A 141,822-nucleotide genomic window follows, 5' to 3' on the forward strand; every position below is an offset into this window, starting at 1 on the left:
CAGCGCGGAGCGAGGAGTGACGCGGACGCAGGAGGAGCCCGGTGAGCAGCGGAGAACCGTGTGGGAGAGTGTGTGGTGGGACCCGCGGGACCGTGCGAGACCACGCCACCGTGTATGAGGGGCCTGTGGCTGTACTCCAACAACTGTGTGACGATGTACGCGACATTAGGAGACAGCATCCCATGGATGGGGGCGCCTGCGACTGTGAGACCGAGTGTGCCACTGTGTGATAGCTCTGGGTGTGTGTGTGGGGACTTGAGTGGCAGTGTGAACCTGTGACTGAACCTGCACGTTGTGTGAGCCTGAGGTGGTGGTCGTGTGTGTGGCAGTCTGCATGAGGGGACCTGCGACTCACACTGTGTAAGAGCGAAAGGCTGTGGCAGTGTGAGTGACTGACGGGGTGGGGTTTATGTGAGAATATGGGGCGTGGATCTGAGTGACTGTCGAACCACACCACTGTGTGCGAGTGCCTGTGGCCGAGACTGCATGCTGTATGGGGCTGAGAAGTTGGGACAGCGTGAGGGACCATGTGGGAGGATGTGTGGCAGGGTTGAGACCAAGCCACTTCGTTTCTGAGTCTGTGGGACACCGTAACAGTGTGTGGCAATGCGTGTGACAGTACATGACTATGCCAGTAGTGTCAGGAGGGCCTGGGATACTTTGTGAGGCTAATACTGCCTATGACCTAGATAGAGGCCATGACAGTGTGTGTGGCAGTATGAGACCATGTCACAGTGTTGAAGGGCCTATGACAGTGTGCGAGATTGAGAGGCCATGACAATGTGTATGATGGCACATACTATACCGCCATGTATGAGAGGGCCTGTGATAGTGTGTGACAGAAAATGTGTGACTAAGAAGGCCATGAGAGGCTCTGAGAATGTACACAAAGCTGAATGGGACTGTGTGAGACAGAACCTAGTGTCAGTGCCTTGTGACATGGTGGCCCCGTGACAGATCGTGAGAACTGCGTCTGACTGTGCCACTGAGCAGACCTGTGAGGGTGAGACTGTGTTTGGGACCTTGTGACATTATTGCAGTGAAGCATTTACTATCAGGTGTGATGGAACCCATGACAGTGGGCCAGAGTGACAGTCTATAAGGCTGCATCACTTACCTGAGACAAGGTAGCTATTTGAGGCAGACAGTGCTGGAGAAGGTGTGACAGTGTGAGATGTCTCATGAAGGGGGCCGTGAGACTGTGTGATTGTGTGGACAGATGTAGTGTACTGTAGACGGGGACCTGCTTGTTCATTCCCAGCTACCCAGACCAGGGAATACTCACTCTGAAACTATATTATTTGCAATATTGTTTGGCCAGTAGCCTATGCGTATTGCTAGCTAGCTCTTACATTTAGAATGAACCCATTTCCGTTATTTTATATTTTACCACAATGCTGTGGCAAGGTTCCAGCTGGCAGCTTGTGTCTTTCCCCTCTGGTGGTTCCATGGGTTCTCCATGACTCCGCCTTCTTTCTCCCAGCATTCAGTTTAGTTTTCCCGCCTAGCTCTATTCTGTTAAGCCACTGGCTGAAACAGATTTATTCATTAACTAATAAAAGCAACATATATATAAAAGGACTTCCCATATCAGTGTTGAATTCGTATTCAATCGAATGAAGCATTTTAATAGATATAGAACTAATAAATATATAGATATAGAGCTTCTTGGCACTGAGTTATATCACTTAAATGATTTATTTTTAAAGATTTTTTTTAATTTCTTATTTTTATTTTGTGTGCATTGATGTTTGGCCTGCATATGTGCCTGTGGGAAGAAGTTAGAACTATTGGAACTGGACTCACAGACAACTGTGAGCCGCTTTATATGTGCTGGGAATTGAACCCCAGTCCTCTGTGCTCTTAACCAAGCCATCTCTCCAGCACTCTTAAGTGATTCATTATTCTTTAAGACAGTAAAGTTTAGTTTTTTAAAAAACTGTGATCACAATGATGGCTGACTCAATGTCCCCTCCCTTTCTGAGGAAATTACTCTTGGGAGCAGTTCGTTAGTGGTGTTGTCCAGATCACAGGGTCCCTCTGATGCCCACTGTGTAAAGAAGTTTCATCTCGTAGCCTATTTGGCATCCTTGTAGAAAGAGTAGGGACATACTTCCTATTAACATCATCACCTGCACACTATAAATTCAGGTCTAGTTTCTAGTTTGGCTCAATTATTTGTTCAATAACTATTGATGCTTTGGGCATCTTCAATAATGAAAAACCTTTGTGTGTTAAAATGGTGGAAGATTTGATAATGCCATTCTGTATTTGCTCTTACTATTTATAATTGTAAGTAAAAGATAACTTGAATAAAATATATGTTGAATTCCAGAGCTATAAAGTACATAGGGAAAAATAATTGTAATTGTTTTTAAACAGGGAGTTTATTGAGAAAGGAAGGGAGAGAGAGAAGGAGGTGGAGAGAAAAAAGCATAAATCTAATGATATCTCAAATGTACATGTGTGATGAGAGAAAGAAAAAGAAAAAGGATGGAAGGCTTCTAGGCTAGTGACGCTGGGGTCACGGGGTGCACCTGGAAATCATGGTTTCTTTTTTCTCTTCAGCTCTGCTTTCTCAGGATATCGCCCCCATCCCAGAAACACAGTCACACATTCTTGAAGTTTTAACGCCATGTCCAAGGTAAGCAGCATTTCTTATTCCCTGAAATGCCACCTTTTCAGCCAAGCAAGAGGCACATTTTGACTTCTGAAATTCAGTAGCCCGACAAAATCTTTTCTATAAAGTGATTGGTCTTGTTCTCCATTGCAACACAGAAGAAAGCCCCCTAATGCCTGAGAGCGTCCCTTATCCCCAGCCACCATTTGCGTCTTTAACCAAGGACTCGTTCCACCTCACCAATGGCTTCAGTGCTCGTAGGAACGCTAAATGAGGCAAAAATATACTCTTGGGTAGAGTCTTAGTCAGAGTTTCTATTGCTGTGAAACTATAACCATGACACTCTTATAAAGGAAAACATTTAATTGGGTGGCTTACAGTTCAGAGGTTCACGCCATTATCATCACAGTGGGACATGGAGGCGTGCAGACAGACATGATGCTGGAGAGGGAGCTGAGAATTCTACATTTTGCATGCAACAGGAAGTGGACTGAATGTTACACTGAGTGAAACTTGAGCAGAAGAAACCTCAAAGCCTGCCCCCACAGTGACACACTTCTTCCAACAAGGCTACACCTACTCCAACAAAGCCATACCTCTAATAGTGCTGCTCCCTTTGGAGGCCATTTTCTTTAAACTACCACAGGTGGGAGCTGAACAGTCTCTTTATGGCTGTTGGAGGTGGAGAGGTGTTCAGCTGTGATTGGCAGCGATGAGCTTTTTTCTACACTCTTGGTTGAGAAAGGAAGTCAGAGGACTTTTGGGTGCTCGGAGTTAGGACATTTGGCAAGAACTCATGTTCAAGATGATTTTGGGTAATCGGATGTATCAAATCTTGATTATTAAAGTGTGGCTCGGCTAAGGTAGGGTGTGTGTGAGTCCTTGTAAGCTCTGACAGGACGATTTTATGAGAATAGTAGAACCTTTAGGGGTGTTCTGATTTGGCAGCAGCCCACAGCTGATACACTAGGTAATCCAGTTCATTAACTAGTGAAGTTACTAAGGAAAATAAATTGAGACAGTGCCTCGGGTAGCCCAAGCTGGCCCTCAGCTCCCTCTGCACCTATGATCTTGAATTCCCAATCCTCCGGCCTCCACTTGTAAAATATACTGAGGTTACAGGCATGTGCCACCACCACAGGCTACAAAGACATTTGTTGGGGGAGGAGATAGAACAGGAAGCAGTTGAGTCTGTATTTTCCTTCCTTTTTGTTTGTTTGTTTGTTTTGTTTTTCGAGACAGGGTTTCTCTGTGTAGCTTTGGAGCCTGTCCTGAAACTCGCTCTGTAGACCAGACTGGCCTCAAACTCACAGAGATTCGCCTGCTTCTGTCTCCTGAGTGCTGGAATTAAAGTCATGCGCCACCACCACCCTGCAAGTCTGTATTGTTAACTATTTATTATTTTTATCTTATGGTCACGGGTGCTTGTTTGCATGTATGTCTATGCAATACATGAATACAGTGCCAGAGAAGGCCAGAAGAAGGCATCGGATCCCCTGGAACTGGAGTTACAGATGGTTGTGAGGGGCCATGTGGGTGCTGGGAGCTGAACCTGTGTCCTTTGCAAGAGCAGGTGGTGCTCTTACCCACTGAGCCATCTCTCCAGTCCATTGCACCTGCATCTTTAAAACATTACAAAAGTATTTTATACAATAACTGAAATAGTAAGTAGTATAAAATAGAGCCAAAGGAAAACACATTTAAAGATGCGTCCATATATAATACCCAGAAACAAGTGCAAATATGCAAACTGTACAAGAATGAAATTTATTCCCCCATTTACTAAACATGTAGTTATTAAGGATTCTTTGAAGTGCTATGATAAATAAAAATAGACATTGTGTTTTCATGGATTTGGTGTCTACTGATTTAATTATATGTTAATATGCTGGGGTATATTACACCTGCAGGATTATTTATTTAGGAAAAGCCTTTCTCCTTACAATTAGGGGTTCTGTAGGTTAAATATGGAAATCATTTTAAACACATTGCTAAATAAAATACAGAGACTAGAAAGGTAAGCCAGACTGAAATTGTCTAAAGCAGAATTTAAATTTTTTCCATCCATGGCCCTCTTTTACCTTAGAAATTTTAAATTAATTTTTTAAAATTTTTGGGTTTTTTTTTCTTTTTTTAGTATGAGTGATCAGTTTGCATGTATGCCTGCAGGCCAGAAGAGGGCATCAGATCCCATTATAGAAGGCTGTGAGCCAAGCCACCATGTGGTTGTTAGGGATTGAATTTAGGATCTCTGGAAGAGTAGCCAGTACTCTTAACTGCTGAGCCACCTCTCCAGCCCCTAAATTAAAATTTTAAAAGTTATAGTTCAGTGGTGACGCATACTTTTAATCCTAACATTTGGGAGGCAGAAATAGGTGAATCTTTTAGTTCGAGGTCAGCCTGGTGTACAGATTGAGTCTCAGGACAGCCAGGGCTACACAGAGAAACCCTGTCTCAGAAAATATTGTATTTCTGTATGCACGCTTGTGCTACTCCGTGGGTGTGGCTAAAGGACAACGTGTGGGAGTCAGTTCTCTCCAACACATAGGTCCTGGGTAACGAACTCAGGTGGTCAGACTTGGCAGCAAATGCCTTTACCACAGTGAATCGGTGACCCCATGCCCAAGAAGCTCTCAAATAACCCTGGCATGTAGGCATATAAAAATAGTCAGACAAATCAAACATTGATTAATAATAAATTATAAAAATTATTTTAGAACTATTGGTATACACGTGATTTTGCCATTTATTGAAGATGAAAGTAAATTTAAATACTAATGAGATTCATGTGCCCGTTTATTTTTACATAAATAACTAAATCTTGACTGAATATTTGATTCTGCTGGACATTAAACAGAGTTATTCAGTTTTTATTTTATAATTGGCAACACTGAGAATGCTGCTCTGTTTAAATATATGGTACAAAATGGCAGAAGTATGTTTAGGGTCTTTTTATAAAATGTTAAAAATTCTGTCCTAATCCCAAGGCAAAATTTATTCAATAATTTAAAAAAATTTATTGTATGTGTATGTGTGTTTTGTCTCTATGTTTTATATGTACCACATGTGTGCCTGGTGCTGGCAGAGGCCAGAAGAGGGCATCCGACCTCCTACAAGTGGAGTTGCAGACAGCTGTGAGCCATCACGTGGGTGCTGGAAACTGAACTGGGAACAGCAAGCACCCTTAACCACTGAACCATCTCCTCAGTTCTGTTTATCAATTTAATGACTGAAACTTAAGTCAGCACCTTAACTGGGGCCTTAGTTTCTTTTCCCATTGCTATGGGAAAATACTTTGACAAATGCAGATTTGAAGGGAGGGTTTATTCTGGTTCATAGTTCATGGTGCATTCCATCATGATGGGGAAGTCAAGGTGTAGGAGTTTGAAGCAATTGATCACACTGCATACACAGTCAGGGGCAGAAAACAATGAGAGCAGTTGGTGATCTCCTTTGCTCAGCTTTCAAAGACTCGAGTGCACTCAGTTTTCTAACCTCAGGTAACACAGTCAAAATAATCTCCCACAGGCATGCCCAGAGTCCATTTCAGTAGCGAGGGTGTCTTAGTTATTGATCTGTTACTGTGATGAGACACACTATGACTTCTTAGTCAGTGTTGTTTTGCTATGAAGAGACATGGTGACTTCTCAGTCAGTGTTCTGTTACTGTAAAGAGACACCGTGACTTCTCAGTCAGTGTTCTATTACTGTGAAGAGACACCATGACTGTCTCAGTCAGTGTTCTGTTACTGTGAAGACACCGTGACTGTCTCAGTCAGTGTTCTGTTACTGTAAAGAGACACCGTGACTTCTCAGTCAGTGTTCTGTTACTGTGAAGAGACACCGTGACTACTCAATCAGTGTTCTGTTGCTGTGAAGAGACACGGTGACTGTTCAGTCAATGTTCTGTTGCTGTGAAGAGACACGGTGACTTCTCAGTCAGTGTTCTGTTGCTGTGAAGAGACACCGTTACTGTCTCTCAGTGTTCTGTTGCTGTGAAGACACCGTGACTGTCTCAGTCAGTGTTCTGTTGCTGTGAAGAGACACAGTGACTGCTCAGTCAGTGTTCTGTTGCTGTAAGGAGACACAATGACTTCTTCGTCAGTGTTCTGTTGCTATGAAAAGGCACCATGACCTATCTCAGTCTTATAAAAGAAAGCATTTACTGGGGCCTTGATTGCAGTTTTAGAGGGGTAGTCCATGATCATCGTGGTGGAAAGCAGACAGGTGTGACACTCGCATAGTAGTTGAGAACTTTACATCCTGACCCACAGGCAACAGAGAGAGAGATTGGGCATGGTGTGTGATGTGGCATGTCCTTCTGTATACATATTGCTTTATTGGTTGATGAATAAAGCTGTTTTGGCTAATATCCTAGGCATATTCCTAGCTAGCTTTTTTTTTTTAAAGATTTATTTATTATGTATACAGTATTCTGCCTGCATGTGTACCTACACCCCAGAAGAGGGCACCAGATCCCATTACAGAGGGCTGTGAGCCACCATGTGGTTTCTAGGAATTGAACTCAGGACCTTTGGAAGAACAATCAGTGTTCTTAACCACTGAGCCATCTTTCCAGCCTCCTAGCTAGCTCTTATATCTTAAATTAACCCATTTCTATTAATCTGTGTATCATCACAAGGCTGTGAATTACCAGAAAGGTTTTGGTAGCTACAGGGCTTCTGTTTGTCTCTGCCTACTCTCTATATCTCTATTCAGATTTCCTGCCGGACTTTATTCTACTAAGTCATTGGCTGAAACAGCTTCTTTATTAACCAATGATAATAAAACATATTCATAGCCCACCCCGAGTGACACACCTCCTCCAACAAGGCCACATCTCCTACTCATTTCTAAGCAGTTCCTGTAACTGGAGACCAAGCATGCAACATATGAGCCTATGGAGGGGAGCGGGAGCATTTTCATTCAGACCACCACAGATGGTTAGTGTTAACTGTCAGAATCATCTGGAAGATGGGCTTATCTTATGTTAACTGATATAGGAAGGCCTGTCCACTACAGGAAGCAGTATTTAGTCCCAGAAGATGATCTGGGATTTTATATGTATAGAGAACAGTCTGAGCATCCTTAAGTGTCTTAAACACTGTTCTATTGCTGTGATGAGACCTCATGGCCATGGCAATTCTTACAAAAGAAAGCATTTAATTGTGGGCTGGCTCACAGTTCAGAGGTTTAGTCCATTATCATCAAGGTCAGGAGCATGGTGGCACACAGACAGACACAGTGCTGGAGACATTGAGAAGGGAGCCACTGGGCCTGGCCTGGCCTTTCGAAAATTCAAAACCCTCCCCCAGTGACATACTCCCTCCGACAAGGCCATATCCTAATCCTTCTCAAGTAGTGCTACTCCCTGATGACTAAGATTCAAATATAAGAACCAATGGGGGGCATTGTTTGTTTGTTTGTCAACAGAGGGTTTCTCGTGTAGCCCTGACTGTCCTGGAACTCGCTTTGTAGACCATGCTGGCCTCAAGCTCAAAGATCTGTTATCACATTTCTTTACTATGGATACAGTGTGAGTATGTGTCTCACGTTCCTGCCACTGTTACTTCCTCTGCAATGGTGGACTGTAATCGTGAACTGTGAGCTGAAATAGATTCTTTTCCCTTAAGTTGTCAGGGCACTTTCTTTTCTTTCTTCCTTTAGATTTATTTATTCCGTGTGTATGATTGTTTTACCTGCGTGTGTGCCTGTGTACCATGTGTACGCCTGGTGGAGGTGGGAGGAGGAGGGGGGAGTCAGAGCCCCTGGAATTGGAGTTCTAGATGTTGTGAGCATCCCATGCTGGGAACTGAACTGAACTGAGCCATCTCTCCAGCCCTTGTCAGGGTATTTTATCACAGCGACAGAAAGGACAGTTAAGATGCCCAGTGAGGTTGGGCAGTGGTGGCGCATGCCTTTAATCCCAGCACTCGGAAGGCAGAGGCAGGAGGAGGAGACACTGATTCTAGTGTAGGGTAAAAAGTCCGAGCTCACTTCTGGGGCTTCACCAGTCCCTGCGCTCTCCCCAAGCTTAGTACTTGAAATCCTACCAATCCCTTCCCTGGAAATTGCTACCCTAGAAAATTCCGCCCCCAAGAAACCCTATATAAGACCTGTCTCTCTCTCAGTTCCCTGCTGCTTCTCATCCAAGCAGAGGCAGCCACCCTCTTGTGTTTTTCCCAATAATTCTCTTGCATGAGGTTTGTAGTGCAGAGTGACTTTGTGGTATCCTTGGCTCCTGATTGCCAGGATATCCTTCCCCTCAGAGCTATAACACTTACATCTAAGAGTCTGTCAAGTAGGCTACACCAACCATCACAAATAGCGGTTTTTAAAAATCAAACATTTCAACAATACAATCAGTAGATGTGCTGATTATATTTACATACTCAGGAATGATGAAAGGAAAATATTGAAAGTATGTTATAGGAGCCTCTGGAAGGAAAGAATTCAGTCAGGAGACACCGCAGTTTAAGTGGAAGTTTATTTAGCAAAGAAGAATTAAATAAGTGATATACATAGAGATTGCTGCTCCCAAAGGCAGTATCAGCACAATGAGTTCTCTGTTTGGATCTAAAAGTAATTTTTATGAGTATTTGTGAGGTAGGTGGCATATTCACAGGGTAAGGTGACCTTTCCCCCTCGCAAGTCATGGTATGCTACATCTCTCTTTTGGAGAATATATCAGTCAGGATTCTTTTTTTTCCTTTTCTTTTCTTTTCTTTTTTTTTTTTTTTTTTTTGGTTTTTTGAGGCAGTGTTTCTCTTTGTAGCCTTGGATGTCCTGGAACTCACTCTGTAGACCAGGCTGGCCTCAAACTCACAGAGATCCACCTGCCTCTGCCTCCAGAGTGCTTGTAGTCAAGGTTCTTTAGAGCAGTCGTTCTCAACTTGTGGGTTGCAACCCCTCTGGCAGTCAAACAACCCTTTTACATGGGTCCCATATCAGATAGCTACATGTTATGATTCATAACAGGAGCAAAATTACAGTTATGAAGTAGCAACAAAAATAATTTATGTTTGGGGATCCCTACAACATGAGGAACTGTCTTAAAGAGTTGCAGCATTAGGAAGGTTGAGATCCACTGGTCTAGAGGAACATAACTCTGTGTGTGTGTGTGTGTGTGTGTGTGTGAGAGAGAGAGAGAGAGAGAGAGAGAGAGAGAGAGAGAGAGAGAGAGAGGGAAGGAGAGGGAGAGAGAGAGAGAGAGAGAGAGGGAAGGAGAGGGGGAGAGAGAGAGAGAGAGGGAAGGAAGGAGAGGGAGAGAGAGAGAGAGATCTGTAATGCCAATCTCAGGGGATCTGATGCCCTTTTCTGGTCTCCATGGGCATCAGGCACACACACAGTAGACAGACATACATGCAGGCAAAACACTCATGCACATATAAATAAAACACATAAATAAGGTCTTAAAAATAATTATTGTCAGCCAGGTGGTGGTGGCACACACCTTTAATCCCGGCACTCGGGATCTCTGTGTGTTCGAGGCCAGCCTGGTCTACAAGAGCTAGTTCCAGGGCAGGCTCCAAAGTGACAGAGCAACCTTGTCTCGAAAAACAAAACAAAATAAAATTATTGTCAATAAAGATTACATTTTAAAGTATTCTTGTTATAAAGAGAATGTGAAAATAAAGCCTGGTAGTCTTTTTATTAGTACATTTTCCTCAGTGTTGTTCATTACAGGCGATTGCTTTAAGTCTAGCATTCTCCTTGTTTTTCTTTTATTTCATCTGCTCTTTGTTCACAACTTTATTTCTTCTTCTGCCTTATTTGGGTGCATCTAATTAATCATACATCATCTTTATAAATTCTTAACTTTTTAAGGTAGTACAAATCCACTACTTTTCACATAACACTCTTTTTTCCTGTCCCGTGTATCCCATTTTCTCCGAATGGAGAAATTCTTTGGCATTTAGTATGAGTCAGCTGCTGCTGTACAGTGTATTGATTTTGGTGTTACTGATCAGTAGATGTATGGTAAGTCTTTTCTCCAACAAGAGTTTCTCAGAAGTTACACACTTCCCATAAGAGAACACCGAAATGGGGGCTCTGCTACGCTCTGAAGGGAAAGGTGCCCAGGCAGTTGGGATCCAAGGAAGACCACAGAGTCACACCACACAACAAACCTCACACAAGAGATCTACTGGGGAAGACAGAGAGGGTGCTGGCCGGGAGAGAAGCAGCAACTGAACAGGAGGCAGGCTTCATGAAGGGTTTCCTAGGGGCAGGGCTTTACAGGGTGGCCTGCGATTGTTGGCATTTTGTGACTTGATCTCGGGGCAAGCTCAGGGATTGATGGGACTATTTAGCCTGATCTTGGACTTTTTTCTGCAGGGCAGTGCTTGGCCACCTGCATCTCCAGGGGCTGGAAACTGAGGTTGTGACACTTAGTCTGGGTGTGGGACCCAGCCACTTGTGCCTGAAGGGTTTACAGTGGCCATACCTGTAGGTCCAGCACTTGGGAGACTAGGGCAAAGGGACCAAAAGTTCAAGGCCAGCTTGTGTTGTGTAGCTATACCGTGTCTATGAGAGAGAGAGAGAGAGAGAGAGAGAGAAGATGATAAAGGTAGACTCAGAATCTTTCAGAATCTTAACACTTGGGGAGCTGAGACAGAGGGTTGTGAATTTGAGACAGCCCTGAGCCACATAAAACCCAAAGTATAGACCGTTTAGCTAGCGCTAACTCATTTCTGTTCTGCTGTGTTGTTTTGATGTTTGTTTGTTTGTTTGAGATGAGGTCTCACAATATAGCTTTGAACTCACTGTGCATCCCAGGCGGCCCTGGAACTCAGAAGGCCCCACATCTGCCTCCTGAATGCTGGGATTGCAGGAATGTGCTGCCATGTCCAGCTTTAACTATCTAACTGGGGCCCACGTAAGGATTTGAACCAGAATATGTTTATGTCATTTCAGGATTTGGTGACGTTTGGAGATGTAACTGTAATTTTCACTCAAGAGGAATGGGAATGGCTGAATGATGCTCAGAGAGACTTGTACAGGAAGGTGATGTTGGAGAACTATAGGAGCCTAGTGTCGCTGGGTAAGGACTTCTCTGGAGAATTCCAACTCTCTCTCTCTCTCTCTCTCTCTCTCTCTCTCTCTCTCTCTCTCTCCCTCTCTCCCCCCACCCCTCTGTGTGTGTGTGTGTGTTCATGCTCCTGCCATGGCACATGTATGGGAATCAGAAGACAGCTTTCAGGAGTTGGTTCTCCCCTTTCATCTTGTGAGTCCTGGGGATAGAACGCAATTCATCAGGAGGCATGGCAGTAAGCACCTTTTTCCAACTGAGCCACCTCACTGGCCCCTTTAATTTCAAATTTTTATTTGTGTGTGTGTGTGTGTGTGTGTGTGTGTGTGTGTGTGTGTGTGTGTGTGTTAGGGAGCTGTGTGCACATGCCACAGTGTGCATGTGGAGGTCAGAGGACAACTCTGTGGCATCAGTTCCCTCCCTCCACCTTTTCAGGGTTCCATGGATGGAACTCAGGATATCAGGCTTACACAGCAAGCGCTTTTCCCACCGAGCCATTTTATTGGCCCAGTTTCTCTTTCTTAAGCCCATGGAGTGGCACATGCCTGTAGTTTCAGTTCCAGATGACTAGTGTATTAGTCAGGGTTCTCTAGAGGAACAGAACTGATAGGATGAATCTATATGCATATGTATGTATGTGTGTGTGTATACACATATAGTATATATACTTATATATACTATATTATTATATATTACATTATATATATGCACACATGTGCACACATACATACATATGTCTTACAAGCTGTGGTACAGCTACTCCAACAATGGCCGTCTACTAACAGAAGGTCCAAAAATCCTGTAGTTGTTCTGTCCACAAGGCTGGATGTACCAGCTGGTCTTCAGTCTACACCAGAATCCCACAGTAGGCTCTAATGTCAATGAAGCAATGGACGTACCAGCGAAATCTAGAACAAGCAAGCAAAGAGAGCAAGTTTCCTTCTTCCACATCCTTATGTAGGCTGTCAGCAGAATGTGTGGCCCAGGTTAAAGGCCACCAGGGTTTTAGGTAATTCCAGATGTCTTCAAGTTGACAACCAAGAAGAGCCACCTGCTGGGGAAAGAGGACTGCCTGGGGAAGCAGCCTGGGCGAGCTAGCAAACCCCACTCCATAAGTTCAAAGAGAATTGTGTTTTATAAGTTACATTTTACAGAATTGGTAGCTTTTTTAGACTGTCCCTTTGTGTCGTTCATTCTAAAGAATATTTCCCATCTCCCTTAGCTCCCACCTGTAACATCTCCCCTTCCTAAGGAGGGGACTTGATCTCCGAGAGTGACTAATTCCTCTTCTGTTTCTTGGAAGCAGGAATTCCTGTTTACAAGCCAGCTGTGATCTCATTACTGGAACAAGGAAAGGACCCCTGCATAGTGCAGAAGGAGGGAGCAAGAGATGCCTGCCCTGGTGAGTGGGGACACGCTAGGGAGGTGGGAGCCCCTTGCTGGACAACCTCAGATGTTGGCGAAGGCCCAGCTCACTGTTGGCGCTTCTGGAGTAGGTTTCGTTAAAGCTTGTGGTCCATGCAGAAGACGGTCTATCATGCCGAGCTGGTTTAGAATGCGTGAGTTTATTAGGTACACAGCCTGCTGCAGTAGAAGAATAAACACCAAGCTGCAGAGAGACGTTAGCGCATCGGGTCAAATGCTCACGCCGATTGGGGAAGCCCAGGAACCAGGAGCTTTTGATGGACTGATGGACACAGGGTCCAGGCAGATGGCCTCTCCGAGTGAGACTTCCTGTTAGCCATTCCCACCACAGGCGATGTTGTATCATAGGGAGGACAGTAGCTGCTTTGGAAAGGTACCTGAGAATGTTTACCTCCTAGCTGTGGTCAAGGACACAGTGGGGTTTTATTTTGTTTGTTTTAATCTAACACAGTGTTTCTCAACCTATGGGTCATAACCCATTTGGGGGAGCTGAACAACCCTTTCACCGGGGTTGCCTGAAACCATCAGAAAACACAGATGTTTACATTATGATTCATAACTGTAGCAAAATTACAGTTATGAAGTAGCCACAAAAATAGCGTTATGATTGTGATTCACCACATGAGGAACTGTATTAAAGGGCTACAGTACTGACAGTTTTCTTGGCATCCTCTGTAGCTCATTCCGTGTTGTGTATTTCCCTAGTAGGTCTCCTTCTCATTTACATTATCAGTTGTGTTTCCCTGAACCTGAGCAAAGCAATCTCATAACACATTCTTTTATAGCTGTAATAGTTTGTTATTTTAAGTAATGCATTAGGTTGCTATTCATAAATCAGTTGTATTTTTCAAGATCCGGCGTGTACATTTATTTTGTATTACTATTCTCTTTGTCTTCCTTTTTTTTAATATTTATTTTATTTTAAGTATATTGGCATCACAGGCCCTGGAACTGGAGTTCCAGACAGTTGTGAGCTGCCATGTGGATGCTGGGAATTGAACCTGGGTCCTCTGGAAGAGCAGCCAGTGTTCTTAACTGCTGAGCCAGCTCTCCAGCCCCCTACTATTCTTTTTCAATTCTTGGTTTTGGCTTTTTCTTTCCTGCTGATTTTCCCATTTATTGTATTTTCCATAATGCTGCTTGGGTTGCTTAGCCTGCCGATCTCATTCTCTATTATCTGGTGCTAAACTGTCAAGGGCTCTGAGATTTCCTCTGGGTATCTTCAGCTGTCTCCTGTAGATTCTGATAGTTCATGCTTTTTGTTACTATTCTCTCCTATAGTTTTAAACTTCCCTTTCATTTGAGTTGTTTGAAGGATAATTTTCTTACTGTTGAGGGAAGGCCGCTTGTTCGTCCCAGCTGCCCAGAACCAAAATAATCACATGGAAACTGTATTAATTAAATCACTGCTTGGCCCATTAGCTCTATCTTCTTATTGGCTCTTATATCTTAATTTAACCTATCTCCATTAATCTGTGTATCACCACAAGGTCATGGCCTACCAGCAAACTTTCAGCGTGTCTGTCTCCGGGAGCAGCTCCATGGCTTCTCTCTGACTACTCCTCCTTTTTCCCAGGGTTCAGTTTAGTTTTCCCCGCCTAGCTCTGTTCCCCTATAGCTTGCTATAGGCCCAAAGCAGTTCCTTTATTAACCAATGATATTCACAACATACAGAGGGGAAATCCCACATCACGTTACATTTTGTTCAGATTGTTTTATTGTATTTGATCATACAGTGGTTATATTATATTTTTTGAAGTGGGGGTATTTTGAGACAGGATTTCTCTTTATAGACAAAGCTGGACTTGAACTCACAGAGATCCACCTGCCTCTGCCTCCTGAATTAAAGGCTTTTGCTGCCACTGCCCAGCTCATGTAGTGTTAATCTTAGGATATATTTATAGATGGTAAACTGCATCCATATAAATCAAACAATTTGAGTTTTTACACAGATTCCTTTACACTAAGCTTTGACACCATGTAGTACCTTTTACAAAATTGACTTTTACTATTTCAGAACCTTTACAGTTCATTTCAATTTTAGAATGAAATTGAGAATTTCTACTCAAGGAGCTTTGTTTGGGATTATGTTTACATATCAATTGAGAGAGATCAGATAGATCCCTTTCTAATTTATAATTATAATTAAAAAATACTCATTCTACAACTGTTGAGATAATATATTACCATTAACATAGTGAACAGCACTGATGATATTTCAATATTCATTCCTTGGATTTATTTTTGGTCAGAATTATGCTTCCCATATTTTATTAGTTTGATTTGCTAATGGTTTTGGTCAGCATTTGCATTTGTGTTGAGACACTCCATTGGCCTGCGGGATTGCCTGTAATTTTTTTATGTGGCTTCATTATCAAGATAATAATGGACTTGTGAAAACAGGAGTCTTTTGTCAACTTCTGCTTTCCGGAAAGGTTTCCCAGAATGGTATTCTTTTCCCCTTAAATCTTTGGTGGGATTCACTAGAAAAGACATGTGTAGGGAACAGAGGTAATGAATATAGGAGGATTTGGGTGATTTAATTCTTCTTGCTTCATCTTTGGTAAGGCATTATCTTTCAAGTGATCATGTATTTCAAATGAGCTGTCCAGTTGATTACATAATTTACTTTATAAAAGTATCTTTTTAATTCTGTAGAACATGATGATTAACTCCTTTCAGATCTGATGCTGACAATTTTTTTCTTAATTTTTCTAAATTTTTAAAAATATTTTATTTATTTACTTTGTGTGTATACATGTGTGCATATGTAGGGAGGCCAAAGAACCATGTTGAGGAGTCGGTTCTTTCCTCCTTCAGTGTGGGTTCTAGACATCAGCCTTAGGTCAGCGGGTGGAACGGCCGATGTCTTTATGCCCTGAGCCATCTTTTTTGGTTTTTCCAGACAGGGTTTCTTTTTCTTTTCCCTTTTTTTTTCTTTTTTCTTTTCTTTCTTTCTTTCTTTCTTTCTTTTTTTTTTTTTTGAGACAGTGCTTCTCTGTATAATAACCTTGGCTGTCTTGGAACTCTCTCTGTAGACCAAGCTGGCCTTGAACTCACAGAGATCCACCAGTGCTGGGATTTAAGGCATGTGCTACCACCATGTGACTAAATGTAGTTTTTTTAAAGAGGTAATCTTATCTGGGACTAATAAGGAGAAGCCAGATTAAAGCCTTACTAAGTTAATAAAAGCAAGCAGTTTGATAAGAAATTATGTTTTCATGAAGACATTGTGGCTTGAGCAATCAACTGAAAATTTATATTTGATTAGGACTTGTTACAAAGAAAATTGTTTTCAGAAGCACCTTTCCTAGAAGGTAAAATTAACCATAGACTAGCTCTAGCTGTCCTGAAACTCACTATGTAGACCAGACTGGCCTCGAACTCACAGAGAACCAACTTCCTACCTCATTCTCCCAAGTACTGAAATTAATGGTGTGTTCCACTATACCCAGCTTAATCACCTTTCTTAATTTAGTTTTTCAGACGCATTAAGAGATGTTAAATCCTTTCATTTCTTTTGTATTTTACTTTCTTTGTTTGAGCACTTTCTTTTCTTATAATGAATGGATTTTAAAACATCTATTTCTTGGTTTCCTTTAGATTGGGATTATATATTCAAAGGCATTGAATTTTCATCAAAGCAAGATATTTATGAAGAATCAGCCAAAGTCCTACCAATAGAAAGAAGCCATCTTAGATATAGCCTTGACTCTCCCAATTTGAAAGACCATGGAAGTGTACACTGGTTTAAGAACGGGTTGGGAGATCAGGAGGTACATTCTGATCAATTGCTCATCATTCATAAAGAAGTCCCTGAAGGTCACAGTAATGGGTGTAATCCATCTTGGCAAATATTCCACCAAGATGCAATACTAGATATACCACAAAGTTTTTCTACCAAAGAAAAAACACATCAGTGTGAGCCACAAAAGAGAAGCTACCGAAAAAAGTCTGTTGAGATGAAACATAAGAAGGCGCATGTAGAAAGAAAAGTTCTGAAGTGTAACGAATGTGAGAAAGTCTTTCACCAGAGCTCATCCCTTACTCTCCACCAGAGGATTCATACTGGAGAGAAGCCCTACGCATGCGTTGAGTGTGGGAAGGCCTTCAGCCAGAGCGCAAACCTAGCTCAGCATAAGAGAATCCATACTGGAGAGAAGCCTTTTGAGTGTAAAGAATGTAGGAAGGCCTTCAGCCAGAATGCACATCTTGCTCAGCATCAAAGAGTTCATACAGGAGAGAAACCTTACCAGTGTAAAGAATGTAAAAAAGCCTTCAGCCAGATTGCACACTTGACTCAGCATCAAAGAATTCATACTGGAGAGAGACCTTTTGAATGTATTGAATGTGGGAAAGCCTTTAGTAATGGTTCGTTTCTTGCTCAGCATCAGCGAATCCATACAGGAGAGAAACCGTATGCATGTAATGTGTGTGGGAAAGCTTTTAGTCACCGTGGATACCTAATTGTCCATCAAAGAATTCATACTGGAGAGAGACCCTATGAATGTAAAGAATGCAGGAAATCTTTCAGCCAGTATGCACACCTTTCTCAACATCAGAGAGTCCATACTGGAGAAAAACCTTATGAATGTAAAGTCTGTAGGAAAGCCTTTAGCCAGATTGCTTACCTTGATCAACATCAGAGGGTTCACACTGGAGAGAAACCCTATGAGTGTCCCGAATGTAGAAAGGCCTTCAGCAACAGTTCATCACTCACTCAGCACCAGAGAAGTCACACTGGAGAGAAACCCTATACGTGTAAGGAATGTCGGAAAACGTTTAGCCAAAATGCCGGCCTTGCTCAGCATCAGAGAATCCATACTGGAGAGAAACCTTATGAATGTAATATTTGTGGGAAAGCCTTCAGTTATAGTGGATCTCTTACTCTCCATCAGAGAATTCATACCGGAGAGAAACCGTACGAATGTAAAGATTGCAGGAAATCCTTCAGGCAACGTGCACACCTTGCTCATCATGAGAAGGTCCATATTATGGAGTCATTCCTGTCCCTTTCCTCTCCATCACCCTCTACATCCAATCAGTTGCCAATAGCTATAGATTTGATCTCATAATATGATCCAAATCTGACCCATTAGAACCCTTGATATTTCATCCTCCTTGTCTTCTACATGTTAATCTGATTTATGTGGGAGTACTAAAACAGCCTTCCAGTGTACTCACCCATGCCTCTGTCAGTCTTCACACTTCATCCAAACTTTAGAAGAACACATTTTGGTCTTATTATTTATCTTTCATTAGTTAAGATTACTTACCGACATCTAAAAGTTCATAGGGGAAAAGCACACAATCCTTAAAGTAACCTAACCGGCCACCTTGTCCCCAGCACCTTGTTTCAAACTACCTTCTAAACCCTTCATGCCAATGTTCCCCCCTCCCTTGGAACATCCAGAATTAAAATAGATCTAGGCTCTAATCCTTGCCCTTCCATTTTCCATCCCTAATTTTAGAGCATTTGGTCTTTTGTACCCTTCAGTCTTATTTCTATATGGGACTAATAATGGTTCTACCTCAAAAGTTATTGGGAAAAGTAAATAATGCATGTATATTTCTTAGCAGAGTGCCTAGCATAAAATAATACTAATCTAAAATAAAAATATGATGATTCACAATGAAGAGTTGATCATTTTAATTATGAAGAAGCAAGAACACAGACCTGCATGTTATAACGTTGGTTTTATTAGAAATACTGAAGTTGGAGACTGAGGTTGCAGCTCAGTTTGTAAAGTGCTTTCTTAGCAGGCACAGGCCTGGTCCACTCCCAGTGACTTGTAAGACGGGGCATAAAAGTTCAAGCTCATTCTGAGCTACATAGCAAGTTCAAGTCCAGCCTGATGAGACCCTATCTTTCATTATTCATGTTCTATGAAGCCACACTTGTACTTCTCTAGAAAAAAGAAAAAAACTTACTCCAAGGTAGAATTTACTGAGATATATCCATTATATATATGTAAACAAAGGAAAATGGATATTTTAAAACAGTGCAGATAGTTTGGTGATATGCAGTGAACTAGAGCACTTACCAAGATACACCACAGCTAAGGCCTTAAACACATCTTCTGCTGGCAGTGGTGGTGCACGCCTTTAATCCCAGCACTCGGGAGACAGAGACAGGTGGATTTGTGTGCATTCAAGGTTAGCCTGGTCTACTAAACGAGTTTCAGGACAGCTTGTTAGACAGAGAAACACTGTCTCAAAAAATTCTCCAGTTTTTTTTTTAAAGAAATTGAGTGTGCGTGTGCGTGTGCGTGTGTGTGTGTGTGTGTGTGTGTGTGTGTGTACGTGTGTGTACATGCAAGTGCCTGAGGAAGCCAGAAGGCAGCCACTGGAGTCCCTGGCGTTGGAGTTACACCTGTTGATGACCCATCCGGTGTGGATGCTGTGCGCATAATCACTGAGTTATCTCTACAGCACTACATCTCAGTTAACTCAGAAGAATTCAAGTCTTGTGAAATGCTTTCTGGCAAGAATGGAATGACCTTAGAAACAGCAGAAAGATAACCCAAATGTGCCCCAAACTTGAACCAAACTAGCACCCTTTTAAAGAACTTAGTTCAAAGACAACATCCTAAGAACAGACACTAGGGGTTTGCAGAGATGGTGCAGCGGTTAAAAGCACTTGTTGCTCTTGCAGAGGACCTGGGCTCAGTTCCCAGCACCCACATGGTGGCTCACAACCACCTGTAACTCCAGTTCAGGGCTTCTGATGTCTTCTTATGTCCCCCATGGGACCCCACTACAGACCAAAATAGTGATTGCATCTAAGTCCAATTTGGTAAACCAATGAGGTTTTCTTGGGGTGGTTTTTTGTTTTTTTAATCTGCATTTTATGTATTTTATCTTCATGTATGTCTAGTGCCTAAAAAAGCCAGAAGAAGGTGTCAGATCCCCTGGAACTTGAGTTGCAGCTCTGAGCCACTGTATGGGTTCTAAGAACTGACACTGGGCTTTCTGGAAGAGCACCAAGTGCTCTTCATCACCGAGTCACCTTTCCAGGCCCCTACTATTTTGTTTTTTGTTTTGTTTTGTTAACTACGAACTATCTTCTTAGTAGTCCAGGCTAGTTTTGAACTCACAAGTATCTCCCCACTTCTGCCTCCTGAGTTCTGTATTAAAGGCATATACCATGCCTGGCCCTACTTTATTTTTTCAGAGTGTCTCTCAGTGAACCTGGAGTTCACCTTTTCAACTATTCTGTCTGATCAGCAAGCCCACCCCCCCCAGATCTACCTGTTTCCACCTCCCACAACTAGGGTTACAGGCTGTAAAGCCTGATTTACATGCATGCTGGAGATCTGAATGTAGGGCCTCATGCTTGTGTTTTGCATGTGTAACATGCATGTAGTGAAGGTGAGGTTGCTAAACACTTTTTTTTTTTTTTTTGAAAAGGTATGTGGATAGCTCAAGCCAAGCAGGGATCCTGGTTGCTAAGCCATCCCAAATGCTTACCTGCTCCAGATCTATCTCTTCTTTTGCTTCTATTGGCTCCTTAACGTCATTTAATATGTACCTCTGTAAGTGAATTTATGTCCATTTAAGAGTATGTATTCTGGAAATTGACCCCTTTATTATAACTTTTCTATGCTAAGAATTGAATCCATGGCCTTAACACAAACTAGGAATTACTCTATAACTTTTATCATTCATTCCTTGTTTTGTTTCAGCTTTTCAAGTGCTTATACCACCTATTACCCTGCTACCCTCACCCTCTCACCACACATACACTCCCACTGTTAGGGGTTGCACAAAACCCCCAAGCTAAACGACCATAACATACGTAGAGGACTGAACACAGACTCATGCAGGTTCCATGATTGCTGCGTCAGTCTCTGAGCCCCTGTGTGTCCTACTCAGTTGATTCTGTGACTTCAACCCCTATGACTCCTGAGAGGGCTTGGGTGGGGGCAGCAGACCAGAGCCAAGACAGGGTCTCCTCATAGCCCTAATAGAGACTAGGATTTAGATTCAGTTCCCCAAAATGAACAAAGCTAAACAGACAGTGCTTAGTAAAACCACAGCTTAGGAGCAATCGATCAGCAGGAGCCCCACAGCCTTCTGCTGGCTCAGCAGGCCCCCAAAGCTCCTTTGCTAGCTCAGCAGGCGCCCCCCCAGTCTCCTGATAACTCAAGATAGCGTTCTCTACTCTGCTGCTTGAAGGTCCCTAACCACTAGGACCTCCCACCAGTCAGCCCCATGCTAATTTTTCCTCCACCAATCAGCCCCAGATTATCCTTCCTCCCAGGAATTCCTCTAACTGCTAAAAAGAAGCTCATGATCTGCTTTGAGGGTCACCAGGTGATCTCAACATTGAAATTAATAAAGCGCTCTTGTTACTGCATATGTGGCTGTTGGTCTTTACTTAGGGGCTTCTCTCAGACCCTAACAGCTCCTACAAGCCTTTCTCCCCTTCTTCTGCAGGGTTCCCTAAGCTCGGTCTAATATTTGGCTGTGGGTCCGCTTCTGCTACCATAAATGTATACGTATAAATAAAATTTTAATTTTAAATTCTTTTTTAAAGATTTATTTATTTATTGTGTATACAACATTCTGCCTCCATGTATGCCTACATGACAGAAGAGGGCACCAGATCTTATTACAGATGGTTGTGAGCCAACACGTGGTTGCTGGGAATTGAACTCACAGCCTCTGGAATAGCAGCCAGTGCTCTTAACCACTGGGCCATCTCTCCAGCCCCAATTTTAAATTCTTAAAAAAAATTGTTTTAAAAGACAGGGTGGGACATGATTCAACCCTCCAAAGACACAGCCACATCCCCATAATCTAGTTCTTCCAATAACACCTCACCAAAACTTCCCAGAGTCACCTACCAGCTACCACCTATGGTGGACAATTCGTATTTAAATCCCAACACTTGTGGTCAAAATTAGACCCTCTTGGCCAAACAGTATAAACTTTTCTTAACAAGAAACAGGTGTTCTCCTAAATAGCTTTTGCACAAGGAAAACTCATACAAAAGAGCCTGATTGTATACAATTGAATCACACAAAAGAATTCGGACTTTATTTCTTATACAACGTACACAAGCTGGAAAGAGGGACAGAAAAATACATTGAACATGTTGACTAACTCAAATGGAAACAGCCAATACATTACCCCAGGAGGACTTCCATGAATTAATCACCTTGAGATGCTACAACACACTATCACTGACTGGTTGACTTATAGAGAAATGAGGTTTTCATAGTTCCTCCAAAGACTGGAAATCCAACATCAGGGTATCACACTGGTCAGTGGTAAGGGCCTTTTCTTAGTTTGCAGATGACCGTCTGTGTTCTCATATGGAATAGAAAGGGATCAAGTTCTCTGGTGTCTCTGATTAATACACTTATCAAAAAGGCCCATCCACATCATGATTCCATTAATCTCATTTCCAAATATCACACTGAGGAGTTAGAGCTTCAACATATGAGTTTTGGAGTAACACAAATGTTCAGGCCATAAAAACACAGTTACTTTTTATACAACAACTAGCAATATTACATGAAAATGCTGTTTATTTATATAAATATAGACAATTTATGTTCAAATAAAAAAGTAAAAAATAACTTCTCCCTGCTCTGAAGTTCCCCATTCTCCAGTCTCTCCTGCCCACCCCACCCCGAGCCTGTCTTAATCACACTAAGTTTCCACAGTGCATCTCGGCATCCATGGAGTCAGTGTGCTACTGACTGCTGCACACCACTGCCAACACTATTTTAACACTTCCCTGTTCTCATCCCAACACATGTCTCTCAAAAGAAGAGGCACCCTGTTTCCTGTTTCGTTTTTGGTTTTTTGAGACTAGGTTTCTCTGTGTAGCTTTGGAGCCTGTCCTGGAACTCACTCTGTAGACCAGGCTGACCTCAAACTCACAGAGATCCGCCTGCCTCTGCCTCCTGAGTGCTGGGATTAAAGGTGTGCACTACCACAGCCCAGCTGTTTCCTGTTTTGCCTGTTAGTCCTTACATACAGGAGTTCTAGTTCTGAGAACAGACTCAACACTCCATTCTCCTGGGACCTCAATGTGGGCTCAAAGCACCATCTGGAGTAAGATAGACTCGCAATCCTATTTGATTGTATGCATCCAGTGAACTGTCCTCAAAACTACACTGGAAATAAAATAGCAACTGAAAAACGCTCTCATTTACAAACCTCGGGACAATATCCTGAGCACACCTCAGCTGATTTCAGATCTTCAGTTCAAAATCCGTCAACTACTTTTGTGCTTTGGCTTTGAAGGGAAGAATATCATAAAATGGCCCCAAAGACACAAAACATTTTATAGGCAGATCGTTCCCTCCCTCCAATTAATGATTTCTGATGTAGGATTTTTTAGCATTATGATGGCATGGAAGCAATATCCAATAGGCTAGAAATTGTGATCTTTCGCTAGGCTGAAGATGAGCAGTAAGCAGTATGATTGCTCTCGAGATGCTGGGCAGCAGGATCAACTGAGAACTGGGACTCCACATTGTACTGTGCTGCTAGACAATCACATTTGGTAGGGTAGCTATACTAAATATAGCTCTATTTTAAATGTTTCAAGTTATGGTGAGTTTATCAGGACAGACATCGTAAGTCGAGAACACTCACGCACATTCCCCATGCCTCTGAACACTTCTTGGAAATCCTTTTCAGCTTCTGCAGTTAGCAGCAACGTCAGGACTTTCCTCTGAATGTGTGCTCTGATGTCGAATCAGAGATGAGCTCCGACTATACGCCTTACCACATCTGCTACATTCATATGGTTTCTCGAGAGAATGACTTCTCTGGTGCCGTATAAGGTCCGAGCCGCTGCTGAAGGCCTTCCCACACTCATTACATTCGTAGGGCTTCTCCCCAGTGTGACTTCTTTCATGCAGAATGAGGGATATGCGCTGAGTAAAGGACTTCTTGCATGTTTTGCATGCGTAGGGCTTCTCTCCAGTGTGAATTCTCTCATGCTGGGCAAGATGAGCGCTCTGGCTGAAGGCTTTCCCACACTGGTCACATTCATAAGGTCTGTCTTCACTGTGGATTCTCTTATGTCGGGTCAGAGATATCCGGTGGCTGAACGCTTTCCCACATTCTTCACACTGATAGGGCTTTTCTCCAGTGTGGATTCTTTGATGTTCAGTAAGAAATGACTGGCGGCCAAAAACTTTGCTACATTTATTGCATTTGAAAGGCTTCTCTTCTGAATGAATGTTCAGATGGACTTTAAGGTTTTTAATGCCACAAAACATCTTTCCACATTCCTTGCATTCGATGAGTTTCTTTTTCCTTTTATGAATTTTCTGGTGTTGAATAAGGGATGAATACCGATTGCAGACCTTCTCACATTTATTGCACTTAAACTGCTTCTCCCCATTATGAGTTCTTAGGTGCAGAATAAGGGTCGAAAGCCGTCTGAAGTCCTTCTGACACTTATCACATTTGTAGGGTTTCCCTGAAGTGTGAATTCTCTGATGAAGCATTAAGGGTGAGATCCTACTGAAGGACTTCCCACATTTCCTACATGTAAAAGGATGTTCTAAATGCCAAGTTCTCTGCTGGGGACGCTGATGTAAGGCCTTCTTATTTCCATGAGTTTTCTCTCCAGTACAAATTCTTTTACTTACAAGGACTGTCTTCTTTTTGAAGCCTCTCCCATATTTATTACACTTTTGTATTTTCTTTCTATTGTGAATTCTCTTATGAAGTAAAAAGGACGACATTCGGCTGAAGGCTTTTCCACATTTTCTGCACTGGTGAATACTCTCAACGATGTGATTATTATGGGGTACACTGAGAGATGGGCATGAACCTGGAGCCTTCTCATGGTTAAAATTTTCCTTTTGATTATGAACTCTCCTATGTATCATAAGAGTTAAATTTTTATGAAAAATTTCCCCACATTTATCACATTCATAGCTTTTGTCCCGATTGTGAACTTTCTGATGAAGAATGAGGGATAAGATCTGTCTGAAAACTTGTTTACAATTACTGCATCCGTAAGACTTCTCTCCAATGTGAAAGTCTTGATGAAGTTTAAAAGACAGACTTCGAAAAAAGGTTTTTCCACAATTATTACACTTTAAAGATTTCTTGCCTGAATGTCCTTTCTTGGGCTTTCTTACAAATGAATTTTTGTTTTGTTTTGTCATCCCGGTGGTGACCTTTTGTTGTGAAGAAACTGGTTTCTGATGAATACTTTGCACAGATTGACTTGGTGGTAACTTCTTGGTCTCACACTTAGACGCTGATTCTGAAATACACCAGGAAGTTATAATTAGTTTCCTGTGCTGAAGAAACGAAGCTCGTGTACTAAAAAGGAGTCATTATAATTAGTGGTTATAACAGCACAACGCTAACGAGAGAGAACAATGTGTCTTTCTCTAGTCCCCACTACTGTACTAAGTCTTGTGGTGACTACTTTTGTTCGTTCATTTTCTGAGACAGGGTTTCTCTATGTAACAGTCTTGACTGTCCTGAAACTCACTTTGTGACCAGGTTGGCCTCGAATTTTAGAGATTTACTAATGACCTTCTTGCTTTGTGGTGATTACTTTGAATCATCGGTGTGACACAATCCAGAGCCCCCAGAAGAACATCTGAGAATGTCATAATTACCTTTACCCACCGTGGGGAGCACCATCCCTGGGTTTGGGTTCCACATAGAATAAAAAGGAGGAAGCCAGCTGTGCAATGCCAGCATTAACGCATTTCTCAGCTCTCAGCAGTGGATCTTAAGCAGCTAGTTGCTTGAACTGTAACCTAGAATTGCGAACCAATAAATCCTTTCTCTCTTAACATGCTGTTTTCTGGGTATTAATCACAGCAACAGGAAACAGACATAGGACAGGGCTTTCCAGAAATATTTAGTAACTGGAATTCAGGAAAGATTGAAGTTTGAAAGAGAATAAATCACTTTTATATAGGTAATATATTTTATAGCATATACATTTAACTCCATAGATTGTTCATTAGTTAAATGCATTTCACTACATGAAATTCATAAAACGGAATTAAAAGGCATGGTTACTTGGGATTAAAGGTGGAAATAGAAATTAACTGTAAATGAAACTGTGTAATGAAAACATCTAAAACTGGATTATGGTGATATCAAACTTGGTAAATTTATGAAAAAATTGGATTATACTCTTAGGTTGAGTGAATACCTCTATAAAGTTATAAATCCTAAAAGCACATTCTTGAATACTGAACCCTGAGAAGCACGAATGTACTAACAGAGTCACTTGGAAAGAACATGCTCCAGCCTGTTGAGCGACCTGTAAGCATGTGATATGCTCCAAGTTTGCTAGTTTTTGTGAGGTGTCACCTATGTGGGATGGGCCTTGGTGATGTAGCTGGCTCTGAGTTATCATGTCTGCTCCTGTAAGTAACCCCTGACCCACAGTCCTGTAAGGAACCTCAACAAAACTCAGTGGTTCACCAAATTGGACTTTGGTGGTATCTGTACTTTGATCTATTGTGGGTTCCCTATTTGGGGTGTGTAGATGTATATGTTGTCTCCTCACAAAAAGCTTTGTCACACAACACACTCTGGGGTAGGCTTCTGGTGACGTAGCTGTCTTTGAGTCATTTCTGCTCTAGTAAGTAGTCATACTCCTTTCACCCATACTCCTGTAAATAACCTCAACAAAACTCACTGGTCCATCAAGTTGGACTTTGGTGGTATCCTTAAGTTGATCTGTCATTGGTTCCCTGGCTGGGGTGAGTAGATGTTTGCCTCCCTTCCCAGCATAGTGTTAGGTAACAGTGGGTGACATTCCACAGGGTGATGTCCTGGGCTACATAAGAAGATCCAATAAGCACAACCATCCATAATTTAACTTCTTGGCTCTCACAGCTGCCCCAAGGTGCTGTGACTTCTCCGTGATGAACTTTTAACCTCAAACTGCAAACCAAAATTAACCCTTTTGTGGTTGTTTGAATGAGAATGACCCCAGAAGGTTCACATATTTGAATGCTTAGCCACCAGTTAGTGAGACTGGGACAAGGAGGCATGACCATGGTGGAGTTGGTGACGCCTTTCTGGAAGAGGTACAGGCTGTGAGGTTTCCAAAGCCCACAAGAGGCTCAGTTTTTCTCTGCCTGATGCCTGCAGACCTAGATGGAAAGCACTCAGCTACTGCTGCAGTTCAATGCCTGTTTGCTGTCAGCCACACTGATGAGGGACTGGACTGGCCCTCTGAAACTGTGAGCAAGACTCCAGTTAGAGGCTTTCTTTTATGGGTTTCCTTGCTCATGGCATCTCCTCACAGCAATGAGCAGTGACTTTCCCCTTAAGTGCTTCCCTCAGAGTATTTTACCACAGCTGATGGAAAGTAATTAGGATGGAAGACTAGCTACACTATATTACAGTATCACGTATCATTAATATATATATTATATATATATATATTAAACGCATATTAATATATATGCGTTTGATTTGGGAGTCTAGGACCGCTTTACCTTTCTCAAGTCTGGACAGTTAGGAACTGTGAAGCACATGCTACTCCATGAATGCTGGGGAAAAGTTCTGTAATCCTGCAGCTGTTTAATATCTGATAATAACTATCATAATTACTAACAGGAGATTATGACACCAGAATTACATTCTGGTAAAGGAGGAATTAGGAAAAGTAACAGAAGGGCTGGAGAGATGGCTCAGCGGTTAAGAGCACTGGCTGCTCTTCAAAGGTCCTGAGTTCCATTTCCAGCAACCACATGGTGGCTCATGACCATCTGTAATGAGATCTGGTGCCCTCTTCTGGCCTGCAGGCATATGTGCAGACAACATTGCATACATAATAAATAAATAAATCTTTTTTAAAAAGCAACAGAAAATTTCACCATGAAGCCAGCAAGATCAGATAAGCAAGAAGTCTGGCTTCCCCAAGGCTCAGAGAACATGGTGGAGAAAGGGGTGGAACAAATATTAAGAGTCAGGATGGGGAGGAGTGTGCTCATTACACTCATGAGTTCACAGCTGTTATGGCCACCTGCACAAGGTCAAGCCAAATGGATCAGTCAATATTCTAGCAGGCAATACTAAAAAGGACTCAGTGGTTTACAACCAAACAAACATAAAGTGGAAGGAGGACCTGCTAGGGAGTATTGGGGTACTGGAAAGGCTGGGGTACAGATAGATACAGTCAATACATACGTGGATAAGACTCTCAGAGAAGTGGGGACAGAGAGATGGCTCAGGAGTGAAGAGTGCCTAATGCTGCAGAGGACCCAAATTCAGTGCCCAGTGCCCATACTGAGTCGCTTACAACCAATGTCCTGTGACTCCAGCTCTAGGGGAATGACATCACTAGCCGCTGCTAGCACCTGCACTCTAAATATGCAAGTGTACACACATACATAATTAAAAACAGGTAAATAAAAAGATATTAAATTATTTTCTTAAAGACTAATGGGATTTACCCTAGAATTCTTTCTGGCTCTGCTCCCATTGGGTGTGTGTGTGTGTGTGTGTGTGTGTCCATATAAGTGTAGGTACACACAGAGGAATTGGATCTCCCAAGCAGAAGGTACAGGTGCCCATGCAGTGAGGGTGTTGGGCACCAAACCCGGGTGCCCTGGAAGAGCAGTAGGTCCTCGTAACCACTAAGGCATTTCTACAGACTCTTTCTTATCTTTTTCTTCATACCTTCATTTACTGAGGACCTCGTCTGCTTCTTTTGAGACAGTCTCAGCATGACCTCTGGCAGGTCTGGCAGTCACCAGCTCACTAGCCTACTAGTCTCCGTCTCATAGAGATCACCTGCCTCTGCCTCCTAAGTGCTGGGATTAAAGGTTTGTGCACTAACACAACTCTATTTGGAATCACAAACCGCCAAGGCTCCACTCCTCACCCCCTGTTCTTTGACAGATCCTAAGCAAGGTATTTAGCCCCGGTCTTAATCCTAATTTTTCAAATTGGGATGACAAAGATTTCCACAAGTATTGGAGAGGATAAAAGAGATAATGAACTTGCAGGCCTTGGCACAGAACCTGGACCTAGCAAGCGCTCCATAAACTGATTGCTATCAATTTACTGAGACCATCTTTACTTTCCCAGGCACTGCTGACAAAGTCAAGGCCTTGTACACTCTAGGCAAGTGTTCTGCCACTGAGCTATCTCCAATCCCTTCAGGAAAAAAAGTGTGTCATCCAGGTCTAGTGAAAATGAACATTGAACTGACATTATGCTGCAGTTCTGTAGATGGCGCTCATCTGCTAAGTCTCCTTTGCTGGTTAGACTCGGCCCTGATCGATCACTGCCGTGGTTCTCAGCCTGAGGGTCGCAACCCCTCTGGGGGTCAAATGGCCCTCTCACAGGGGACACATATTAGATATCAGGTATTTACATTAGGATTAATCACAGTAGCAAAACCACAGTTACAAAGCAGCAATAAAATGATTGTACAGCTGGGGTCACCACCACATGTATTAAAGGGTGGCAGTGTTAGCAAGGCTGAGAAATACTGTAGTGCAGTAAAAGGAAAAACACAAAACTGGCAAAGGGGACAAGTCAAGGAGCTGAGACCCAGAGGCGTGGGACACAGGTTTTTGGGAGTCACAGGGGTTGTGCTCACTCCTCCAGCAACAAACTAGGAATGCAGCTGAGAATCCATCCCTAGAAAGACTGCTGAGAATCCACCCCTAGAAAGACTGCTGAGAATCCACCCCTAGAGAGGCTGCTGAGAATCCATCTCTAGAAAGACTGCTGAGAATCCATCCCTAGAGAGGCTGCTGAGAATCCATCTCTAGAAAGGCTTCTGAGAATCCATCCCTAGAAAGGCTGCTGACGTTGGTGCAGTTTCCTGGGGCTGGCAACATTACAACTCTGGAAAGCAACTCAGAGATCTCTAGAGAATAACCCTTGAATCTAGTCACACTTCTATGACTCAAAACAACAACCACTTCAAAGAGCTGTAGAAAATGGCATTTAAATAACTTAGAGTTCTGTTGAAGTGAGACACAATTGCTCCTGGAGGCACCGATCCATTCCCAGAGAATGTTGAGCACCAAAGACACTCCACTTGGAGCTTGTTTTCTTCTTGGCTAAACCGGCCTTTGGGCAAGGAACTGCCCATACCTCAACCACTGACAAAATACATAGTATTCAGAAATGGATAAGCAGGACTGTCAAATATTGCCAAGACTGGGTAAGGTGGTTTTGAAAAATTTCTTGCCTTTAAAAATAGTCTGCCAGTTATTCTAGGCCTTAGCCAAAGTTGGTTGCCTCAATGTTGCAAATGAGACGTTGGGTGACTGTCCAGGTAGCCAGTTGTCTCTGTCATTTGTTGCACATTTTGGAAGTTGCTTGATTGCACTTCTTACTCACTCATTAGTTCCCTTCTCGGATCTTCGATGGGGTTGAAGACTAAATAAGTGTATTTACTTTCCTCTCATGACTTGGTCAATTTATTTATTATACAAGACTTAAGCTAATTAAAATAGGATATTTGTTCTTATTGTATATGATTTTGTATTAGACTCAGAACTCTCTTATTTAAAGAAAAGAGGGGGTGCTGTAGGAAGTATTACAGCTTATATTAGCCCGTCTACTGGGGTGTGGGCTCTCTTACTATTTATGGGGAAGCTGAGCATGCATGCTCCCCTTTGCTCTCGTTCCCCTGGTTCAGTGTCCAGTCGGCTGCTCCTTTGGGTCCTGTGATTCAACTGGTCAAGCGGAGAATTCTGATTTGTGAGTTTACTCTTTAAAAAAATGCCTATTTCTTATTTCTGAGCTAGCGTGGGATTTCTTTTAAGCGTCTGACCATCTTAACTCACGGAACACCTGGTACAGTAGGTTACTGGAGGTGTGCCTGGAAAAGATACACCAGGCCCCTCCTGGATATCGTGTGACTAAACCATCCTTGTTCCAAGTTCCCACCACTATGCCTCGCCTTGGGCCTAAACACAATGGATGCAGTCCACCCTGGGCTGAACCCTTCAAGACCATGAGCCAAATTAAACCTCTCTCTCTTTTATGCTGCACGCAGCATCTGTCAGTGACTGAGAAGTGATAAAGCACACTTAGAGGCTCTCAGTCACTAATGGCTGCGCATCAGTGGCCTTTCTCCCTGGTTTGTACCTAGCTCCAAGACTCAAATTAAATGATGTTTACCTGAGACAGCCAAAGAGAAATTTATCTGCCGAGGGAAGTCACTGACTAGCAGCCAAAAAGAAACATTACAGATGAGATGAACAATTTTGTTTTGTTTTGGGAGACGGGGTTTTGCTGTGTAATAGCACTGCTGTCCTGGAACTCCCTCTATAGACCAGGCTGGCTTCAAACTCAGATCTTCCTGCCTCTGTGTCCCGAGCAAGTCACAGGACTGCTCTGGATGGCAGTGCCCCATTCACCTATGACACTGTACTAATTCCACCCACTACAGCCTGCTGGGAGGAAATGACCTCAAAGCGTACCTGACACCAAGTAGAGACCAAATGAATATTTGTTATTCTCGCCCTAAGGATTTATACCTGAGCTCTTTGCACGGGCCTGAGGCTTTGCCATGTGTAGTGGGGAGCTCTCAGGTAACATTTCAAAGAGGAATTGCCCTTGTGATTGTTGAATACAGATATGAGGCATACACCACTGTTTCAGGAAAAACTGATGACTGCCCACTATGAAGTAAAGTTTATTAGGAGAAAGGGTCTCGAGATCACAATCAGACCTCAAGGCATGAAGAGTGTGGGATAGTAAATGGTTTAGTGTATGTGAGAACCAAACATCGTTTGGGGTCTTAAACAGAAGAAGAGGTTTTACCTGGAGAGCAGCTTCTTTTCAAGAGAGAGTAGGAGACAGGGAAAGAAGATGGGAGGAGGGAGATGGGAGGAGGGAGATGGGAGGAGGGAGATGGGAGGAGGGAGATGGGAGGAGGGAAAGCACGCACATAATGAGAGCCTCTGAGACACAAGTCATGAGATGTATGGCTGGGAGGAGGCCATAGGAGCGTCTTCAGAAGATGGGAGGAGGGAGAAGGGAGGAGGAGGAACACTTACACAATGAGAGCCTCCAAGACAAGAACCATGAGATGTATGGCTGGAAGGAGGCCAGAGGAGCCTCTTCAGAGAAGTACCCAGAGCAATCTTTAGAGAACTCTCTCAAACCCAGAAAATATCTGACTTTTATAATATTTCAAGGAGTAGCAGAAAGTTTTATATCACATGATTTACGTTGTGTATCTGATCAAAAGCACAGAAGGTCCTGGCACTGACTAAGACATACTTTAGACGCTACAGAGACCACAACACAGAACGGCTCCGTAACTCTGTGCCCTAGGGAGGGGTTCAAGCTGGAGCTGAGTTTCTTCAGGTGGTAGGAGCTGGCCTCTTAAGAGTGACCACTGCCTTAAAGAGGCAGGCACTTGATCTAACGATTATCCCAGGCAGAATGCTCACTTCTCTACTAGGATACCTGCAAAGGCTCTTGGAACTCAATCAGGTTTGGGGGCTGAAGCCCTCAGGCGGGGTTTAGTATCCTTATAGTGTTCCGTCACCCTTCCAGCCCTATGATGATACAATAAGAAGGAAGTAGGTTGTCACCAGATACTACATCTACTAAAGTCTTCCTCTTAGAATGACCAACTCTCAGGACTGTGTATGACATATTCTGTGGTTTACAAACAGCCCAGTGTATGTACTGCTCACACATCCTTCTGCAACTGGAATGGTAAGACCTAGGCCTTGGTCCTCAGCCACTCACCAGGGCCCTGGCGCCGTCTTGGTGGCTCCACCATCCATGGTGCTTTCCCTTTCTCCAACAAGGTGATAATATTTGGCCTCCGGCAGGCAAGACCTGGACATGGGACAAATAAGAGAACTGGTCATTACGTGGGCACCACTGAAATAGGAGCCATGCCCTGTGTCAATAAAATGTGGGTTTGTCATCACGATGGAAATACACAGAATGTGAGGGGCAGCTGAAGAGTGGAGGTAGGGTAGGGAAGGACATGGAGAGATGGCTCAGGGATAAGAGCACTGCCTGCTCTTCCAAAAGGTCCTGAGTTCAATTCCCAGCAACCACATGGTGGTTCTCAACCATCTTTAATGAGATCTGGTGCCCTTTTGAGGAAGAGACTTGATCAGTCGTCCTCATCAACTTAGACCATGAAACCCAATATGGACAAGTTCCACAGAACTGTCATACACGGGCTGCCCATGTATGCTTCAGCATTGCCAGGGAATAAATTTCATTCATTTCATTTCAGGGAAGAAGACAGACATGGTGATTTCTAGGGCCTCTCATATCCGAATAATAAGTGCATAGGGGAGCTTCTTAGGTTGGGTCAGAGAAATCAACCAACCAACAGTGATTCGAGCTTGGAGCTCCATCCCATCCCTAACCTCACAAGAGGGCTAGTGAGAGACTGGAGACTGACCAATCAAACCGATACAGTGAGGCCTTTATAATCCCAAAGCAGGGGTTCAGAGAGCAGGGAGGCCGCTGAACATGTGGGGAGCAGCATTCCTAGAGAAGGCATTCTTCACTCTTTCCCCTGAATCTCTCCTGATTTATCTTTTCTTTCTTTCTAATATTTAGTTATTTTATGTATAAACACACATCAGAAGTGGGAATCAAATCCCATCATACTTAATCTTTGGCTCTGACAATGACCCAGGTAAGTAGTCCAATATCCAAGTAAGAATTGTTTGGTGCTGGAATAACCTCCACCCCTCTGGTGTCAGACTAGTCTGTGCTGAATGGTTAAATGTGAGAGATGGTTTTAAATTTTTATTATAAAGAGAAGAGGAAAACTGAGTTATGTACAGTAACGTTTAAACTAACTGTGGTGATTTACATGAAAATGGCCGCCACAGCCCTTCAGAAGTGGCACTATTAGGTGTGGACTTGTTGGAGGAAGTGTGCCACTGGGGAAGGGGCTTTGAGGCTTCAGATGCCCAAGACAAGCCAGTGGCACTCTCTCTTCCTGCTGCCTGCCCACCCAGATGTATAACTCTAAGCTACCCTCTCCAGCCACCATGCTTCCCGTCATGATCATAATGGACTAAACCTCTGAACTCTCAGCCAGCCCCAATTAATCCTTTTTCTTTCTAAGAGTTGTCAGGGTCATGGTGTCTCTTTACAGCAACTGAAACCCTGACTAAGACACTAACTCTACAGAATAAATTACTTTTCCAAACATAGGATCAAATGCTCTTGGGACAAGGTCGTAAGTGATCCTCCTTCAGCTCACTCTAAACTGCCACCATTCTGTGACCCATTGTTATGCTGTGCCTCCATTCAAGGCTTTGAGACCAAAAGTGTACAAAAGCAAGAAATAAGGGCTGGAGAGATGGCTCAGTAGTTATAAGCACTGGCTGCTCATCCAGAGGTCCCGGGTTCGATTCCCAGCACCCACATGGCAGCTCACAACTGTCTGTAACTCCAGGATCCAACACCCTCACACAGACATACATGCAGGCAAAATACTAATGCACATAAAATAAAAATAAACAATTTTTTAAAAAGGATTAAAAAGCAAATAATGTAGTTATATATAATAATTTCTATGTAACAAAATAACTTTCACACATATGCATGCACATAACACACAAATAGCCAAAAAACAGCAACTTGGACCCATTAAGGATTTAAAAAGTGAAAGAATTTGATCTTACATGGCCTCAAGTTCTGCAATCTAAACATCCCCTTTGCCAGCTTTGCCAGTCAGAGTTTGTGGTGGTTTGAATAAAAATGGCCCCTAATAGATCCATAGGGAAAGGCACTATAAGGTGTGAACTTGCTGGAGGAAATGTGTCACTGCGGGGGTAGACTTTGAGGATTCAGATGTTCAAGCCAGACCTAGGAGATCTGACACCTTCTTCTGGCCTCCATAGGCATCAGGTAGGCACATGGTGTACATACATACAAACATGCAGGCAAAACACTCATACACAAAATAAAATATATAAATTATAAGAAAATACAGTTTATAAATGACCCACCAATTCCATTCGTAAATTTATAGCCAAGAGAAATAAAAATATACACCCCTGTTCATGAAGTTACGTAGTGGTAGTGCATGCCTTTAATTCTAGCACCTGGGAGGCAGAGGCAGGAGGATCTCTGTGAGTTCAAGGCCAGCCTGGTCTACAGAGTGCGTTACAGGACAGCCACAACTGTTACACAGAGAAACCCTGTGTTGAAAAACAAAACACACAAAAAAAAACCTGTTCATGACTGCCCACATTAGCAATTCATTAAAAGTACAACAACCCAAATACCCACCTGTTAATAAAAGATAAATGAGACAAAGAAGTCTAGCCAATATAATTACTCAGTAATGAACCAGAACAAAGTACTGATATATGCTGAAACAGGGGTGAACCTCAAACATTACACTAAGAGAGAAAAGGCTGTGTGTTTATGATCCCATTTGCACACAAGGCTCAGACTGGCAATCCAACGAGACAGACGAGGGCTAAGGATTGCCCACTCTTGAGGGCTACATGGGCATTGGAAATGAATTGCTCTTGATTACAGGGTTTATTTGGAGAGTAATGAAAACATCCTAAAATTGACCATGGTAACTGATGTCTAATTCTATGATTACAGTAAAAATCAACCAACGGTGTAATTTAGATGCAGATATAGGCACACACACACACACACACACACACACACACACACACAGAGAGAGAGAGAGAGAGAGAGAGAGAGAGAGAGAGAGAGAGAGAGAGTCATTAAAAAGAGATGCACACAACTTAAGTGGCTTCCCTTTTCCTGAACAGCCTGACTGACACATGCCCTTCACAGGCAGGTTATGGACTACTGAAAGGGTGAGGGGGGGAGCATGACACCTTACCAAGAGAGACCAGATTCTGATAGTTCTCCAACATGACATCTTCGTACAAATCCTTCTGAGTGGGACTCAGCCATTCCCATTCCTCCTGCGAGAAGTAGATGGCTAAGTCCCCAAATGTCACCGATGCCTGCAATGAATAAAGTTATGTCTATTCAACCATGAGCTTCAGAAGTTCCTTCTGCAAAAGATAAGATCTCCTGAGTAAATTGGGAACATACGGACCATGGGAAAGGGTAGAAGGAGAGGAGAAAGGAAGGGAGGGGAGTAGAGAAAAATATATAGCTCAATAAAAACAATAAAAAAATTAGAAAAAAGTTTCCTCTATGTGGTAGAGAAAATAGCAAATACGTGAGACAGGTCATGACAGGAGCTCTGCAACCAAAGAAGCAGGGATAAGAAATAAATTCAATAGTATATTATACGTAGTATAACATAATAAATCTGTTATTAAAGATTATGCTGCATTCAAAGTCAGAGGACCAGACTGAAGAGATGGCTCAGCGGTTAAGAGCACTGACTATTCTTCCAGAGGTCCTGAGTTCAATTCACAGTAACCACATGGTGGCTCACAAACATCTATAATGAGATCTGGCACCCTTTCCTCGCCTGCCAGCAAGCAGAACACTGTATACATATAAATGAATAACTCTTTGCAAAAACAATAAATAAAATAAAATAACAGAGAAATTGGTTTTTCTGGTTTTTAGAGTTAAGGCATTTTTTCTCTAAGTATCTGGTTCACTTGGTATTCACCCTTAGTGGTTGTGAACCATTGCCAAGAGAATCATAGCAATGCTACAGATGAGGAGACTAAGGCCTAGAGAGGTGAGGTAAACTATTGCAGTTCACACAATTACTAAATCAAGAAGTTAGGATTCAATCACATAATCTGGCTCCCTCAAAATAAACAAACCCAGATACTCTATAATCAGGTTATCACTGGCTCATGGCAACAAAGAAAGATGTGCGTGTGTCTGGGGAAGTATGCACATGCTCACTTGTGTGTATGCATGTGTGAGGGTGCACATATACTCATGTACACGGAGAACAGAGGCCGACAATCAGCAGCTTCCTCAGCTTCTTCCACCTTGCTTTTTAACGTGGGGTCTCTCATGACACTGGTCAGCCAGTGAGCCCCCTCTCTCTGCCTCCCCAGCTGTGAGATTACAGATGCACACTGTTGAATTTGGCCTTTATGTGTGTCCTTGGGGAGGCAGGGGGTGTACTATGGTGCACATGGGTCTCTGAGGACAACATGGAGGGCAAATTGGTTCTCTCCATCTACAATGTGGGTCCTGAGAATCAACCTCGGGTGGCCCTTACCTGCTGAGCCATCTTGCTGGCCAGCACCTTTTTTTAAGACCGGATCCTAACTCAGGTCCTCCTGATTGAATGGCAAGCACTTGCTGTCATCTACCTCAGCTACGTTATACAGACTACCTAGGTCTCGCTCTGGGTTGCTTGACTACTACTCTCATGAAAATAGGGGAGGGAAAGAATGTGCAAAATGTGAAAATGAACTGAATTTTGTTAATAACAAACATACCCGGAAGAGAATCTAAGCCCCAAATGAAAATACAGTTAGTCAACAATTTGATTTTGGTTCTGGGAAACCCAAGCAAAAGACCCAGCTACCCGGTGTTGTGGCTGAACCCTGACCAAGTCAGAAACGACAGGGAATGTATGTTGATGCATAGTTATTGGGGCAGCTAGAGAGAATAGGCACATGTAACTGAGGGAAATACGTTTTGTTAGCGTGAGACAGGGCCTCAGGTATCCAAGGCTAGCCTGGACTCACTATGTAGCCAAAGATGACTCCATCTTCCTGTCTCTATCCTGTGAGTACTGAGGTTACAGGCATGCTCCACCACACTCTATTTATGGGGTAGAGGGGTGCATGGGATTGAACTCAGGGTTTATGCATCCTTGTCAAGCAATCTGAGCAACATTCCCAGACTAAGGAAATGTGTTTTGTTTAGTTTGTTTGTTTTTTCGTTTGGTGTTTCAAGACAGGGTTTCTCTGTGCAGCCTTGGCTGTCCTGAAACTCTGTAAACCAGGCTGGCCTCAAACTCACAGAGATCCATGTGACTTTGCCTCTCGATTGCTGGGGTTAAAGGCATGGGCCACCACTGCCCAGCTGGAAATTAAGAGAAACTGCCCTTGAGTTGCTGCGACGCCCATCTGGTCATCTCCAGTGGTGAAGCAGGTCAGTCATAAGACTTGTGCACCCCACTTTTTCATTTCCAAATTATACTCCTCATTCTTGTACCTTAACCGGGCACACTTCTTCCATGTGAGTATTGGTTTTACAAGGAACAACAAAGTGATACAACTGGATTAAATCTGGCACATATGCACCTAAACCTTCGGCTGAGTGGGTCCCACCTGGGTACTCATCCCCGGCCAAAGAAACTACAGAGCTCTCATATTCTTTCTGGGGAGGGCAATTCCGAGTCCTGCAGAGCCCCTGGTCCACTGTGAACACAGAATGGAAATGGAACCCACAGCAGCTTCCTGAGTGCTGGTTACTTCTCAGGTCCCATCTCCATAGAAACGGGAGGACCACCAGGTACCGCAACCATCTCCCACAGGCAGGAAATCTCCGGAAAGCAAACAAATGGGCCACATCTTATAGACAGAATGGAGCACACGGGAGGGGTCGCCACTTACCTTGGACTTTGATTTCCCTCGTGCTGCAGGCATCCTTTCCCCGGGACTTTGATGATCCACATTCAAAGGCTGAGACAGAGTGCTGGGAGAAAAGAGAGATCATGAAGCTCAATGGCCTTTGGAGTGACCCCGATATAGGCCAAGGTACTTGGAACAAGTCTGTCCGTCTATCATGAGTGTGTGTATGTCCCACTCTTAGGGACATAGGGTGTCTATGTGTGTGTGGTTTATGTGTGTCACAGGGTGTGTATGTGTGTGTATGGTTTGTGTGTGTGCGTATGTGTGTCCCACTCTTAGAGTGTCTATGTGTTTATGATTTGTGTGTGTGTATGTATGAGTGTCCCACTCTTAGGGACATAGGGTGTCTATGTGTGTGTGGTTTATGTGTGTCATAGGATGTGTATGTGTATGGTTTGTGTGTGTGTGTATGTATGTGTGTTCCACTCTTAGAGTGTGTATGGTTTGTGTGTGTGTGTCTCACTCTTAGGGTGTATATGTGTGTGATGGTGTGTGTGTCCCACTCTTAGGGCATCTGTGTGTGTGTGGTTTGTGTGTGTGTATATGTGTGTGTGTCCTGTTCTCAGGGGTGGGAAGGGACAAGGAGGAACTCACACAACACTCCACCTCTACAATCACAGCAGGCTCCTGATCAGGACACAGATGAAGAATATACAGACACCCAGCCCTCCATCTGACTAGTGACTGCTGGTGCCAGGCTCTGCCATGACAGCTAAAGCAGGAAGGTACCTGCTCCCATGTACCATTCGTTCAGGCAAGGAAAACAAGTCCACACGGCACACGATGACTTAGGTCAAGAGCAGGAATCCTGACTGTTCTGTTCACTGCCCTACTCAGAGCTACTACACCCAGAGAAGCTGCCTAACAAAAAGCAGGTACTGGGGCTGGGTCGCTAAGCTGCTAGAGAGATATGGACCAGCAGGCACTTAGCCTTGGGCTCAACATCTGGTGTAACATAAATTGGGCGTGACAGCACGTACATACCCTAGGGGGTGAAACATGGACCAGGATAGGGGACCAGAGTAACAGGGTAGTCAGGAAAGGCCTCTCCGAGGAGGCAACAATGAGCTGAGGTCTGAATGTGCTCACATGCTCACCACAGGGCACAGGGTAGAGCCAAGGTACTGTGCTAGGCACGGGCTGTGTGCTAAGGCAGAGTGAGGTGAGAAAGGCTGATGGAATCAGATCGCGAAGGTGGCTGTGAGCGGTTTCTGTGATAAGATATTACTAGGGGAAAGGTGAGAGGAGCTGAGCAGAGAGAAAGACTAATCAGACTCTGTAACAAAATCTGGAGGTGGCAGCATTGCACATAAACTGCTTTGGTAGTCATAGAGAAAGCAAGACTGGTATTGGATTAATTACAATAAAACTTACATATATATTTGCACTAACTTGGTGTAACCATTTTTCCAAGGCAAGGTTTATGAAATGTAAGCACAGAGTAACGTAAGCACAGTTTCCATCTGCAATGAAAATTGCTATAGATGCACTAAGGCAAGCAAGATGTTATTAATTTTAATAAATTTATGTCTTTTTAAAAATGTGGCTACTGGAATATTCAAGTTTATATGCCTCTTATGGTTTCAGACAGTGCTCCATATATTACATACGATACATTATTTCATTGTTCTTTTTTATTCAGAACTCTTATTATTTCCTCATCTATATAATTACTTACTTTGCAGTGCTGCAGACAGAAACTAGAGCCTTGTGCATGCTAGGCAAGCGCTCCAGGACTAAGCTCTATCCACAGCAGAGTGCTGGCTGATCACTGTTTACTTAGTTAATATCACAAACCCACACACAAGTGCGTGCTGGGTGTAGGATCAAGAGCAAGGATCTTGACTGGGATGTGGATGCCGCTCAGGAGGGCGAGGACTTGCCTAGCATGCAGGAAACTGTTTCCAGCACCGTGTAAACTGGGTGTGGTGGCAGCTTCCCAGCACTGGGACACTTCCTGGGCTACACAGCAAGCTGGAGGCCAGCCTTGGATTCAGGAGACCCCGTCTCAAAAACAAAACCCACAAAAACTAGAGCAGAGACTGCACACCTGTGGACTGACCACTAATGCACCCTGAATATGCTGGTGTGTGCTGACAGAAGTGGGATTCCGTCTCCCTGTGCTGACATGACACTGTAAAGAGACAGCGGGACAAGCACTCACTCACCCCATAGCCTCTAAAACGTGGGCCTTCCAAGAAAGCAGAAACAGGGACAAACTAATCCCCTACTGGGAAAGCAGGAAATCTGGAGAAAAAGAAAATAGTCTAACTCTTTACTGAATAATAGCATGTCCTGCATATTAAAAAAAAATGGAGTCACTTGAAAATAAGTTTAGATCTGATGACAGTTTACTCCTAAACACCCTCAAAGAATGCCATCCTCATACCTGGTGCTATTAAGAGCAGATCTAGACAGATCTTTTATTATTTATGTATTTGCAAAGATCTTTCTGTGATAGTCTATGGAAGATACAGAAGGAGCTGAAACTGGAAGCATGAACACTTCCCTCTACAAATGGTGAGGGGAGATAAGTGGAACGAAGGCTAGGCTTAGCTAAGTTTTTATGCTAAACAAGAATTTCAAGATGATCTATACTGTCTATGGGAAGCCATCTTCTCAGAAAGCTACATTTATTATGCTTCTCTCTTTGTGGGATGGGGCAGTAGTTAAAGAGTAATAGTAATAATTACTGGTTGGATTAATTACTTAAAAGATTAGTAAGTACTAAGTATGCATAAAGTTTTGAAGCCATTAAACCTGAGAGCAATTTGTTACAGCAGCCACATTATCTCCTGTTCTTTCCTTTCAGATTATAGGCCCAATGAATGGTTGCTTCTTCTGTCAGTGATCAATACTGAAAAAAACGAGGCTGGGATGAAATGAAGGGTCTGTTGGTGCTGCCTGCAGAGACTCAACAAGGTCACTCCAAAAAGGTTCTGTGACTTCCACCATGTTGGTGGGTAACAGTGGCTGGCCCCAGGCCCTCTGCATCTACCCCCACCACCTCCATTTATCTCCCTCCAGATACCCTGATTAGGAAGACACACAACAGGTTCCACAGGTCAGGGTAGGCTGTATCTTCCCTTCAGAACCATACTTGGGCAGACACCAAGAAGGCAAGTGCTTGCCTAGGGGTAGAAGGGGTGGGGGGTGCGAGCGGTTCTCAAAGCAGAGAGACCAGAACATCTGCTGGAGGTGGAAGATGGCCAAATTCCAAAGCAGACACAAATTTTTCTGAGATTCCGCACAATCCTACCTGGACACAGGTAAACAAAACAGCACAGCACAAAACCAGCACTCCCAGAACTACAACAAAGGCCAGACCTACAGGGTACTCACTACGTCCCAGGCAGCACACCTTTAGCCTCCCATCAACACCGACAGGCTGTTTATCCTGTTGTACAGAACCAAGTCTCATCCTTAACAGGTTCAGTTTCCCAGAGTAGCCATCACATCTCCTGCTCTAGAGGAGCCCGTTGCCACAGTAACAAATGAGATAAGGCACAATCAATCACGCATTGGCACACATTCAACAAAGCCACAGACATCTGGTGGCGCGCAGTATCTCTAGACTGTGATAAACAGCTTCCTCTCTCTCTCTCTCTCCTCTCTCTCTCTCTCTTTCTCTCTCTCTCTCACACACACACATTTTCGCACACGCACTGCTAGCGACAACAGAGACACTCAAAACTGTGTGCCCACACCTACTCTCGCAGCACCCTCCAGCCTGCGGGGGCTTCCTTTTCTCACTACGACGCCACAAATCAGGCACCTGTTCCTGGGCCTCACAGGCCCGGCACCCCTAGACTGTGACAAACAGCCCCATCGGTCTGTCACACTCTTTCACGGGTACAACGGAGATGCTCACAACTGTGCTCCCACATCCTTTTCGCACGTCACAGATCACGCAGTTGGCACACGCACCTGCTTCTTGAGGCCCACAGGCCTACTCAGTTTCACTCCTTCCCAACCCCTCCCTCCCTCCTTCTTCCACCCCCCGCCCGTCTCACGCACACAAACACATAAACACACACACACACACACAAACACACACACACGTGGAATCACCTGAAGGATCCTCACTCCGTATCCACCCCACGGGCCATGTCAACCATACACGGGGCTTTAGGAGTGCACCGAATCACCTCAGATCATTAGAGGAGTTCAAGAGTGCTCGACCTACGCAGACTAGCCGCGCGCACACGCACACACACATAACACACACATACACACACACACACACACACACACACACGCCAGCAATCATTTCCACGGAAGCCTCGCTCCCGGTCAGCCAGTCCCTCACCTGCCTCCCAGCTGTCCTCAACCTCACAGCTGCGACTGAGCTGCCAGCGATTAAGCCCCCGCGCCTGCGCACTGGCCGCCCGGACCCGCAGGGGTCCCCCTCCAGGGCCGCTCCTCCCGCCGCCCCGCGAGCAACACGTAGACGAGTGCGGCCCCGCCCCCGGGGGCTTCCCCGGGAGCGCTGAGCCACGCCCCCTGACGCTCACGCAATCAGAGCCCGGGAGACGGAGCGAGGCCACGCCCCACACAAATTTGCACAGCGCGCGCGGGGAGAGGTGTGCTCTTCCGCGGACGCGCGTGCGCGTTCCCGCCGGGCTCCGGGTTACGACGCTGCGGGGTGTGTCCATCCCGGGTGCTTCTCCTCGCAGCGTCTCACACCTCGGGCGCACTGGGTCCCACGCGCATCACGCCGTGCGCAGTCGCGAGCTTGCACCGGCCTGCCTCCGGCGAAAGCACGCCCAACCCAGGAGGGAAGGGCGTTTCCGTCTCCGTGCCCGCTGGTCCGGAGACCTAGTGACCTTGGGCGTGGAGCAGGGGGCGGTGACTGACTCGGAGAAGGAAGAGCGTCCCACCCTGGAGTCCGGTAGAAGCCTCTCCTAGCCGAGCGCGGGAACTCCCGCACAACTGACCACTGCTCAAGGCCTTACTCCCGCAAGCTGCAGACCTGAGATTTTTAGGAACCTCCGTAGAAATCCCACTTAAAGGGGAAAGGCCTGTCCTAAACCTCTTGAGTAACCCCAGTCATTTCTGGCTCTATCTTATCAAATCATATCAAATAACTCCCATCCAAGGCACTTCGGGAGCCACCTCACAAGGTGAACCTTGAGGACACTCTTGGCTCAATGACAGGACAGAGCCGACACTAGACCCTATAACATCCCTTAGCGAGAACACAGCCATTGATGTTCGCACAGGAGAAAGCGTGGCAGCCGCACAATTCAACACATCCACACGTGAATACGCCAAGTGCCCAGAGGAAAGAAAGTGTCAAGACCGACGGCGGTGAGCATCAGCCGCGACAAACGCCGCTGAGATCCTATAGTTCTGTCCACAACCCTACTGAGGCAAATACTGTGATTTCATTCCACAGACGGGAAAACAGGTTCAAGCACCGGAGACCCCTGAACTGGAAACTGGGCGGAGGCGCGGGCACTTAAGTTCTACACAGCATTTCTCCAAAGAGGAAACTCAAGAATAGGGGTGCAGGGTGGGAAGCCCCAAAGAAGAGGTGCGGCTCAGAGTCTCACATCCCCTTCTAAGTTTCTCCATCTATCCAACGAGTGAGGCAGGTCATTTTCCTGGAGATTGGAAAGGGGGCAGACTAAAAGTTGCATTCACTCCCCAGTGGATGGTAAAAAGAAAAAGAAGAACGAAAAAGGAAAGGGCATGACTGACTGCTCCTGGTGTTGTGGAGGAGAAAGTTTGTGTAATAAAAGGGAGACATAGTCAGAGGCAGGGACATCTGGGAGAGGCCAGGGAGAAAATGACTCTGAGCCATGGGAGAAGGGGGAGGGGAGAGCCAGACTAAGAGGCCAGGAGGGGAAGGGACGAGGCAACCAAAATGGTTGGATTCTATAGCGAAGGTTAACTGGGAGAAGGGCAGCTCAGTCCCTGGGCTGGAGAAGGTTATGGAAGAGCGCAGGCTGTGCCCGCCAAGAGGACCCTGTGACAGGTAGGGACTGAGGGATGCTAGGGTAGCCTGGCGGCCAGGTCCGCTTTGATATGCTAAGTAGGCACCTAGCCGCCTGTCCCGGGTTTGGGACCTACCACCCAGGAGACCTCTTGGGACCTGAGGAACAGACCTAATACTCCTCCCGTGTCCAGACTAGCCTCTCCTGTCTCCTACAGGACATTGCACAGTGTAGCTGACCCAGACTTGAGGACCCAAGGATTTCCCCTGAAAAGACATGAGGAGACCACACGTCTCGATGTGCTTGCGGCACTCTGAAATGTGCCCTTTTGCCTACTGAGGATGTAAGGAAGGGGTTTGAGGAGAAGGTAGGGGGCGGGGAAAAAAGTAACACCATGAAAAATAAAATTGTATGAAAAAAGTACCATAGAGACTTGGAACTCTTATACAGGAAAAAATAAAGTGAGGAACGGAGGAAAGAAATAAGAAAATATAAAGGGGGAAAAAAACAAAACCAAAGAGGAAGCAAGCAAACAGCCCTCTCCACCAATCGCAATCCTGCTTTCGCTAGACACACGGGCTTTTCCCCTCAATTCCCAGCCCCAGATCTGGCATTTCTGTTTCCAAGGCAACCCATCTTGTAGGCTTGGCGTGGCCCAGCGACTTCTGGGTATTGTAGTTTCAAAGAAGCAGAGAGGCGGGAGGTGTGACCGTCAGTAAAAAGGAATTTGTTAGCAGAAGCGTCTGCATCAAGGAATGATTTGGGAAATTGAAAACGCTTTCCAGATATCCTTGAGGTGTGATTTGTTAGGAAAGAAAGAGGAGAGGAAACGGGTCGACGCGCACGTTTGTGGGAATTGTAGTACTGCAGCCTGTGGCGGACTGGAGCCGGAAGTCGTGAGACAGTGCCGCCTCGCGGCAGAAGTGAGCTCAGCAGGCCCTGGACCTTGGCTACCGTTTCCTCCGCCCAGACTGCCAAGTCCGGCCAGAGAGGCTGACTCCATCTAGGATTCTCACGGCCTTCATAAAGACTGGATGGTGGGAGTGAGGTTACTATTTGTGCAACAGTAATGTACGCGCAAGCCTTCGCGTTGTGCCTGGCTGACTGCTTATAGTAAGTGAGCAGAGCACACCAAACGGTGCACTCACTTTTTTCCTCCTCCAAATCTGACAGGAAACCATACTCTTGAGGCAAACTGGGTCTTGAAGGCTCCACGGAGCACTCGTTCTGGTCTAACTTGTAACTTAACAAGCGCTGCACACTTATTAAGAGTTCAGTTAGTGTGGTTGCCAAGGATACAGTAGGGACTAGAAACAGTATACAGCCTACAGCCTTGAACCTTACTTTCTGGTTTTTGGTTTGAGTTTTGTTTTCTGTGTAGCCCTGTAGAACTCGCTCTGTAGACCAGGCTGACCTCGAACTCACAGAGTTTCTCCTGCCTCTGCATCCCGACTGCTGTGATTAAAGTCATGTGCCACCACCGGGCTGCTTTTTTCCCCAAGATTTTATTTTTATGTTATATGCATAAATGTTTTGACTTCACGAATGTTAAGTACACCACATGTCTACCAGCAGAGGCCAGAAGAGGGCGACAGATCTTCTGTAATTAGAGTTAGTGATAGTTGTGAACTTCCATGTGGGTGTTGGGAACTGAACCCAGGTCTTTTGTGAGAGCAGCCAGTTGTCTTAACTGTTGAACCGTCTCTCTGTCTGCTTGTTTTTGTTTTAGACAAATTCCCATGTATTCCAGGTTGGCCTGGAACTCACTCTGTAGTCAAGAATGGCCCTAGACTCCTGATTCTCCTGCATCTGTCTTGATACTGTCTAGGAGACTGTGCAGGAATGGGTTTATTTTCCCTGCCAATTACAGAATTAAAAGACGGGAAATAAGCCAGGCAGTGTTGGTGCATACCTTTAATTCCAGAACTTGGAAGGCAGAGGCAGGTGAACCTTTGAGTTTGAGGTTAGCCTGGTCTACAGAGTGAGTTCCAAGGACAGACAAGGCTACACAGAAAAGTCCTGTCTCAAAAAACAAAACAAAAACAATAAGAGGGAACTGGAGAGATGGTCCCGTGGTTAAGAGCACTGGCTGCTCCTGCAGAGGACCAGGTTCAATTCCCAGCCCCCACATGGCAGCTGACAACTGTGTGTAACTCCAGTTCCAGGGGAGCCAACACCCTCACACAGACATGCATGCAGGCAAAACACTAATGCACATAAAATTTAAAAAGAAAAAGGTGGGGAGATAGGAAATAGGTGTTACCGGAAAACTTGGGTGTCCCATCAGAACAATCATATACCGGGGAAATCAGGGTTCCGAAGGCACTGGGCTTTGCCCAACACCTGAAAGCAAGAGAATACAAAGATAGGCCTTTCTGCTCTATCTGAGAGCCAGCAAGACTGCTCGGTGGATAAAGATGTTAGCTGTTATAAACTGATGCCCGCAATGCATGCACACACACTGACTCAGGAGGTAACGAATTTTTTATTTAAAAATTATAAATGAATCTTAGCGCCCCTCTACCCTGTGTTTATTTGCTGTGTTTTGTGAGCAGAAGAAAGAAACCCTTAGCCATTACACAATTGCACATTTCATTAGAGGAACAGGAAAGAAAGGCTGAAAATGGTCCCGAAGATAAGGTGTGGGCAAAAGCCCTGCAGAGGCTCATTCCGCTCCCACGGCCCTCGTCTCACGGCACTCTGAGGGACTTTCTCTGAACTCGCTCATTGCCCTCCGAGTTGGCAGGTGGAGCGCGAAGAGCTTCCTTGGGAGGTGAAATGCCTGGGAGCTGGAGGGCTAGTGAAGGAGGAGTGAGATGGAGCAGGTTCACTAGAAAGAGCAGCAGGGGTCGTCTCTGAGGAAGAGGGGAGAGGGGAGGAAACACAATTGGACGCATATTTACATCTTCATATGTTGTCAGGTTCCTGGCCTCGTAGCACTCTTACCGCCCCCTAGGACTCTATGTGCCACTCCTGAGCCTGCACCTCTCGCCTCCACCCTGGGCCATGCTTCTTAGGGCTATGGTCCGCCCACCTTGTTTCTCCGCCCCCAACCTATTCCACCTGCTGAAGTCACTTCCCCCAGACCTCGTGGGGAACTGGCTACTACTGAACGTTTAGCAGGAGTGGTTCTACTTAGGAGGGAGGTTTCTTTTTTTGTTTTTGTTTTTGTTTTGTTTTGTTTTTTCAAGACAGAGTTTCTCTGTATAACCTTGGCTGTCCTGAAACTAGCTTTCTTTATAGACCAGGCTGGCCTCAAACTCAGAGACCCACCCCCATCTGCCTCCCGAGTACTAGGATTAAAAGCACGTGCCATCACAGCCTGTAATTTTTAAAAAAAAATTTTTTAAAGATTTACTTTTATTTTATGTGTGTCTTTGCCCGTGTGTAAGTGCACCAGGGGCATGCAGTGTGCACAGAGGCCGGAAGAGGGTGTCAGATCTCCTGTAACTGATGTGAGTCACCATGGGGTGCTGGGAGCCAGACCTGAGTCCTCTGCTAGAGCAGCAAGAAGTCTTCACTGCTGAAGCCTCTCTCTGGCCTCTTTCTTATTCTAAATTATTCGTGTGTGTGTCTGTGGGTGCGTGGGTACGTCCAGGAGAATGCAGTGCCCTTGCAGGCCAGAAATGGACATCTGAGCCCAGTGGCTGGAATTACAGGGAGTCTGAGTTCCTCAATGTGTGTGCTGGGAATTTAATTTTGATCCTCGGCAGGAGTCGTGCATGTTCTTAACCTCTGAACTATTTACCTAGCTCTCTTCTTCAGCAGCAAAACAAAAACCCCACTTCGAATGACACTGAGTTGTATTATTGTGCAGCAGAGGGGAACACGCACATGCCATTCCTCCCACACTAGAGGAAAATGAACTTGGAACCTTCCATGCAATTCTGTGACTCTGACTGCGGCTTACAAACCCTACCTTGGACAAGAGCTATTTAAAAGCAACCTCCTTAGCTGGGCAGTGGTGGCGCATGCCTTTAATCCCAGCACTTGGGAGGCAGAGGCGGGAGGATCTCTGTGAGTTTGAGGCCAGCCTGGTCTACAGAGTAAGTTCCAGGACAGGCTCCAAAGTTACACAGAGAAACCCTGTCCATAAAATTAAAAAAAAACCCATAAACACATACATACCTACATACATACATATATATACATACACACACACACACACACACACACACACATATATATATATATATATACATACATACATACACACACACACATACATAAAACCTCCTTGACCTAGGGAAATGTCTCAGCAGGTAAAGCCACTTGGCCGCCGAGACTGAAAACTAAGTCCTATCCTAGGGACTCAAGAGGTGGAAGGGGACCTCCACATGTGTGTATTGGCACGGGTATACATGCAATAATAACCCTGACCTCCGCATGTGTACCATGGCACAGGTGTACACGCAATAATAACTCTGACCTCCGCATGTGTGCCGTGACACGGGTATACACGCAATAATAACTGAAGGGACACTAGCCCGCTGGAGCATGTGGTTCTGGCAGTCTTGCCCTCTGCCCCCTTCCCCCCCTTCCCTCTACCTTGCTAAACACCATTAGATTACATCCCTGAAGTGAGCCACCAACGTCTGCCCCCTTATTTAGCCACTTCCTCCTCCTGGGGCTCACTGCCAAGGTCAAGCTGTCAAAGTATTAAGTCCGTCAATCAAAAGCCCCCTTTGGCTCACCTAATTAATATGACCAATTAAAGTTAAACACCTCGTCCTAACACTGTGTGGTGGTTTGAAAGAAAACAGCCCCCAAAAGGAGCGGCATTATTAGGAGGTGTGGCCTTGTTGGGGTGGGTGTGGCCTGGTTGGAGTAGGTGTGGTCTTACTGGAGGAAGTGTCACCATGGAGGTGGAGTTTGAGGTCTCATATCTGCTCAAACCACTCTCAGTGCCTCAGACTACTTCCTGTTGCCTGCAGTCAAGATGTAAGACACTTGGTTATTTTTCTAGCACCACGGCTGCCTGCACGCCACCATGTTGCATCATGAGGAAAACAAACTAAGACTCTGAAAATGTAAGTCACCCCAATTAAGTGTTTTTCCTTTGTAAGAGTTGCCATGGTCTTGGTGTCTCTTCACAGCAATGGAAACCCTAACTAAGACTCACGGGGCTTCATCTTTTACTTTTATAAACCGCCATTTTCCCTTGTGCCACATCTGTCTTATTATCCAGAGACAGTCCTTTGTCCCTCTTTGGAACAAATAGCTGCCCTGTTCCCTTGTTTCCTTCCCCTTCTCCCTCTTCCTTTATCTCCTGTGTTTGTCTCTTATCCCTTTATCTCCTGCCCTTTGTCTCTCTGGGGAAATAAGTCTCCTTTGTGCTGAGAACTTGGCCTTGGAGATCCTGAGCTGGTACCCATCTCTTTCAATAGCAGGAGGTGGTGGCACACAACTTTAATCCCAGGCAGAGGCAGGCGGATTTCTGTGAGTTGGAGGTCAGCCTGACAGAGTGAGTTCCAGGACCCGTGGACAAGATGTGAGATGCCCTCCCTGCCCTGCCATACCTCAAATTCAGCTCCGGGTTGCAGTAGTGACAGTAACACTGGGGACGACAAGGAGAAGTGACAGAACATGGAACAGAGAAAGACAAAATTAAGGACTAAACAAAAGTCAGCCAACCAACTTCCTTCCCTCCCTCCTGTGGTACTGGTGACTGGTCAGCCTCTCTGTGCTCCTGAGCTCGGCCCCCATCTTCCAGCCTGTTTACTTTTCATCGGCCCTGCCACCTCCCCACCCAGTGTTTCCGCACAGACACTGATGACCTTTTGACCCTGTCACTTTCAGGGCAAGAAGTGTTGAAAGGTTGAGAGCTGTCCCTGGCCTCTCACTAAATTCTGTGCTTCAGTGAGGGCCATAAAATGAAAAACCATCTCCAGATACTATGCAGAATCTTCTGGAAGACCAAGTCACCTCTGTGAGAACCAGGGCTCCCCTATCATCTCCTGGGTCTCCCCATTTCCCTCAGTCCTCAAGCCCAATCCATGAACTGCATTCCTGATAAAAGTGTAGCCTAGTGGTTCTCAACCTGTGGGACACGATCCCAGACCCTTTCCTGGGGGTCTCCTGAGACCACCAGAAAACACTGATATTTACATTACGATTCATAACAGTAGCAAAATTAGTTATGAAGTAGTAACAAAAATAGTTTATTGTTGGGGTCGCCCCAACATGAGGAGCTGTATTAAAGGGGCGCAGCATCAGAAGACTGGAGACAGTGCTCTAGCTGATCTAGAGGATTTTCTTTGTGTTCACTACCACAGGCCCCTGTCCTGACCATGGGCAGTCTCTCTGCTTCCCCGTGTCCTGCTCTAAATCTGCTCAGTGCCTAGAGGCTTCATTGCACAACTCCCCTGACCCGGGATGTGACTTACCTGCCAGGGTGCTTGCCTAGCACAGGAAGCCCTAGGTTGATCCCAAGCACTCCCTCCTCCCATTCCAGACCCTGCCCCTGAGAAAGCCCACCATCAGTGGCTCCTCCTCTTGAGATGCTCAAGACTCCTACAGGCTACTTAAGACCTGGCCCATAGATCCACCAAGCGCTCTATCTCCTGCCTTCCCTAGAGCCACCTGGGAGTGTTCTGGGTTAACTAATTCAGTTTGATGTGACTTATTACTTCAGCGGAGGCACCCAATAACCAGAGATCAAATACTTCTCACCCCCTAAGCTAGATGTGGCCGCTTAGCCCATAGCATCAGCACTCAGGAAGATCATGAGTGCAAGGTCATCCTGGCCTACATCAGAGACCCTGTTCCAAAAGCACAAACAGGAGTCAGCGGAGATACATGAGGTGACTTATCCAGCAGCATCTCCTGAAAACAGCCAAATACTTGGTCCTTAAGAATCTCCTGAGTCTGCAACAACAACCCAGTCACAAAACCATCAGTCAACCCAGGCTATCCCGCCTGCGAGATGTGCTGGGGCAACGGCAGCCCAGTGCTTGTGGGAGCAGCCAACCAATAACTGGTCTAACTTAGGGCCCGCACCAGGACAGGAAGCCTATGCTCCACACTACATGGAGGGCAAGGAACTGGAGGCTGGATAGCGCAGAGACCTAGGATAGAACCAAACACAACTGGCAAAAAAAAAAAAAAAATCAATGAAATGATTTCTGATGATATTCTGCGATGCTCGGAGATTGGTGCCTAGCCCAGTTGTCATCAGAGAGGCAACTGATGGAAATAGATGTGGAACCCATAGCCAAACATTTGGTGGAGCTTGGGGAACCCCAAAGAAGAGGGGGAGGAAGGATTGTAGAAGCCAGAGGGTCAAGGACACAATTAGAACACAGCTCACAGAACTGACTAAGCAGGGCTCACAGGGGCTCAGAAACCGAATCATTGACCCTGCATAGGTCTGCGCTAGGTCCTTTGCCACACATTTGGTTGTGTAACTTGGTGTTCTTGTGGGACTCCTAACAATGGGAGTGAGGGCTGCTTCTAACTCTTTCTCTGCGCTCAGAACCCTTTTCCTCCTATTGGGTTGCCTTGTCCAGCGTTGACATGAGGGTATGTTCATAGTCTTACTGTAACATGATATGCTATTTTCAATTGATATTCCTGGAAGGTCTGCTCTTTTCTGAAGGGAAATGGAGGAGGAGTGGATCTGGGGGGGGGGGGGTACACGAGGAGTGGAGGGAGGGGAAACTGCAGTCGGGACATAATATATGAGAGAATACGAATTAAAAAAAAATTCCCGAATATGTGTGTGTGTGTGTGTGTGTGTGTGTGAGAGAGAGAGAGAGAGAGAGAGAGAGAGAGAGAGAGAGAGAGAGAGCGCAGAGAGCACAGCTGGCACTTCACATTTCACAGGGACGGGTGGCTCAATGAGAGAAGCAGCTCGTGGCCACGCCCGACCATCGGAGCTCAGTCTGAGACTGAATGTAGCAATGATGTGTGCAAACAGAAGAGTAAACCTGACGCTGGACCTGCTTAGGGCACATCGGGTCACACAAAGTGGGATTCAGCTGCCGGCGCACCTCCTCCAGTGTGGCTGGGGGATGAGTGGTGTGGTCACCAGGTTGGGACAGAATGAAAAATCGGTACCTCGATTAAAGTTTGGGGTCCTTGAGAGAGTTCTGCTAATGTTTATACACCCGATTGACCTCCAACTAGGTTCATTTCCATAACAAAAGGAGACAGCCCAGGCTTACAAAAAGGCAAAGACTGTGACTTCACAGCAGCACAGGGTTAAAACCTACCATCATTAAGTCTTGGCCTGCCCTTAAGTTCCTTGTGCTCTTATCAGTAAAAACATAATTCTGCCAGATGGGCAAGATGATCCTGGGTGACGACTATTAGAAATCAATACTAATATTCTTAGATGATTCTGGCAATACCTGGCTGTGTAAATCTCTCATCTGCCCAAGTGGTTAGACTTGCAGTCTCTTATCTTTTTAAATGGTTCAAATTGTAACCTGGGCTGGTACAATGCAGATGCCTAAGGTGTATATAAGTTAGTAAAATCTTGTATTCATGGCTGGCAACTCTCTGAGTGTTAGGTAGAGCCGGTACATTTGCAATTGTACAATTGCCGAGAATTGCAATTATTCAGATTAATTTTCCTTATTAATGTCTAGGCGGGCAGAGTGGTTCTGTTGGGGAAGGCATATTAGTTTTAGAGGAGGAGGAGAAGAAATCTAGGTGTGCGGATTTTACCAGAAGCCTTGAAGAAGTCAGACGTGTGGTACAGAACAGAAGTAACCAAGCCACGTGGCAAAATGTAGATTAAAAGAGACAGGTTCGTTTAAGTTATAAGAGCTAGTTGGGAACAAGCCTAAGCTAAGGCCAAGCTTTCATAACTAATATAAAGTCTCCTGTTGTCATTGGGGAGCTGGCGGTCCCACAAAGACAGCCTGACAAGGAAGTTCGCTACACTGCGGAGACTCCCTTCTCCCACAGTGCCTTCTCCGGTTCATCCTTTCTTCCCCCTCCCCCTGCCTTCCTTCCTTTCACCCTCCTTCCCTCCATAGACTGAAAGGCATCCATCCAGAGCGGCCTCCTTACCCAGTCCCCTTTATTGTAGGACACGAAGAAGAAGGTCATCACCATGTAGGCGCACTTCAAAAAGTTCCATCTGCCGTTCTTCACACGGACCCGGGCTGTGGTGGTGGCCGGGGGAGGCTTCACTAAAGAAAGAGGGCGAGAAGGACTGGTAACTCGGGCACTCCAAACTGGTGTCTCTCCTCTGTGTATCTCCTGGGTTGAATTTTTCTGTTACACTGGATGTTGTGGTCATTTCCTCCCATCGTGGCACTCCGCTCCCAGACAAGCTCTCTGCTCTTTCAGCTCTCCTCACACCTACGCATCACCGACGTACCCCGTCTATGTAACAGCACCCAACCAGTGCACTGGAAAAAGCCACTCAGGGAACCCCGTCCGCTCAGTGGGAACCTCACCAAAGTCCCTCTTTTTTGTCGTTTTGACTGTTTGTTTAATTTTCTTTGTTTTTTGAAACAGGATATCATGGACTCAGGCTGGCTTCAAACTCAATATGTAGCTAAGAATGTCCTCTCGATCCTCCTGCCTCCACCTCACAAATACTCAGATCCCAGGCATGTGATCTTACTGACTCACTTTTCCCTGCGTATGTTCTCTGTGTGTATGTATGTGTTTTAGACATATGCAAGCACACACACATGCTTGTGAAGCCGAGAGGCTGATGTCAGGGTCTTCATCAACCCTGCTCCACCTTATATTTTTTCCTACCTTTTTTTTTTCTCTTTCTTTTTCTGTGAGACAGGGTCTCTCACTGAACCCGGAGCTCACCACTTTGCCTCGGCTAAACTCCACGTGGGCAAGTGTGGAGGCTAGAGGATTCCTTCCAGAGTCCTAGCACATGGGTCTTGGTGATCAACCTACGGTCATCAGGTTTGGCAGTAGGCACTTTACCTGCGAAGACAGCTTGCCTGCCCCACTTCAATCGTCTTTATTTTTTTCAGACATATGTGGTGGCGTGAGTGAGAAAGGCCCCCTAGGCTCCTGGGTTTGGATTCTTGGTTCTGCAGTTCCTGGAACTGGGAAGGGTTAGAGGCCATGGCCTCTTTGTGGGTGGGCTTTGCGGGTTTAAAAGACCCACACCATTCCCTGTTAGTGTGCCAGCTCGCTTTCTCTCTCTCTCTCTCCCCCTCCCTCTCCCCCTCTCTCCCTGCCTCTCTCTCTGTCCTGTACCTGTGGAGCGCATGGAACTTTTCAGCTATTGTTCCAATGTCGTGCCAGCCCGCCTGCCACTGTTCCCCCCACCATATGGTCATGAGCTCACACTCTGAAACTCTGTAACTATAAGAAAACCAACCAATTAAATGCTTTTTTTTTAATAAGTTGCCTTGGTCACGGTGTCACAAGGCAGCAACAGGATAGGAACTAAGACAATTTTATTATCATGTGGGTGTGCATGACGACTGCGCGGGTGTGTGCGTGACGACTGCGCGGGTGTGTGCGTGACGACTGCGCGGGTGTGTGCGTGACGACTGCGCGGGTGTGTGCATGACGACTGCGCGGGTGTGTGCGTGACGACTGCGCGGGTGTGTGCACGCTACCGGCGTGTCCACATGGGGAGGCCAGAGGACAGCTTTGTGGAGTCTGTTTTCTCCCCTCACCCTTTGTGGGGGGTGACTTTCGAGACAGAGTTTCTCTGTGTATCTTTGGCTGTCCTAGAACTCGCTCTGTAGACCAAGCTGGCCTCGAACTCACAGATATTTGCCTGCCTCTGTCTCCCGAGTGCTGGAATTAAAGGTGTGCACCACCACACCCAACTCTCTCCTCGCTTTTACGTGGGTTCTGATTGAATGCAGTTCATCAGACTGTTCCGGAAGCTCTTTTAACCATGGAGTCACCTCGTGGGCCCTGATTTTCTTTATTTCGGGTCTCTGTGGGGTTCTCACAATCTCCTAAAACATGTCGCTTGATGGTCTTTCAATCGACAGAAGATGAGATGGTTCTCATCTTCTACGGGGATCAAACTCAGGGCCTCGGGCTAGAAGGCCAGCCCGTTCACCCTCTCAGCCATCTTGTCAACCCAGAATCTCAACTCTTAATGGTGGCTGCATATTCTTAGTTCTAGAATTCCAATACTTGCTAGAAATTATACTTTTCTAGATTTTTTTTTGAGACAGAGTCTTATGGATCTCAGGCTGGCCTCCAGCTGGCTATGTAGCCTAGGTTAGCCTTGAACTTTTTCTTTCTCTACCTCCTAAGTCAGTGGCTCTCAACCTGTGATTCACATCCCCTTTGTGGATCAAACAGCCCTTTCACAGGGGTCGCCTAAGACCATCAGAAAACAGATATTTACATTATGATTCATAACAGTAGCAAAATCACAGCTATGAAGCAACAGCGGAAACAGTTTTGTGGTTGGGGTCACCACACGTGAGGAATTTTATTAAAGAGTCCTAGCATGAGGAAGGCTGAGAATTACTGTCTTAAGGCTCCGGGCCCGGGGTTTTGTGTTGTTTTTGCTGTTGTTGTCGTCCATTTTGTTTTGTTTTGCTTTTCATATAGACACTCACTATCCTAAACTGGCCTTGAATTGGCTACTTGGTCTGATCCAGCTTGTAACCTGCGAGCCCCCGACTCTGCCACCGAGGCTGGCGTCTGGTCGGGATGTGCAGTGGTCCCACCTCCTGTTTTGGTGTTGTTCCTCTTTCTGTGCTTTGAGAAGAAGTCTCACGAAATCCAGACTGGCCTTGGACCTTCATAAGCTGCCCATGCTAGCCTTACACTTCTGAGCTTCTTGCCTCTTCTTCCTGAGCCCTGGGCTTGCAGGTTTAGCCACCACACCCATTGTGTGTGGTCCTGGGGATCAGACCCAGGCCTTTGTACCTACTAAGTCCTACCCCACAGCTTAATCCAAGCTCCTTTAACCCTCTCCACTGTCTCCATCACTCGGAGGAGGATGTTGCTTACGTGGCCTCCCATCCACCATCACTCGGAGGGGGATGTCTGTTTATGTGGTCTCCCATCCACCATCACTCGGAGGGGGATGTCTGCTTATGTGATCTCCCATCCACCATCACTCGGAGGGGGATGTCTGTTTATGTGGTCTCCCATCCACCATCACTCGGAGGGGGATGTCTGCTTATGTGATCTACACCATCCACCATCTCTTTGTCTCCAGCACGCACGCCTGTCATTCAACTTACCCGGTTATTTCCAAGGGAGCAGAGCAGGGGGACTGGAGGTCCGCAGAAGCAGAATACCTCCTCTTACCTTGCTGTGCTTGGCACAGAGGAGCAGAGGAGGAGGGAAAAGGTGGCTGAGGGTTATGGAGGCTTCCTGAAGACTGAGAGGCATCTGAATTCTGACCTCTTCTCGGGTCTCAGTCAGAGGGAAGGTGCTAACAGCCCAGAGGGAGCAGGCACGTGACCCTACCCACCTTCTTCTTTGCAGTTATTTGTTTCTTCTAAAGAGGAAAAAGACGGGGACGGTAGAGGAAGGGAGGAAGGAGATCAGGGGAAAGGGAAGAAAAAAGGAAAGTTAGGGAACGGATGGGAAACCAGCTTTAAATGCTGCTTCTGGGCCTGCTGGGTGGAAGAGGCTGCCCTTGGCCTCCTTGGTGGTCCTTGACTCGGGCTACCTGGCTACACATACGCCATTCCCCGGTGTGCAGTGCAGATACACATGCATGCACACAAGTGCATAGGGTGTGCACATGTCTGTGGGTCCCCCCTTTGCTCAGATGTAACTTCTCCCAGCACTCTCTGACACACTGGGTTATTATGTCCCCTGCACACCTCTCCTCAGAGAACAACAGTGTTCAGACTCTGAGCACCCTGTCTGCCTCTCCCCAGAATACTAGCTGCATTTGTTTCATGACATCTAAAGGCTCTTCCAACCCTAAAAGCAAAATGATCAAGTCACCAACTCACCACTCAGCACTTGGAGGCTCAGCAGACCTAAGACAAAGAGACATGCAAATAGAATCACAAATGTAGCCAGGCAGAACTCAGGGCAATAGGGCCCACAGGCTCACCCCCACCCACCTCCTAAAAAGCCCTGCAGAATTCTGGCCCACTTGCTTGCCTGCCTGCCTGCCTCCTTGATTGCTTTCTTCTTTCCTTCCTTCCTTCTGAGATAGAAACTGGGAATGGTACATTGATAATACAAATGTCTACTGAACTTGCTTAGGAAATCTTAACTCACACAAAGCAGCACTCAGCTAAAGGAGCTCTCTGGTTTTCCTGTCCAGAAGTGTGATTCTGTCAGGCAGACAGGGTGACCCTGGTTGACAGCTACCTAGTAAAGGAACCCTAGTGTGTCTCAGGGTAACTACGTCACACTGGAACTCCCTCCCACACACCTGTCTAAACAGCCAAAGCCTGGCTTTTCTGTCTCTGTGAGACATGCTTTCATTGTTCAAAATGCAACTCGGGGCTGTGATGCTTTATAAGCCGACAGGGTTTTCTGTGCGGAGCTGGTTCCCGTCTATGCATTAGTCTGGACCACTCAGGCTCATTAAAGACTTTTTCTTTATGAATCTCTAAGTGCATAGTAATTTCTCACTGGGAAGGCTTGTTAAGTCTATAATATATTCGTTAACATTTCTATTGAGACAACATCACACTGTGTAGTCCTGGCTGACCTGGAACTTGCTATGTAGCCCAGGGTGGCTTCAAGCTCACAGAGATCTGTCCTTCCTTTGCCTCTAGAATTAAAGGTGTGTGCCACTCTGCCCAGCACGCTCCCCCCCCATCATCACTATTATTCTTTATGTATATATGTTTACACATGTGACCGTGAGCACAAGCGTATTCTAACAAGCACATGATGATCAAAGGGCAGCTTGCAGGGGACCTGGGACTCAAACTTAGGTCATCACGCTTTTCAGCAAGAGCTTTCCCTGCTAAAGCATCCTGCTGCTACTCTCCCCATCTCGCTTTCCCTCTCTCTCGGCCTCTCTCTCTCTCTCTCTCTCTCTCTCTCTCTCTCTCTCTGTGTGTGTGTGTGTGTGTGTGTGTGCATGTGTGTGTATAGCATGTGCACAGGCATACATGCTTGCATTCAGGGAGGCCAGAGGCCAAGCCCAGTTATGATTTTTCCCAGGGGCTGTCCATCTTATTTTTAGAAACAGAGTCTCTCGCTGGCCTTGAACTCACCATGTAGGCTGTTGGCGGGCCAGCGAGCCCCAGAGATCCACCTGTCTGTGTCTTCCTAGCACCATCACTCCCAGCGTGGGTTCTGGCAATTGCATGGCAGGTGCTGAATTTCCAAGGAGGTCTGCACCCGCCAATACCACATTTCAGATTCCCACCTCCCCCACACTCTGGCACACAAGGTGATAAAGCAGAAGCTTGGTGCATAGGTCCAGGGCCCACACAGAAGAAGGTACTTACCAAGGATCTCTGTGATCCATTCAGGAGGCAGGAAGTAGTGATGAGCCCAGGGTCCATGAGAGAGGAGACCACAAGAGGGAGAAATAAATCACAACGTTAGACAGTGGGAGGTAGGGACCAAAGGAGTTCAGAGCCCTGGACAGTGGGTCTCAGAGCAGAGCTGAACTGAAGGGACTGCCCAAGAGATCCGGAGGTCAGCAGAGGTGGTGATGGAGGACAGAAGGGGTAGTTAGTGCAGCGCTTAATAATTACATTGATTATTTACACTTTTATTCATTTTATTTTGTATGTGTGGGTGTTTGCCTGCATGTGTCTATGTACCACACATATACCTGGTGCCCTTAGAGGTCAGAGGAAGGTATTGGGTCCCTCAGAACTGGAGTTACAGTCAGTTGTGAGGTGTCATGTGACTGCTGAGAACTGAACCCAAATCCTCTGGAAGAGCAGCCAGTGCTCTTAACCACTGAGCCTCCTTTCCAGCCCCCAATTTAAAAAAAAAACATTTGTTTTTATTTTTATTTATTTATGTGTGTGTGTGTGTGTATCTGTGTGTGTGTTTACCACATAAATACAAGTGCCTACAGAAGCCAGAAAAGGACATTGGACCCCAGGGATCTGATGTTACAGGTAAATATGAGTCGCCAAACTTGTGTTCTCTGCAAGAACAGCAAGCTCTCTTAACCACTGAGTCATTTCCCCAAAATCCTGCTTTAATATTTTATTATTATTATTATTATTATTATTTGTGTGTGTATGTGTATGCAGGTGTCCATTAAAAGCAGAAGAGGGCATCAGATCCCCCTGGAGCTGGAGTTACAAGCAGATAAGAATCACCAGATGTGGGTGGGATCTGAACTCAGATCTTCTGGAAGAGCAGCAAGTGCTCTTAACCACTGAGCCTCCTCTCCAGCCCCCAATTTTAAAAAACATTTGTTTTTATTTTTATTAATTGTGTGTGTGTGTGTGTGTGTGTGTGTGTGTACACGTGTACGGTACCACAGCACGCATGTGGAGGTCAGAGAACAACAGCAGGAGTCAGTTCTCTCCTTCCACCATGTGGGTGCTAGGGATCAGGTCAGGCTTAGTCGCAAGCCGCTCTTCCCTATGAGTCATCCTGTTATTCCTATGCCTGCCTTTTTGAAGATTGGAAGAAGTGCAGTCCCACTCTAGCCCGCACCCCCACCCCGCGACAGTCCCTGCACCAATGGGGGACCCCCGCGACAGTCCCTACACCAATGGGGGACCTCCTGGCAGGAACAAGAAGGGAAAAGTAAATGAAAAGAAGAAAACTGAACTTACTTTTCAATACTGTTGAAACAGGAGCATCAAGGAGAAGGAAGTCCAGGTGGAGGTGTTGGGTATCAGCGGAAGTGAAGGTTCGAGAGGAAAAGGGTGTTAGCGATGCCTGACCTTCTCCCATCCCGCCAGAGCATCCTCAGAAGAGGCCCACCCCATAAGGGACATGGAAATATCATCCAGTCCAAATGGCACTGGTGAGGCTGTATACAGAGATGCTGGATCGGCTGTGACCCAGTATTTTAAGACATATTCATCCTTACTGCTGGAATCCCCTGGCCCCAGTTCCTCTGGGGATTCATCCTCCAGATACCTGCAGGGCATCAGGAAAGGGTCTCTACTCTTCTCTCTTTCCCTGTGAGGGAGGAAAACTTGGTTCTTGGTTTCTTGTTTTGTTTTGCTTTGTTTTGTTTTCTACCTATAAACAAACATAGCTCCTGCGGTCCCATGCTCTAGGGAAATGGGGAGAGCGGAGAAGCTGCTCAGTTCTGGGACCCCACCATGCAGCTCCAAGAAGTGGGTGAAGCCTGAAGGCCGCCTGGAGTCTCCTCCACAAGTAGGGTAAATTCCTCTAAAAACAGCATTTTCACAGGGTGGGCAGTAGTGGCAAAGGCAGGAGAATCTCCGAGTTCGAGGCACACTTGGTCTACAGAGTGAGTTCCAGGACAGGCAAGGCTACACAGAGAAACTCTGTCTTGAAAAATCAAAACAAAAAACCAAACCAAACCAACCAACAAACAAAAAACCCAACAACAAAACAAAGCAAAACAAAAACCCCAGAAAACAGTTTTCTCTTCTCTTCCCATCCCCTCTCTTTTTTTCTCCCCTCCCCTTTTTCTTTCTATTTTTTTCTTTGAGATGGAACCTTATGTAGCCCAGGCTAACCTCAAACTCAATATGTAGCTGCTGTAGCCTTGAGCTGCTAATTTCCAGTCTCCAGAGGACTGGGATAAAAGCATACATCACCATGAGGGCTGGGATAAAGGCATGGACCACCATGAGGGCTGGGATAAAGGTGTGGACCACCATGAGGGCTGGGATAAAGGTGTGGCTCCCTGCTTTTTTGCTCCCCCCTCCTTCCAAGTTACCCAGCAGAAGGGAGAAGCTGTAGAAACCATTTCCTGTGCTAGGTATGGTAGTGCACACCTGTAGTCCCAGCACCGCAGAGGCTGAGACACGGTCAAGAGTTTGAGGTCATCACTGGTTATATAGAGAGTACATATAGAGACTCTTCCACCAAACACCAAAGGACATCAGTCATAAAAGGAAAAGTAACTTACTTTTCACTGGACGGCGGGTTGGAAGCAGAACCGAAGGTCAATGTGGAAAAGAACGGGCAAGGGAATAGAATGAATATTAGTTCCTTCTGTCCCTGGTACCTTCCATTTTTTTCCCTCATAAAATGTTTTTTAAAGTATTTAACAATTGTTCTTGTGTTCTGTGAAAAAAACTTGAGAGGAGACAGGTCTGCAGGATCCCCGAGCAGACAAAGCCACCATTCTCCAGTGGTCTCAGCCTAACCTCAGCTGTGGGCAGTATGAAGTCTAACTTGAGCCACTTCCCATCAGCTCCTGCATGGGTCGATCATCCCTAATCCAAAATGCCCCCGTGGCAAGTTTTTCACTGCCTAACTTGTGAATTACTTGCTCTAGCAAACATTTTTGTTGTGGTGCTGGGCATTCAGTTTAGGACCTTGTATATGCTAGCAGAGCAGTCTACTACTGAGCCACAGCCTCAACCTTTCACTGGGGGATTCTAGGCAGGAGCTCTACCACTGAGCCACACCCCCCCCCTCACTGGGGGATTCTAGGCAGGAGCTCTACCACTGAGCCACACCCCCAACCTTTCACTGGGGGATTCTAGGCAGGAGCTCTACCACTGAGCCACACCCCCACCCTCTCACTGGGGGATTCCAGGCAGGAGCTCTACCATTGAGCCACACCCCAGCCTTTCACTGGGGGATTCTAGGCAGGAGCTCTACCACTGAGCCACACCCCCGGCCTTTCACTGGGGGATTCTAGGCAGGGGCTCTACCACTGAGCAACACCCCCAGCCTTTCACTGGGGGATTCTAGGCAGGGGCTCTACCACTGAGCCACACCCCCAGCCTTTCACTGGGGGATTCTAGGCAGGAGCTCTACCACTGAGCCATGCCCCCAACCTTTCACTGGGGGATTCTAGGCAGGGGCTCTACCACTGAGCCACACCCTCAGCCTTTCACTGGGGGATTCTAGGCAGGGGCTCTACCACTGAGCCATGCCCCCAACCTTTCACTGGGGGATTCTAGGCAGGAGCTCTACCACTGAGCCATGCCCCCAACCTTTCACTGGGGGATTCTAGGCAGGGGCTCTACCACTGAGCCACACCCTCAGCCTTTCACTGGGGGATTCTAGGCAGGGACTCTACCACTGAGCAATTCTCTCTTTTTACTTTTTATTTTGAGACAGAGTTGAATCATGCTATCCTAGGAAGCTTAGTGAGAACTTGTTTAAAAATAGAAGAAATGCTTCTGGGGTGTAGCTCATCAGTACAGCACTTGTCTAGAATCCCCCAGTGAGGTTCAGTAGCAGAATACCTTCCCAGCACACATGAGGTTCTGAGTTCAATCCCTGGCAATATGGGGGCAGGGAGGGGGTGAGAAGTTGGCAGTCACAAACTTTCAAAGTACTTACTTTCTTCCTCCGTCCTGTCTGTAAGGAGAAATGAAAGCAGCCATGTTCAACAGGGGTGAAGAGAGATGGAGGGGGGGGTGGAAGTGAGGGTGGGGGTAGGGGAGGGAGGGAGAGAGAGAGAGAGAGATTAATAGTTTTACCGCCCAATAAGCATCCCTGACCAGTCAAAGACCAGAGATGAGAACACTGTCAGAAAGCAGGCCACTCAGTTCTCTCGATTTACAGGGAAAGACGGGGACTTGAGTCTGCAGGCTCCCTTCTCCTAATAGACATCTGTGGGACACCTACTGCATCCAGGCATAAGAAGATTAGGGTGAGACAGTATCTATCCCAATGAACAATATCCATGGCTTTCCAGGAACTTATAGAGGAAGGGGACAGAGGTAACCTGAAGGGCGTGGCAGGACCTTATAAAGGGGTGGTGGCTGCTGACCTGGAGTGGTTACCAGGGGAGGCATCTTGGAGGAGGATATGATGTTTTGTCTGAAACCTGAAAGATGAGCAGGGATTAACCGAATGGAAGAAAAGATGACCCTGCCTGGAAAGAACTCAGCTGTGAAAGGGCCAAGAGACAAGATTATGGATGGGTGGATAATGCCAGGACGTGAGTCATCTTTGCATCCTAGAGTCCATTCTAAGAGGAAGGGGTGAAAGACTCTGCGCCATCTCAGCATTACTGCCCCTCCTTCCCTGGGAACCAGGAACCTGATAATCACCCAAGCGTTTCCCAGGTACTTTTCAACCCTCTGCAGTTTTTTTTTTTTCAATAGACCCAGTTCCTGGAACTGGGGCAAAACAACCTGAAGATGACCTGCAGATGTTCCTCCTTGCTCAACTAACCCATGGCTTTGACCAATTATAGTTATCTGACTATTAAATGAGCTAGTCACAATAGTTGACAAATGACTCCTGGACTCCCCTTTGATTCTGTGGTTTTTTTCCTTTAAAAGTAGCCTGCAACAGCCACTCGGGGTCCTTCTCCCCCCGAGGCTGAGGGGCCCTGTCGTGGCAGTAAATAAAATTCCTCTTGCTTTTGCATCAACTGTGGTGTGACGGTGGTCTCTTGGGGTGACCCCTCCTTGGTACGTGGGCTTTAGGGCCCAACAGGGATGTGTTCAAATCTTGGTTAATTCACCTCCTAGCTGCACAACACTTTTCCTCCATTTCCTCAACATAAAAACAAAACCAGGAAAGCTTTGGAAAGGTGGCTCAGAAGTTAAGAGAGCGCTGGCTGAGCTGGGCAGCGAAGGCACATGCCTTTAATCCCAGCAGAGAAATCCCGTCTCGAAAAAAACAAAACAAACAAACAAATAAATAAAGTAAAATAAGTTAAATAAATAAAGTAAAATAAATAAAAAAGAACACTGATTTTGCCAAAGTTCTGATTCCTAGCACCCACAGAGAGGCTCACAACTTCGTGTAACTCCTGGCTTCAGCCTATCTAATGCCCTCTTCTGGCCCCTGTGTGTACTGCATGCAAATGATTCACAGATACACATGTAGACAAAACAGTCGTATACATAAGACAAAAATAAATATATTTTAAAAAATGAAAAGAAACAGTGAAGTCCAGGTTCAGTGAAGATAGTCTGTCTCAAGAAAAACCACTGTGGAGAGCAACTGCAGGAGACAGCTGACACTGACCTCTGACCTCCACAGGAACATGTGTGGATTTACACACCCATGCACACACTAACATTCACACCTACATACGCTGCACATATATGCAATGGAATCATATTCAGGCGGTGCACCCATGTGATAGCACCACTCAGGAGCAGACGCAGGTGGACTGAAGGTTAAGACCAGTTGGGGTTGCACAGGAGATTTTGACTCAAAAAAAAAAAATGGAATTGAAGTAGAAGAAATAACCTTCATATGAAAGATTCCAGAATGAGAAATGTCATTGTTAGAACTGAAGTTTCCCTGGACAACACACATGTGTGCGTGTACACACACACACACACACACTGTAAAACCATGGCATGGCATCTCCCCATCTTAGAAAAACATGGAGAAGATCTGAAAACCCTTTAGCTCATTTAAGGAGATGAATCATCCCATGGGCTGTATGAAATGAGTATGCGACCCGTGCATCTGCAGTCATCACCCTCCGCTTCCTGACTGTGCATGCAAAACGTGACCAGCTGCCTCAGTTTCCCAACACCATGGTTTCCCCCACATGCGACCCTCTCAAACTGTAAACTGGATAAACCCTCCCTTCTCGGAGCTTGGAGTATTCTGTCGCTGCCACGAGAAAAGCAAAAGATACAGCCTGGGATTTACCATGTATCTAGACTGTCCTTGAACTTAAAACCCTCTTGCTTCTGCCCCTCAGTGCTGGAGTCACAGATGTGAAACACTCCAGTTAGTTTTATTTTCCTCTCCTTTTAATTAATGGGGGCATGTGTGCATCATGGCACACATGTGGAGCTCAGAGGGCATCTCGAAGGCATCGGCTCTCTCCTTCCACCATGTAGCTTCTGAGGACTGAACAGAGGGCATCTCGAAGGCGTCGGCTCTCTCCTTCCACCATGTAGCTTCTGAGGACTGAACTCGGGTCATCATGCTAAACAGTAAGCAACTTTGCCCAGTGAGCCATTTTGCTGACGGTTGCTGAATTTTTGTCACTTGCTACTTTGTCCCCAAGTCCCCAGTGATTCTGACCTGACCCACTCTCCACTCCAAGCTGATTGTATAGATGTTAATGGAATACTATCCTACTATATCATAATGGCTTATACCAGTGGTTCTCAACCTGTGGGTCATGGCCCATTTAGTTAGGGTCACATTTCAGCTATCTGGCATACCAGGTATTTACATTAAAATTCATAACTGCAAACTGGGAGATGGTGGTGCACGTCTTTAATCCCAGCACTTGGGAGGCAGAGACAGGTGGATCTCTGTAAATTCAAGGCCAGCCTAGTCTACAAGAGCTAGTTCCAGGACAGGCTCCAAAGCTACACAAAAACCTGGTCTCAAAAAAAAAAAAAGATTCATAATAGCAGCAGTAAAGTTACAGTTATGAAGTAGCAACAAAATAATTTTGTAGTTGGAGGTCACCACAACATGAGGAACTGTATTAAAGGGTCGCAGCATTAGGAAGATCGAGAACCACTGGTTTACACATACATGTGGAGGCCCGGCAATGTGAGCCTATTTCCATGTTGACCAAAGGTCAGAGAATTGGAACTTACCTCCAGTTCCTTCAAGGTTAATTGTGCTTCAACCTCAAACAAAGGTCTCACCTACATTTAAGTGAGAGTTCTGCTCTCTCAAGGTTATTGTCAACAGGTGTGTTTAATATTCAGACTTTGTACTCCAGGAAGAGAGAAGCAGATTGTTCCTACCTCAAACAAGAGTCTAAGGATCCAACTAAGTTCCAGTTCCCTTAGCACCCATGCAAAAAACTGACTAAGGCCAGCTGCGCCTGTAATCCCAATACTAGGAAGATGCCATACGGAAGGATCCTGTAATGTAAAGATTTCAGTCACAATAAGGCTGATACTTCCGGGTTCTAGGGGCCATGCATGTGCAGACAAACCCTGAGGCAGAAGTGCCTAATGGCCCTCGGAGATGTTAAAGGGCACCACATGACCCATGTGCGGTGTGGATTGCATCATCCACGTATGACTCAACTAATGCCTTGCATGCATGCGTGGTTACATCATCTACATATGACTCAGCTAAGCCCTTGCGCGCATGCATGAACCCCATCACCTGCGTGTGATGTAGCCACATCAACCCCCTGTGCACATACTGGATGCGCCATCTTCCTCTCTCTCTCTCTCTCTCTCTCTTTCTCTCTCTCTCTCTCTCTCTCTGCACACTGTCTTCCCCAGGCCTGTACACGCCCCCTCTAATAAACTCTAAGCAGGTTTGTTGCGTGTTCTGTGTTTCCTTCTCACTCGCGCCAGGTGATTTCACAGGCACTTGCTGGTCTGAGTCAACCTAAAAACAGTGAGCCCCAGGTTTAATGAGAGACCATCTCGTGAAAGTACTCATGTAAATAAGACTGGAAGACACAGAATAGAAGACCCAGTGTCCTCCCCTGGTCTTTGCATGCTTGCACAGGTGTGTATACCCCCAACACACACACACCAAATATTTAGGAACAAGATGGGTCAGCATGTAAGGGTGCTTGCTAGCAAGCCTGAAGAACTAAATTCTAATCCTGGAACCCACACAGTGGATAGGAGGAACCAACTCCCTTCCAGGTTTCTTCTGACCCCCACATGCATGCCTCTACACATGTTCTCTTTTAATATCAATATATTTTAGTTTTAACTTAAAGCCAAATAAACAAAGCATGGAACTGGGTAATATATGAGGCATTCTGTAGCCTCGCAAGGTCTGTGTAACCCATTGACAAGAAAGAGTAAAGGCTGAGGACATAAATAGATCCACACTTACCATCCGGGGACAGTCTGCTCATCAGCCCTGGGGAAGGAGGGAAAAAAACAAAAAGCGAAACAAACAAAAACAAATGATATCAACACACACAGCAATTGCAACAGAAGGAAAATCCACAATGAATGGATTTTTCCAGTCCAAGGGACTCAACCAACCCTCTGGGGGAAGTATGGCTGTGGTGCCAAGGCCACTTAGGAAGGCAGGAGGTGGAGCATTATAAACCTAGTCTGTTTGTTTTTTAAGTGGTTTCCCCCCACCCCTCAACAATAGGCTGTAGGTTTCCATTTCTCTGTGACTTTTTCTCCCAGCATTTTTTGTCTCTCTGAGATGGAGCCCATCTTCCCTCATGTAAGGCGGATCTCTTTGGACCTATTATACCCCTAGAGCAAAGGAGGTCGGGACACCCACTCTGACCCCAGCCAGTCAACCATTCAGGCACCTCTGCATTGCTGGAATTGACAGAGACTCAGTCCCTGCTCCAGAAGAGACACATAGACAACTTCAGACCAAAAGAAAGCAGGCTAAAGGAAGAATTACCAGATGAGACACCCTAAACTCCCCAAATAAAAACCCCAGACCCCAGCTCTCCTGCCCGTCTCAGAGTTCCTCCCCTACCTGAAAAATCTACAACACCTGTATTTAGCTTTCACTGTGTGCCAAACTATTCTCCTGTTTTTTTCTGAGACAGGGTCTCTCTGTGCAGCCCTGGCTGTTCTGTAGACAGAGCTTGCTCTGTAGACCAGGCTAGCCTCAAATTCGCAGAGTTTCTCTTTAACTAATGGAGAAAAGGAAAACCCATTGATCAGCTAGGATCAAAACAAGTTAGAGCAGTGGTTCTCAACCTGGGGGTCAAATGTCCCTATCACGGGCGTTGCCTAAGACTGTCCACATGTCAGGTATTTACATTACAATTTGTTACAGTAGCAAAATTACAATGTGAAGTAGCAATGAAAATAATTTTAGGATTGGGGGCACCACAACATGAGGAACTGTATTAAAGGGGCACAACATTAAGAAGGTTGAGAACCACTGATTTAGAATTTCCTTAAGCGTCTCAATTCCTTGTCCCAGCGCAGTTATAGAAGGCCCTGTTTGCCTCCAGTGTGGTCTGAACATCAAGTCAGAAGGCAATTTAATCGTTGAGCAAACATCATAGCATGGACTTCCTCAAACTGAGGTTTGGGTTCTGGCACTGATATGTGGTGACAGGGTACCACCACATATCCTCACTCACCCAGCATATGGGTGTCATACAGTACATGACCAGGAAGGACCCCCACTAGATTCTGAATTAATTCCATCTTTGGGTTTCCATCATCAGAATATAACACATGCTAAAATCATAGCAATTTTCTATGTGTATGTGTGCTCAGGTGTGACATATACACGCGTGTGCACATTGAGGCCGAAGATCAACCTCCGATGCTGTTAAGGAGCCATCTATCTTGTCACTTTCCCCCCAAGACTTAATTTTTAAGTTTTTCTCACGTGTATGTGTGTGGGTGTGTACGGGTGAGTGCAATGCCTGCTGAGACCAGAGGAGGGTGACGGCTCCCTTGGAGCTGGAGTCATAAGCAGTCATGGGCTGCTGGACATGGCTGTTGGGACCTGAACTCAGATCCTCTGGAAGCGCAGTAGGTGCTCCTAACCACGGAGTCATCATCTCTCCAGCCCCTGCTCCGGTCTTTAAGAGTGAGGAGCTGCTCTTACCACACTGGGTACATGAGGGGCAGAGGACAACATGCAGGAGTTGGGTTCTCTGCCTTTACCATGTCTCTAGGATGAGGTCAGGTCATCAAGCAGCAAGAACTTCTACCTCCTGATCCATCTTGTCAACCCTTTAAATATATGCACGTGTGTGTGTGTGTGTGTGTGTGTGTGTGTGTGTGTATGTGTGTGTGTACATGTAGCATGGTGTGTGTGTGGAGGTTAAAAGACAACCTTCAGTGCAGTCCACAATTTTAATTCTCGGAGACAGGGTCTATGTAGCCCATAGTTCTGGAACTCTCTATGTAGACCAGGCTGGTCTCGAGCTCACACAGTCCCTGTCTCTCCCTTCTGAGTGGCTGGGGTTAAAGGTATTCACCACTACAACTGTCTCCCGGCCCACAAATTCTTGCTCAAAGTCTTCCATTGAACTTCGCAGTCCATGACATTGTCAATGGGATTCACACACTTACCCAGGATTCCTGATGGCAGCAGGACCAGGAGGGGTGACGTGGTGGCCAAGATTATACATGAAGAGCAGAACATTGAGTTGGATGGGTCAGAGAGACAAAGCCATAATTAGAAAGTGAAAGCAAGGTCAGACGCTGGGGGCTGGGAACATGTTGGAAAGTGGAATCTACAATGGCTCCTGACGAGATAAGGCTCCGAGTCCCTGCGATTCCCAAGAGTCCCTTTGCAGCAGACTGGGGCGAACTTAGTGAGCTGAGGATGGCAGCCCAGCAGCTTGCCTGCAGCCATGCTGGAAGGAGCTCTTTGATGGCTGCAGAGCAAGGTGCTAGGTTCACCTCAGCTTGGTTTGGGGATCGCTAATGATGCTTTCTGGAGCTGGGATCACAGCTGAGATCCCATACCCGTGGGCTTTTTGATGGACTCTGGAGATCCAAGCTCATGTCTTAATGCTTTCAGTAAGCACACTGACCACTGAGCCATCTTCCCAACCCATGTGACTTTTTCTGGCCAAATTAGATCTAGGGTAGATCTAGAGTTTGCTCTCTGGCCAAATGGCTTCTGTTTCTGTCCCATTCTGAAGCTTGTATTAGCAAGGAAGGCCTGTTTAGAGACAAACTCCTTCAAACTCTCCTTTCACTTTTTTCAATGAAAATTTTGTGATTAATCAGATATGGTGGTGCAGGCCTTTAATATCCACATTTGGGAGGCAGAGACAGGTAGATTTCTGAGAGTGCAAGACCAGCCTGGTCTACAGTGTGAGTCCCAGACCAGCCAAGGTTGCACAGTGAAACCTTGTCTTTAAAATAACAAAACAAAACAAAAACAAAGAAAATTTCATGATGAAAGATAACATACCAGAAAGACCCCAGCCCACTGTCTTTATGATGCAAACAGAGCATGCTCAGAGACGTTCCTGTCAATCATCTTAAGACACAGGTCGAGATGCTCAGAAACATTCCTCTCCACCACGTATGTGATTCAAACTGAACATGCTCAGATGTATCCCTGGCCAACATCTTTAACTATTTATTTATATATTTATTTATTAAAAATTTTCACCTCCTCCCCGTCTCCCCTTTCCCTCCCTCCCCCTTCCCACCTACCCCTCCCTTTCTAGTCCTAAGAGCAGTCAAGGTTCCCTGCCCTGTGTGGTCAAACTGGGCACTCTGAATGTGGCTAGCAATGAAGGCTGACTGAGAATCCAAGGACAATGGCACTGGGTTTTGATTCTACTGCATGGACTGACTTTATGGGAGCCTGGTTTGTTTGGATGCTCACCTTTATAGACCTGGATGGAGTGGGGGAGGACCTTGAACATCTTTAACATTTTCTAACATGCTGGTGAGCTAAACATGCCTCACAATGTGTCTTCCATGGTCACTTCTTTAGATAGAACCTTCAACGGTTCTATCTAAGCATACTGGGAATTGCGTCTTCCCTCAAGTGCTTTCCTTTTTGACTGTGTGTGAACTGTGTTGGAGGAGGGCTCTGCTCTGCAAATCACTACTATCTGTCCCTGCCTGCTGCGGGGGGGGGGCGGTTGTTTCTTTATTCTTTTCTTTCTTGGCTGAGTTTGCCTTGATCTTGTGCTCATCAAGATGCAAGCCAGGAACATTTGGACCAAGGAAAAAATGTTGCTTTTTTTTTTTTGGAGGGAAAAGAATGGTGTTTGAATTCTATCAAAGGAGGTATTCTAGGTTCTCAGATTCCCTTTAGTCCCTAGATCAGAAGCTGGGCTGTGGACACAGGAGGGGAAATGCTGGTTGAAAGCCATCTGATGCTATTTCTATGGGGGCAAAGGCAACTAGAGCACATGGAGAAGGAAATAGATTGAGACTCTTACCTTTCAGCACTGTAGGCACGGGAGCATCAGGGAGAAGGGGATGAGCCAGGACCAATGCCAACATTTGTCCAGTCAAAGTTGAGAAGGAATATGGAATCAGTTAAGTCATCCTTTATGTATCATCCCTCAGTGCACCCCAGAGATCCCCCCCAAAGGGTCAGGAACCAGAATGACGAACTTTAAGACACATTTACTGCAGAAGTGAGGACTCTGGGGTACCAGTTATGTATGTGAGGAATCTAAATCCTCCCTGTTCCACGTGACTTCCAGGAGTTTAGCAGAATATGATCTCCAAAACAGCTGTTACCTCCTGTTCTCGGCTGGAGGCTGAGATGGTTACTTCTTAGAAAAGAAGGCCTGTCTGCCCTGAAATGCAGCAGTGTATACACAGTCCAGCCTGACCGTACACAGAATGAGCTCCTAACCAAGCCACTTCACTGACACTACGGACGTTAATATCAAAGTCATGGAAACCAAGGACTCTTTCTTCCTCTCTTCCAAGCATCATTCCTACAAGACCTAAGAGAATGGCTGGCCTTGAAGATGATCCCTTTCCCATCCCATGACCTTCAGATCTAGGTTGAATGGCCAAGCTCTGAATCTGCTCCCGCAGAAGGTGACGACCAGATGTTTGCCTCTCTCTTCCATCTCCCTGATCTGACTGCCCACCCCAATCCTTGCTTATATAGAAAGATTGGGACTTACATTTGACTGGAAGAAGAACCAGGAGCCAGAGAGTCAGCATGAAAAACAGGCAAAAAAGAGGATAGGGTTAATACTTCTGCAAACTACCTCAGTCTCCCCATGAACTTCTTTGTTCCTTCACGGAATAGTTACATGTCCATTGTTATACAGGTGCAGATAATTTTAGAAAGGTCATAACGGTGGTAACACTGATTGCGAAAATCATCCATAACCCTCCTGTAGTAAGAATGACCCCCTATAGGTTTATAGATTTGAATGATTGGTCACCAGGGAGATGCACTATTATAAGGTATGGTTTTGCTGAAGTGAGCGTGGTCTTGTTGGAGGAAGTGTGTCACGAGGCGTGGGCTTTGAGATTTCAAATGCTCAAGCCAGGCCCAAAGTCTAGCTCTTCCTGCTGCCTGCTGATGGAGATGTAGAACTCTCAGCTCCTTCTCCAGCGTCATGTCTGTAAGCCAGCCCCAACTAAATGTTTGCCTTTGTAAGAGCTGCTGTGTCAGCCTGGAGAGCTGGCTCAGCAGTTAAGAGCACTAACCACTCTTCCAGAGAACCCAGGGTTCAATTCCCAGCATCCACAAGGCAGCTCACAACTGTCTATAACTACAGTTCCACAGGATCTGACACCCTCACACAGACAGACGTGCGGATTAAACACCAATGCACATAAAGCAAAAATAAATAATTATTTAAAAATACAGTTGCTGTGGTCATGGCGTCTCCTCACAGCAACAGCACACTGACTAAGACAGCTCCTTTAGTCTTGTGTTTTTATAACTAGCTTTACAGATGTACATACTTGCATATATAAATATACTTGTACATGTTTTCCTAGAGACAAATAGACACATATCTATACAGATGGAGCACTACAGCCTTGCAATTGGTCCTCACTATGAGCAGGCTCTGCATCTATTTATTAAACAAACTTTTTGTACTTTCATAATTCTATTTGATCATCGATAGTTAGATACAGGAAATATTTTTTTAATATTTTTAAGTGAGCCAACCATAGTGGTTCATGTCTGAAATCTCAGCCTTTGGGAGGCTGAGGCAGGAGGATTACCACAATTTTTAGGCCAGCCTAGATAAGGAGCTGGGCAGTGGTGGCACATGCCTTTAATCCCAGTCCTCGGGAGGCAGAGGGAGGCGGATCTCTATGAGTTCGAGGCCAGCCTGGCCTACAAAGCGAGTTCCAGGAGAGCCAGAGCTACACAGAGAAACCCTGTCTTTAAAAACCAGAAGAAAAAATACTAAAGACAAGGGCTCACACTCTCTGGGGATCCATAGTCTCAGAGACCTTCCCTTATTCCTTGTGTCATGAAGAAATTATTCTCCAAGGACCAGCAAGAACCATTGAGTCATCCCTGGGGACTTTCCAAAGGTGTGACAGTTGACTGAATTACGGGACACTCGGGTAGTTGGGCAAGCACGATTTCATCTCATTGTGGCATCCGTGGTTCTCAGTGTCAGTCTCACCAAGTCCTTCCTCCTCCTCATCAGAAGCCTAAGTAGCTTGGCATTGGCTGTGGATTATGTGTGGCCCCAGGGTGTCTGTAGGTGTGTTTTGGATGATGTGTGGCCCCCGAGTGTCTGTAGGTGTGTTTTGATGATGTGTGGCCCCCGAGTGTCTGTAGGTGTGTTTTGATGATGTGTGGCCCCCGAGTGTCTGTAGGTGTGTTTTGGAAGAGATGGTACTCAGTGGATATGTGTGCTGTTCTGTAGGCTGGTGGAGGAACTGTAATCTCATTCATCTTCCACCCTTGGATATAAAAACCCCAGGTTCTGCACCTTTGGAACTTCAGGGCTTATGTCAGTGGATCCCTGGGCCCGTGGACCTTTGCCTTAGACTGAGAAGTATGTCATTGGTGTCTGTGTTTCTGAGGCTTTGAGTTTGGACTAAGCCACACTACCAACCTCCCTGGTTCTCTAGCTTGAGATGGTCTGTCTTTTTGTTGTTGTTGTTGTTTTTCAAGACAGGGTTTCTCTGTGTAGCTTTGCAGCTTGTCCTAGAACTCACTTTGTAGACCAAGATGGACTCAAACTCACAGAGATTCACCGGCCTCTGACTCCGGGGTGTTGTGATTAAAGGCACCCAGCTGCTTGGAATGCTCTGTTGTGCACCTTCTCAGTCTCCATCGTCAGGTGAGCAAATATCCCCAAATAAGTCTCTGCACACCTGCATATTCATTCCATTCCATTCTATATCTTATCATAGGTCATCCTAGTCTGTTCTAATATTCTCTTTCTATTTCTATCATATCTTATTTTTGTATTCTATTTCCTACTCTATCTTATATTATTCTATTATATTCTTTCTTTTCCTTGAGTTTGATATCTGGAACTATATAAAGTTTGGAGCTCACTATGTGGACTAGGCTGGCCTCGAACTCACAGAGATCCACTTGCCTCTATCTCCTGAGTGCTGGAATTAAACGACTACTTGGTACTAACTGACTTCTGTTATATTTTTATTCTAATCTACTTCCATTTCGTTATGCTCTGTTTATTCTCTCTGGTCTGTTCTTTCTGGTTCTCTGGAGAATCCTGGCTACAACAAAATTTGCACAACATTCTGACTCCTTCCCTGGTTGAGATTGCATTTTAACTAGCCAGTCAAATCAACACACCATGACAGACTAGGTGCAGGTACAGATGTGAGAGTCCAACTATTTTCTATTAAACAGAGTCTCAGGTAGCACAGGCTAGCCTTCTACTCACTGTGTACTTGAGGATGACCTTGGACCTCCGGTTCTCCTTTCTTCAGGAGAATTCCAGGCATGTCTCATCATGCCTAGCAGCTGCTTACTTTTAATAGTTATTTTATTTAATAGTTATTTTATGACCCTCAAGCTAAGACTTAAAGCAGATTGAAGCCACACTTCACCCTTCCCCAGGATTCCCAGGTTTTCCAGATCCAACAGCATCCGAGGGAAGCCACCTATGAGAACACAGACATGGAGTAGCTACAGTTCTTACTTTTCTCTTCCGTTGCAACTGGAGACAAAAGCATCATTCGTGTGGATCCCGACGAGGCCAGGCAGCAGGTGCAGGGAGAGAATTAGATGTGAGACTCAGATCATGACAATAATCAAGATCACCCACAGCACCCGTGGTTTTGGAGCTAATATACACAGTTTCTATCAAAGTTCCTCCTGTTCACTCATCTACCCAACCATCTCCACACATCTGCATATTACCCACCTACCTATCCATCCACCCCATACCTATTCTCCACCGATCAATTCCCCACCCACTCCTCTACCATCCACCTACCCACCCACCTACCCATCCACTTACCCACCCATCTACCCATCATCCATCCACCCATTCTTCCAGCCACCTTTTTCCCCTTCTGTCTACTCCACTACACCTCCCTACACCCACACACCCATAAATCTACCCAGTGTTCATCTCAATTCATTCATCCCTCCATATATCTACCCATTCATTAATAATTATTCATCATCTATTCTTTGATCCATCCACCCTATATACCTACTTTACCAACCCTCCATCTACTCATACACCCATAAGTACATCCATTATCCTTTGATACACTCCACCCGCCCATCTGCCCATTTATCGATACACTCACCCATCTGCTGTACACTTGTCCATCATTCATTTGCCCATCTACCCACCCACCCATCCACTGTACACCTGTCCATCATTCATTCGCCCATCTGCCCACCCACCCATCCGTTGTACACTTACCCATCATTCATTCACCCATCTGCCCACCCACCCATCCGCTGTATACTTACCCATCATTCATTCACCCATCTATCCATCCTTGCATTCATCACATACTTGTCCATCATCCATCCACTGATCCTTCATCCATCTACTTACCCACTAATCTACTTAAACAACCCTGCAGCTACTCAACCACTCCTAAACTTATTCATGACCCATTAACCCATCCTTCCATACGCCCACCCATCCTTCCTTCCATCCATCCATCCACTGCCCATCTGTCATCTGCTTGTCCGTCATTTACCCGTTTGTGCCTCCATCTACCCACCCAGCCAGCCAACATTCACGGTTCATCCTCCATCCTGTGCTTAGGGCTTAGGAGACACATATAAACTGGAGGCAGCTGTGTTTTATAAACATTGGCAAAGTCGATTGGGAAAAGAGTTCCTGGTAGAGGAGTGAACAAACATTCCATGTGATGGTTGGTCTTCTGGAACCATCATTATGGGCTCTCAAGAACTGAGCCACCTTGCTAGCCCAGTCAGCTCTCTTTTCTCTTTTTAAACTGTATTTATTCTGTGTGTCTCTTACATCATGTATCTTGATCCTCCTCATTTTTCCATCCCTTCGCATCTGCCCTCAGCCCTTGCACCCCTCCCCCCAAATAAAACAAAATTTAAGAGAAAAAAAGGAAAAAATAATAAAAAAGGAAAATAAAAATCTCATCAGACACAGTGAGTCACGCTGTATCTTATTATCTTATGTATATCTTATGTATACAATATCTGTAGATATTGTCTGCTTATCTTCACTTGCCAGTGCTCGTTGTAAACAGTCATTGGTCTCATTCAAGGACTTTAGGAATTCTAAGTAATGTGTGTAGAACAGGTAAAGAGGATAGAAAATCTCTGCACTACAGCAGCTCCCCCCACCCCGAGTTTCACTGTGCAGTCCTGACTGACCTGGAACTCCCTCTATAGACCAGGCTGGCCTAGAACTCACTGCTTCTGTCTCCCGAATGCTGGGATTAAAGGTGTATGTCACTACTGCCAGCAATCCCTTCTTAAGGCAAGATCTACAGGTGCCTGCTAAAATTAATTAGCCAAGATGAAAAGAAAAAGAATAGAAATGTGTAGTCTCAGTATCTCCCCCATATATTCACCAGTTACAAGAAGGGAAATAGTAATAAATAGGTAGTGGAGAAGCCTGGCTTCCCAACAACCTTTGCCATGAGATCAGAGAGAACATCATAGGCAAGAAACAAACCATCATCAATCACTTGTCTATATCCCCTAATGAGGGCACAGGGTGATTTTGGTGTATTCTTGCCCCAAATGGATAATGTCGGTCTAATCATGGGGAAAGCCTCAGGGAAACTCAGTCTAGGAGACATTCTGAGACAAACTGACCAGAATCATATAAATGTTTGAGGATTGTGAAAGACAGGAGAAGACTGAGAACTCAGAAGAAGAAGGGCGAGATGACTCAGCAGGTAAAGGTACTGTCCCCCACCAAAGCCTGAGGATCCAAGTTCAATTCCTGGGATTTGCGATTTGCATGGTGAAAGGAGAGAACCAATTCCTAAAAACTGTCTTCTGACCTTCACATGTACTCTGTGGCACACACAGACAGACAGACAGATGGACAGGTGAAAGATAGATAGATAGATAGATAGATAGATAGATAGATAGATAGATAGATAGATAGAATGATAGACAGATATAGATAGGTAGATAGATATAGATAATGATAGATAGATAGATGATAGATAAATATAATGATAGATAGCTAGACAGATAGATATAGATAGGTAGATAGATAGATCTTTTAAAATGGAAGGTGAAGAATGGGAAGGAAAGAGGGGAAAGGGAAGGAGGAGGAGGAGCAAACACAGCTTCTTATGACCCCAACAACCTTCATATTCTGTTCCCACACTCTCTGTTCTTACTTGAACCTTCGCCCCCCATTCCCTCATTCCATCTGCCATCTTTCTGCCACACTGACTGCTCTCGGAGCCTTGAAGGGACTCCGTGTCCTCGAACCCAACATCTTCACACACGCAGTTCCATCTTCCTGAAATAATCTCTAACCCCTTAGTCAGCTAACTCCTGTTCCTTATTGCGGTCTCTTCTCAAATGTCACTTTTCCAGATCAGTCTCCCCTAAAAGCCCCCTATGTGGTTATCTGTTCACCATGAGGATCACATTAAGACAGAGCTATGCCTGCTTTTCCCCAACTCTGTTCCCAGCATTGAGGGCAAACTAGAGCTTGAAAGCACTGTAGGTATAGTAGCTGGGGAGATAGTGCTGTTTGTGATAAGGCTCGCGTCTTTCCAGTGGAGTCGTAGGCATCCTGACATTGTAAAGGACCAGCTACCAGGCTGTTAATTCTCAGCACCACCGCAATTCCATCTCTGCAGTGACATAGGGCAGTCCAGGGGACCCAGTGTAAAGGCCTGGCATCTCCCTTGCACTCTGGCTATAGGGCTGGTGACTCCATTGGTACAAGTGTGGTCTCTGCAGTGACACAGGGCAGTCCAGGGGATTCTATGACAATGAGAAGACGGGGCCAAGAGGCTGACCGACACGGGTGGGTCTCTGCCCCATGTGGGCAAAAGTCACTGACGGGCGTGCAGATGGAGACGACAGGATGTTCCTCTGCAGGGATGAGCCACCAGCAAGGAACTCGTGTAGACACTATGAACTTCAGAGCAGGGCTGCCGACCTAGGACTCGTGCAGCCATCAGTGTCCCCAAGGGCAACCCCCAGCCTGGGACTAACGTAGATACTAGTACCTCCAAGAATAAGGCCACTAGCTAGAAACTCATGAAGTCACAGATATCTTTAAGACCAAAACCCTAAGACTCATGCAGCCTTCACCACAGGGGAAATGGACTGCCTAAGTCCAAAGCAAGGAAGCCTATGTAGACCTCAGAATTGCTTATTGAGTCCAGCCTCAGTGGCCTCCCCATCCTAAGATGCCACCGAGAAGAGATGGGGGTGGGTGGAAACCTCACCTTCACGAGGGATACAGGCCTCTGCCAGGCCCAGGAAAAGGAGGACCACCAGGGACCTCTTCAGAAATGGCTCCAATTGGCACATAGTGGGGCCTGGACCCAGTATCTGGTCTTCTCCTTCCAGCTTCAAGAGGACTTTGGTCACCCACTGTTCTCCTGGGCTCTCAAGACAAAATTCGCGCCCACACATGCCCTCCAGCTACCTGGAGGCAGCCAGCTGGTGAGACTGGAGCCCACGCCACCAGCTGCTGGCCCAGCAACTGCCCCTTCCCACCAGCACCTGATCTTCTTCTTAAAGCAACACTCTAATTATATGCTGGACCCACTTGCTTGTTTTCCTGTGGCCCAAATGCAACATCTTGTGTGGTGACGTCCATAGCAAACTGTGCGTTTTTGCATTTTTATTTTTATTTTTATTTTTATTTTGAGACAGGGTTTCAATCTCTGACTGCCAGGAACTCACTTTGTAGACCAGGCTGACCTTGAACTCACAGCAATCCACCTGCCTCTGCCTCCCGAGTGCTGGGATTAAAGACGTGTACTGCCACCTCCCAGCTTTTATTGTTTTCTAACAGAGTTTAACTCTCTCTCTCTCTCTCTCTCTCTCTCTCTCTCTGTGTGTGTGTGTGTGTGTGTGTGTGTGTGTGTGTGTGTGTGTGTGTTCACTGGAGCTGGAGGTACAGGCATTTGAAAGCCACCCAACACGAGTTCTGGGAACTGAACTCCGGTCCTCTGCAATGGCAACAAAGTGCTCTCAATTGCTGAGCCATTTCTCGAGCTCGTACTATTATGGCTTAGTTTTCTTCTTTTACTTTTATTTTGTATGTGTTGGTGCTTGTGCATCACATGCATTCAGGACTCTCAGAGACCAAAGAGGGTGTCAGACTACCTGGCACCAGAGTTTGGATGGTTGTGAGCCACCGTATAGATGCTGGGAATCAAACTTGGGTCCTCTGGAAGAGCAGCCAGTGCTCTTAATCACCGAGCCATTGCTCCAGTCCCTACAGGGCTTCTTGTTGTTGTTGTTGTTTTAAGACAGGATCTTATTTTGTATCCTGAGCTAGACTCGAATCCATGGTGATCCACTGCTATAATCCACAACATTATACAGTAATTGCTTAGCCATCTTTTCACGAGCGACTTGCCAGAACCAAGGCATCTGGTAAAGGCTGAAGCAAAAGGCAAGGCTATTTGGCGTTATTGCTCTGTAAATAAAATGGCTGTCCTTTGCTGTAGGCTTTTTGCTGTAGCCGACCTCCCTTTCTGTTACATATTTGGGGATGAATTCCTTAGTTCAGAACTGTTTTCTATGTCTTTGGGCTATGTGTGAAAACAGTTTCCCACTGGCCAGGCCCGTTCCTCTCTCCTAGGTAAGCACAGAGATCCGCCTTCCTGTAATTATCTTATCGCTGCTTAGGTTCTGGGCGTAGAGCATCCCACTTAGGATTTTCACAGAGCCCCAAGGACACAGAATTACCCCCTGCCCATGCCGCTGTCCTGGTTTTACCCCACTTAAAAGATTCTTAACCACTTTCTCCTCAGTTGACTAATGATTTTAGTTCAGGAAATTTACAGTTCTGTTTTACTCTCAAGGACAGCAGAAGAGATAATTAACTGCTACCAGAGAGGAATTTCCTTCCCGATCGCCAACCAACCAGAATGGCTGTTAACAGCACACCCCGGAACTGATAATCTAGAGGCCTGGCTCTCCCCCTTGTCTTTATTGCTTAGGTGTGTACTCCAGACCTGTAGGCCTGGAGAAACTGCAGCGTCTGGTGTACTTGTTATCTGATCAAGAGCCGTGGCTTCTAGCTGACTGTTCACATAGATTGCTTGGTTACCTATGCATGCTGGGAGAGGAAAAAAGCAGAGCACTGGAAATAAATGTTTTAGCCCTTTACTAACCACCTAAAAATGAAGTGTAGCACGCTAACCTTCCCCTCTAGAATTCCCTGGTGATTTTATTCCTTTCTTAACTAACTTTCTCCATTAAGGAGTTCACCGGGTGTGTACTAGCCAGTCCTGTGGGTCTGTGGGTCTCTCTCTCTCTTTCTTTCTCTCTCTCTCTCTCTCTCTCTCTCTCTCTCTCTCTCTCTGTGTGTGTGAGAGAGAGAGAGAGAGAGAGAGAGACAGAAAGAGACAGAGAGAGAGACAGAAAGAGAGAACGAGAGAGAACTCTTATCTGATTTTCTATGGAGAACCTGGAACCTGCTAGGGCTGGGGAATTGCTAGTTTTAAGGTTATGTATGCCTGGGAACATTTGTAATGGGCAGAATAATGTAGGACAAGGAAGAACGATGTAGAACTAAGAACAATGCAGAACAAGGAAGAACAAGAAGGAACAATGAGAAATGATGGGTTGAAGAGAAGAATAAAGAAACATGGACAGACAATTCCCATTGTGAGTAGATTTCTTACCCCTCAGATTTTAACCCTCAGATTTCTAAAACCGCTTTAGCTATTCATGGTGTCTTTAATTGAACCCCTAAAAGGGAGTCTTAAGGGCAAAAACTTTTAAGGCTCTCATTAATCCTCCTGCCTCGGTGTCCCAAGTTTTAGAATTATAGTCATGTGCTACTACACCAAGAACAATTTTGTTTGTTGAGGCAGGTATCCCACAGCCCACCCTAGTCTGGAATTCACCGAGTCCCTGAGCATGACCTTAAGCTTCTGACCTTTCTGCCCCTGCCTTTCCAGTGCTGGGATGGCCGGTGTCACCGCCACACCCAGTTCATGCACTTCTGGGGCTCAAGCCCAGGCAAGCACTAAGCATTCTATCAGCCAAGCTACCCTGGTCCTTATTTCTGTTTCACATTTTTTTGTTTGCTTGTTTGTTTTGAGGGGCACTGTGGGTGCATGCACATTTGAACAAGGAAGGGCCATGGAGGTCAGCAGACAACATGGTAGAGTTGGTTGTCTCCTACCATGTGGGTCAGGGATGAAACTCAGGTTATCAGGCTTAGCAGCAAGCACCTTTACCTGTCTTACAATCTCCTAGGCTCCCGGTTTTGTATGCTTTTAAAACAGGTTTGTACTTTGTAGCCCAGACTAGACTTGAATTTAAGATCCTCTTGCCTCAGCCTCCCAGTTTCTGAGATGACATAGAACACCACTGTGTCTGGCTATGGAGTCATAGTGAGGAAATTCTCTTGGTGGAGGATGGACATGTTTAGTTCAGATGGATTGGGAGGTGATGTGAGCATCTCTGAAAGCCACAGCAGGGCTGAGTGTGTGAGTTCATCCAGGCTGGGCGGTGGTGGTGCACGCCTTTAATCCCAGCACCCAGGCGGATCTCTGTGAGTTGTGAGTTCAAGGCCAGTCTGGTCTACAAGAGCGAGTTCCAGGACAGTCTCCAAAGCTACGGAGAAACCCTGTCTCAAAAAAAGAAAAAAAGAAAGAAAAGCTTGAGGCCCATCTGGGCTGCAGGAAACTATCAGATGAAAAGGGAAGAAGGAAGAGGGAGGGAGGGAGGGAGGGAGGGAGGGAGGGAGGGAGAGCTCGGCAGGGGTTTGCTGTTAGGTTGTCTGTCTGACATCCCCACCAGCCTATGAGGTCTTCAAAGACGAGGACCCTTTTCTCACACTATCCCCGATGCCAGCACAACACCTGCTACACAAAAGCAACTTGGTAGTTAACTGAAAGTTCCATGAGTCCCAAGCATCCCAAACGTCACTCGTGGGAAAGGCAGGGCTGGCTACCTTCAAATCCTCTACCTGCTCCTGGCCGAGTTGACTTTCTGTTTCAGTCTGTGATAAAAACAGGAGGAAAGGGTGTATTTGGAGTACAGGTTACAGTCTTAAGATCAAAGATCCGAGGACAGTCGGGCAGCAACTGATGACAGAAACCTGGAGGCGGAAACTGAAGCGGAGACGTGGAGGGGTGCTGCTTACTGGCTTGCTCCCTCCCGGGGCTTGCTCAGCCTGCTTTCTTAGCGTGCAGAAGCGTCTGCCTGGGGACAGCGCCGCCCACATCAATCTATTCAGGAAAATGCCCTCCTAGACTTGCCCGTATGCCCATCTGATGGAGGCATTTTCTCAAACGAGCACCCCTCCTCCCAGGAGACTCTAGTTAGTGTCGAGTAGTTGAGAAACCCAAGTCGCACAAGCGCTAAGGGACAGGTGAGGAGGGCGTTCTGGGAAGCTGCCAAGAGCTCCTCGAGCTCCCTGGGGCTCTGTCTCAGAATGGGCAGTAATGGCAGGCAAGGGACAGGTATCAAAGGTGGGGAAGCCCTTCAGCGCGTTGGGAATGAGTGTCTAGGTCCTGTTATCTGTGATCCGTGTTGTCCTGACAGAACACTGTAGGCCCCATCCCGGCGAGCCAGCGTTCTGTGTCCTCCTCCAGGTTCACCTCCACCACCCTTTGCTCTCCCAGCCTTAGGCAGTCAGTCATCTGTTCCTGGAAGTCTAATAGCCAGAATCCCCTCCAATCTCTTAGCCCTGTTTACCTCCTTCCTGTTCAGACTTGGGGATCCTCTTCGCCCTCTTTCATTAGTCCTTCTAGCACCTGATCTGAGGTGTGACCCTAGCCACACTCTAAGTGCGGGGCGATGAAGCCCTCCCCGAGTCAGCAGGGTGTTCATGAAACTGTTTCAGAAGAGGGGAGAAAGGGAGAGGGAGAGGAATGGGGAGGGAGGAAGGGAGGGGGAGAGGGGGGAGAGGAGGGAAGAGAAAGAAGAAGAGAGGAGGAAATGAGAGGGGAGGGAGAGGATCTCTCTGTTGCTGACTGAGGTGTCCACCCTGAGCCCTAACCCCGCTGTCCTCACCTGCCTCTGACACCTAATCTCCTTCACTGACAGACTCCCTGTCTCAGGTCCCCTGCTCATCTTGAGCCTCCATTTAAGCAGTGGTTCTCAACCTTTCTAAGGCTGTGACCATCTTCCTTTTCTTTCCTTTCTTTGTGGGTTTTGTTTGTTTGTTTATTTTTGGGTTTTCTTTTTTTTTGTTTTGCTTTGTTTTTTGTTTTTTTTCGAGACAGGGTTTCTCTGTAGCTTTGGAGCCTGTCCTGGAACTAGCTCTAGACCAGGCTGGCCTCGAACTCACAGAGATCCGCCTGCCTCTGCCTTCTGAGTGCTGGGATTAAAGACGTGTGCCACCACCGCCCAGCCTCGTCAATTCTTCAACAGCACAGTGTGATAGTTATTTGCATAGGGTCTCATAGCATCAGATATTAATAAGTGATTCGAGGTGCTTTCTTGTTTGTTTGTTTTGATTTCTCTGTGTCTTCTAGACTAGTTCTGGAACTCTCTATGTAGATCAGACTTGCCTTGAACTCACAGACATCCCCCTGCCTTTGCCTCCTGAGTCATGGATTTAAAGCTTACCCACCACCACCTGGCTTTGAGGTGATTTAATATGAGATTATGCATAGATTATATGCAAATTGGGACACATTTTTTATAAAGAACTTAAGCATCCATTGACTTTAGCTTTTATAAGCAGCTATTGGAACTACCCTTCCATGACTCCTAAGGCACAGTAGTATGTGGTCTATATTTTTGTACACACAATATAGATATCTATACATACACACAAAATCTTCAAAAGCCACCATCAGCACTAAAATTGTCACTAGAGCCAGGAATAGTGGCGCCTGCCTGTACATCTAGCACTAGGGAGGTGAGATAGGAGAATCAAGAGCTCAAAGCCAGGCTTGGTGACACAACCAGTCGTAGGCCAGCCTGAGCTACAGGAGACCTAGTTTTAAAAAAAAAATACATTGGAAAGAAAAAAACAACGGTAGGCCAATGAGATGGTCCATCAGGGAAAGGCATTTGCTTCCAAGACTGGCAACCTAAGCAGACTGCTGGGAAACTGTTTTTTCTGACTTTCACACCAACAGGGTGGCCGTAGCGTGCAGACTCATATGTATGGTAAAAACTGTAAATAGATTAGTGGGACTGGGGGACTGGAGAGATGGCTCAGCGGTTAAGAGCACTGACTGCTCTTCCAGAGGACCAGGGTTCAATTCCCAGCACCCACGTGGCAGCTCACAACTGTCTGTGACTCCAGTTCCACGGGATCCAACACCCTCACACAGAAGGCAAAAACACTAATGTGTATAAAATAAATAAATTAAAAAAAAAATTAGTGGGACTGTGGCCAATGTAAACATTCTCCATCGTCCTGTCTCTGTGTTATCAAGTGTGTTTGGTGAATCCGTGTGTATTGTCTTTACGATCAGACACAGGCGAGAATCACTTCTTAAACTAATGAGCACTGAGTTAAATTAATGAGCACTGAGTACCGGCAGGCCACCCTCAGGGCCGGCGACTGACAAACGATGTTTTCCAGGTTCTCAGAGTTAACTTTCTGTTGCTAATTTCAAACTGCAGCTGGCAGGAATTGAGCTGCTCACTCTTGGGACTCATTAAAAGTGATGTTAGTAGCTCCTGCGGGGACTCTGAACACCTTCTCACCACGGGGTCCTTGTGACCAATTTACTCCAGGCATCTTGAGCTGGCACACACACACAATGCCAAAGAGAGAAAAAATAGCCCGACGTTTGGCAGAAGGATTTGGGAATAAATCAATTTGAACCAGTTCAAGAGAACTGAACTCTGAAGTAGCTAGTGGAGCGTTGTTGTTGTCGGTGCTGGGGACTAATTAGCCAGCCTGCCTGCACACCCAGGAGGGTTGTCATTTTGGCCTGGTGACAGGAGCCACTGCTGCAGTTCCTTACTTCTCTGTGGCTCCCCTGGCAAAGGACAAGTTTCATCCCCACTTCCCTCCCTGTGCTCCCAGCGGACTCCTGAGCACACTTGGCTCAATGACTGACATTCTTGGAGACACTACTTTGCGTGTTGGTGGTGGGTTTTTTTTTTCTGTGCTCGCTAAATGTTTATCAAGAAATAAACTTTGTAATCAAAATGCAAGTAGTAGATCTGCCAGGTGGCCCAGTGGGTACAGACACCTGGCTCCGCGCATAAGGGAACCTGAGTTCCCAGAGGACGGTAAGAGGAATCAACACCTGTGGGTTGCCTGCTGCCCTCCGTGTGTGTATGCACAAGGTAAAGACACGCACAAATAAATGGATGCAAAAATTGAATTAAGCCAGGAGGTGGTGGCGCACACCTTTAATCCCAGCACTCAGGAGGCAGAGGCAAGTGAATCTCTGAGTTTGAGGCCAGTCTGGTCTACAGAGTGAATTCCAGGACAGGCACCAAAGCTACAGAGAAACCCTGTAACAAAAACAAGAAAAAAAGAAAAAAAAAATAAATTAAAATTTAAAAATGAAATACAAGTGGTTTTGCTGTAAGACTGCTGAGAAGGCCCAGCTCTCCCTGTGGATCGCTCTCTCTTTCTCTCTTCTCAGCACTGTGTGCTGCAGGCCTGTCTGGGCGTCACGTGCAGCTGGTTAGCTAGCTAGCTTTTGAAAAATATTCAGTCATTAATATGTTACAAATAAATTCCTCAGATCAGTAAGCAAAGAGCTTATTCCTTCGTGGGCACTAAGTCATGGTTGAACAGGGAAAGAGGTTCCGAATAGCTGCTGTACCCCAGGAGCAGAAAAGGCATTAAAAGTCTCCACTGTAAGTGGCAAGTATCAGAGGAGAAAGCTTTAAGTACCGTGCTACGAAGCCAGGCGGTGGTGGCGCACGCCTTTAATCCCAGCACTCGGGAGGCAGGGGCAGGCGGATCTCTGTGAGTCTGAGGTCAGCCTGGTCTACACGAGCTAGTTCCAGGACAGGCTCTAAAACTACAGTGAAACTCTGTCTTGAAAAACCAGAAAAACAAAAACAAAAGAAAACTGTACAACGTATATATGCATTGAGTGTCTTATGGTACTCAACAAAGAGAGTGTAAGTACATCAGTTAAAAATGAGGGCTGGGAGCTGGAGAGATGGCTCAGTTAAGAACACTGGCTGTTCTTCCAGAGGTCCTAAGTTCAATTCCCAGCAACCACATGGTAGCTCACAATCATCTGTAATGAGATCTGGTGCCCTCTTCTGGCCTGCAGGCATACATGCAGGCAGAACACTGTATACAGAACACTGTATACACATAAATAAATAAAAACCTTTAAAAAAAAAAAAACTAGGGCTGGGGAGATGGCTCAGCAGTTAAGAGCAACCGGAGTTGGGCATCTGACGCCCTCTTCTGGCCTCCAAGGGCACTACAGGTAAAACCCTATAAATATAAAATAAAAATAAAGAAAAATAGGGGCTGGAGAGATGATTCAGTAATTAAGAGCATTAATACTCTCATTCACAAATCCCACTATCTCCTCCACATGCATATACACATTTAAAAATAAATATTTTTCAAACTGCATAAATTAGGCATGGAAGTACATGCTTGTAAAGCCAGTACTTGAGAAGAAAGGGCAGAATGGTCAAGAGGTCAGATCAAGCCTCAGCTGTGTAGAATTTCATGCCAGCCTGGGCTAGACAAGAACATGTCTCAAAAAAAATTTAAATAAATCTTTATTAATTATGTGTTCAGTGTTCTGTTTGCATGTATGCTTGCACGCCAAAAGAGGGCATCAGATCCCATTACAGATGGCTTTGAGTCACCATGTGGTAGCTGGAAATTGAACTCGGGGTCTCTGGAAGAGCAGCCAGTGTTCTTAATTTCTGAGCCATCTCTCCAGCCCCTAAAAAAATAATAATATTAAAAAATAAGCTATATCTGATGCCACAGGTCTGTAATCCCAGCTGCGAAAGAGAGCAAGGAATGAAGATCCCAAGTTCAAGACCAACCTGAACTAGAATGAGTTCCAGGACCCTGTGCCAAAATTTAAAAAAAAAGACTCAGAAGAATTCTTGCCCTGAATCCAATGAGGGATTCACTGGACGGCAAAGGTAGAGCACTTGCCTACAGTGTGGAGGCCTAGAGAGCCAGTACTGCCAATAAATAAACAAATAAATCCTGACTTAACAAAAACAAGCTACAATTCAAGAGATCATTACATGCCAATAACAACCTCATACATTTCAGAGCTGTGAGAACAAAATAACTCATGATAAGATCTACAAAACATGGGAAATTGGAGGCAGGGGAGGCCATTCAGTGGGTGACGGCACCGGCAAATCTGAGTTCCATACCGGTGTCACAAGGTGGAAAGAGAAGCGACCTCCACACGCTGTCCTCTGACCATCACATGGGCATCAGGGCACATACTCACCAACCTCCAGACACAAAACAAATAAATGTAGTTAAAACATCAGGAGCTCCTGAGTAAATTGAGAGCATGGGGACCTTGTGGGAGGATGAAGGGGAAAGGGGGAGGCAGGGAGGGGAGCAGAGGAAAATGTAGAGCTCAATAAATATCAATACAAAATAAATTTTTTTTAAAAAAAGAAAGAAATTGTGCTACAGAGAGGACTCTGGGAAAGAGAAAGGCGGAGTCGCCAGGCAGACACAGCAGAAGCAGGAAATCGGCATGGGCAATACAGAGTAAAAGTAATAAAGTCATGAAACAGAAGGTAAATGAACAGAAATGGGCTAGTTTAGGTTGTAAGAGCTAGTTAGAAACAAGGCTAAGCTAAGGCTGAATTTTCATAATTAAGTCTCCATGTTGTGATTTGGGAGCTGGCAGGCAGGACAGGTTTTTTTAAAAACATCAGGAGCTGAGGCTGGCGAGGTGGTGGTTAAGAGCACTGGCTGCTCTTTTAGAGGTCCTGAGTTCAGTTCCCAGCAACCAACCACACAGTGGCTCACAACCATTTTTACTGAGATCTGCTGCCCTCTTCTGACCTGCAGGCATACATACAGGCAGACTACTGTATACATAATAAATGATAATTAAAATAAAAACACTAGGAGCTGGGAAGGTGGTTCGGCATATAGTGATCTTGCAGAGAACCTGAGCTCGGTCCCCAGCACCCACACTGGGCAGCTCACAACCTCCTCTAACTCATTTTGGGAAACAGTTTTGCATCCTCTTCTGGTTTATGCAGGCATATACTCACACAGACACACTGGTTGTTGTTGTTGTTTCCAAGACAGGGTTTTTCTGCATTGCCCTGGCTGTCCTAGAACTTGTTCTGTAGACCAGGTTGGTCTCCAACTCAGAGATCCTCCTGCCTCTGCCTCCCGAGTGCTGGGATTAAAAGCATGAATAACCACTGCCAGGCAACATTAGGTTTTTGTTGTTGTTGTTGTTGTTCTTGTTGATGTTTTATTTAGCTTAAATACATCTTTAAAAACCAAATTTGGGCGTGGGGTAAGTTTAGCTTCACACTGCATGCGCGAAACTCCGATTTCGGAAAGGTTCTCTTACTGTTTTATCGACCGAAGGCTTTCGCTTGGGCTGGAGAGAGCTTAGCAGTCAAGAGCACTGGCTGTTCTTTCCGAGGACCAAGGTTTCCTTCCCAGCACCCAGATGGTGGCTCACAACTGTCCATCACTGCAACTCCAGGTGATCTGCTGCCTTCCTCTGACCACCACAGGTCTCGGGCACACTCATGGTACTTAATGCACATAAAACAATAAGTAAATCTAAAAACATTAAAAAGAAAAGAATTCCCTTTGTCTAGTCAAAGCAGAACCCGCCTGCCCCACACGTCAGAAAAGGGCCTTTGCTGGACATTTTTCATAACTACACATGACCGCTATTTAAAAAAATAGAGATACACTGGATGTCTTGGCTCAAATCTGTAAAACCCAAAACTCCATATGCTGAGACAGGAGAATGGTGGTGACTGTTAGTATTCAGGCATCTGCACTGGCCTGCTCTTGGGGTCCTGACAGGATATGTCCTCAGCTGCTCCACTAAGAACAGCTCCTGCGCGCATTCGCTAGGTTCCCTTATAAAAGGTGGGCCTTGCCTGCCTCCCATCTTTCTCGCCTGCTACTCTTGTCCCTTTTTGTCCCCTTCTCTCTTCTCTTCCAATAAACCTCCCATTTGAGCCCTGTTGTATGGCGTGACTCCCTTCCCGCTGTTTTTAAATTATATATTTTTAAATGTTTATTTATATTCTTTTGGTTTCTCGAAACAGGATTTCTCTGTAGCTTTGGAGCCTGTCCTTGAGCTAGCTCTTGTAGACCAGGCTGGCCTCAAACTCAGAGATCCACCTGCCTCTTTCTCCTGAGAGCTGGGATTAAAGGCGTGCGCCACCACCGCCCAGCCTTGTTTTTAAATTGTAACAATGAGTTCAAGGTTAGCCTGGGAAATAAGGTGAGACTCTGTCTCAAATATTTTTTGAGTTCCATGTGGTGGGTTTAGGCTTAAGTCTGTAATTTCAGAACAGACAGAGGCAGGAGGCTAGCCCATGACTATTCTAAGCTACATAGTTCCAGGCCAGTCAGCACCTAGAGTCAGAGGCAGGAGGATTATCTGCTAGTTCAAGGCCAGCCTGGTCTACAAGACAGGACAGGCTCCAAAGCAACACAGAAACCTTGTCTCAGAAGACCAAAAAAAAAAAAAAAAAGCAAAGGAAAGGAAGAAAAAGAACCTTTGGTCTCTATACTCGGGAGGTAGATCTGAGTTTGAGGCCAGCCTGGTCTACAATGTGAATTCCAGGATAGACAGGGCTACAAAGATAAATCCTACCTTGAAAATATAAAAGGAAATAGAAAGAAAAGAAAGGAAAAAGATTTACAAAATTGAAGTGAATGAGCAATCCACAAATACACACAGAAAAATAAGCGCTGGATGGGTCACACCTTTAATCCCAGCACTCTAGAGTCAGGGGCAGGAGGATCTCTGTGAGTTCGAAGCCAATCTGGTCTACATAAATGAGCTTCAGGCCAGCCACAGCTACCTAGAGAGAACCTGTCTCAAAGTGCATAAACAAATGAATAGATGAAATTTTTAAGTTTAAAACATTAGTTTTAGTATACATGTTCTAAACATTTACCTGAAACTCAATTTTCATAATTTCCCTGTGTAACTCTGGCTGTCTTGGAACTCACTTTGTAGCCCAGGCTGGCCTGGAACTCCTGAGATCCACCTGAGTGCTGGGACTAACGTCATGCACCGCCACATCTGGTTCTGAGACTCAATTTTCATTGAAATATTAAGGAAAATAATGGTAATGGGGAAATATACACAGTTTACTATAAAATTGTCTTTTGCCAAGTAATTTATTGGAAAAGTCCACATTTTACAGTGTTATCAGGGGACAAAGGTCACTCCCGTTTTGCTGTTCAATATTGACAATATTGACAATACATTATCAACCAGTAACAATGCGCGTATAAAAGCCTGCGAAGGAACAGCATCTCAACACTCTGGGCAGAGAGGTATGGGTGGAGTCACAAGGTCGTGGTCAATCTGGGTTACATACGTAAGTGGGGTCTCTTTAGTTTCAAGCTAGCCTGGTCTACATAGAGAGTTCCAGGACAGGCAGAGATACATAGCGAGATCCTGTCTCAAACAAATATCAGTGGGGGGCCATAGTGAAATCCATTTGTCCTCAGACCTTCAGGAGATGAGACAATCCTAAATGCTTCCATGGAACAGGAAGCGTGGAACAAGGGTAAGCTAGCTACAGTCTCTCTAGGAAAAGACTTCAATCCCGACATAGAATTACAGGGGCACCGCTCTCGAATGGATTTTCACGTGTCGCATCAGCGTCCCCTTCTGTCGAAAAGCGGCGTTGCACTCTAGACACTTGTAGGGTCTTGAGTCGCTGTGGATGCCGACGTGGACGTTGAGGTTGCCCTTGTGGTTGAAGCGTTTTCCACAGCTCTCACACAGGTACGGCATCTCCTTCGTGTGGGTCCTGATGTGACCCAGCAGGGAGGACTCGTGGGTAAACGCCTTGCTGCAGATGCTACACCGGTGAGGCTTTTCGCCTGTGTGGATGCGCTGGTGAACCCGGAGGTCTGAGGACTGCAGAAACCCCTTTTCGCACGAGCGGCACCGAAAGGGTCTCTCCCCTGTGTGGGTCCTGTGGTGGATAATAAACTGAGACCTGTAAAGAAAACTCTTGTTGCATTGACTGCACCCAAACCGAGCCGGGCCAGCGAGATGAACCACCGACTCTTCAGGCCGTGGGGTAGCGACCGCTAACTGTCCATCTTCTGTATTGCCCACACAGGAGGCCTTTCCCTGCGGAGTGGGCAAGCTGTCTGCACTGGAGCTACTAAGCCTCTGAAGACCCGTATTCACAGCTGTATCCCTTTTTGCTAGAATACGGGTGGCCCATGTAGCAGCATCCACGTTTGTGTCTTCCTGAAGCATCCCTGAGGCAGCTTTTACCTGGAGAGAATCTAATGGGAGGGATTCCACATACAACATTTAAAACTTGAGAGCCCACCTCAAAAATGTATTGCATTTATTTGCTTGATTACAGAGGGAGGTGCCACCCTTAGAACACAGAGGGCAGAGGGTAACTTCTGGTGAGTTACCTGACAGAGGGTGAGTTCTCTGTCAGCATGAAGGCCCTGGGGATTGAACATAGGGCTTAGTGGTAGGTGCCTTTCCCCACGAAGACACACAACACTTACGAAAGACCACCCTGACCATACCAGACTAGACAGACCTGAATTCTGGTGTTGGCTGGGAACAGCCCATTAACATCCCAGGTCTGAGAGCTCAGCCTGTAACACTCTCTGGAAAACTGGTGACAAAGAAGGTGGGGAGGGGGTGGCCAATTTCCTCCCACGGGGATGGGGATGCTGGACAAGGGGTAGTAAGTCCCCAGTAAATTCCCACCCCATACTCACCAGGACCCTGTGTCGGCTGAGAGTCCTGAGGTAAAAACAGGACATCCCAGTCCTGTACCAAGTCACTGCCCTGGTTCAGCTCAGGTCTCAGGTAGTTTGTCTCTCTGCTCCCGGGAACCGTCTCCAGAAAATCTTCCTCTTCCTTGGCAGGAGACAATGAAGAACAATTATGGGGTGTATCGCTCAGTGGAGAGCTGGAGCACAGAAATCTGCCTCTACGGGGCTGGAGAGATGGCTCAGTGGGCTCTTCCAAAAGTCCCGGGTTCAATTCCCAGCACCTACATGGCAACTCACAACTGTCTGCAACTCCAGTTCCCGCAGAACCCGACACCCTCACACAGACAAACATGCAAGCAAAATACCAATGCACACAAAATAAATCTTTTTAAAAAAGAAAGAAAGAACAAAAGAAGGAAAAAGAAAACTGTTTCTACTTGATCTGGGCCACTAAATGTTTCCCAGAGTTGAGGGAATGTTCACACTTCTATGGTCTACCCCAGTACCCCACATAAACGAATATTCTTCTCTTAATATTTGTAAGTCTGTTAATAATGTCAAGCCACCACACCTCCAAACTCTTATTGGTTGCTATTTTCTCTTCCCTGCCTTTGACTCTACATGCAAAATGTCTCTCAACCCGGATATTATTAAGATGGGGGGCTAATGAAGCTAGATGAGGAATGGCTCAGAGGACCTGGGTTCGAGTCTCAGCACCCACAAGGAAGCTCTCAACCATCTGTAACTCCAGTTCTTGTAGGGGAAGGGTCTGGTGGCTTCTTTCTCCCACAGGCACCAAGCACACATGTGGTGTGCAGATATACATGCACGCAAAATAGCCACACATATAAATATAGGATAACCTTAAACCAATTGGCAATTGAAGGATGATTTCTGATGGGGGAGGGGTCTCCTCTGATGCACAGTGTGCATTTTGACAGTGGCTGGACACTGTTACAACTCTCAGCAGCTGGGTGTGGCCTTGCACACCTTTGATCCCAGCCCTCAGAAGGCAGAGGCAGGTGAGTCTCTGAGTTCAAGACCAGCATAGTAAGCTCCAGGACAGCTGGGATTATGTCAAGAGACTGTTCATAAAATGGGAAAAAAATTCTAGACACTATGTAGGTTAACAGATCTAAAACGAGCTCAGAGGGTGTAGTAGACCTCACCGGCAATTTCAGCGGCTGGAGGATAAAGGCAGGTAGGTCACGAGCTCAAGACCAACCTGCCCTACGTGACTAGAAGGGCAGCCTGAGTTACAGGGCACCCTGCTTCAAACAAAACAAAACCTAGAGGGTCCCAAGCCGTCACCCCAGGGGCCAAACCACTCCTTGGGATTTTCAAGGGCCTGGGAATCAACATTAGATCATCAGACTGGACAGCAAGCGCCTTAACCACTGAACCATCTCTCCAGGGTTCCTGTACTCTTTAAGCCATGATTTATGTGTCTGTGTGAGTACATGCCATTTATGTGTTTGTGCCCAAGGAAACAAGATGGTGTTAGAGTCCCCTGGTTCAAGACAGTGCTGGGACTCAAACACTGGTCCTCGGAGGAGCAGCAAGTGCTCCTAACAGCTGAACCCTCTCTCTAGTCCCCTCTCCATGATCTTCATGACGTTTTAGTGGGAGACAGATGGACTAGCACGTCTGCTTTCTCCCGTGTCCACACATGTGGGTCTGTACCCAACCCTCACCAAATCTCCCATCTCTCCCCAGGGATGGTGCCATGCGCTCACCTGGCTGATGCATGACTCAGTCCCGGACAGGTTCTGTGACCCTGGACTAGCCTCGTCACCGCTGAGACTATCATCCGACAACACCACCACGTTGTCACCCCAGTCATCCGCCTTGACTTTGGCCATTTCCAAACCGGAACCACATTGGAAGGACGTCTGTCCTTGGGAGATTACAGACTGTGGGGGATGGGAACAGGTGAGAGACCCCAGGTAAGATTCTAGAGGTGGCTCTCACAACTCCATTTCTGTCTTGACTTAGCATTCCAACTGGAATTACCAGCAAATTTATCTTCCTTAATACCGCATATCCTCGGTGCGTACAAGCAGTTCTACCTGAATCCTTGTCAGTCTGCACGCTAGCCCATGCCTCACATGGTGTTATGTGGATGAGCTGGTCCCCAAGCAGAGAGAGACAATGAGAGATACAGAGACAGAGACAGGAGAGAGAGAGGGGGACTCTTTTTCTACATCTAAACTACCTGGCCTGCAGTTCTATAACTCAGGAAGCTGCAGTGAGAAGATGATGCCAAGGTTCAGGACAGCCTGGGCTACAGTGTGAAACCCCGCCCCCAAACAAACAAAAAAATATGCTTCCCCTATCCCTACCCACACCTTCTGACTGGCTTCAGGTACAGGGCACACACTGTGTTTGCAGTTTGATGTTGATGCTGGCTTCACAAATTTTCTATTGTCAGGCAGGGTGTCACTCTGTTGGCCTAGACGGCCTTGAACTCAGAGATACTGCCTCCTCGGAGCCAAGATTAAAAGCTTGCCCACCCCACCGATCCTTTCTCTACACTTTCCTTGTGTGTGTGTGTGTGTGTGTTTTAATTCGAGACAGGGTTTCTCTGTGTAGCCCTGTTCTGGAAGTAGCTCTTGTAGACCAGGTTGGCCTCGAACTCAGAGATCCACCTGCCTCCGCCTCCGAGTGTTGGGATTAAAGGTGTGCGCCACCACCGCCAGGCCTATCTATTTTATATTCCCACCAGTTTCTTCTTTCCCTTTTCTCCCACCTCCTCCCCCACCTCTTTCCCACTCCCCTTGTCTCTATTCATAAAAGGGCAGACCTCCCATGGATAGCGACAAAACACGGCATATCAAGTTGTAGGAAGACTAAGCACCTCCCCTTGTATTAAGGATAGGCAAGGCAACCCAGTATGAGGTGTAGGGTCCCAAAAGCCAGTAAGAGTCAGAGACAGACTCTGTCCCCACTGTTAGGAGTCCCACAAGAAACCAAACTACAGAACTATCACACATACACAAAGGGCCTAGGTCAGTCCCATGCAGCCTACAGCCAACACGAGGCTTCGATGTAATGTTGCCTAGCGATATTCTGCTATACTCATAGGTCGACACCTATCCCCATTGTCAGGGAGGCTCTCTCCACACTCTCAATGCTAAGCTTTAATGCAGGCGGGCAGGCAGGTCTCCATTCTGCATAACAATGTCTAAGCATGGGATGCGCAACTACAGCTGGTGTGTCCCACCCTAGCCTTTAACAGATCTCCCACAAACTCCGGCCTTCTAGTGCCTTCTCCCAAACCGCCCCAGAGATTGTGTCACACATTTGCCTGACTGGTGGACGGCTCTTCAGTCTCCGGCAGATTCTGCAATTCTGGGCCTCTGTCGGGGGGCTCCTGGCTCTCTGATAGGTGCTCCGGGGACCATCTCACATCACTCCATCCATTCTTCACGGCTGCAGCATTTTTAGCATAGGGATGCCGAAGGAGGTACACCTGTCCTTGGGAGTGGATTATAGACTGGGGAGGAGGGATGGGAGGAAGGGAACAGGATGAGACCCTGGGTCAGAGCCTGGCTATCCCTCTCACAGGACCATTCCTGGGCTGACTTAGCAATCCAACTTGATTTATTTGCAATTCTGTCTTCCTGGACATGGATTGACCCTCAGGGTCATACTCAGCTACACAGTGAATTGCGGATCAGTTTGGGCAAGTCCACCAAAGTCCCCAAACATTGCCACTTAACTCTTAGGAAGCAAAACTCTCCTCTTAAGGGCCACTGACGAAGGGCAAGAGCCTCAGTGGGCTCTGCATTCAGGTCATAGCAGCCCCCACGGCTGTCCTTCCCCTGAGCCTGAACTTGTGCTTACCCAGTGGCGCGGTTTCCCGCCGCTCCTCAGTAGTTTCTCCAGTTCTTTGCAGCTCTTCACTCGGCTCTCCCTCACTAAGGCCTGCAGCTCTGGCCGCACAGAGATCATAAACTGCTCCAGCACCAGCCGGTCCAGGATCTCCTCCTTGCTGTTCAGGTCCGGCCTCAACCACAGCGAGCATAGCTGGGAGATCTGCTTCAGATCCTGGATGGGGTCAGACCTCTCTGAGGGACTAAAACTTCTGAATTTTCGGTGCCAAACCTCGGGGTTGTAGTCTTGTTTTTCGGCGCTTGTTTCCTGGGATACTAATGATGATGTCTGTTCTGATTGGAGGCTGTCTGGCGGGATGCTTGCAGCCATGTCTTTGATTCCTGTCTAAACCTACTCCTTCAGTCACGGCGAATAAGCTCAGTGTTGGTCCGGAAGCCTGGTAGGGAAGAAGGAACCAGATCAGTCTGACTCTGCTGCCTCCTAAATCCCCAAACACACTGGGCCTGTTCAGTAAAGTAGACATTAATCCATTTTACAGACCTGCGAGATGGCTCAGGGGGTAGGGGGTAAAGGTGTCTCCAGCCAAGCCCAATGACCTGAGCTAAATCCCCTGGACCTATATAGTGGAAGGGGAGTACCAACTCTGACCAACTGTCTTCTGGCCTCCACCCCATCCCAAGACTTTTTTTTGTGTATTGGTGTTTCGTCTCCATGTATATCTATCTGTGCAAGGGTGTCGGGTACCCTGGAACTGGAATTACAGACAGTTGTGAGCTGCCACATGGATGCTGGGAATTGAGCCCAGGTCCTCTGGAAGACCTCTGGAAGCCAGTGCTCTTAAAGCTACAGAGAAACCCTGTCTTGAAAAAACAAAAGCAAACAAGACCAAGACAGGGTTTCTCTGAGGTTTGGAACCTGTCCTGGAACTAATCTGTAGACCAGGCTGGCCTCGAACTCAAAGAGATCAGCCTGCCTCTGCCTCCCGAGTGCTGGGATTAAAGCCGTGCGCCACCACCATCCGGCTGAGATTCACTCTTAAAATCAAAGAGCAAATGGGGCAGTGGTGGCATACACCTTTAATCCCAGTTTGAGGCCAGCCTGGTCTGCAGAGCGAGTCCTAGGACAGCCAGGGCCACAGAGAAACCCGGCCTCAAACAGCACACAACAAAACAAACAAAGGACAAAAACATCTGAGTGGTAGCTGCATAGCCTGGAAACTGAGACCGGCATGTTCTGTGTAGACCAGGCTGGCCTGGAATTCAGGGATCCGCATACCTGACTGTCCAGAGCTGGGATTAAAGTCATGTCACTACGCTTGACCAAAAGAAAAAGAAAATAACTTCTGTGTATGGATGTTTTATATGCGTGTTTGTCTGTGTACCACATTTTTGTCTAGTGCACAGGACCTTGGAGACCCTGGGAGTTGCAGGCAGCTGTGAGCCTCAACGTGAGTGCTAGAAACTAAATCCGCATTCTCTAGAAGAGAAAGGAGTGCTCTTAACTGCCAAGCTATCTCTACAGCACAAAAACGGCTTTTTGGGTTGTTTGGGTTTGTTTTTGTTTTCTGTTTGTTTGTTTTTTGATTGTTTTGAGACAGGTTGTCTCTCTGTAGCAGCTCTGGCTGTCCTGGAACTCGCTCTGTAGACCAGGCGGCCTCAAACTCAGAGATCTGCCCGCCTCTGCCTCCCGAGTGCTGGGATTAAAGGCATGCACCACCAATGCCTATTTTGGTTTTTTTTTTTTTTTCTCAAGACAGGGTTTCTCTGTGTAACAGTCTTGGCTGTCCTTCCAGACCAGGTTGTCCTTGAATGCACAGCGAATTGCCTGCCTTTGCCTCCCTGACTCCTGGGATTAAAGGCGTATGCCACCACCACCAGGTCCATAAAATGTTTCTTGAGACAGGGTCTCTCTGTGGAGCTCTGGCTGGCCTCAGACTCAGAGAGCTGCCTATCTCTGTGTGCCTAATGCCTGCCTTAATTCTTTATTTTAATAATTAAAATGATAAAATAAAGACACAGTTAATTGCAAGATGGGCATTATGGTGTATGTCTGTAATCCCGGCACTCTGGAGGCAGGGGTTAACATCTGTGACTTCTGGGCCAGCCTGGGCTACATAGGTCCCTGTCCAAGACAAAAGGAGATTACAAGGTTGGAGATGCTGCTCAGTTGGAGTTGCATTTTGGGTCACATCCCCAATACCTGCAAAATACAAACTTCACCACTGATTCCTCCCAAAATGGCGCTAAAAATCTACTATTTTTTAAATGTTTCTGGAATTGCAACTTTAACAGAGAACTATTTTCATCATTGACTAAAACTTGTTTCATAATGGTTTGGGGTGCTTCTTTTTTTTTTGTTTTGCTTTTGTTTTTCAAGACAGTTTTTGTTTCTCTGTAGCTTTGGAACCTGTCCTGGAACTAGCTCTTGTAGACCAGGCTGCCCTCGAACTCACAGAGATCCGCCTGCCTCTGCCTCCCGAGTTCTGGGATTAAAGGCGTGCGCCACCACTGCCTGGCTTTTTCTTTTTCATTTTGACACAGAGTAGGGCTGTGCAGCCCAGGCTGCCTTGAAAATTTGATTCTGCGAGTTGCCGCCTGAGAGCTGGTATTTCAGGTAAGCGTCCCCATAGCCCTCCCACAACGAATTATTGTGTTCTTTATCCCCATGACTTAGTATAATTGTGTTAATTAAGAATAACTGCCAGGCCGTGGTGGTGTATGCCTTAATTCCAGCATTCTTGAGGCAGTGTCAGGCAGATCTGTGAGTTCAAGGTTAGCCTGGTCCACAAAGCGAGTTCCAGGAATAGTCAGGGCTACACAAAGAAACCCTGTCTTGAAAAACAAAAAATCAAACAAACAAAAACCGAACAAACAAATAAAAAGGAATACTGTACCTGATTCCAGCTCCGAAAGCTGGGGTAGGAGAAACTAGACTAATCCAAAACTAGACCCCAAATTTAGATCTCAAAAGAAAAAAATAAATAAATAAAAATAATTTAAAAAAAACAAATTTAATTATGCAATCGCGTGACCTAGCAACAAGTGTATCGAGGGATATAAATGGGACCGAAGTGGAACCCGCCCTTGGAGTCCGCAACAGAATCCTGGTGATTTACCAGAAAGAAAGAAGTTCATCCAAGGACACAGTAGTTCTTAGGTAGGTTCCTGGGGGTTGCTCTTTGTTTGTTAAGAAAGCCTTACCCTGCTGCCCCATCTACCCGGGAGCTCGACACGCATCCTCTTGCCTCAGCCCCGAGTGCAGAGTTAAAGGTGCTTCGTGCCCAGCTAAACCATGAAAGAGCCTCCATTGCATATGCATCCAAACACACAGCCTCGCTCACCCACCTTTCTCCCTGGTTCACTTACCCTCGGTCTTGGCTTCGCACACGCAGCCTCGATTTTTGCAAGCTCTCTCTGCAAAACGCTCCGAAGCGCTAGCGTTGTCGCTTATATAAAGTACCACGGGACTGTCTTCCGGTTGTGAATCTGCCCAGTGATTACCTCGAGCCCCTAGACGCCATTTATGGCGTCATTTTCACGAGATTAAAAGAAGATTTAACCTGGGACTGCCACAGGGAGGGGATTAATTTGTTAAACTACCAGGGCGTGGTTCTAACGCCTTGTAGTTGGGGAGGATGAGACAGAAGGGTCATAAAGTCAAGACCTGACTTTATGCCTGGCCTCCTGAGTGAGTGTAAGGCCAGCTGAGGACATTCAGTGAGATGTCCTCTCAAACTTAAAAAAACGAATGAATAATCAAATCATTTTATCAGCCTCGGCTGGCAATGCAGTTCAGACGTCAGAGTGTTTGCCTTAGCATGGAGGAGACCGTGGATCTGTACCTAGTATTGTATAAAACCCGGGTGTGGTGACACACACCTGTAATCCCAAACAGGAGACTTAGAAGTTTAAGGTACTTTCACTATAGCCTGAACAACGACAAGAGACTCTTTCTTTCTTCCTTTCTTTCTTTCTTTCTTCCTTCCTTTCTTTCTTTCTTTCCTTCCTTCCTTCCTTCCTTCCTTCCTTCTTTCCTTCCTTTCTCCCTCCCTCCCTCCCTCCTTCCCTTCCTTTCTATTTTGGAGACAGGGTTTCTCTATCTCTTTGGAGCCTATCTGGGAATGTGCTCTCTATACCAGGCTGACCTCAAACTCACAGAGATACGCCTGCTTTTGCTCCTGAGTGTTGTGATTAAAAGCATGTGCCACTACCGCCCTGTCGAAATAGATATCTCTTTTAAAAATATCATTATATTACCAGGCGGTGGCAGCACACACCTTTAATCCCAGCACTCGGGAGGCAAAGCAGGTAGATCTCTGTGAGTTCGAGGCCAGCCTGGTCTACAAAGCGAGTTCCAAGACAGGACTGTTACATAGATAAATCCTGTCTTAAACACCCCCACCACCACCAGTTTTTTTTTATTACATTTTATTTCTTTATTTTGTGAGTACAACTGGGGTAAGGACGGGCACGCCAAACGCCCTTGTGGTCAGAAGACAACTACCAGGAGCCGGTTCTCTCCTTCCACCATATGGGTCCTGGGGATTCAACTCAGGTCATGGATTGCAGTAAGCTACCTTAATACTCTGAGCCAGTTCAAAGGCCCAGAAATAAATCTCTTTTTAAAAGGTTTATCTTTATTTCATGTGTATGAGGTTTTGTTTTGATTTGGTTTTGGATTTTTTCTTGTTTTGCGTTTTTTTGTTTGTTTGTTTGTTTTGTTTTGTTTTGTTTTTCCCAAATATCTGTAAGTAGAACTGAAGTTGCAGTTGGTTCTGAGATATCATGCATGTGCTGGGCAAACCCGGGTCCTCTGGAAGAGCAGTCAGCGCTCTTAACCTCTGGACCATTTCTTCAGTCCCAGAAATAAATATTTCTGAGGATGAATTTAAAAAAATAACATAATAGAGATCTGTTCTTTCTAGGATTTTTTAAGGGCACCTTAACAGAGCACTTGTGCACCTTACAGGTTTGGGAAACATTTGTTATATCTCATTTTGGGAAGGTATCTTATTGTCTAAGTCATTGACTCAATATTAAATAACAATGAAGTGTAGGCATAGTTATAGTTTTGGAAGCTGTATGGTGCTAGTCAAGGGATACCAAATAGTCTATGAGTCTTGACACATTTTTTTTAAATTTTAGCGTAAAGTTACTTGCTTAACATTTAAGGGCAATTTGAGTGGTGCAGATTTTAAAATGACACTGGCTTAAATATGTTAGAAGGGGTTGTGTAGTGGCATTTCATTTTTTTTCCGAGACAGGGTTTTTCTGTGGCTTTGGAGCCTGTCCTGGAACTAGATCTTGTAGACCAGGCTGGCCTCGAACTCACAGAGATCCGCCTGCTTCTGCCTCCCGAGTGATGGGATTAAAGGCGTGTGCCACCACCGCTCGGCTCTCAATTGTATTTTAATAAATATAGACTGCCTGAAGATCTGAGAGTAAAACAGTCCCACTGGTCAGCCTTATAGACCAGGTTATGGTAGCACACACCTTTAATCCCAGTAGCCACAATGACACGCACCTTTAATTCCGGAACCCACTAGCTGCCGTAGAAATCGAGTAGTACATGCCTTTAATCCCAGCCCTAAAGAGGAATATAAAATGGGGGAGACAGCTCTCAGACTCAGTCTCATTCTGAGATTCCTGGAGTCGGGATCAGGATCGCCATTTTCAGACTGAGGTCGAGGTAAGAGCCAGCGGCTGGCTGTTTTGCTTTTCAGATCTTCAGGTTGAACCCCAATTTCTGACCCTGAGTTTTTATTAATCGTGCTCCAGGGCTGGAGAGGTTGCTCAGTGGTCCAGAGCCCTGACTGCTCCTGCAGGGGCCCCTGGGAGCATCTGAATCCCTGCATCCACATAGTGGCTCACAGCACCCAGTCAGCAAAGCACCCATAAACATTTCTAAAACCTGCGAGAAGCCAGGCAGTGGTGGCGGTGCACGCCTTTAATCCCAGCATTTGAGAAGCAGAGGCAGGCGGATCTCTGAGTTCCAGGCCAGCCTAGTCTCTAGAGCAAGTTCCAGGATAGCCAGGGCTACACAGAGAAACCCTGTCTTAAAAAACCAAATAATAATAATAATAACATTACTATTATTATTATTATTATGTATTACAAACTTAGACCTTGATATTTTATTATTTTAAAATTTTTTTCGCTGACTGTTTCTCATGAGTTATGTAGTCCTGGCTAACTTCAAACTGAGATTTGCCTGCCTCTCTAGAGCTCGGATTAAAGGTGTTTGCCACCATTCTGGGATCTAAATGATCAGAGATGGCCTGGCTATGTAGTTGAACTAAAACTCGCTATTCAGTATGGCCTAGCCTCAAATCAGTAACAATCCTCCTGCCTCATCCTCCCAAGTGTTGAGATTAAGAGGCACCTAACAACCTGCTCAGCACATTTACATTTATTTGCTTGTTGTTCAGTTATAATTTGTGGGCTTCGAGGGGAGGTGCTAAGGGAGAAACTTTGTTCACAAGTTCAAGGCCAGCTTGACCTACATAGTGAATTCCAGGACAGGCAAAGTTATATATTGAGACCTTGAACTCCTTCTACTGACCCCCATTCCATAAAACAAAATAAACCAGAAATAATAAAATCCATTTTCAGAAAATTTTAAATATGCAATGCATGCCATGCTAATGTCTTAATTCTTCGCGTGCTGGTGGTGTACACCCCCAACCCAGTTTGTGCAGTGCTGGGGACTGAGCACGGCTTGAAGGCAGGTGCCATTCTGCTCGCCCTGAACCTGGGTTCTTACACTGGTGCTAGGGAACCTAACGCACTGTAAATGGGAAAGTAAGACAGTCAACGACAAAACCAAATTTCAGCAATATCTATTTACAAATCCAGCTGTACAGAAGAAAGAAAACTCCAATTTAAAGAGGTTAACTACTTCTAAGAAAACACAGGGAATAAATAATCCCAGAGCATCAAATAAAAAAGGGGAAGTACACACACACCATCACCACCACCAACAACAACAACAAAATAGCAGCAATCAACATTGTTCACTGATACCTCTCAACATCAGTGGTTTCAAGTACCCAACAGAAAGACATAGACTAACAGAATGGAATAAGAAGACAGGCTCCATCCTTCTGCTACACATAAGAAAAAAATTAATATCAAGGACAGACATCACTTCAGGGAAAAGGGGTTGGAAAAAACATTCCAAGCAAACGGATCTAAGAAGCAATAGCCAGGTGGTGACCAGCACTGGGGAGGCAAAGGCAGGAAGATCTCTGTTAGTTCAAGGTTAGCCTAGTCTAAAGAGTGAGTTCCAGGACAGGAAACCCTGTCTTGAGGGGAAAAAAAAAGCAAACTGGTGTAGCCATTTTAATATCTGACAAAATAGACCTCAAACTTCAAACCAAAGTTAATCAAAAGAGATAGGGAAAGACAGTATATACTCATCAGAAGGAAAATTCACTAAGAGAATATTTCAATTTTTTTTTTGACATTTCAGTTTTTAATGTCTGGGCACCAAAAACAAGGACACCCAAGTTTGTAAAAAAAAAAAAAAACATTACTGCAGCTTAAATTACACTGATAACGGCAGATTTCAATACCCCACTCTCGCCAATAAACAGATCAACTAGAGAAAAGATCGGAAATGCTGGTGCTAACTGATGTTATAAATTGAATGGATTGAACAGATTTTTAAAATTTAACTTCTTTATTGATTCTTTAGGAGTTTCAAATGTTGCACCCCAATTCAACTCACCCCTCAGTCCTCCATATCCTCCCCTCATCCCTGCAGTGCTCCCCCACAAGAAAACAAAACAAAGTAAGCAAACAAATAAAAACAGGAACAAAACAAAACAAAAATCTCTTAGCTGATGGGTGGTGGTGGTGCACATCCTTAATCCCAGCAGAGGCAGTTTGAGACCACCCTGTTCCAGAACAGCTAAGGCTATTACACAGAGAAACCCTGTCTCAAAAAGAAAACAAAAAACAAAAAAACCCTCTTAGCTTCTCCTTTCCTGCCTCTCCAAACTTCTTCATTTGTCCTGGTGATACTGGGAATCTCAGTGTGTCATATAGCAAACCCTATGGTCCTACCAGCCTCACTAGCAAATGTTCTTTGCGATGAGTCTGGCTCAAGACCTCTGGTTTCTGGTACACCACATCACTGAACCCTCACCGGAACGCCTCTGGGATATTCTCTTGTCACCCAGAGCCTTGGAATTCTGTGGGTATCGTTCTCCAGGACCAGTCCCTCAGAACCTCCAGCCGGTCCTAGATGGGGTAGATGCTATGGTGGGCCAACCCAAAGCTCAGCTGTGGGCCTGAGTGGTAGCTGAATTGGTCAGTCCTGGCCACTGGGTCCACCCACCTGGGGCAAGGGGGGAAGTCAGATTCCCTCTGTCCTGAGAGTTAGTTCACCCTCCCCTAAGGTAAGGGGTGGGGCCACCTCCTTTGCTGGAGTGACCCGTGCGAGAGGCAAGGCAAGCTTTCCCAGGCCAGCAAACGGCAGGGCAGCTCAGCAGGGCCCTCTGATTTCTCCTTGCAATCTTTCCTAAGGCCTCCTGAGGTGACACAGGCCACAGACATCACCACAGACCCTATGCAGCTGGACCATGGACACAGACATGGCCCTCTGTGGTAGCTTGGGCCTGAATGACGTCCTGGCTCTGGGTGGAAGGAATGGCCATTCAGGTCCAGATGGTTCTTGCTCCCAGATACCACCAAGACCTCAGGTCATCGGCTTCTATGTGACTTTTGGTGGCTATATGGGACTCAGACTTCAGTACAGACTCCAGCCATGGTAGAACCACAGACATGGTCCTCGGCAGCAGCTGGGTCTGGATGTCGCCACTGCCCCAGGTGTCAGTACAGGTCACCCAGACCCTCACAGGCTCTAACAGCAGAATGGCCCTCAGACACCAACATGGCCCTCAGTCTCGGGTGTCTGCACAGCCCTCAGTGGTAATAGGAGCCTCAGACATCAGCACAGTCCCTGGCTGCAGTAGGGCCACAGACCCTGACATGAATGTAGAAATAAATATAAAGTTGTAAGCCTAGGAGAATGAGAGCAGGCTGCCAGCAGCTTTTTCAGCTGTTTAAGGATTAGCTGTTAACAGTGGGTCACTCCGATTTACAACCCACAGCTCTGCAAGGCTGAAACTGGGGTCCCTCTGCAAACTGGGGGTCCCTCTACAAACTGGGGGTCCCTCTGCAAACTGGGGGTCCCTCTGCAAACTGAGGGTCCCTCTGCAAACTGAGGGTCCCTCTGCAAACTGAGGGTCCCTCTGCAGACTGAGGGTCCCTCTGCAAACTGAGGGTCACTCATGACCAGCAATTGATGTGAGCTGAGTTATCTTTGAAATGATGGGATGTATCTGACTTTCTGGTTATACATTTTCCCATACCCTTCCCTGCTAGACAAAACTGGCAGTATCAGGGGAGTGCAGAGCTTTGGTAAACACCATCAGAAAGAGCCAGGAGAAGACAGTGGGCTAAATACAAACAATAGTTTAACTTAAAAAAAAATCCTGTTAGTGGAAATTGTTAAAAAGGCAATTTGTATCTGAGTTTTACTTTGAGATTGTAAAAATTCTTTTGTTCATGCATGATGCTTGCTTCTTGCTATAAAAAGGGGAGTTCGGAAACAACCCATTGCCACAGCCTTACAAGTCCATCTCTGGTTGTGGTGGGCTCAGCTAGCTGATAAGCTTTTTGTGCCCCCATGGGAATTTTTTTTTTGATTTTTTATTTTTTTCCTGGAATAAAGTCTGCTTCTGATTTAATAGACTTTGGTGTCTGTCCCCTATCTTTGCACAACCTGTGGGCCCAGCATCCCTAATACAAAATGTGGTTTGTTTGCAAGATAAAATATGAAGTTAAACTCAGAATCTATTCCTTTTTTCCAGAGAGCTGGGAAGAGAGGCCAGGAACAGCAGATTTTTATAATAAACAGGAGGACATTGTGTGTATATAGACTTGGGGGCATTCATGAGGCTGGGTTTCCCCTGGAAAATGGGACTCAGTTGTGGTGACCAAGGCCCACTCAGCAGTGTTAGCTCAGGGATCTTTACTTCACGGGATTCTCCCTGCACACACACACACACTTCCTGTTTAAGGATTTCCCATCAGTGTCTTGTCTCTAATGTGGTTTCTCCTCCCCTCCCTTCTACCTTCTTTTTCCCTTTGGCAGCCCAGATGCTAGGATCCAAGGCATGCACCACCTTACCTGATTTTATGAAGGACTGGGGATCAAACCCAGGGCTTCATACATGCTAACCAAGAACATCCTCAGCTTTTGGCTTTCTAAAGACAGAGTTTCTCTATGTAGCTTTGGGGCTTGTTCTAGAACTTGCTCTGTAGACCAGGCTGGCCTCGGTCTCAGAGATCCGCCTGTCTCTGCCTCCCAAGTGCTGGGATTAAAGGCGTGGTCCACCACCACCTGGCTTTAGCCATCTTCTAACAACCACCTTACCTTGGAAGCTTAGCTTTCCTAGACTCACGACAGAAGGAGAGGTCTCTTCTCTGTTTGGGACTGAGTATTAGTGCAATATGCACACATTTTCCAAAATGAGACATGCCTTTCTCTTCCTTCACTTGGGACCTCAGCCTCTGTTTTCTCGTTACTTTCAGATCCCCACAGCCACCTTAACTTAACGGAGCCGCTCTTTAATCAGGAAATAGAAGCCCGGGATGATGGCGGCCTTCTTTCCGACCCCATCCCAACCCCTACCCATCTAGCTCTTTGGCAGTTTGGGAAAGGAGAAGGTTGGGGAGCATGGATTAAGGGACCCTGTTCAGTTGTTCTGTGATGGGGACAAGATACAGGGGCCACTAGGAACGGACAGGCAGGTGGGGTGGGGCAGAACCTAACATTAGGTGAACCTGATCCTAGTACTGAAGCTGGCCTTGAAGTCTGCAGTGCCTGGTCGTTGATCCACAGCCTAACAAGGTCTAGTGCTATACGGTCTTCTCTGACATTCGGGCCGAAGAAGCAATGGTGCCTCGGAGAGTCTTCTCAAGCAAAGAATCTCAGACACTTAGGTGGTGGCTGAATACCAGAGAATTATTCCAAAAGAACGCTATTAGTTTGGGCTAGAGAGATGGCTCAACCAGTAAAGACAATTGCAGCCATCCTCATGACTTGGGTACGATTCCCAGGACTAGAAATAAATAGAATTTTTTTTAAAATGCAATTAGCCAGAATATATTGCAGGAAGGTTCTATGGTTGCCCACCTTCCTCCAAAGTGACTCCTTATGACTCTTAGATCCCATAATGACGTCTTTTGTGTGTCTGCATGGAGCTGTGTGTACCTGAGTAGAGGTGCCATTAGAGGCTAGAGCTGTTGGGTCCCCTGGAGCTGTGTGTACCTGAGTAGAGGTGCCATTAGAGGCTAGAGCTGTTGGGTCCCCTGGAGCTGAGATTTCAGGTCGTTGTGAACCCTGGACATGGATGCTAAGAATGGAACACAGGTCCTTTGTAAGAGCAGAAAATACTTTTAACCCACGAGCTGTCTGTCTCTCCAGCCCCCAATTTTTCATTCTCTAAAAAGTATTTATTTTTATTATTGACATATTAAGATTCAGCACGCCCGAGTGTGTGTCTGTGAATTTTTGAAAGTAATGCTGGGGGCTGCGGAGGCCAGAGGCATTAGAGCCCCTGGCACTAGAGTTACCACAGCTTACGAGCTGAACCGACAGTGTGGTGATGGAAACAGGACTCATGTCCTCCAGAAGAGCAAACTTTGCTCTGAACCACAGACTCATCTCTCCAGTTCTCCATGACATCTTAGACTTACCCCAAGAATAATCAATCAAACCTGAGACACTCCAGAGTTACAGCCGCATAATTCTTTAAATATTACAACATGTTTTAGTGAGATTTGGGGATAGTTTTGTAGGGTCTTGGTCTCAGAGCAGTGAGAGGGGGTAGAGGGCCGGATGAGCTGGAAAAGAATGAGGGGTGAGGCGTGGCTAAGTCTCTACGACTTCAGGGCAGCTTCGCTGGGAATATCCCTGTCCAGGACTTGCAGATCTGTAACAGGAGAGCAACGGCAGATAGGTTAATTAATGTTTGAAGGGTTTTAGCAGGCACAAGCAAATGGCAAACATGGCGCTGACAGGTTGTGCCTTTACCCTCCCCTCCCCTTGCTAAAAACCATTAGATTACAGTCCTTTTCCTTATTTGGCCACATCCTCCTCTTTTTTTTTTTAAGATATCTTTTACTTATTAGGTATACAGTGTTCTGCCTGCATGTTTCCCTGCAGGCCAGAAGAGAGCACCAGATCTCAGTATAGATGGTTGTGAGCCACCATGTGGTTGCTGTGAATTGAACTCAGGACCTTTGGAAGAGCAGCCAGTGTTCTTAACCTCAGAGTCATCTCTCCAGCCCCCCACATCCTTCTCCTAAAACTGACTACCAACGTCCAGCTATCAAAGTATCAAAGTCCAGCAATCAAAGCCCCTTTTTGGCCACCCTAATTAGCATGCCTAATTAAAATTAAACACCTCAGCTGGTAGTGGTGCACGCCCTTTAATACCAGCACTCAGGAGGCAGAGCAGGCGGATCTGTTTGAGTTCAAGGCCAGCCTGGTCTACAGAGCTAGTTCCAGAACAGCTACTGTTACACAGAGAAACCCTGTCCTGAAAAACCTAAATAAATAAATAAACTACCATTTGTTCATGGGCCATGTATGTCTCCTCTCTATCCAGAGGCATCCTTTGTTCCTCCGGGACAAACACCCGGTTCCACCTCCCTTGTTCCCTTCCCCTTCTCCCTGGTCCTCTGTCTCCCATCTCTGTCTCTTATTCCCTTCCCTCTGTCACTCTGAGGCAAATAAATCTCCTTTGTGCTGAGAACTTGGGCTTGGGGTGTTCTGTGCCTATTAAGGTCCTTTCAATTTTTAATTTTTAAATTTTACTATTAGCATTGCATGTGTGGTGTTAGGATGTGGCAGGTGTGAGTATGTGTTACGGTGCATGTGTGGTGTGGGGGTGTAGGAAGTGTGAGTATGTGCCATGGTGCATGTGTGGTGTGGGGTGTAGGAAGTATGAGTATGTGCCATGGTACATGTGTGGTGTGGGGTGTAGGAAGTGTGAGTATGTGCCATGGTGCATGTGTGGTGTGGGGTGTAGGAAGTGTGAGTATGTGCCATGGTGCATGTGTGGTGTGGGGTGTAGGAAGTGTGAGTATGTGCCATGGTACATGTGTGGTGTGGGGTGTAGGAAGTTTGAGTATGTGCCGTGGTGCATGTGGGGTGTGGGGTGTAGGAGGTGTGAGTATGTGCCATGGTACATGTGTGGTGTGGAGTGTAGGAGGTGTGAGTATGTGCCATGGTGATTGTGGGGTGTGGGAGGTGTGAGTATGTGCCGTGGTGCATGTGGGGTGTGGGGTGTAGGAGGTGTATGCGACATGGTGGACAACTTTGTGGGGTCAGTTCTTTCTTTTGTGGAGCCATCCTTTACCTGGGTGTCGGAAATGAGATCCCAGTTACCTGGCTTACTGGGCAGGACTTTAGCCCCTGGGCCATCTTTCTGGCCCCAGCGGGTGAGTTTTGAGTAACTCCACCCTACTAATGACGCAGAGGCCTGGATGCCTTACAAATCCATTTACTCTACCCTGTCGGACCACAGCTGTACTGGTTTTTAATATTTCAGATTTATTTTGTTATTTTGTGTGTTATTTGTATTTAGCCCAGATATATATCGGTGTACCACATGTGTGTCTGGTGCCCACAGAGGCCAGAAGAGGGCGTCGATTCTCTGAGAATGGAGTTACAGATGGTTGTGAGCCACTCTGCGGGTGCTAGGGACAGAATCTGGTTCTTCTGCAAGATCAGTAAAGCGCTTTTAACTGCTGAGCCTCCTTCCCTCTCCTTCCTTAGTCTTTTGGTGCCCCTGCCTCCTGAAAGGTGGATTGACCTCTGTGACCTCAAGGTGTGGTAGTACACGCCTTTAATCCCAATGCCTGGGAGGCAGAGACAGATCTCTGTGAGTTCAAGGTGTGGTAGCACACACCTTTAATCCCAGTGCTGGGGAGGCAGAGACAGAAGGATTTCTGTGAGTTCAAGGATAGCCTGGTCTGCAGAGGGAGTTCCAGGACAAAGATGTGCAGAGAACCTGTCTCAAAAAGCAAAAGTTAAAAATAAAAATAAAAAAATAGAGGTTAAAATAAAGCCATGTAAAGATGGAAAATACACAGAGAATCTTGATACTGTATGCTATTATGCTCTCTTTGAATTGTTTGAATGCTGAGGAAGGAGCAACAGCTGCTAAAAGACTTTTGCTTATAAATGCTGCAGAATTAACTCAAAATAGGTATTTTGAAAATACCTTGGCTTCAGAATTGAAGTCAAAAGGTATGTTACTTTGGAGAAGAGATTTTGCTTTTGTTTCCACAGAAAATGAGAGGCTCTGGATTTATTCAGAGTTAAGAAAAATCATCTTTGACCAAGGGAGACCACCTGAGCAATCTCCGGTAGGAACAGATGGCCCAGATGTCTGAGTTCTACATCCAGAACAGATTCAAGACTGCTGCCTGAGATGATCAAGACTCACAGGATACTCCAGTCAGGACTTGATTATAACTCTAAATTTTCTTTAGGTCCCCATAAGATCATCAGCGCCCCCGACCAGCAGGAAGTAGCCTGAAATACTACGCCCACATTCCCAACAAATGGACTATGGGTATTTTCCTTTGTTTAAAAAAAAAAAAGAGGGAAATGGTGTGGGAGAATTGTCTGTATTCTGTCAATCATATTTTAATAAAATGCTGATTGGCCAGGCAGGCAGTATAGGCGGGAAAACCAGACAGGAAGTAGAGGCAGAGCAATGAGAATAGGATAAGGCTAGGGAGGAGAAAGCTTCCTCAGCCACTCCTGCGCAGACCACTGAAGAGGCAACATGTAAGCTGTCACAGCTGAAAAAGGTACGGAGCCATTATGGCTAACATAGATGAGAATAATGGGTTAATATAAGTTATAAGAGTTAACAAGAAGCCTGACCTAATGGGCCAATCAGTTTATAACCTGATGTAGACTCCATGTGATTTTCCTTGGGACTTGCTGGCTCGTTGGGGTACTGGGCGGGACAGATACCCCAACAAGCCAGCCCTCATGTTACAGTCTTTGAGTCAAGGTATCTCATGGAACCCGGAGCTTGGTAAAAGCAGCTAGACTAGGTAGCCAATCATCTCCTAGGATCCCTACTTTTATGGAGATGCTGGAGATCCAAAATCAAGTCTCCTTGCCTGAATAGCAAGGTCTTTTCCAATTGAGTCACCTCCTTAGCTACAGACTGCGGGAGGGGCGGTTTTGAGACAGGGTTTTTGTGTGTAGCTTTGAAGCCTGACCTGGAACTCACTTTGTAGACCAGGTTGGCCTCAAACTCACAGAGATCCCCTGCCCCTGCCTCCTGAGTGCTGAGATTAAAAGTGTGTGCCACCAGTGCCCGGCTCAACTAGTTTCTGATGGACTTTGAGGAGTCTGACCATGCAAGGCTAGAAATAGAGGCGCTATCAAGCTTTGGTCTAGGGCCTTAAACGGGAAAGTGCTCAATTGTAAGATCTTGGGACAGCATAGGGAATTAGAATTGGTCCCTGAAGCCGAATCTGAAGTGAAGGAATTGTTGTTGACCTGAGAGATGAAGGCAAGCGATCAAGGGAGAGGCGGGGTGTGTGAAGCGAGAGAGGCTTGCAGAGAGACTCTCTTGGCTGGTTGCAACTCCTTCCCCAAGCTTCCTGCCGCTCATCCATCGTTTCATTTCCCCCCTTCTCCCTCCTCGCCTACATTCCCAATCTTTACCTCCATTCTTTGGTCTGATAAACGTTTCTACCAGGCTCCTCTTGGTCATCCTTGGAGAGTGGGAATAAGGGAGTCCATCTAGGGACAAGACATCATTGTTTGGTCAAAAGTGAAGCCCCAGCCTTCTAACACCCCTATATCCAGAGTCTGGAATGTAATAATGAGTTGGAAGTGTCACCCCAGCCCCTGGCCTGGGAATTGCCCCGGTTCGGACTCCAACTCCCAGCCTGCCAAGCGCTGGCCCCTCCCAAAGGAGGGTCAGGACCACTCCCACAGGGTATTTAGGCTCGCACTGGAAAAAGAAACACATGGTCTTCGGGGGTTTGCCTGGGCTCCTTTCCCCGCCGTGCTGTCCCCATCCACTCAGGAATGTGGCATTTATTAAATGTGGGCATTTTTGATTTGGTCTAATCTGGTTTGATTGGAGTTCTTTACACCAGCAGAGAGGCTCTTTTTAAGGGTTATTTTTAACAATCATGACGAACTAAAATGCCAAAGAGGGGCCAGCGAGCCAGTGCAGCACTAGCTGAGTTTCTTTCCCGTGATCCACATGGTAGAAGGAGAAAACTGACTCTCCCATCAGTTGCTCTCCGACCTCTACACAGAGCTGTGGCATGTGCACACACATGCGCAGTAAATAAAATAGGCAGATAAGTAAATGCAGAGGTTTCATGACAGTCAGTCTGTGGTTTCCCTTTATTCCCTTGGAGTCTTTGAGTGCCCAGTGGCTCTCAGTCAGGACTTTGTCCTTGTGAGAGACATTCAGCCATATCTGGAGAAGTGTTGGACCTTCATGGCTGAATAGAAAGGGAATGCTCTCAGCTTCAGACACGTAGAAACCAGATATGCTGCAATGCCACCTAGGATTGGCCCCAGCAGTCAAGAAGGACCCAGCTCCAGCCTTAAACAACACCAACGTTGAAAGCCAAGGCGTTTGGGTTCAGCACTGTCCCTTGGGGGCAGCTCAGGCAAGTACTGCAGGGCACTCGCAGGGAAGGGAGCACTCACCGGCCCCTCCCAACCAGTGTCCCTCTCTCTTGAGAGAACTGTGGTTCCACTGTGTGCCAGATTGTTTAGGGTTTGGGAAGTGAGCAGGGCTGCTGAGCATGTTCACAAGCACTTGTGGAAACCAAGGATTTGGTTAGAGTGGCTGGTCAGGAAGCTCAGGGCCTTGCCCAGCTTTCTTATGTAGGTTCTGAGCTTGGGCCTTCATGCTTGCACAGCGAGCACCTTATGACTGGGCTCTCTTCCCAGGCCTAGCATAGTTAATTATAATAATTATAATTATTTATTATTATTATTACATTTTTGTTTATTCGTTGTGTATGTGTGTGTGGCATGTATGTGTGGTGAGTATATATGTGTTTGTGTGTAAGTATGTGTGTGTGTATGTGTGGTGTTTGTGGTATGTGTGTGTGGTGAGTGTGTGTGTGTTTGTGTGTATGTGTGGTGTGTGTGTATGTGTGGTGTTTGTGTGCCTTTGTGTGAGTGTATGTGGGTGTATGTGTGGTGTTTGTGTGCCTTTGTGTGAATGTATGTGTGGTGTGTATGTGGGTGTATGTGTGGTGAATGGGTATATATGTGTATGTGTTTGTATGTGTGTGTATGTGTGATGAGTGTGTTGTAAGTGTGTGTGTGTGTGTGTGTGTGTGTGTGTGTGTGTTTGGCACAGGCATGCAGATCACCGGACAACCTATGGAGTCAGTTCTCTCTTTCCATCTTGTCAGTCCTGAACATCAAACTCGAGTGACCAGACTAGGCAGCAAGTGCCTTTACCCACTGAGCTATCTTTCTGGTTCTGTTCTTTCTTGGAGAGGGCAGTGTGGAGAAGGGGTATCATGTAACCTAGACTGGCTTAGCAATCACCATGTAACTGTAGGTAACCTTAAACTCCTGATGTTCCTGCCTAGGATCCCAAGTATGAGATAACAAGCATGAACCACCACACCCAAATGAGATAGTGGCTATGATTTTACCTGGAGAGAAATGAAACGATAGACAGAATTTCAGTTCTTTCTTCTACCTAGGAAGGGACAGGGTGAGGGGTGGAGCCCACATCCACCAGTTTCCAAAGTCAACCAGAAGGTATGTAGAGGAGGATGCTGGAGATGCAGGAAACCACTACTCACCGATAGCCTTCCACAGGTCTAGGATCTCAAGAGCTGAGTCCCTCTTCCTGCCTTGGTCTGCATTTGAGGGAACGTGGAGGACTAGGGAAGGGATGGGAGACAGCAAGAGAGCTGTTTAACAGCATGACCTCACACGGGACCCAGCGAGTCCTTCTAGCATTTGGCAGAATTACACCAACCAAAGCCACAGGACAGGATGTGCACTGGCCAGACCTACTTAGCCTAGGATTGTAGCTTAGTTTAGGATTGTAACCTGCTGTGGAATAATCCTTCTGCCCACTGTGTGATGTATGTCGCTACGATCGGTTTAATAAACAAGCTGACTGACCAATAGCTGAACGGGATGAAGAGGTAGGAGAGCCAAACTGAGAATGATGGAATGAGGGGAGGCAGAGGCAGAGGAGTCGCCAGCCAGGGGGAGAACAAGCAGGACATACAAGATGGGATGGGGCAAGAGCCACGCGCCTTGGGGCAGCACACAGACGAACAGAAATGGGTTAAATTGTAAGAGTTAGTTAGTAACAAGCCTGAGCTATTGGCCAAGCATCTGTAATTTATATTAAGTCTCCAGGTCAGTTATTTGGGAAGCAGCTGCCAGTTACTTAGGAGCAGGCGGTCAGGACAGGTCCACCTACAATAGCCTACCTATGTCTGAGGACAAATCTCACGTTTTCAGTTCTTCCTGTCATGTTGTCAAGGCAACGTGGGGTTTCCTTCCTTTCTTTTGCATTTATTTATTAGGTGTGTGTGTGTGTGTGTGCAGGAGAGAGAGGCAGGAAGAGAGAGATGTAGGAAGCAGTACACACGCCATGGCACTTGAATGAAGGTCACAGGACACTTAACAGGAGTCAGTTTGCTCCTTCTGGGGAGAGAACCCTGGTCCTTACTCACCTAGCCAACTTGCTGGCTTCTAACTGAAGCCTGTGAGAAACATCTTCATTTCATAATAAAAGCATACAGAGAACACCCCGTGAGCCCTAACCTGTGGCCTCCTTTATACTTGGGGACAAATTCTCACAATGTAGTTCTGGCTGACTAGGAACTCCCTAGACTGACCCACTGACCTTTGCTGGAAAAGGCATACCCACCAACCCAACCCAGTTTAACTTCTAAGCGGAACCGAGCCCAGCCTCAGGCAGCGTAAGATGGATTTGGTGGCTAAGAGCACGTGCTCCGAAGAAGATTCATTTGGGGAAGTGGAGAGGCAGGGGTAGAAGAAAAACTGGAAAGCATGGCATCTAAATCATATGGTGCCCACTGTGGGCAGAGAAACTGATACGCACTGTGTGCCGATATTGCTTAACTCATTTGTTAAAAACTACATTTCTGCGGGCACTTGTTTATCGTGTATGTGTTTATGTGCATAGGCTCACCAGTGCCACCTCACCCCTGTGCATAGGCTCACCCCAACCACCTCACCCCTGTGCATAGGCTCACCCCAACCACCTCACCCCTGTGCATAGGCTCACCCCGACCACCTCACCCCTGTGCATAGGCTCACCCCAACCACCTCACCCCTGTGCATAGGCTCACCCCGACCACCTCACCCCTGTGCATAGGCTCACTCAGGCCACCTCACCCCTGTGCATAGGCTCACTCAGGCCACCTCACCCCTGTGCATAGGCTCACCAGGCCACCTCACCCCTATGCATAGGCTCACCCCAACCACCTCACCCCTGTGCATAGGCTCACCCCGACCACCTCACCCCTGTGCATAGGCTCACTCAGGCCACCTCACCCCTGTGCATAGGCTCACCCCGACCACCTCACCCCTGTGCATAGGCTCACCCCGACCACCTCACCCCTGTGCATAGGCTCACCCCGACCACCTCACCCCTGTGCATAGGCTCACTCAGGCCACCTCACCCCTGTGCATAGGCTCACTCAGGCCACCTCACCCCTGTGCATAGGCTCACTCAGGCCACCTCACCCCTGTGCATAGGCTTACTCAGGCCACCTCACCCCTGTGCATAGGCTCACCAGGCCACCTCACCCCTATGCATAGGCTCACCCCAACCACCTCACCCCTGTGCATAAGCTCACCAGGCCACCTCACCCCTGTGCATAGGCTCACTCAGGCCACCTCACCCCTGTGCATAGGCTCACTCAGGCCACCTCACCCCTGTGCATAGGCTCACCCCGACCACCTCACCCCTGTGCATAGGCTCACCCCAACCACCTCACCCCTGTGCATAGGCTCACCCCGACCACCTCACCCCTGTGCATAGGCTCACTCAGGCCACCTCACCCCTGTGCATAGGCTCACTCAGGCCACCTCACCCCTGTGCATAGACTCACTCAGGCCACCTCACCCCTGTGCATAGGCTCACTCAGGCCACCTCACCCCTGTGCATAGGCTCACCAGGCCACCTCACCCCTATGCATAGGCTCACCCCAACCACCTCACCCCTGTGCATAAGCTCACCAGGCCACCTCACCCCTGTGCATAGGCTCACTCAGGCCACCTCACCCCTGTGCATAGGCTCACTCAGGCCACCTCACCCCTGTGCATAGGCTCACTCAGGCCACCTCACCCCTGTGCATAGGCTCACTCAGGCCACCTCACCCCTGTGCATAGGCTCACTCAGGCCACCTCACCCCTGTGCATAGGCTCACCAGGCCACCTCACCCCTATGCATAGGCTCACCCCAACCACCTCACCCCTGTGCATAAGCTCACCAGGCCACCTCACCCCTGTGCATAGGCTCACTCAGGCCACCTCACCCCTGTGCATAGGCTCACCCGTGACACCTCACCCCTGTGGAGAGCAGAGTACACCCTGTAAGAACTGGTTCCCTCCTTCTACCACGTGGCGACTGGGAGCTCAGGTCATCAGGCTTGGAGGCAAATACCACCGAGTCATCTTGTCAACCCTTCCCCTCTCCCTTTATGTGGGTTTTAGGCTCAAACTCAGGTTATCTGGTTTGCACCATCAGGCAAAAAGTGCTTTAAACATTGAGCCAGCTTGCTGAACATTTTTTATATAATTATTTTTTGAGACAGGGTCTCAGGTAGCCCTGGCCTCAAATTCCCAAAGTAGCTCATGATGTCCTTGAATTCCTGATCCACCTGTCTGTACCTCTCAAGTGCTGAGATCAGAGGGGTGTGATCCCACACCTAATTTTATACAGTTCTGGCATCGAACCCAAGGTTTTCAGTGTGCTAGGCAAGAGCTCTACCAACTGAGCTATGTAGACAACTTACTTAAACCTCATAACCCTCTCACCAATGTGAGGACCACCACTGTCCTCCCTGTCTCAGAGCCAGAAATGGAGACCCAGGGAGACTAACCCTGAATATCATGGCAGGCTCTGTGTGCAGCCGTCTGCCTGGACTGAGCCCCCAGACTCATCTAGATACAGAGGGAATAGTTTGAATCTGAACCATCCCCTACAGGCTCATGTAAATGGGGGTTTCTCTCCCACCTAGCAGTTCCTGAATAACCACTCTGAGACTTAATATTAATTACAAACTGTTTGGCCTATCAGTTCAGGCTTGTTATTAACTAGCTCTTACAACTTAAATTAACCCAATTCTGTCGTTCTGGACTTTACCACAAGGCTTGTGACTTGTTACCTCACATCTTGCTTCCTTGGTGGCTGCTGGCATCTCCATGACTCCATCTTCTTTCTCCCTGTGTTTCTGCTTGGATTCACCCTACCCAGACTCTATTTAGCATGGCTATTGGCCAAATCAACTTTTCTTCATTAACCAATGGTAATGAAACACATTCACAGCATACAGAGGGGCATCCCACATCAGGCTCAGGTTTTGAACACTTATTCATTCCCCTAGAATTTCTAGAAGGTTGTGGGATCTAACCGATGGAAATGGGTCACTAAGGGTAGGCCTTTGAAGGTTGTAGTCTGACCTATAGTCCTATCCCTGAATTCCTCCACATCCTCCCTCTTCTGCAATGCACACCGGCCTGCCAAGCCTTGCCTACTATGATGGAGCAAACCCCTCTGAAACCATGAGCCACAATGAATCTTTCCACCCTTGACTCTCAGGTATTTTGATCATAGTGATGTAAAAGCAACTGATTCAGCATCTTTGCCAGGTTCACAACACATTGGCATCAGGTAGGCATGCGTAAAGGACGGAGTATGGAGCAAAAACACTTACCAGGACCCAGGAGGTAACCAGCACTATTGAGGGTCCATCCTCCTCGTCCCTGGAAGAGATGAAGAAAAGTGGACCAAGATAAGAAAGTGGCAAGATCCCAGAAGTCTAGGGTGATGTAGATCACAACATCGCCTTGATACTAACCAGTGACACAGCTTTGCTTAGTCCCTAGTTCAGCCCTGTGCTGTTAGGATTTCCTATAACCCAGAAAGTGGAGGGCCTGGGCAAGGTGGCTCAATGGGTAAAGATGCTTTGGTGCAAAGTATGACCTGAGTTCAACCAGGACACACCTTGCAGAAGAATAGATGTTACTCCTGCAGGTTATCTTATGACCTCTACATGCTCACAGCATGATGCACAACCCCCACAACAGACAGACAGACAGACTGTAGGAAACAGGACTAGCCCAAGTTAATCTCCAATGTCTGACCCTCCTGCTTCTGCCTCCTGAGTGCTGGGATTAGAGGCGCACATCACCATGCCCTTGGGGATGGACCTAGAGCTTCTCGCTGGCAGACAGGCACACCACCAACTGAGCTACATCCATTATTATGTGCATTGGTGTTTTGACTGCACGTATGTCTGTGTGAGGGTGCCTGATTACTTAGAACTGGAGTTATAGACAGCTGTGAACTGCCATATGGGTGCTGGGAATTGAACCTAAGTCCTCTGGAAGATCAGTCAGTGCTCTTACCCACCGAGCCATGTCTCCAGTCCTTCTCTTTTCTTATCCCTTTATTTTTTCACCGTCCTCCACTCCACTCTCGGGGCCAAGTTGATGAGGTCACCCCCTGTCTTTCTTCTCAGGTTTATGACATTAACTTGTCCCCTACAAAGACCCCCTGAATCAAAGCAGAAAAAAATATGCAAAACCTCTCCTCAGAAGGGAGGCGTTGGTTACCCTGTGAACAGGCACAGTCTCGGGGGTCCCTGCCAGACTCAGCAGGATGGCGACAAGGAGGGCCAGATGCATGCAGGCCATTCTGAAGCTGGAGGAACAGGGCACACAGCTGGTGGATGCTGTAAAGACAGAGCGAGCGTTATCCTTGCCACTGGGTGGCGGTGGCGCACACCTTTAATCGCAACAATCCGGAGGCAGAGACAGGTGGACCTCTGTGTGAGTTCAAGGTCAGCCTGGTCTACAGAAAGTTCCAGGACTGACAGGGCTACACAGAAAAACCCTGTCTCTAAAAAACAAAATAAAACAAAAAGTTATTCTCCACAGCAGGGTTGTGTACCGCTGTGATACGGTGGAAAGAGTTTTACAGAATGAATTTGATCTATTTCATCCCCTGGAAAAAAAGGAAAGTACACATAGAGCGTAGAGCTGAATGAGTATGGCCATATGCATGAAGCATGACATCATTGCTATGACCAACAGTGGGTAGATAATGTCTTTTTATCTTATTTTTAATTTTATTTATTTATTTATTTATTTTGGTTTTTTGAGACAGGGTTTCTCTGTGTATCTCTGGCTGTCCTGGAACTCACTCTGTAGGCCAGGCTGGTTTCGAACTCACAGAGATCCGCCTGCCTCTGCCTCCTGAGTGCTGGGATTAAAGGTGTGTGTCACCACTGCCCAGGGTCTTTTTATTTTAAATATATCATAGAAAAATAAGATGAACATTCTGATCTGTTTGTTTTGGCATCTCTCCTCTTTGTGTTTTTGTGTGTGTCGAAGTAGGGGTTGGTAAACAGAAACTGAATTTGGGGCTTTTCCTACACAAGCATTCTACCACTAAGCCACACCTCCAGCCCCTCACTGGCGGATTCTAGGCAGGGGCTCTAACACTGAGCCACACCCCCAGCCCCTCACTGGGGTATTCTAGGCACGGGCTCCACCACTGAACCACACCTCCAGCCTTTCACTGAGGGATTCTAAGCATGGGTTCCACCTCTGAGCCACAACCCCAGCCCACCCACAGCCCCTCACTGGGGGATTCTAGGCAGGGGCTCTATTATTAAACTATACATTGCTGGTACTTTTAATATGTTTTATTTTGATATAGAATCTCACTAATTTCCTCAAGGTGACCTTGAATTTTTGCTTGTTTGTTTGTTTTGTTTTGTTTTGTTTTGTTTTTCGAGACAGGGTTTCTATGTAGCTTTGAGTCCTGGAACTAGTTCTTGTAGACCAGACTGGCCTCGAACTCACAGAGACCCGCCTGCCTCTGCCTCCTGAGTGCTGGGATTAAAGGCGTGCACCACCACTGTCTGGCCCTGCCTCAACTTCTTAAGCAACTGGGATGGCAGGCTTGTGCTACAGGATAAACCTACAGGGTGCTCACTTTTTAAACTCAGGCTTTCTTCAAACTCTGATCCTCCTATGATAAATATATGCCACATCTGGCTTAAAGGTTTTTTTAAGCTTCATTTTGAAATATGTGCTTAAAAAAACAAGGACTCAGAGGTTAAGAGCACTGACTGCTCTTCCAGAAGTCCTGAGTTCAATTCCCAGCAACCACATGGTGGCTCACAACCATCTGTAATGAGGTCTGATGCCCTCTTCTGACCTGCAGGCGTACATGCAGGCAGAACACTGTATTCATGATAACTAATTTTTAAAAAAAAAATGACTCTTGTTTCCACAGGAGAAGAAAAATTGTGGATACCATCAAAATTAATAAAGGTTCGATTTGAAGAGGAGAAACCTCTTGGAAAGGAGAAATGACAGCTCATCCACAATGATGATATTCATACAGTTGGTAAGAAAAACATATAGAATGGGGGCAGGGTTCTGTTCTTATCTCCACAGGAAAACACTGATTTTTGAAAAGTTCAAGGGACCCTGGATATCTGAATACTGACAGATGGAAAATAATGGCCCAATAAGGACTATCAAGAAAACTGAATAGGTTCTGTAAGTAAAATATACTAAATCATATTTCTAAATTTATAGAGCTGGTTTTAGAGTTGGACTCTGGCTCAGTCCCTCTCTAATTCCAAGCCTGTTGTTAAAAGAAAAACCCAGAGTTTCTGGAGTTTCTGTCTCATGTCAAGAGTCATGATATGGGACAGAAAGGAATATGAGTTTAGAAAACATCTTTACTTTTCTTCATATCTATCATACCTTTCATTAAATATATCTATCATGTCTTTTATTGAATATATGTATGTCTGTATATGTCTATATGATTAATATATGATTATATATTATTATAATCATATAATATATGATATTAATATATGATTTATATATATGATTAATGTTTAAGTTTTCCACAATGAACAATAAGTTTTTCCTGCAGTGATATTTGAAGTTTCCAGGAAGAAGATGGGGCCCCATAACAACAACTCCACCTGGTTGAGATGACATCATGATACTGATAGCGCTACTACAAGACCTGTTTTGATTACCAGCTGCACAAGACGATTCCAACGTGGTTAGCTGAAATGATGCACATCTTGTACAACATTCTGGCCAGTCCTCCACAAAATACTCAGAGACTATTTGCAATTTTAAAAGACATTGATCTTGAAATTTAACCATCATTTTGCTTTCACAGGATCCCCCAGAAAGAACGTTGCCCCCATGACAGCTGGAAGTAATTCTAGAGAACGACGTCCCCTCTCCCAGTAAAGTTTGTCCTTGGGTTTAGGGACATCATTTAGGGGTGGGTTATAATTAGTATAGGGTTGAGGGTTGGGGGAGGAATTTTATAAGCGCAGGAATCCAAAAAAAAAAAAAAGAGGGATAATTGGATTATGGGATAATAGCTTTGTACTTGTGAGTTATTGTTTTTAGACAAACATATTGGTATTGATTCTTATATATTGATACAAACTTAAATTATGTTGACTATTTTATGCATGCATGCTTCTACCTCTGTTTAAAACATTTTTATGTATTGACATATATATATTGTATTGATATATGTATATTTTACCATATTGCATTGTACACTTCTACCTCTGATTAAGATACTTATATATTGTTTATGTATTGATATATATATTTACCATATTGCAATGTATACTTGCACATTGTTTATATTTGGAGGTCATATTGTCCCCATTTATTGCACAGTTGTTTACTATTTCAGTCTTTAAGTTAGATAGATATTGAGAATAATATAGATCAATAGTCATCTAAGTTTGTCATTTATAATTAGACTAATCAGGTTCTTTAGATACATAGACATTATATTCAGTATAGATAGATAATCTTCAACCTCTTCAAAGAGCTGTAGAAAATGGCCTTTAATCTAACTCAGAGTTCTGTGGTAGGGAGACACAATCGCTCCTGGCAACACTGATCTATTCCCGAGAGAATGTTGAGCACCAAAGACACTCCACCTGGAGCCTTTCTTCTTGACAGAACTGGCCTTTGGGTAAAGAAATGCCCATACCTCAACTACTGACAGAGTTACAGAGTATCCGTAAATGGATAAAACAGGACTGTCATATCCTGCCAAGACAGGATAAGATAGTTTTGAAAAGTTCCTTGCCTTTGAAAATGGTATGTCAGTTACGTTAGGCCTTAGCCAAAGTTGGTTGCTTCAACGCTGCAAACGTGATTTGGGGTGTTTGCCCAGGTATCCAGTTGTCTATGTGATTTGTTACATGTTCTGGAAGTTTGATTGCACTTCCTAATTACTCAGGTAACATTATTTCCCTTCTCAGATCTTTGATGGGATTGAAGATTATATAAATGTAGTTACTTTCTTTTCATGACGTGGCCAAGTTATTTCTTATACAAGACTTAAGCTAGTTAGAATAGGATATTTGTATTTATTGTATATAATTGTGTAGGTTTGTACTTACTGTATATAATTTCATAGTAGGCTTAGAACTCTCTTACTTAAACAAAAGGGGGAGGTGTTGTGGGAGTAACTTCCGCTGCCTCAACCAATAGTCGCTGAAATATGAGCCCACAGTGCGGCGGGGAGCAACTTCTGCTCCGTCAGCCAATAGCTGCTGAAATACCAGCCCACTGGGGCATGGTATATTTCTCTTTTAAAAAGAGAAGCAGATCCGGATCAGGCCCTCTTGGTTCCGGCTCTTGGTTCCGGTGCTTGCTCCTGGCTCCTGCTCCCGGCTCCTGCGACTAGGCTCCCTTCCTGACGGTTTATGGTGTATGTAAGTTTTATCCCCCAAAATAAATAACCCCTTAAAACATAACTGGTGTGGGATTGATTCGCCAATACTGTGCACTCCAGAGGTGCAGGCTGGAGGGTCAGGAATGCAAAGTCATCCTTGGGTTTGAAGCTAAACTGGGATACAAGATACTGTTTAAAAATGAAAAATGGTGCCGGCAGTGGTGGCACATGCCTTCAATCCCAGCACTTGGGAGGCAGAGGCAGGCGGATCTCTGTGAGTTCAAGGCCAACCTGGTCTACAGAGTGAGTTCCAGGACAGCCAGGGCTACACAGAGAGACCCTGTCTCAAAAAACAAAAAAAAAAAAAAACACTTTCTACTTTGCTACTGTTGTAAAAGAGAGAGAGAGGGAGGGAGGGAGGAAGGGAGGGAGGGAGGGAGGGAGGGAGGGAGGGAGGGAGGGAGGGAGGGGGAGAAAGAGAGAGAGAGAGAAGAAGAAGAAGAAGAAGAAGAAGAAGAAGAAGAAGAAGAAGAAGAAGAAGAAGGAAAGAAAGAAAGAAAGAAAGAAAGAAAGAAAGAAAGAAAGAAAGAAAGAAAGAAAGAAAGAGCGAGCCTGTATTCAGTCCCAGTACCTACACCAGGTGGCTTACCACCTCTTTAACTCCGGTTCTAAGGAATCTAATACCTTCTTCTGATCTCCACGGGCACCTGAACACACATGGTGCATATGCATGTAAGATCAGATGAAATAAATCTTGAAAAGGGAATGAGACGGAGAGGAAGTGAGCACACATGATGGAGAGATGGCTCAGTGGACAGACAAAGCGCTTGCCTAGAAAGACTGAGGATTGGCGTTCGGATCCCCAGAACTCATGGAAAAGTCGGGTGCAGAAATGTGCTTCTGTAACCCCAGTTGTCTTACGCTGAAATGGAGGGCGGAATGAGGAAAGCGCCCGGAGCTCACAGTCAGCTCCTCCAGTCAGCTCCTCCGGTATCCACAATGCCACAGCTATAAACAAGAGACTCTACAGCCGGAGGCCGGAGAGATGGCTCAGAGGCTAAGAGCACTGACTGCTCTTCCAAAGGCTCCAGGCTCAATTCCCAGCACCCACGTGGTAGCTCACAACTGCCTATAACTCCACTTCTAGGGGATCTGACACCTTCACCAGACATATATGCAGGCAAACCCCTATGTACACTCAATAAATAAATAAATAAATGTTTTTAAAGAGAGAGAGAGACCTTGCATCCAACAAGCTGAAGGGTGAGAATCAAACCTCGGATTGCCCTCTGACCTCCACACCTGCCCTGCAGCACTCAAAAACAAACAGGAAAGAGTAGAGGGGAGGGAGAAACGAGAGAGTCGGTAATGGAAAATGTACAAAAAGTATATACAACTGTTTTCAGTGCTCATGGGACCTTTCCCCACCGGTCTCCAAATCTGCTGTTTGCACAGAACCTATGTGCATCTGCCCTAGAAACAGGCGCCAGAGCCCCTAGATTCGGAATTATAATCGATTATGAGCCAGTCGATTATGAGCCAGTCGATTGTGAGCCATCTGATGAGGGTGCTGGAAACCAAGCCCAGGTCCTCTGTAAGAGCAGCAGCGGCTCCTTACCTTGAAGCCAACTCTCCAGGCCCTTCCTGTATACTTTAGCTTGCCTCTAGGCAATGTCGCCTAGCACAAGGGAAAGAAAATCCTCCATGTGCAGTCTGCGTGTAGAAGTCAGAGGACAAATTTCAGTTCTCTCCCCGACCTTGTATGTCCTAAGAATTGAACTCACATCATTAGGGTTAACTTCCAGTGCCTCTACCAGCTCAGCCAGCCAACTGGCCTTCCCTGGTAACTTTTATATTATTTGAATCTACTGATTTAAAAGCTGTGGTATAGAAAGCTAACTGTTAGAAAAATGAGACGGGAAAAGAATAGAATAGCGGTCGCCAGAGCCAGATGTGATGGTACACACCCATAATCTCAACACTCCAGAGGTGAAGGGAGGAGGATTAGAAATTCAAGGTCATTCCCCCCCCCCGTGTGTGTGTGTGTGTGTGTGTGTGTGTGTGTGTGTGTTTAATTTTTACTTATTTAATTTTTATTTATTTATTTATTTATTTTGTTTTTTTCAAGCCAGCTATTCTGTCTATCCCAGCTATTCTGGAACTCCCTCTGTAGACCAGGCTGGCCTCAAACTCAGTGAGATCCATCTGCCTGCCTCTGCCTCCCAAGTGCTGGGATTAAAGGTGTGTGCCATACCACGGCCAGGCAAAGGTCATTCTCTTCTACACGGCCAGTTTCAGGCCAGCCTGGACTACGCGAGGCCCTGTCTCGACAGTGGAGCTCAGCAAGCAGGCTGGGCAGGGAGAGGAGCTTGCTGCCGAGCCTAACGGCCTGAGCTCAGTTCCTAGGGGCTCCAAGGTGTAGGGAAGAGAAATGATTCCAACAAGTTGTCTTCTGAACTCTACAATCGTGCCAGGGCACATAGGCAAGCACACACATACACAAAATAAATAATGTGATAGGGTTAAGAGCACTGACTGTTCCTCCAAAGGTCCTGAGTTCAATTCCCAGCAACCACATGGTGGCTCACAACCACCTGTAATAAGATCTGGTGTCGATGTCTGGCCTGCAGGGACACATGCGGGCAGAACATTGTATACATAATAAATAAATCTTGAAAAAATAAATAATAAATACTGTGATAGAAAGGGACACAGTAACTCCTCCCACCCCGTGCCCGTCTCTTACCCACTATCTCAGACTCACTTTCACCCATCCACAGAACTCATCCATACCCAGTCTTTCCTCCCCACCATCCACACTCTGCTTCTGCCTCTGCTGCCCCTTCCTACTGACCCATCACCAATGCCCCAGCTCTCTGCTGCTCCATCCTCTCATGTTCTTGTCATTCCCCAAGACGCTTTTTAGCACAACAGCCCTCAGTCCCTCCAGCCTCCAACCTCCCCTCCGGCCCGGCTCAAACCTGGGTGCCGTCGGCCACACTCAGCAGCTCTTGGGGTCCTGGCTTTTATGCTTCTGAGGAGAATGAGAAGTTGGAAGAGAAGAGGTTAGGAAGAGAGACAAGGGTGGGCGGGGTAAGGATGGAGGTGGAGAGAGGACTCATCCACTTGAGTGTTTATTAGCTGGCCTGTGAGGTCAGACAAAGGTGCTTTGTGGCAGAGAACATTGCTGTGCCTCAGCTGCCCCTGGCAGAGCCTCGGTTGGAGGATGCTGACTTCCCCCCGCTGCCTCTTTATCCTCCCTCTCACCTGTGTATTTTCCATTCGTGGGCCATGCCACAGCAAGGATGTGCAGTACTCACCACAGCACAACTTGTGAGTACTGGTTTCCTCCTTCAACCACGTGGGTCCCTCAGGCTTGACCTCTACCTCCTGAGCCATCTCAACCCCCCTGGTGTTTCTTTTCTGTCTCTGTTTTGACACAAGGCATCAGGAACCCAGGCTGGCCTCAACTCCAGTCTTAGTGGAGGATAACCTTGAACCCTTGATTCCCCTGCCTTCATCTCCTAGTTAATAGATAGCTGTTACCACACCCAGTTTGGCCTGTACTTCTGTGCACGTTTATTCAAGGTCTCCCCACCCTGTCCTCCTTCCCTCTTGCACACACATGTGCATACATGTGGCTGTGTGTGTGTGTGTGTGTGGTGTGTGTGTGTGTCTTTCTGTCTCAGTGGTTTCCTTTCCCACAAACCTCGTCCCCACCCGGTGCAGCATCTCTCTAGCTCGGCCTCTCACACGGCACAGGACATCTGCTGTGGCTAAAAGTGATACTGAAATGGCTCCTGAGGCATAGCTGGAAGACTCACACCTGCGATGCAGCACTTTAGGGGCTGAGGCCTGAGGATCATGAGCTCCTGGACTCAGTGAGACCCTGATCCAAACAGAAACAAAACAAGGGACTGGGGAGATGGCTCGGCAGTTAAGACTGCTTGTAGGACAATCATGAGGACCGGAATCTGAGTTCTAGTATGCGTGTAGCAGCCAGATATCATGCACCTCCCTGTGAATCCAGCATCCATGTAGCAGCCAGATATCATGCACCTCCCTGCAACTCCAGCATCCATGCAGAAGCCAGATAGCATGCACCTCCCTGCGACTTCAGCATCCAAGTAGCAGCCAGATATCATGCACCTCCCTGCAACTCCAGTCCAATTTTAAGGTGCAGGGAGGGTGCAGACAGAAACAGGTAGGTCACCAGGGCCTGCTGGCTTCCAGCCTAACCAAGAAAATACGAGGTCCAGGTTCAGGGAGAGACACTGCTTCATAGGAATAGGTGGAGGATGGTAAAAAAAGGGCGCCCAATGCCCTCTGTGCCTTTGTGTGTGCATACAGGTACACTCACCCATGCGCTTGCACGCACACACACACATGCATACACATAAATGTGCTAAAATGACTATTTATTTATGGTAGACACATGCCAAAGCATATGTGTGGAGGCAGAAGGACAACTTGTAGGAGTTTAGTCCTATCAAGAGAGTCCTGGGTATTGCACTCAGGTTGTCAACCTTGAGCTATGTCACCAGCCAGTAAATAATTTAAAAAAATAGTTCCTGGATCTCGATAAACAGCTGTAGGATGAGCTACTGGTGGAGGCCATTGTGTCTGCTCTAACTCCTTCCACTTTTTTATTCTGTCCCTCCGTTTCTGTCCCTCTTTGCCCCAGCCAGCAGCCGCTCCTGAGAGGGTGAATCTTAGGAGAGAGTTCAACCCTGCCACTGGCCCTTGCTCCGGGAGAAATGGTGGAGAGTCCAGGTCTCCTGGACCTTTTCTTCCTCTCTGCTAGGAGGCCTCTCAGTATCCGCCTTCAGATCACCCCACCCACAAAGTGCTCCTTTAGGAACCCCTCCCCTGCCCCGCCCTGTCCATCCTTGTTCCCGCTGGGCAAGGCAGAGTCGTGGGAGGCAGGAAAGAAAGGAGCTGGGGAGACAGCAAGGCCCTTGTCCTGAGGTTTCCTCTGGGTGACCTCAGATCTGGGGGAGGACAGGAAGACACTTAGGAAGGAGAAAGTGACAAGAGAGTGTGAATGGCTTTTCTGGGAACAAGAAGGGAGGAGGAGCAGTGATGTCCTCAGGAGAGGGGACAGAAGCCTAGAAGAGGTTACCTGGAGACAGCAGGGAGAGAGGGAGGGGGAGAGAAGAGAGACTCAAAGACCTCACCGCTAGCCTTTCTTTCTCTATTATTATTATTTTGGTTTTTTTTTTTGAGACAGGGTTTCTCTGTGTAGCCTTAGCTGTCCTGGAATCCACTCTGTAGACCAGGCTGGCCTTGAACTCACAGAGATCTACCTGTCACTGCCTCCCAAGAACTGGGATTAAAGGTGTGCGCCACTCAGCAAAATTTCATTTTCATTTTATTTATGTGTGTGTGTATGTGTGTTTTTGTGTGTGTGTGTGTGTGTGTGTGAGAGAGAGAGAGAGAGAGAGAGAGAGAGAGAGAGAGAGAGAGAGAGAGAGAGAGAGAGGTGTCACATATATACAAGTGCCCACAAAAGCCAGAAAAGAGTGTCAGAACCCCTAGACCTGGAGTTACAAGCAGTCACAAGCCACCAGATATTGGTGCTGGGAACTGATCTTGGGTCCTCTACAAGAGCAGCAGGCACTCTTAGGCCCTGAACCATTTCTCCAGTCTCCACATTTCCACATTCCTTCCCAGGGTTCTCCACTCCTCCCCACCTCCTCTCATTGCCTCTTTTTCTCTGACTCTCCAAAACCCGGGGCAGCTGTTGTGTCTCTCTGTCGCCAGAAGGGGGAGCCAAACTCAGGTAGATACAGGCCATGTCTGAGCCGGCACTGTGACAGAAAGCCTGGGTGGCGACCTGAGGAGCTAAGTTTCTCCTTCACAGCCCCTCCATCTCTGCCCCTCAAGTTACCCACTCGCATGCCTCACTGATAAAAGTCAACTTCCTATGGGGCTCCACTTCTAAAAGAGGTGTTTCTATCACGACTTTCTAGCTCCCCTCCCTTGAAAGCCCCTACCGCCACATCTTGCTACTTTCTGACCTCAGGGGGTGTCCAAATGAAATAGATAAATGTGAAAACTTTTTTTGGTTTTGTTTGTTTGTTTGTTTGTTGAGACGGGATTTCTCTGTAGCTTTGGGGCCTGTCCTGGAACTAGCTCTTGTAGACCAGGCTGACCTCGAACTCACAAAGATCTGCCTGCCTCCGCCTCCCGAGTGCTGGGATTAAAGGAGCACCACCACCGCCTGGCCAAATGTGAAAGCTTAAAGCTAACGTACACAAACGAGAGAAAATGTACAGTGTTTGCCTTTCTGTGTCTGGTTTACTTCATGCAAAATGATTGGTTTCGGCTCCATCCATTTACCTGTGGATTTCACAGTTTTGTTTTTCCGACACTGAATAACAGTCCCTCGTGTAAATGTAAATCTCCACTATCCGTTCATTGATTGATGGGCGTCCAGGCAGTTTCCACCTGCTGGCTACTATGAACAGGGCAGCAATGAACACGGATGAGCACGTGTCTCTATAGTATGGCAGTACCGTCTTCTGGGTAAATGAACAGAGCAGTGTGGCTGGATCGTGTGCTACAGATATTTTCCGTTTCTCTCCCTCCATCCTTCCCTCCATCCCTTGAGAAACCACGATGATTTCTATGGTGGCTGCACCGGTTTGTACACGTTCGCCTTCCCCCCACAACCAGAATTTGTCATCTATTTATTTGTTTGGTTCTGTTTTTTTGAGAAAGTTTCTCTGTGTAGCCCTGACTGCCCTAGAACTTGCTCTGTAGCCCAGACTGACCTCAAACTCAGAGATCCGCCTGTCTCTGCCTCCCAGGTGCTGGGATTAAAAGATGTGTCATCAAGGTCTGGTAATCTTTTTTTTTTTTTTTAAATCATAGCCAGTATGACTGGGCTAAAATAACGTCAACGTAGTTTTAATATGCATTTCACTGATAGGAAAGGATGCTGAACATTTTAAAATGTTTCTTGGCCATTTGTGTTTAATCTTTGGAGAACTCTGTTCATTTCCTTTCCTCACTTTTAAAACTGGGTTGTTTTCGTGATGTTTTGTTTCTTTAGTTTTTTTAATATATTCTAGCTACAAAAATCTCTGTAAGACCTGTAGCTGGGCGGGGCGCTGGTGGTGCACACCTTTAATCCCAGCACTCGGGAGGCAGAGGCAGGTGGGTCTCTCCGAGTTTGAGGCCAGCCTGCTCTACAGAGAGTTCCATGATAGGTTCCAAAGCTACAGAGAAACCGTCTTGAAAAACAAAAAAGACCACGTACAGCTGGCCACCATTTCTCATTCTGTCACTTGCTCAAATGATGGTGCCCTTTGCCTTACAGAAACTCTCAGCTTCATGAGGCCCCATATGTTAACTGTTAGTCTCAGTGCCTGACCTATCGGTGTTCTGTTCCTGGGACAATGAGTTCAAGCCTATATTCCCTTTCTCTTTGACAAGATCCAGTGTAGCTGGTCTTATGTTGAGGTTCTTGACCCATCTGTGTAGGGTAACAGATACGGATCTATGTTCATTCTACATGCCGACATCATGTGTGACCACCATTTGTTTAAGATGCTGTCTTTTCTCCAGTGTGTACTTTTGGCTTCTTGGTCAAAAATAAAAATAAAAATAAAAATCCGTGGCTGTAGGAGTACGTGTTCTCAATTCTGTTTCACCGAGTGACGCTACAGGTGCTGATGATTTGAACCCGAGTCCCGTGTTTACAGAGCAAGTGCTCTTACCTACTGGTTTCCCAGCCCAGCACAGGGTTTCCACCACGTGGTTCCTGTTGTTGCAAATGAAACTCCCTGGGCCTGCACGACACCCCCACCTTCCCATATTTCCATGCTCCGTGTACGCACCCAACAGTCTGCAGCTGATCACGCAACTTCAGCCTGTGCCACTGCATGGCAAAACTAAGATCTCACCACAGTGCTGCCATGAAAGACACTACATGAGTGTGGGCCCTCCCGGGGCCTTTCCCACATTCTGCAGCAATGCATTGGTGTAGGTTTTGGAACGAGGCTTCACTGGCCATGTTAGGATGGGCACTGGGACTTGGCAGCTTCGCCAAAGGTGTTGGTGGCGCCCACCTGCCATCTGCATCTACACCGTTGTGAATGTCTCTGCAACAGAGTGGCTGTAAAATGTTGGACAATCCAATTACAAGTGCCCTACCCACAGTCACAAGAACTGGAAGCCAGAGGCAGCTGCAACGTGATTGACAGGGGTGGGGTGGTGATGGGACGTCACTGTTAGGACTGCTGAAGGTGTGAAGGAGAGGCTGTGTTCTTAGCTAGGTCCTTGGAACGCTGGTGAAATTCTCTTTGCAGAAAGGGCTGTCCACCCTTCTTTCCTATCGATCTCCCAGACACCTTCTCAGGTCAAGAAAGAGTTCTTAACCACTAGAGGGCGTCATTGCTTCAAATGAACGCCTGCTCTAATGAAGACAGCCAGCCAGCCCTGGTTTCCAACCACATTACCCTCGGAAGCATATTTCCTAGTGAACCCCCAGTTTCTTCCAGGAACCTGGCCCCACCCACATTCTTTCATTTATTTATACATTGATTATTCTTTTTCTAAAAAGTATAAACGCATCCTGCTTTGACCATTTCTTTGGGCACATCTTTCAGGGAAGGTCCCACGTGTCCATTAAGAATAAATAAGGCTAGTTCCTGGACAGGCATCAAAGCTACACAGAGAAACCCTGTCTTGAAAAACAAGCAAATAAATAAATGAATAAATAAATAGGACTAGGCATAGTGGCCCATACCTTTAATCCCAGCACTCAGGAGGCGGAGGCAGGCGGAGCTCTGTGAGTTTGAGGTCAGCCTGGTCTACATGGTAAGTTTTTCTGGACAGTCAGGACTACATAGAGACTCTGTCTCAAAAAAAAAAAAACAACAACAACAACAAAAAAAAAACCAAAAAAGAAACAAACAAAAAAACCCAAAACAACAACAACAAAAACCCCATAAAGAATAAAACCTGGGCATGGTGGTAATCACTTAACCCCAGGCATCATCATGCACACCCATGTTCCCAAAACTAGGGAGGCAGAGACAAGAGAATCAGAAACTCATGGTCATCTTTGGCTACACAGTAAATTCAAAATTAGCCTGAGCTGCTCCGGCAAGACCATCTCAAAGCACTGGGGACCTTCCACCGTACCCCCACATTGTGCAGCTGTTAGACAGAGATGGTGTGGAAGTGGAGTCCTGGGGCTCAAATCGGGTGCCCAAAGACCCCAGCAGGGCGGCCGCGGGCCATCGCACTTCCTCCCACGTGGGTCTCCTTCCTGGATAGTCAGGTCTAGACTGCTGCACTGTCACAGGGCAGACTGAGGACAAGGGACAGCCTTCACCTTTCCAAGGCCAGAATGGAGCCTTCTTGGCAAACCGCACTGTTCCTGACTGCTGGCACTGGTTGTCTGGGGATCCCTCAATGACATGGAGTCACCTAACTTGATAACTTGGCATGATATTGCCAAGTGGTGGGTGATATTGAAGCACAATTTAAGAAATTGGAACTTCTCAGCATGGTGGCACAGGCCTTTAGTCCCAGCACGCAGGAGGCCAGGACAGCCAGAGCTATAGAGAAACCTTGTCTCAAAAGACACAAAATATAAATTGAACTCTTGCAGAGGAGCCAAACCTGCCTGAAGTTACGCAGCCAGGACAAGCTGGACAGGAGCAGGTCTGGTACATGACCCTGTTACTTGCTTCTGCAATGCGAACGTTAGGTGGAGCCCCACCCAAGTCCCCTGTGCCTCAGATGCTCAACCTCCCACAACACAGGAGAGTCCCAGACTCCTGTACACACTGAGTCCGTCACTTTATTACTCTCACTGATGCTGGTGGCCTGCCATCTGTAACAAGCTTCTCAGGTACCTCTGCCCACCTCATGCCTTTGAGCTGTGCAGAGAACCAGATCCTAGTTTGGGCCTGCTCCTCAGAAACTATTGCTGCCTCTTGCCTTTGGCCCGGACTCTGTCCTGGGGCTGAAGGTTGCCTTCCTCAGGAGGCGGGAGAAGGAGGGGGTTTCCTTCTTCCCTGAGCTCCTATTCCCGCGTGAAGGGTGTCCTGGGACAGGTCTCCCCTCCATAAAAAGAGAAGTAAAGGAGGGGGAGAGAGAAGGATCTTTTGTAGGGGCAGGTGAAAGCTGAACGCTCCAGAAGGAAGGAAGGAGTGGAGGCGGGGCCTGAAAAGGGAAAGCACCACTTGGGCAGGGAAGAGGTGGCGGGGAGGTGGGTGGGGTGCTAAGGGGATGACGCTGCTTCAGCAAGTGTTTGGAACTGCAGCTACCCCAGGGCCCAGGGTGGGAAGGCACCGCCACCCTCCGGACCTGGTGCTGCAGTCCCCTGCGCTGCGGCAGCCCGGCCATGGATGCGCTGGTGGCGGAGCACGTGCTCACGCCGCCCGAAGCCCTTGCCACACTCCCAGCAGGCGAAGGGCCGAGCACCAGAGTGCGTCTTACGGTGGCGCACCAGGTGCTCGCGCCAGTAGAAGGTCTTGCCGCACTCGCAACAAGCGTGCGGCTTCTCACGCGCTGGCAGGGGACGCAGCGCGGGCCCCGGGCTGCCAGGGTGGGTGCCACGGTGGCGTCGCAGGTGCTCCTTGCGCCGGAAAGCCTTGCCGCACTCAGGGCACGCGTGCGGCTTCTCGCCTGAGTGGCTCTGCCGGTGGCGCAACAGGTGAGCCGGCTTCAGGGGAGACTTGCCGCATTCGGGGCACGACACGGTGCCAGGGGCCGCCAGGAAAGCAGGGAGGATGGGGACGGGTGCCAGCGGAGTTGGTGGAGGGCTGCCCGGCTCCTGCTTGTAAGGGCGCGTAGCCACTGCGTTCTCAGTTGCAGGCACCTCTGTCTCGGAGGCCCTGGTTCCTGCGGGGGTGGGGGTGGGGCAGGGGAGAAGCAGCAGGGTCAGGATAGGCAGCCAGTTGGGGACACGGAGGTGGCATGAAGGGCAGGTTTCCCGTCCCTGTGTCTTCTAGCAAGGAGCTTGACACTCCCTGATGAATACTAGATCAAGGGGTACCTGACTAGATAGGGACCCGAGTAGGGAGTAACAAGACAAATACAAACAGCAAGTGGGCAAGAGGGAGAAGGAGCACTGGGGGACAGAACCAATACACATGGGTGAGGGTACACACTGATTTAGGAACAAAGAAACCCGGTGGTGGGGAGGGAAGGGTACACAGATGGGTGTGCTAACTTCACTGGGCAAGGCTGAGGGGGTCTGATTAGAACAAATAGGTACAGGAAGGTAAGAGATAAACTATATGACCGCTCTGTCCAGGTGTCCTATCTGCCCTAGGAATCCCACAACCTTGGTTTTGGTAGTTTTACATCATGAACTGAGCATCCTCTTCTGTCTGAAATGCCCATTGGTCTCCCCTTGTTGTTCCGCCCCCACAATCAGCAGTGCCCCGGTAGCTTTTGGGATATCTGGCTTCTGGTCCACTGTCTAGTGATACATGGAGTCACCTCACCCTACAGAGATGGAATAGACTCGGCAGCCAGCTCAAGGGCTGGGCACATGATACAGAACCCTGACACAGCAGCGGGGAGGGAAAAGTGGAGCTGATCTGGGGTGGGGAGGGCACAGGATCTGAAGCAGGCTGCCTGGGCCCAATCGTGGTTTAGCAGCACACACCCCTGGGTGAGTCCTTTTGGAACCCTGGACCTAAATACACTGCAGCCGGTTCTCACTGGGGCATGCTGCTGGCATGCCGGTAATCTCAGCACTGAGGAGGCTGAGCAGAGACTGTGCTAGCCTGGGCTACACAGGGAGACCCTAACTACAGAGACCGCATCTGTTAGGAGCTGCTGTGGGTTCCATGCACCAGCAAAGCAGCACCTGGCAGACAGTAAGAGTCTGACCCCACCTTCCATGGGCTCCCCAAAGGCAGGGGCACTCACTGAGCAAGTAACAATGGCCAGGTGAGTTCCTGCCCTAGCCTGCAACACAAGGGACCCCTGATATTGGGTCATCAGGAAAGAAGTGGGAAAAGGTCAGTTGCTCACCTAAGGGAGTCACCCCACTTTCTTCCTTTCCAACACTGACCCCCGAGGCTTCTGTCATATCCCGAGGTACCCTCATTGCTGAGGATCGATCTGGGGAGGTTGCTGGGCCCTGAAATGAGAGAGAGCATATGCCAAACTGAGAGATTACAATAGCCTGTTTTTGCCTCCCTCCCTCCCTCCACACCTCACACAGTTATCAAATCCTACTGCCTGCTTTTTTTTTAATACTTTATTATATATACAGTGTTCTGTATGCATGAAAACCTATACATCAGAGGAGGGCATCAGTTCTCATTCTAGATGGTTGTGAGACACCATGTGGGTGCTGGGAATTGAACTTGGGACCTCCGGAAGAGCAGTCAGTGCTCTTAATCTCTAAGCCATATCTCCAGCCCTGCCTGCTTTTTGTTTAAGATTTATAGCTAGTATGCTGAGGTGGGGTACACAGGCACACATGCACGCGGAGGCAGAAGACGGTATCTGCTCCTCTGGAGCTGAAGTTACAGAAGTTATGAGTCACCTGGCATAGGCCTTGGGAACCAAACTCCAGCCCTTTGCAGGGACAGAAAGAGCTCTTAATGGGAGAGCCTTCTCTCCACCGTGTGTGTGTGTGTGTGTGTGTGTGTGTGTGTTTACATATGGCGGTCAGGGAACTTTATTTTCGATTGAGACAGGGTTTCTCTGTGAAACAGCCCCGGATGTCCTGTAACTAGGTCTGGATCCACCTTCCTGGGCCTCCTGAGCGCTGGGGTTAAATGTGTGCGACACGAAGTCCTATGCTGTTTGCTTCTGTGCTGATGCTGGTCTTTGCCGAGTCCCCGGCCCACTGGGCTCCACTCCAGGCTGGACTCGGCCTTGAATGATAGATTCTGCCCTCAGTCTTTGCAGTCGTTGGTAAATTTCCCAACAGAACATTCTTTGCATCTGTGTAAAGCCCACCTGGCTAGAACACATGGTTTTTATCAACCCTTGGCTGGACTCAAGTGGACAATATTCTACTTGGTATTTTTGAATCTATTTTCCTTTAGACAGGCCTGGGCTCGCCTTTTTTAGGCTGTCCTTGTACAGCGTGGTTAGACTGTGGGGTGATGAGGCCAGGGGGTTGGCAGTCTAGCAAAATGAGCTGGGTGCCACCCCACCTCATACTCTAAGCATGTATTTCACTCTTCTGTAAAACAGAAGAAAGCTCCTTTCCTAGAGATTTAGCAACACATATGGCTGTTGGGGCCTGGTGCCTTTTGAGTGTGAGGTCGTTGGTCACTGTTTTCAGCCCTCTGCCCTCTGGTTTTCAGGTTCAATCTGTTGCTTCTTCATGAGACTACTTTGGCAATTTGAATTCTAACACCCGCCCCGAAATGTCCACTCCCTCTAGGTTGCACACTGTACAAGCTGTTCCAGCAGCAGCGCTCTCGTCTGCTCACGCCCGCACCGCTGTGGTTCTGCTTCTGGTGCCTATCTGCTGTTTCTCCTTTGGTTCCTGGACAACTTGCTGCAGAAGGCTTATGCTACTCTCTGACGCTTTGGGACTTTTTTTTTTTTTTTCTGTTGTTGCTTTGCTCTGTTTTTGAGACAGGGTTTCTCTATATAGCCCTAGCTATCCTAGAACTCACTTTGCAGACAAAGCTAGTCTCGAACTCACAGAGGTCCACCTGCCTTTGCCTCCTGAGTGCCGGGATTAAAGGCGTGTGAAACCAACTGGCCATCGCTGATGCTTTTCAAAGGTTAACTTTGGGGTTCTAGGAATTAACATGCCTTGGATTATTTCTCTCTTTTTTTAAACTAATTTTTCCTCTTGTCACAGACACACAGCATTTGTGCTGATTTTCCATGCTCCTTGCTGCCCCTGGGGCTCGAAGACTACCCTCAATTCTGATCTGAGACAAGCTGGTGTCTGTTTTCTGTTTGTTAATCACAGGAACTGGCTGGAGGCTCCTCTCCCCAGGTTCCTAGCCCAGCCACCAGCCCTTCTTGGGTCTGCAGACACCCTGCTCCCAGGATCTCACATAGTCCCATGGCTTCCTGGGTTCTGAGACCAGAGGCTGGAAGACTACAGGCAAATCATTCTGTCCTATGGAGCACGTCAGGCTGTCTCCAGAGAAACGATCAAGTCATTCTGTCCTATGGAGCACGTCAGGCTGTCTCCAGAGAAACGATCAAGTCATTCTGTCTTAAGGAGCATGTCAGGCTGTCTCCAGAGAAACGATCAAGTCATTCTGTCTTAAGGAGCATGTCAGGCTGTCTCCAGAGAAACGATCGACCAGAATACACCTGGCCTTCGGCTATGAAACTTCAAGCTGGGCACTGTCACAGCCTAAACAAGCATTTACTCAGCACCTACTAACACCAGGTGCTGCTCCACCAGGGACACATGAAGGCTCCTTCCTCCCTGAGTGGGGCTGAGTCTACAATGCAGACTGGACCAGGCCAACCACTGAAGAGCAACAAGTGCACTGTGGTGGTTAATACTGTCACCTCGACAGGACCAGCATCACCTAGGAAGGAGCCTCTCTCTGTGCATGCCTGTGAGGAGGAAGACTCACCCTAACTGTGACTGGCCATTCCATGGGCAGGGCCCCCGACTGAATCTAGAAGAGAGTGGTGTGGTGATCCTAACCCTCAGAAGGGAGGCAGGTGGATCTCTGAGTTCAAGGCCAGCCTGGTTTACACAGCAAGTTCCAGGACAGCCAGGACTACTCAGAGAAACCTTGTCTTGAAAAACAAACGACAATAAAAAAAAGAGCTGAACAATAGTGTTCGTTGCTCTCTACTTCAGCCTGGGTCTCTGATGAGCTAACTGCCTCTAGCTCCGAATGCCATGACCTCTCCATGACAGCCTGCATCCTTGAACTGTGAACCCACAGCTTTCTCTTAAGTTGCTTTCGGCAGGGTACTTTACCACACCGATGGGACAGGTGATGCAAGTACCATTAAGGGAACCAGGTTTCCCTATGTCCCTCGAGCCCCCAGAGCACAAGGAGCTGAGCAGAGTCTTTAGAACAGAGAGCCCATGGATCTCTGTAAGTTCGAGGCCGGCCTGGTCTACAGAGTGAGTTCCAGGACAGTGTAGGCTACACAGAGAAACCCTTCCTCAAAACCAACACGAAAGAAAGAACATAGAGCCCAGTGACTTCCCTGAATAGAGGACCCCACCACCTAGCCAGTAAGAGATTGTTGTTGTTCATTTGCAGACATAGTCTTCCTCTGTAGCCCAGGCTGGTCTCAAAGCAAAATCTTCCTACCTTAATTCCCAACAATGAGATTACAGGTGTGTATTGACACATGGATCTTTGAAGGACTTTTTTTTCCAAATTCTGCTAGATATAGGTAATAAAAACAGAGTGGGCCATTGAAATGGCTCAGCAGGGAGAGGTGTCTGTCGTCAAGCCCGATACAGAGTCGTGAGTCCCACATGTGGAAGGAGAGAGCCAACACTAGCAGTTGCTCCTTGACCTCCACACTCAAGGTGGTGTGATCATGGCCCCCCACCCACCGCCACCACCACACAAATACATATACTTGTCACGGAAAAGATTTTTAATGGCCCCAGAGAAGGCTGGCTGTTGTCCTGGCTTCTGGGAAGTCATATGCAAGCCTTCAAATGTCACCTAGGAAGAGGGTGTCTGCCTGGGTCCCAGACCAGACAAAAAAAATTAACAGATCTGAGGTGAGGGTTTGGACCTCGCAAGATTAGCCAAGCTCTGGAAGGGCTGGTGACAGATCAGTCACGTGGCAAGCCACCATGCTGCCAAGCTTGGGACCTAGTAAAAACTCTGGACAGTGAGGTGAGGCTTCCCAACTGAAGGCACTCCCTGCTTCTTGCTCTATTTTGAGGTTTGTTTCTTTTTAACGAGACAGGGTCTGGCTACAGACTGCCCTCCATGACTTTCCTGCCTCAGCCCCTTTTACAGGTATGAACCAGACTGAAGGCTCCCTGCTCACAGCTCCCCACTTTGTAGCTAAGACCAGTTGGTCCCGTCCTGTCAGATGGCTTGAAATCTTCTAGAGACACCCTCACTCCACCACCTGTGCTGGCTCCGAGGCTTCCTTTAGCTGATGTCCTTGCTTTGCATTTATGCGGACCCTGGGCAAGGCAGCCTTCAGCTAGGCCTTCCCTCAACTATTACTTGAAGGAGAAACTAGGGACCCCCAACGTACAGATGACACTGGAGAAGCACCCCTGTACTTCTGGAACGCCACCCCAGTCCCAGCCGTGGACCACACCTTCATGTCTGGGGACTTTTTGTGAGGTGTAGTCGCGTGCAGAGAAGCACAATTCAGTGTCGCCCCTCCCACAGCCACGGCCACCGCAGCCTCCTGCTCACCCAGAGCTCCTCCAGCAGCGCGACAGCCTCCTCTCCACTCTGGGGCCGGCGGCTGCACACCCAGGCCTGGGTGTCTGCGGGGAGGGCGCTCAGGAACTGCTCCAGCACCAGCAGCTCCAGCATCTGCTCCTTGGTGTGCACTTCTGGCTGGAGCCAGTCCCGACACAGGGCCCGGAGCAGCCCCAGGGCCTCTCGTGGCCCTGCTGCATCACCCAGGTGGAAGTGGCGGAAGCGGTGCCATGGGGAGTCGAGAGTCAGGGCCTCTACGGACAAGGTCTCCTGCTTCACCGGCTGGGTTGCCGGGGCCTCCATGGGGCCACCTGGGTTCGAGTCACCAGCGCCTGCAGAAAGGAACAGTCAGTAATGGGAGGGTACAGGTCAGCAGTCCGGACTATGGCCTCATATGTGGGCGAGAGAACTGGCCTGAAGCCAAATGGATATCGACCACTACCTGCTCGTCCCCTTCTTAGCAGCCTCATGGGCTTTGATTTCCCACTCTGTACAACGAAAGCTTGCCTGCTTGCCTTTTTGACCGAAGAGAAGACAAGCCATCGGTGCCTGTGAGGTGGTGATCAGTGCTGAAGCAAGGCTGATTAGAATCATCTCTTCTAGGGGACGAATGGAAACCAAATATAGTAGGAGGTTCCGTGCCTTTGCATGTGTATGTGTGTGTGTCTGTCTGTCTGTCCAAGTAACTGGAGAGACAGAGCCCCTACTGAACATCTCTTGTCACCAAATGAAGCTTTCAGTACCAGGAATGGGACACCACCAATCAGGATGTTGACTAACAGGGCCCCATGGGAACCCCCAAACAATCCAGGCTATTGCCAAGGCTACTGGCTGCTCTCCACAAACTGGCCCTAGACAACTCACTGAGCACAGACAGAGAAGTTCCACTGGTGCCTACCTGGAGCTTCACCCCAGGATGGGTGTTCACCGGCCTGGAATACACTCTGCACAAGGCCAAAGGAGAAAGATAAACACCCACCCAGCTAGAAACCCTTCAATCTACGACGATAGTCTGCCTACCAGATGCCCCGGTGCAATAGTGAGTAGCCAACCACTGTCTGATTGGATTGAAGGCCCATTTCACGAGATGGAAGCAACCCTGACTGCTCAGGTGGCCAGGAACCTGGGACCAGACAGGCCAGGGATCTAGGGGAAATCAAATACTGCTGTTCTTTTAAAGAATCGAGCGATAAAATGACTCGTAATGGCATCTGCTAGCTTCACAGACCGGTGCCTTGCTCAGCCATCACAGAAGCTTCCATACAGTAGACAGAGCAAGAGAGACCTGCGGCCTCCAACTGAACAATGTGCAGTGAGAAACAGGACATTTCCTTCAAATCCCTCCCCTCAGGGCTCAGGGAATCTTGCAGAAGAGGCAAAAAGACTGTAAGAGCCAGAGGCGATGGAGGGCACCAAGGAAACAGTGCCTTCCAGACACACAGACCTGACACACACATGAACTCAGAGACGGAGGCAGTATGCACTGGGCCTACGTGGGGTCCCACGGCTGAAAGCAGTGAGTGCATGCCTTCATCCCTAACCCAGAAGCTGTATTCCACTGATAACCACTTGCAAACTAAAAATTAGGTTTCTCCAACAGTTTCACTGGGTATATGAACCACTCCGTTGTTTATATTTTGAGACAGGATTTCTCTGTGTAGTTCTGGCTGTCCTGGAACTCACTCTGTAGGCCAGGCTGGCCTTGAACTCAGAAACCTACCTGCCTCTGCCTCCTGAGTGCTGGGATTAAAGGCATGGCCACCAATGCCTGGCTTTAAAGAGAGTGCTGAGATTAAAGGTGTGTGTCACCAACACCTGGTTTATAAGTAGTTTTTGAATACTCAGTTCTAAGCGGGACATCTATGTTACTCCCTCCAATGCTCAAGGTATAGGGAATTGGAGAGGGAAGAAAGAATATAGGGCCAGGTGGTGGTGGCGCATGCCTTTAATCCCAGCACTTGGGAGGCAGTTGGATCTCCATGAGTTCAAGGCCAGCCTGGTCTACAAGATAGTTCCAGGACAGCTAGAACCCTAACATAAAGAAACCCTGTCTCGAAAAACCAAAAAAGAAAGAAGGAAGGAAGGAAGGAAGGAAGGAAGGAAGGAAGGAAGGAAGGAAGGAAGGAAGGAAGGAAAAAAGGAGCCAGAGAAAGGGGCGGAGTTGCTGTGGAGCACATGCCAGCTGCACTCCCCAACTCCAGCAGCTGTGGTTACCGGCAGGTCTTGGCCCATCGACATTCTCTCTTGGAGGCAGGAAGGGACAAGAGACCCCGAGCCTCCATAAGGACTTATAGACAGTTTACAGTTGCAGGG

At 46.6% G+C, this 141,822-nt stretch overlaps 7 protein-coding genes and 2 long non-coding RNA genes across 18 annotated transcripts in view; 3 read left to right on the forward strand and 6 right to left on the reverse strand.

Moving 5' to 3' along the window:
* The window catches only part of Znf582 (zinc finger protein 582), a 12,806-nt gene extending 12,640 nt beyond the window's left edge, over positions 1-166 (reverse strand). Inside the window, 1 exon segment of the mRNA XM_048426941.3 lies at positions 1-166. This exon segment is cut by the window's left edge and continues 281 nt beyond it. Coding sequence (XP_048282898.3) covers positions 1-166 — 166 coding nt within the window.
* The window catches only part of Znf583 (zinc finger protein 583), an 18,855-nt gene extending 147 nt beyond the window's left edge, over positions 1-18,708 (forward strand). The window contains exons 1-5 of one of the 4 annotated variants that reach the window (XM_048426862.3): positions 1-155; positions 2,569-2,644; positions 11,536-11,662; positions 12,954-13,052; positions 16,679-18,708. The exon at positions 1-155 is cut by the window's left edge and continues 147 nt beyond it. In XM_048426862.3, coding sequence (XP_048282819.3) covers positions 2,636-2,644; positions 11,536-11,662; positions 12,954-13,052; positions 16,679-18,150 — 1,707 coding nt within the window. In that variant the 5' untranslated portion in view covers positions 1-155; positions 2,569-2,635 and the 3' untranslated portion in view covers positions 18,151-18,708. Of the gene's footprint in view, positions 156-2,568; positions 2,645-11,523; positions 11,663-12,953; positions 13,053-16,678 lie in introns of those variants that run through there. The other 3 variants (XM_048426860.3, XM_085687253.2, XM_048426861.3) reach the window with 3 other exon arrangements.
* A 3,387-nt stretch (positions 18,709-22,095) lies between these two features.
* Znf667 (zinc finger protein 667) lies at positions 22,096-43,013 on the reverse strand. Its single transcript, XM_048426868.3, has 5 exons — positions 42,872-43,013; positions 38,545-38,626; positions 35,874-36,000; positions 32,771-32,863; positions 22,096-25,322 (listed from the first exon to the last, which is right to left on the reverse strand). The coding sequence occupies exons 2-5, from the start codon at positions 38,575-38,577 to the stop codon at positions 23,731-23,733; spliced, it is 1,845 nt and encodes a 614-aa protein (XP_048282825.3). The 5' UTR covers positions 38,578-38,626; positions 42,872-43,013; the 3' UTR covers positions 22,096-23,730.
* LOC125395458 (uncharacterized) lies at positions 38,556-42,467 on the forward strand. Its single transcript, XR_007230565.3, has 3 exons — positions 38,556-38,688; positions 39,183-39,437; positions 41,375-42,467. It is a non-coding gene; the product is annotated as an uncharacterized LOC125395458 (long non-coding RNA).
* Positions 43,014-45,343: 2,330 nt separating the features above from the next.
* Positions 45,344-54,801, forward strand: LOC125395486 (uncharacterized). The gene is made up of 3 exons (XR_007230588.3): positions 45,344-45,614; positions 49,468-49,531; positions 53,539-54,801. It is a non-coding gene; the product is annotated as an uncharacterized LOC125395486 (long non-coding RNA).
* On the reverse strand, positions 46,968-78,746 carry Eddm13 (epididymal protein 13). The gene is made up of 13 exons (XM_087909258.1): positions 78,662-78,746; positions 74,926-74,943; positions 74,516-74,525; positions 70,501-70,514; positions 67,224-67,250; positions 63,244-63,300; positions 62,796-62,828; positions 58,844-58,852; positions 57,380-57,406; positions 56,887-56,913; positions 53,520-53,641; positions 50,021-50,058; positions 46,968-47,356 (listed from the first exon to the last, which is right to left on the reverse strand). The coding sequence occupies exons 1-13, from the start codon at positions 78,744-78,746 to the stop codon at positions 47,332-47,334; spliced, it is 492 nt and encodes a 163-aa protein (XP_087765384.1). The 3' UTR covers positions 46,968-47,331.
* Positions 78,747-91,132: 12,386 nt separating this feature from the next.
* Positions 91,133-96,529, reverse strand: LOC125395518 (zinc finger and SCAN domain-containing protein 5B-like). The gene is made up of 4 exons (XM_087896144.1): positions 96,118-96,529; positions 95,579-95,767; positions 92,275-92,416; positions 91,133-91,818 (listed from the first exon to the last, which is right to left on the reverse strand). Exons 1-4 carry the CDS (start codon positions 96,475-96,477, stop codon positions 91,133-91,135), a joined length of 1,377 nt encoding a protein of 458 aa, XP_087752270.1. The 5' UTR covers positions 96,478-96,529.
* Positions 96,530-107,908: 11,379 nt separating this feature from the next.
* Galp (galanin like peptide) lies at positions 107,909-126,775 on the reverse strand. Its single transcript, XM_087909241.1, has 6 exons — positions 126,154-126,775; positions 119,035-119,153; positions 118,134-118,182; positions 114,009-114,089; positions 111,880-111,957; positions 107,909-108,112 (listed from the first exon to the last, which is right to left on the reverse strand). Exons 2-6 carry the CDS (start codon positions 119,113-119,115, stop codon positions 108,060-108,062), a joined length of 342 nt encoding a protein of 113 aa, XP_087765367.1. The 5' UTR covers positions 119,116-119,153; positions 126,154-126,775; the 3' UTR covers positions 107,909-108,059.
* A 5,139-nt stretch (positions 126,776-131,914) lies between these two features.
* The window catches only part of Znf444 (zinc finger protein 444), a 17,013-nt gene continuing 7,105 nt past the window's right edge, over positions 131,915-141,822 (reverse strand). For all 7 annotated transcript variants that reach the window (XM_087909224.1, XM_087909217.1, XM_087909215.1 and 4 more), the window contains 3 exons: positions 139,501-139,841; positions 135,179-135,287; positions 131,915-134,035 (listed from right to left, as the gene is read on the reverse strand). In XM_087909224.1, the coding sequence (XP_087765350.1) occupies positions 133,455-134,035; positions 135,179-135,287; positions 139,501-139,812 (1,002 nt within the window). In that variant the 5' untranslated portion in view covers positions 139,813-139,841 and the 3' untranslated portion in view covers positions 131,915-133,454. The remainder of the gene's footprint in view (positions 134,036-135,178; positions 135,288-139,500; positions 139,842-141,822) is intronic.

Source organism: Myodes glareolus, chromosome 1 (assembly GCF_982192425.1).
Source record: "Myodes glareolus chromosome 1, mMyoGla1.1, whole genome shotgun sequence".
Taxonomy (NCBI): domain Eukaryota; kingdom Metazoa; phylum Chordata; class Mammalia; order Rodentia; family Cricetidae; genus Myodes; species Myodes glareolus.

Coding starts and splice junctions, on each gene's coding strand:
- Znf667 (XM_048426868.3), bottom strand. CDS start 38,577: ATGCCTGCAGCACGAGGGAAATCAAAGTCCAAG. Junction 36,001..38,544: donor GAGGGAAATCAAAGTCCAAG/GTAAGTGGCGAC, acceptor TATTCATTGCAG/GCATCGGTGACATTTGGGGA. Junction 25,323..32,770: donor AAGACGGCGCCAGGGCCCTG/GTGAGTGGCTGA, acceptor GGTGTATTTCAG/AATCAGCGTCTAAGTGTGAG.
- Eddm13 (XM_087909258.1), bottom strand. CDS start 78,746: ATGTGCCAATTGGAGCCATTTCTGAAGAGGTCCCTGGTGGTCCTCCTT. Junction 62,829..63,243: donor TCCCCTGGTAACCACTCCAG/GTCAGCAGCCAC, acceptor TTCTCCTTACAG/ACAGGACGGAGGAAGAAAGT. Junction 50,059..53,519: donor CCTACAATAAAGGGGACTGG/GTAAGGAGGCCG, acceptor TGTCGTCCCCAG/TGTTACTGTCACTACTGCAA.
- LOC125395518 (XM_087896144.1), bottom strand. CDS start 96,477: ATGGCTGCAAGCATCCCGCCAGACAGCCTCCAATCAGAACAGACATCA. Junction 95,768..96,117: donor GCGGGAAACCGCGCCACTGG/GTAAGCACAAGT, acceptor CCTCCTCCCCAG/TCTATAATCCACTCCCAAGG. Junction 91,819..92,274: donor TCAGCCGACACAGGGTCCTG/GTGAGTATGGGG, acceptor CCCTCCCATTAG/ATTCTCTCCAGGTAAAAGCT.
- Galp (XM_087909241.1), bottom strand. CDS start 119,115: ATGGCCTGCATGCATCTGGCCCTCCTTGTCGCCATCCTGCTGAGTCTG. Junction 118,183..119,034: donor AGACTGTGCCTGTTCACAGG/GTAACCAACGCC, acceptor CATCTCTTCCAG/GGACGAGGAGGATGGACCCT. Junction 111,958..114,008: donor AGACCTGTGGAAGGCTATCG/GTGAGTAGTGGT, acceptor TCTTGTCCCTAG/ATGGACTCCCTTATTCCCAC.